Genomic DNA, 144,179 nt, shown 5'->3' with positions numbered 1-144,179 from the left:
CACTGTTCGGACATGTGCCTTATGGACTGCTGGTGAGGAGGTCGTTTATCGCTGATAGGGGGGGATCGGAACACTGCTGAATCGTTGGGGGGGCTGGTAGGGATGTGGGGGGGCTGTTATACTTGCTACTCGAAGGGCACTGACCCACAAGTGGGGCAGGATTGAGGTGCTGATCTGAACTTTTCATTGAGACAGTTTGCGGTGTTGTACTATTTTGGCGCGCTTCGCCCCGGTGCCTTTGGTTGTGCGACTCTCCAGGGGGTTGGTATCGAACTGACGAATACTCTGCTACTTGAGGGTTTATGGGGGGATCTTTGGGGCCTGTCTGACCTGGTTGGGGGTGGTTGGCTGTGGGTGGGCGGGGGTATTGGGGGTGGGGTCGAGGGACTGGACAGTTGGGGGGGTTGTTGCCGTGGGTTGTTTGGGGGTTTTGTGCGTATTGAGTGTGGACTGCTATGTGGAACTGTACCTGTTTGGAAATGCCGGCTGGCAAATATGGGATCAAATGTACTGCTGTGTCCTGTTTTGCCCATCCCTGCTGCTAATACAACTCATGAGCCCACGCAATGTCTAGTGCTGCACTGAATGTACCCACAAGTATCCCGAATAAGCTGAAATTGATTACCTGGAATGTTCGGGGCCTGAATGACTTTCGTAAACTGAGGAAGGTCCTCGGCTATCTCCATAGACATCATGTCGATCTGGCCTTGTTGCAGGAAACGCACTTGTCATGCGCGAGCAGGATGTTGCAATCTAGGGGGTTGGCGGGGAACATAGTGGCTGCAGGCTTCACAACACACGCCCGGGGGGTGTTAATCTGGGCCAATCCTACATCACAACTGAAATTGATCCCGGTACGCGCCGACACGGAAGGCAGGTACGTCCTGGCTAGGTGTGTGGGTAAGGGTCTTGATCTGCTGGTAGTAAACGTTTATGGCCCCAATTATGATCACCCTGAATTCTATGCGACTTTGTCTGCCCTTTGCAGGTCACATGCTCAGCCTGGGATGTTGTGGGGGGGGGGATTTTAATTTTGTGTTCGACCCATCCAGGGACCGCTTCGCGGGCCCTACTCGGCGCCCGGTGGCTTCGGCCACACATATGAAAGCCGAGATGACTAAATTAGACCTAGTGGATGTCTGGAGAGACAAACACCCCACGAAGGGCGGCTTCACGCACTATTCGGCCTTTCACAATGTGCACACTAGGATAGATTACTGGTTAGCATCTCCCTCGGTCCTGGGTGGTATCAGCGCATGCGAGGTTCTCCCACGCACACTCTCGGACCACTCCCCCATTCTCTTACACCTTTCCACTGCCAGAAAGGGGATACCAGCCTTCACTTGGAGGTTCCTTCCTTTCGCGTTGCTAGATGACACCTTCCGGGGGAAGCTTGCGGAAGATATAGAACAATATTTCGCTACTAACCAAGGCTCGGTCGAAGACTTTTTTACAGTTTGGGAGGCTTTTAAGGTGTACATCAGGGGTCTAGCTATGTCTAAGCACTCCAGTGTGCTACGTTCCATCAGGCGGGAACTCACTGCTCTGGAGACTAGGATAGCGGAGCTGGAGGCTAGACAATTGTCGACACTTAGTGCTGCAGAAGGCCCGGCGCTCACCCAACTCCTGTCCGAGTTTCAGGCTCTGGCGGATAGAGAGATTCTTTATATGGGCAAGTATGCCACTGCCCGAGTGTATGGTGAGGGGGATAGGCCAGGTGCCTTGCTGGCCCACATGGTTCGGGGCTCTCGACGGCCTCTGGTTGTTGAGGAGCTGAGGACCCCGGAGGGTGACACGGTCTCTGACGAGGAGCAGATACTAGGGACCTTTAGACGATATTATGCTGAACTATATCAGTCCAGGTCGCAGGAAGGGGAGGGTGAAATGGACGATTATTTGGACCACATTGCCATGCTGTTCCTCAAGAACTCGGATAGGGAATTTTTGATGGCCCCCTTTCACCAGGACGAAATACTAGAGGCTCTTTCATGGTTAGAGTACTGCGAAAGCTGGGCCTAGGCGAACCGTTCCTGCAGAGGATTGGGGCGCTGTACCATCGGCCTTCTGCCAGACTACGGTTGGGAGACAGAGTGTCGGAGCCGGTATACATTGGTAGGGGCACTCGGCAGGGCTGCCCTCTGTCGCCGTTGCTCTATGCACTGGTTGCGGAGCCCCTCGCTTGCGCTATACGGGAGTACCACAGTCTGGAGGGTATAAGTTTTTGACGTACGCTGACGACACTCTACTGTATGTCCGGAACCCGGAATCTAACCTGACCGCAGTTCTTCAGGAGGTGGTCCGCTTTGGCTCGCTCTCTGGCTTGAGGGTGAACTGGGACAAGTCCATCGCTTTTCCTCTCACCCCGGTGACACAACCTTTTGCTATGGAGTACCCGCTACTGTGGTCCTCTGACTCAGTCCGTTATTTGGGTATCCGCCTGCATACAGATCCTGAGGTCCTAGTCAGGTACAACTACGGAGTGGCGTACAACAAATTGGTTGATGATGTCGAAGCCTGGGTCAAACTCCCGCTCTCCCTTCTGGGCAGGATCGCCATAATGAAAATGATAGTGCTTCCCCGATTCCTGTTCCTTTCCTCAACTTACCTGTGGTTCTGTCGAGAGCATTTTTTACACAACTTACCCAAGTCATGATCCGGCTGGCCTGGGGCGACAAGCAACCAAGAGTACGGTGGACGATCCTGACTCTCCCCTGTGAGATGGGGGGCTTGGGAGCTCCGGATCTAGAGCGCTACTACCGAGTTGCGCAGGCTTCGCACCTGCACTCGTGGATCCATGGTGACGCACGCACGCCGCACCTCATACTGGAGCGGTTGTTTGCGGACCCGCTCCCTCTGCCTGCCACTATTTGCCTGCCCACGGATCGGTCGATTGGCCGGATGGACTCCCTTAAAGCGACCAATCATGCCTGGAACTCCCTGACGCGTTCCCGCGGCTGCGCCCTTTTGTACTCCCCATTGATGCCTGTAGAATGGGCCCTCTGGCTGGACCCGTTGGGCGAGAGAGGAGTAGTCAAGGCCCTGCGTGCCCTCGGCATAGCGAGGATGGAGGATTTGTTCTCTGATGGCACTTTGAAAACCTGGGATCAACTCACTACCACGGAGTCGGGCCCTTCCTTGCTACAGAAATTTCAATTTCACAGACTTCGCTCTGCGTTCCGAGAGGTCCTGGGCTCTACCATGGAGGAGCCTGAGGAGATCCCGGAACTGACCTATATTATTAAATCCACATCATCCGCAAAGCTAATTTCACAGGTCAAGAGGTTGGGAGTGGTGCATCAGCGCCTACAACCCTCTAAGGCTAGAGCGGCCTGGCAGGACGATTTGCAAACCCCCATAGACGACGTTATGTGGCGATACTGCTGCTCCAGCACGCGCAAGATTTCCCTGAATGGCAGGCACAGGCTGGTGCATTTCAAATTCCTACAGCGGGTGTACTATACCCCCGAACGACTGCACCGCTATGGCCTTCGCCCCACTGCGGAGTGCGAGCGTTGCCGAACATTGGTGGCAGACTTCTTCCATTTAGCGTGGCTTTGTCCCGGGGTACAAGCATTCTGGGGGGAGGTATTTGCGGAACTTGACCAGATTCTGGGGGAGACCCTGCCGCGCACTCCGGCGCTTGCGCTCCTTGGTTACTCTAGGCCATTGGCCCCTTCTCTGCGCCGGCTGGTCGATATGGCACTGCTGTTGGCCAGGAGGGTGGTTGCGGCCTGTTGGATGCGTGGGCCCCTACCTGCCAAAACGAGATGGTTGCGGGACCTACAGTACTGCTGCACTCAAACAGAACTGTACAGCGACCTGTTACCGCCCAGGAGTAGGCCCAAGAATTTCTGGGATCTTTACAAAGAACACCTGCATAAGGGGGAGGATGGCGACTCTGACACTTCTGAAGTAGCTGAACTCCAAGACCGGGTGGTGGAATAGTGGTTTGAACGCATGCATTTCTTTCCCCGAGGGGAGTGGGTTGGGGTGAGGTACGGGACGGGAGGGGGCTGCACTGAGGTTCCAGACTCTGGGGCACGATTGGGGGTTGCATTGGAGGGGGTATTCATTTACGGTGGGATGACACTGGACGCATGGCAGGTACACCTTGGGGTACACATGACTGGATGGGGTTAGCAGTCCCACTGGCACACTCTGGGGGGAGGGGTGGGAGTTTAGTTGGGGCGGTTCTATTGACCTTATCTCGATACTAGACCTTTTTGCCGCGATCACAGTAGGGGATTGCCAGTTGACCCACTGCTCCAATAAGCTGCCTATGGAGAGACATTGCATTTGGTTATACTAGAATAACGACACATCACCACGCCGCCGGGCCTCCGGGATGCCGGCAAAAAGGCTGTGTACGGTTCTTCTCGTTCATTGCTAGCATGTTTTCTGTAGTGTATGATATAGTGCACTGTGAAAATGTAAAGACTTGGTGGTGTCGATGGCTTTGCTTTCAATAAAGGTCTTTAAAAAAAAAAAAATAATAAATCTTTGTTGTCTTATGGAGACAAGCCCCGGCATCAGATCGTTTAGCAGATTGGCTATAAGCTTTGAATAGATTTTGCTGTCCGCATTCAATAATGAAATGGGCCTATACGACCCCATTTCTTCCGCTTTTTTGCCCTTCTTTTTCAAGACAACAATTATAGCCTCCGCCCATGAGCCCAGGCCTTCCCCAAAAATGCTTGCTGGCAAACTTCCACTAGTTCCTTTTTTAAGTGATTTCTAAAAATTCTATAGAACTCCAACGGGATATTATCTGGCCCCATAGCCTTACCCTGAGCCAGCCCTAAAATTGCAATCTCAATTTCTCCCCAGTCTGGTGGTGCCAGTAGAATCGATTGCTGAGCTTCAGATAGTGTTAACGGCGTCACATCCTTTTGATATTTGCTCGGCTCAGTCAAATCCACCTCCTCGGTGTAGAGTTGTTGATAAAACTCTTGAAAAGCAGTTAATACCCCCTCTTTAGTCTCCTGCATGACCCCCTTCAGATCTTTAATTTTAGGGATATCATTATACACCTGTTTCTCTCTTGCCCTTTTTGCAAGCATTCTACCTGTTTTTTCCCCAAACTCATATGCCACTTCCTTATGTTGAATGTAATTGGCGGCAATTTGATCAGCAATATTAGTGTAGAGCTTTAGCTCTTTTGATAGAAAGATCTTTTTAAGCCAAGTTACATACTTCTACCTCTGCTCCTTGCCTTAAAACCTCTGCCAGCTTCTCCTCCTCCCTTTAAACCTTGTCAAAGTCCAGACGTTGTTTAAGAAGAAGTTGTTTGCGCTTAAAGGCGGAGAAACTTAAGGTCTCTCCACGGACCACGGATTTAAACGCATCCCAGATTACCTCCTGAGTTACCGTACCCTTGCTAATAACAAAAAATTCCTCAATTGTTTTGGACATAAACTGACATTACTGCTCATCCAATAACAATTTTCACTCAGAAGACCATCGTGGAGGTTCTATTTTGCCTTCCATATCAAAAGCCAATTCTAACCCTCCCTGTCCGGTCACCTCATACTCTCTCACCTAGTGCGGGGACACGCCAGTGCGCGTAACCAGGCGCTTTACAAATTTCCATAAAAATAATAATAATAATAATACAATAGGATTGTGTTCAGAAACCAGTTTAGGGTGGATTTGGATTTTAGCTTTGGTTAAAAAAGCGGGTGTAGTAAAAAAATAGTCCAGTCGCACAAATTCTGAATGGGGGGCTGAAAAGAATGTATTTCCCGGATCATTCGGACTCTTTACATGCCACACATCACAAAGGCCATGATCCATAAGCAATCTTCGTAGGGCCGTGTATACCAACTTCTTCCTCCCTTTATATACTGGATTGGATCTAATATACATGCCTTCCCCAATATTGATATTGCAGTCCCCACACATTAACAACGGAGTGGTCCATTGTGCCAGTTCTAAATTAAGAAAGTTAAAAACCTCAGCGTTGTCCGAGTTTGGCCCATAAGCATTGCAAAGTGTGAACCGTTGCTGCCCCAACTTGAATTCAACGATTACCTAGCGACCCCACCTATCTGCCGTGGTCTTTACACAATCCAGCAGACCCCTTTTTTTAAGTATCACCACCCCTCTTTTTACTCCAGTTTGCTTAGAGCAAGCTACCATCTCCATTCCTATATTCCTTAAATATTATCTATTGGCCCAGGCAATGTGGGTTTCCTGCAGGCAAAGTATATCTATACCCAAAATCTGAACAATCTTAGCTAAAATTTGACATTTCCTGTGGTCATTTAGGCCACAAATATTTAATGTACAGATCTTGATCTTTCTATCCATTTTTGTAGTTACATACAACCCGTTCCTTACAGAAATAACTAATTTTAATTACCTTGAAGCTTTTATAACTTTCTGTCAGTTTTTATAGTGTTTATCTTGTTTCTTTGCCTCAACATGTATTATACACTTAGAACACAAAACTAAATTGACCGCTGCTGCCATTTTCACCCCCCACCACCAAAGACCCATACCCCACCCTTGCCCCCCTCTTTCCTTCTACCCCACCCTCCCCTCCCCAACCCATCCTTCCCAACATATGAGGCCCAGGGACCATCAGTCCCTGCAGTGATGGAGTGCCGTGTCCCCCTCTCCTCTATCCCCTAAGACCTAGACTTTGTCTTGAAAAAAAGAAGAAAAACCCTGAAAAAGAAGATGAGCAGCCAAATCCAAGAAAACGTATATCACATATACCACTACCCTGGTCTAGGCTTACTGCAACCCCTTTACTTTCGGCATTAATCCAGACAGTTACCCACCCGCTACAAAGCTTTCAAAAATTCTTTGGCCTGGATTTCTGACAAAAAAAACTTAGTTTGGCCTTTCACCATTACTTTAAGTTTCGCCCCTTTCTTTTAAAAATCTGGTATAAGTTGCCGGAGATGCCATCTCTTAGAGACTGTAGCCTGACAGAAATCCGGTCTAACGAAAAAATTACAACCTTTGGCTGTTGCTTTCCTATCTGGTCTAGCCAAAGCATAAATGTCTTCGCGGGCTAAGAAGTTATTGAAGCAGACCAATATCGCCCTAGGAAGACTCTCTTTTCCTTGACAAGGCTTACTTACATTAAACGGAAACCTATGTGCCCTTTGGATTTCCCGAGTCCAGTCCCAGGTTATCAACTCCGGGAAGGCTTCTTTCAGAAGTTCGGCAATAAATGTGCGGACATTTGAGCCTTCCAGACCCTTAGGAACCCCTAGGAAACGCAAATTATTCCTTCGGGAATGATTTTCCAGTTCAGATAGTTTGTAACTCAGGTCATCACGATGGGACTTGATTCCTTCCAGCTCCTCTTTCTGTACAGCAGCATAGTCCTCGAGCGCAGATATTCGGGCCTCTGCTTCCGTAACGCTATCTGCAGTTTCAGCTCCTAATTTTATCGCCTGCCGCAGTGCGTTTTTTACCTTGCTGCAGGTAGCTTGTACACAGACAATTTCTGCTTTGCTCTCGGCTCTATGGGCCATCATAGTTTCGTATATAGTTACCAAGGTTATTTCCTGTGGGGGTATTGTTTCGAATAAACTTGAGATCTCCTTCTCCCCGGCTCGAGCCTTAGAAAGACCTTGCGTGTCCTTAGTAGTCTCATTTATATCTGTATCTGTATGAGACATTTAGGGGCAGTCTAATATGAGCGGCTGCGATCTTTTTTCTTTTTCTTCTTTATAGTGGTGACGCTTCAGTTAGGAGACGTTTTACTGTCTCCTAGCCCCTCGTCCAGGCTACTGCCTTTACTATTGTCGTCCACCCAGTCCTTGCTTAGCTGTGAGTCCTCATCCACTGATTCTTCTGATAGAGAGTAGAAATTCTCACCAGATTCTGGCGCAGACAAAATCTCTAGTGATCCCTCCCCGTGACCCAATAAATTAGATTGCATCGATAAGGTATCGTCTTTTCCCATAGCTCTGTCTCCGTCTCCATCTCCATCTCCCTGCATGCAATTTTCAGGGCTAGTTCGCTCTGCTTGTCCCACGTGAGGTAGCTCTGCGTTTAGATCTATAACAGGCATTACAACATTACGGGCGTTACCGGGACATCTAAAGTTTCAATTACTACTTCGTCCAAATGAGCCAAGGAGTCTTAAGTTAAAACAGCAGTTGCTGCCCCTTTTTCTAATGGTTCAGCCAAGGATTCAACATTGCAGGCATTCTGCCTCTCAAACAAGGCTGGCAGAGTCAAACTCTGGGTGCCTGACTTCAGAGAGCATAAACCTGCGGCGCCTTTCCCCTTGCTTTCGCCGGTCTTTTGCCGAACCCCCTGAGTGCAGGTAGAAGTGTTATTTAGGTCAGTAGCAGTCTCGCCATCATTATTAGCACCCCCATTTACTTTACCGCCCGTCTTTTCAGTGTTTTCCCCCGTACCTGGCTCCTTGTGTTTTTTCACTACGGGTGGTAACTTTCGCGGTGTCATTCGCTTTCCCCGTTCCTTTTACTGGCATCTTTTTTTTCCCGGTGCCTCCTCTGCCACGAAATACTCTGCTTCGATATCCTTTCAGTAGGAGAAGGGGAAATCTCCAAAGAGGCGTTCTGCGCCGGAACCTTATCAATTCACCCAGCATCCGTAGATGAATCCAGATAAGGCTGCCTTCTTCTCCAAAAATCCAGCAACAACTGCAACAACTGCTGCTTTCTTTCTTTTTTCTATTTTTCCACCCAGGAAGAGTGCTCTCAGCTGCCGGATCGCCAAGCCGAGTTCCGAGGTAAGCCCGCCTCTCTGGACCACCCTCAGCCGCCTGTGCCGCAGCCGGAGCTTTTTCCGAGCCCTCGGGTCACCGCTCGGCGTTCTCCTCTCAAATCAAGCGCCAACTGATTAGGCTTTCCAGTCTACCAGCCCGGGTCAGTTTCTTATTTCTATAATATTCCCTTTCTGTACGCCAACTGCATTTTAGCTTCAGCTAGAGCCAAATCCCATAACTCCAATGTAGGTCCGGGGACGGGAGAGAGGAGCTGAGCTGTCTACACAGCCCACGCCACAGATGCCATCTTGCCTCCACTATATCCCTCAGACCCAGTGTCAAACTTCTCTGTGTGACCTTCCACAGTGACTAGCTCATCATCATCCTACTCAACATACTGTTCCATAATTCTCAGACTTTCACAAACTTTCCTTTTCCCTTTCTTCTCCTGGCATCTCCGGGGTCCACTCCATGTCCTTAGCATCATCATCAGAAGTGGTGCTTGGAGAAAATGGTTGAGAAGTACCCTTCCTTTTCCTTGCTGGAGATCCGGGAGCCAATGATTCTAAAAGAATGGTTCTTGCTCTGCAGAAAAGCTCAACCTCCTGTTCTGCTCCACCATCCGGAATATATACTATTGCTGGCTGCAGCATTTCTCTGTTTCCTGAAACAATTGGATTCTACTGTGCAAAAGGGACAACTCCAATTCAGCGCCACTGCTTGTCAGCGTCACTTTGATTGCAGTGGCTGCCTCACTGACAGTTATGGTCTTGGGTTTAGATGGGGGTTGTACTGTTGATGCTGGAGTGCTACTCCCAGATTCCTCTCTGGAAGTCCATATGGCTGGCATGCAACTCCCGAAAAAGGTTGGTATTAGCACGCCACTGGTGGAAAGCTGCTTCCTCTCAATAACCATTTTCTTGGGAGGAACTTTCTTTGGGACCATCTTAAAGCTATCAGTTGGGAGTGCCAGTAAACTGCACAAGTGGAAGAGATTGGAGGACTGATGTCATTATACAAGCCTTCTGTTTGGCAGTACTACAGGTGGTGTCTCTTCTTCTCTTGTGCACCTAAAAGCAAAGAAGCATAAAAAGCATTTAGTGAAATGTGGCATTGTTGCAGTTTGAATTAGTACAGACAAAGGCAATATTAGTGTGGTTGGTTACTTAGGTAATAATAAACCAGCCACTTGAAAGTCAAACCACACCACCATACCATCAAATTTAATTTCAAAACCGGATAACAGCATACAGATTGAGTTCTTTCCTTTATGTTCGTATATTCTAAAGAAAACACCTATGGCACTCAGGGACATAATGGGTAAAAGGAATAATAATCTTTAAAAAAATGAAGGTTAGTGTGCGCCTATGGCAGGCAATGTGTTTCAGGGTAAAATGTAATGATCATTAAAAAATGAATGATGCTGATGTGTCTGCAGTGCACTGCAGCCAGGGTGTCCAGGAGGAAATGGAACTATACCTAAAAAACTGAATGTGTTTGAGCGGCTGTGCGCCTATGGTGGGTGGGCGGGTGTATGGATGGCTGGATCGATCGATGGATCGATCAGGGTAAAATGCACAAAAAATATATATATAAAATAAACAAATGTAAAAAATGATTAAAAACATTTTTAAAAAATGTAAACAAAGAAAAATAAAAAAAACAATAAATAATTGCCAATGTTTGTATGGAATGATGAGAAGAAACCTATTGTGAGGCAAGGAGGTGCAAATAAAAAAATGCAAAATATGCATGTATTATATAAGCACTGTTCATAAAAATCATATTCTTAATATACATATAGTACAATTATTCTCAATTATTTTCTTAAACTGATATCACATCCATGCAAGCCTATGGCAAAGGCACGATGTTTGGATGTACAAATTGGTTACCAGACACCTGGTAAAACAACAACAGCAAGCAAGGAGGCATGAGGAACAAAAGAACAGATGCAAGCCTGTTGCAAAGGCACACTGACTGGATGCACAAAATAGCTTTCAGCCAGTGCCACATGGAAAATAACAACAGTGAGTAAGGAGGGATAGGAAACAAAAAACAGAAGCAAGTCTGTGGCAAAGACACACTGACTGGATGCACAAAATGGCTGCCAGCCAGTGCCACATGATCAAACAGCAACAGCAAGCAAGGAGGCATGGTGAACATTAGTCTATGGCTAAAATACACTGGTTTGTTGCACAAAATGTCTACAAGTCAAATAGAAAAACAATAAGAGCAAACAAGAAGGCATAGAAACAAGGAGAACACATTCAGGCCTATGGACACAGACTCCACAAAATGGCCCCTGGCCACATGGTTTGTAAAATAAAGACACATGGCCACCTATGGGAAGCACACTCACTGTCCAGACAAAGGAGGTTTGGTAACACTGAAGAAAACACTACGAATAATTTACTAAAGCAAAAAAGGAAAATCAACTGAGCTTTTACAAGAACACACATCCTCCCAAAGCATCGAATATTACCCCACATGTACACTTTTTGTACCAAAAAACATTGTCAAATACAAAATAACCAAGCCCTAAATGAAGTTTTAAAACAACATTTACTGTAGAAACAGTTGTTTCATGCATCCATGACTAGTACTGGCCTGTACCTACTGACATGATGGACCCTTCGCAGACTAGGCCACATAGTAAAATAAATAAATACTGCTAAAATATAACACACATGGAGAAAATGTACTGAAGTGGGCAACATTTTTCTTTTAGAAAAGAAGAAGAATTAAATTCAAATATATAACTAATCCCCTAACAGAACTGCACGCCACCCACCGCAATACATTTGAAAATACTGGAGCATGCCCTCTATCCAACAAACTACTCTATGTATGACAGGGGAAACCCATTAAACCAAACGGTACCTGGGTAATATAGACTCAAATAAGGAATTGGTACCTTGGTTATACGGTATGTATTGTAATTTGAAATAATAAGGAATAAAAATAAAGTACTCCCTATAATAGTGTTTATATCACTATGACCACACTAAGTATATTTATCTCTTTTATATAGTCTCCTATCTCGTCATGACCCACAGACACGTTAGAGGTTATTACTAAATGATTTTTCTTTTTTCTTTTTATCAAATAAGAAAGTTTATATATCTCTCATTTCTGATTTCCAAACACGTTTGTATATACAAATAATTTTTACATATATACCACAGAATAGAAGCCCTTCGTTTCGAGTTAGGATGTCTCACCAAAACCTAAAACAGACATTCCTATTGAGATCACGCAGACTCATATGAGGAAAACAATTAGGTGGAACTAATTTAAACCTAATGTCTTAAAGATCCCTCAACACACTATTCAAATTAATCAAAATTATTTATATGTATCTGCTGTCTCTTTATAGTCGACGCGTTTCAGCCAATCAATTCTGGCCTCTTCAGGACTAGGGCTATTCACAATCCATCGGGTATTAGAGTCAGAAGCACTTTACAACTTTTTCATGGGCTCTTTTTACAAGTGTAAACACTCTCTGCGCGCTTGGCAATCCAATTAATGGTACTATTGCTAGGTCGATAAACCTCACGACTTCAGCATTCAGCTCGCGCTCCAAGCGCTTCTTAAATATTTCTTATTACTCAATCACGGGTGAAAACCTCAGCCATGCGCGTTCCTCTCTCCCCGGGGTGTTTTGTAGTGTCTCTCTTTGTTTTCAAATAGGTCGTCTCTCTGGAGTGTTTGTACGTGTCCGCCTCTATCATTTGGCGACACTAAGGCTAGTGTCGCCAAATGATAGAGGCGGACACGCTTGGAGCGCGAGCTGAATGCTGAAGTCGTGAGGTTTATCGACCTAGCAATAGTACCATTAATTGGATTGCCAAGCGCGCAGAGAGTGTTTACACTTGTAAAAAGAGCCCATGAAAAAGTTGTAAAGTGCTTCTGACTCTAATACCCGATGGATTGTGAATAGCCCTAGTCCTGAAGAGGCCAGAATTGATTGGCTGAAACGCGTCGACTATAAAGAGACAGCAGATACATATAAATAATTTTGATTAATTTGAATAGTGTGTTGAGGGATCTTTAAGACATTAGGTTTAAATTAGTTCCACCTAATTGTTTTCCTCATATGAGTCTGCGTGATCTCAATAGGAATGTCTGTTTTAGGTTTTGGTGAGACATCCTAACTCGAAACGAAGGGCTTCTATTCTGTGGTATATATGTAAAAATTATTTGTATATACAAACGTGTTTGGAAATCAGAAATGAGAGATATATAAACTTTCTTATTTGATAAAAAGAAAAAAGAAAAATCATTTAGTAATAACCTCTAACGTGTCTGTGGGTCATGACGAGATAGGAGACTATATAAAAGAGATAAATATACTTAGTGTGGTCATAGTGATATAAACACTATTATAGGGAGTACTTTATTTTTATTCCTTATTATTTCAAATTACAATACATACCGTATAACCAAGGTACCAATTCCTTATTTGACTCTATCCAACAAACAACACCTCTATCCAAGAGTTTTTTAACTTACTTGTGAAATCTCAAATGTAAAGTCCTCAAATTTATTGGTATATATGCAGCAGACAAATACAGTGATCCTTCAGCTCCAAATTCAAATGAAAAGTGACCAGGTGCTGCTCAAAGCACTGTGAGGAGCCTACTGGACAGGAACAGGAAGTTAGTGTGTCTGGGGCACTTCCTTCCTGTTAGAAAAAAGCATAAAAAAACAAAAGGCTTCTCACACAAAAAACAACTCGAATAGTTCGATAGAGATGAAAATCCACTTGAAAATGTCTTTTTGTAGATTTACCAACTTCTCGAGCACAAAAGCTACTCGAGTGGTGGGTTCGCGAGCGGCACTACATTGGCACCATCACGGTCAGAAGCCATGTGAGTGGGAAAGAAGTCTTGTGCATGCTCACTAGCAGGCCAAACATATTGCAGCACTCACAAGCAGGTGCCAAAACAAATCTTGAGCGCACCAACGAAAATAAAAACTCTGCTTCATGCCTGAAAGGCAGACTCCAAGTACTCCACGCACTCCCGGGAAGCACAGAGTGCCCGAATTCCAAAAACTCTACAAGTGGAGTTCACTGCCCAGGCCTAGATGTGAGTTAGAAAAAGGGAGGCAGGATTTGCTGTGGTGTTCCTGCTGAGGTGGTTGCTGCATTGGTACTAAAGGGCAAGGGACACACAAGGTTAATGGTTATGTAAGAGACAGAAAAGTAGAGGTTGGGAAGGGAGGAGGAGTAGGGTGGTGGTGGGAGAGGCAGTGGTAGAAAGAGTGGGTATGGATAGGATATACAAACTTTAAAATGTATGTAAGAGGACTGTTAGGTAGAGCAGTGGGTGGCATAGAGAGAATAATTGAGTCGAGGCCCATAGGTTTCGCAGAATGAAGCAAGTACAGAGATGGGCAGGGAAGAGTATAGAGGGATCAGATTGGATCACATAAACATTATAAAGGGAGAAGGTAGCTGGCGAGTTGTGGGATTGCTGTTCAAAGGAGTAATAGTGGAAGAGTTAGGCAGAGCAATTACTTGAGGAGTATGTTAAAACATTTGGCCGTGGACAATATGAGGGCATATACTGAGGTGAGGCTTTGCCTTGATAGGTATGAGAGTAGTTAGAAGGAGGAAAAGATATTTGATTTGGTGGAGAGCCTAAGCTGGTCACGCCAATGTTGTGTGGGTTAAGAGCATGAATGAGTGGTCCATGGGGAGGAATATATCCAGTAGGGGAACATGAAGGGGTTGGATTGGTTGGAAATGGGAAGATCAGAGACTGGCATGAGACGGGAATGGGAGTTAGGTTTAAGAGGATAGAAATGGCAATCTAGTGAGCCCGTAGCACCGTTGGATTGGGAAATAATTTTTACTTTATTGAAAATGAAAATGAAAACAGGAAGATAGCCACTGGAGTGTAAAAAGGGAGAAACCTTCAGTTTTCACCCATGAGGGATGAGATTTGTAACAGACATATTAGGGGTTCTTTGTAATAAGTTGTGCCATTGAGTCATGTTATGAAAAAAAGTAGAAGATCAGTTTTGAGGGATCCCTTCTCTTAGAAACATATGTGGAACATTTTTCATGGCATATTTCAATAGATTTGGAGGATGATTGATTTTAAAGGAATTGACTCCAGATTTAGGGCGGTGTTTTGAGATTGAGGTGATGTCGCAGAAGGCCATGATGACATGATATGGAAGTCTGGGATAGAATAGTCAGAAAGGACTACAGCATGGCCCTAAATGACAAAGGTCGGGCTCTTAACAAGTGGTAGCTGTGTTTCTCCTTCATTGCTGGGGATCCTAGATGAGGGTCTCAGCTCCACTTGCCTTCCGCTGTCTGCATAGCTGTGACTTGGCTATCTCTTGGTAGTTGGCAGGACTCAGATGGATGTGCAGAGCACCAAAGTCAGATGGAACATTGACAGAGCTCAGCATATACCTTGATGCATTGTAGTGGCAGGGATATTCACCGGATTGAATGCCCAAGCTACTGGAGCCTCAGCAAAGAGGAGAACAAAACGTTTCCCTTTGCCTGTTCGGCTTGCTGAACTTTGAAAGCTAAAGATTCTAATATTAGTTTAGTCTAACTTCATAACCTCAATGTGAGTGCATTATGAGAGATACTATAAGATGAAGATGGCCATGCTAAATACCTAAGATTCATAATGGTAGGAAACCAGAGTGGCAGGGAAGGCCCAGTGTAAGGATTGCAGTATCAGACGAGGGGACAACCAGACAGGATCAACAGTGGTCCGCTGAGATGTTTGCATGCCCTCAGACAGTGCTCGGGAGCAGTTGGTAGTCACATTTTCAACAGGGTACCGCATTTACATGTTCAGTCATCTCCTCACAAAATGTAAGGAGGTGGGATTGGAGCTTTCCACCAGTATGTTTGTGAATTGCCTTATGTGGTAAATACATTTTAATACTATCTTCTTTTATGAGCAGTGGGCCTTTGTACATTGTCTTTTCTCATGAGACTGTAATGAGCCGTGCTACGTAGGTAGTTAGACTTTTTTTATGAGGAAGTGGGTTTTGTTTTTATGTGCAGAGGACTCTGTGATAGATGGCTTTCCAGTTCTCTTCCACTTTCTATTCACAGCCAATAAATAGGTAATTCTACCCTGTGAACAATTTCTGCGGTAGTATCAAACCAATCACCCTATTTCTTGCAAAAAAACTAAAATAATTATTCTCAAAAGAAGCGATGAGTCAGACAAAACATTAGGCTGGAGTAGCCAGGCCCCTGGATTATGTGCAGGCCACTTTGATCCCAGGAGAGAGAGGCTGTCAGGTGCCAGAATTGCAAATATGAGGGTGTCTCCTCGCGTTGGATGGCATGTAGAACCTGCCACTCAGTGCAGCTGTAGCTCCCTGCTGTGTCGCAAAGGCATGCCAGTCCAAGGAGAGGGTCCTGAGCAATGAAGACTGGGCGACAAGAGCCCAGGCAAGCAAGACTAGGTCTGGCCCAAGTCACCAACAACCTGGATGTTCCCTCAGCTGTATGCCCATCATGACAGTGACCCTACTGGGTGGGAAGATGCTGCTGGTTGTCAGCTAAAGCACCAGTGACTCACAAGACAAGAATCTACTGTCTCTGCAGCTTTGTCATACGCAGAACCGAACCTGGTGGAACAGTGAGTATGCGGGTCAGCTCACAGTCTGAGGGTCCATCTGCTACATCAGAGACAAAAAACAAGCAATCACTCTTACAGGGTTTGGAGCATATGGGCCGAAGTCTGGACCTCCAGCCCGCAGAGTCCTTGTTGTGTCCGCTGGACTGATTAACTCTGGCAGTCCTCTCTCAATCAGGCAGCCCACAAAAGAGTCAATGTAAACTATGGAACATGAACCAAGTGTGTGTTGGGCAGCTTCTGAGAATCCTCCTCTTTCAAGGATTCAGAGTTTATAGGTTTCTTGAGAAAGGGTGGCTGAGATGTATATGGGATATACATGGATTGTGATCCCAAGCCTCGGAGCACAGCAAGGAGTGTTCATATAGACGCAAAACTTGACTCACTTCCTAATCCATCATGTGCAGCATATTTTGCATATTTCTACAAAAAACATTCCTTCTATATCAAAAAGCTTGTAAAACGTTCTGCCTGTGAGGTATAATGGCGCACTATACTTTATAAAAGCGGACCAGTCATCCTGAGCTGTTGATTGCTGTAATTAGCCATTTAAAGGGGTGACACGGTTATCAAGGTAGTTTAAACAGCCCTATTTCATTGCTTGGAGGAAGAGCTTTACCCTTCAAGAGCACATAAAAGCCTGAAATATGTAAATGTAATTTGCAAAGGATCAATACAATTATTCATTCTTTGGCAATATATTTTTTATTTCACTATTAACACAAATGCATGTTCCCATCACGTTGGCTGTTCTCAGAGCTACAGTTATGTCAACAGGGTTCTCAGACATAAAAGAAACACAAATATCTTCCATTTCTTTTTACAGTCTCATATCTTGAATGATAAAGTACCTCCTAGCGTACATAATGATTATGAAATATACTGTACTGTTCAGCTTTTTTTATGGAAATAAGTATTGCATAATTTCTGCATAATTTTCCTTCCGACAATACATAATCTATTTAACTCTGCTTCATAATTTGGTTCTCCTCTGCTACCTAATTTTATCTGCCATTGTTAAAGCTAAATCTGTCTCTCAGATATTTGAACGTGAATCAACCCTGAAATGCTTACTCTTCTTCCAGTGCAGTGCCTAATTAAAATGCCTGGAATAAAGAAATTAAAACCCCTTTTTGATATTTGCTTGAATTTATTCCTAGAACATCAGAGTTTCAGAGGATTTGCTAGAACCTGTCATAATTGTTAACTAGTGTGGAACAACTTTGTGTACACATTACTTTTAGAACAGCCAAGCCTAAATTGAGGCTAATATCTTCCATTCAAGTTCTGGAACTCATGCAGAGAAACAACACCCATAAAAAGGTCAATGAAGTAAATGGCAAAAATTCGATACTGCCTAATAAAATCATAGGTTTTCTAATTGTATACACTGCTTTTAAAGCAGTGGCACAGTCTTTCATTGGCTAGCAAAGAAGCAATTGATACCCAGATGATATATCATTGCATTCTATTGGGTTAGGGGATCATTTTGCCCTGCATTATGTTGACCTATGTACTGTCCTGATGTCATAATGTCAATACTCATGCCATGATGAATATGTGTGTGCATTTTCCACCTGTTACTATTGGAGAGCTCAGACGCACTTGGGCTGAGCTACATCAATATATACCCCAGGTCTGTGCTTTGCTCTATGTTGTAACTGAACCTGTTCTTACAGGATAGTAGCCTAACAGCTAGATTTGTGGACCTCGAAGCTGGGGAACTGGGTTTGAGTCTCAACATCGATGCTCAACCTCCTTTTTTGATTCGGGGCAAATCACGTAATCTCCTTTAACACAAATGATGCTCATGTAAAGTGCTCTTAAACCCCCCCCAAAAAAAATGTGCAAATTACCTATACCGAGTGGCAATTCTTAGTTCATAGCAAGGGCTCAGTGGAAAATAATATCCCAAAGTAGTAGCATTAATTCACAATCTACAGTGTTTGCATCTTGAAGATCCACACAAAATCGAAAGATAGTTTCTGCTTGGAGAAAGCCTTGACCTTGCTACTTCTTGTATAACTTGCCAGTTTACTTAGGTTTCGGCACACACACAGATGTACAAAGCATTTTATGATCACACACATTCTGATAAGGTGTTTGCAACTGCAAAAACTAATTTTTGCAATTTACTAAGCCGACTTTAGGAGTTAGACTCCTAAAATGGCGTTAGAAATTGGTAAGTGTATGGAAAATACCTCATTTTGGATGATCACCCCTATTTTGGTTTTGGACTGATGTGGGGGTTTGGGCTCTGTGCACTGACACCCTACTAACCAGACCCCACTGTGTGTGCTTTGACCCCTAAAACTTGTCAAATTGATTAGAATTCCTCAGTGACCCATGCACTTTACCTATACATCTTAGTATATGGAACCCTGTGTGTCCAGGGCCTGTAAGTTAAATTACACTTGTTGACAGCAGCACTTATTTTGCCACCACTTAAGTGACCATGTAAACCATGACTCCTAGCCTTCAACAGCAGTATAGCAAGGCTGTTTTAAAACTGCATTTCGATGTGTCAAATTCACCCTTTTGCCAGGCCTAACCCCTTCTTTTAAATAGTAAGTAATCCATAAAGTAGGCATTACCAACCCTAAGGCAGGTGCATAGTATTGAAAGTATGACATATGTACTGAATATTTTCACATGTCCTGTTTTTCACTGTAGCAGGGCTGGCTGTGCTATTGAAAACATTGGTTTACTTTGTTACACTTAAGAAAGCTAACTTTGGATTGGCACTAGCTAGAATTGTACTTCAAACACTCATTTCCATTTTGCAAAATGTATAATTAGTGCTAAAGTCAAATATGTGTCTAACCATTTCAGAAAAATTAACTTTAGAAGATCACTATTTACAGTTTCTAGTAGCCTTTTCAGAGTTATTCCCAAATGGCAGCCTGCTGGCTTCCTGCAAGCAGGTGTGAATGGCTCCCAGGGAATGGAACAAAATGGCCTTGGGTGGGAGGAGGTTTAACCTTTTCCTGGCAGGAAGGCCTGGGGGATGTGTCCATTTACTGCTCAAACTTTAAAGGGTCATTTAATATCACAGGCAGATGGACCACACATATAGTTCAGTCCTTTCCATTGTCCAGATAATCAGGATTGCATTCATCTCAGAACGGGTTTGCAAGGAGAGTTTCTAATTTCCCTAGACACACCGTAGGGTTGTGCCAGAGCTCTGCCTAGGGGAAGAAAGGCTGTGCTATGTTGGATGTTGGCAGAACAGCACACTGTGGGATTGTTTTGGGCCAAACCCCCAGATAAGGATGTCAATGTGGGCAGGGCTACCCCGGGGAACGTTTTCCCTATTAGTCAGGGAGTTTCACCCGCCAACAAGCTAGTACCAGGCATATATAAAGTACCCTTTGGTACAATTTTCAGAACACATCTGGAACTGTGGAAGACAGAAGGCTTCCCCTGCTGTTTAATCTGTGGAGAGAGGCCCCAAGGGCCGGACCTGCTTCAATTTGTAACCATGATAAAGAAGTAAACTCCAAGATTCAGTTGACTGACCACTTGGTAAGCTACAGGGCTGCAAAAGCTGCAAGAAGCCTACTTTCTCCAAGAGAATAGTGGACCAGTGTAGGAAAGTGCCCCTTTTTCATGGTTGCCCCAACTTTTTGCATAATGTTGATGCACTTTAACTAAGTGTGCCCTGGGTTTCTGCCAACCAGGTCCCCATGGCATATGTTCTTTCCTCAAACTGTACTGTTGCAAAACCCAATTGGCAACTCTCTGGCCATATGTAAGACCCTTGCAAAAGGTACCATAGGTACCAAGGGCACTTTGACCAGGAAAGATATCTAAAGGCTGCAGCACTTATTGTGCCACCCTTAGAGGCCCTGTACATTTACACACATGCACACTGCATTGCAAGGTGTGTGTTTTAGTGCACAACAAAGCGAAGAGTCGACATGATACACAAGTTTGTGTAAAGCAAACACAAGGAGATGATGGACGCTCACCACCAGTAACAGATCTGGTTTGAATCCATCATCGTTCTTTAGCTCACTTCGCCACCTCAGTTCAGAACCAGCTATATGCAAATCAGTCTTGACCTTATGACTCATGGGAACCAACCAGCCTGAACTGCCAAGCCAGGTCTGCCCTGAACCCGTTTGACCGCTATTTCTGCACTATAAGATCTCCAAAACTCATATTACCATTCAAAAAGTTGTTTAGAACAGAAATATTGTTATCTATGGTGATGACTAAATGTACTAATGTATATTGAATTGTATATAAAGTTTGACTGTTGGGTATGTGTGAGAGTGTGAGAATGTATATTGGATTGTTGATCAACAGAGGATGAAAGTAGAGTATGAATTTGTGCTAGTTTAGTAGTTTTTATCACAAATTTGTTCTTTTTGTGTGTATAGTTGCAGCTTATCAATGTGTAATTGGTGAATTAGAACCAACAAATGAATTAAAAATGGATCAATAAAAAGTGATTTATTCAGACTGAACTGCAAGTCTTGCTCGCACATTGAGTTTAATTCCAATGCCGAAGAAATAGAGGTGATTTACTGAGGATACAGTATTGGCAATTATTCAGTTTTGTCCTGAACCCGAAACAAGCATCCTGTGACAGGTCTCGGGGTAACACCCCTCATCAGCCAGGCTAGCTTAAATCCAGTGGCAAAGTGAGCAAGGGACCCACGTCTGGGCATCACCCTGCCAACTTAGGGCAAACAAAGCAAACACAAGTAGATGATGGACGTAGTGCTGAACCTTTTCAGACTCTCACCCCCAGTCACAGATCTTGGTTAAGTCCTTCATTGTTCTTTAGCTCACAGCGCCATCCCAGTTGGGACCCAGCCATATGAAAATCAGTATTGAGCCTGTGCCTCATGGAAACAGTCCAACCTGAACTGCCAGGCCAGACCATTCCTGGACCGAAACAAGCATCCTGGGACCGATTTCGGGGTAACGCCCCTCATCAGCCAGACTAGCTTGAATCCAGTGGCAAAGTGAGCAAGGACCCATGTCTGGGCATACCCTGCCAACTTAGGGTGAAAAAGCAAACACAAGGAGATGATGGACGGAAACTTTTGAGAAACTCACCGCCAGTCACATATCTGGGTTGAATCCATCATCGTTCTTTAGCTCACTTCGCCACCTCAGTTCAGACCCAGCTATATGCAAATCAGTCTTGACTCTGTGCCCCATGGAAACAGTCCAGCCCGAACTGTCAAGCCAGGTCTTCCCTGAACCTGAAACAAGCATTCTGGGAACGGTTTCGGGGTAACACCCGTCATCAGCCAGGCTAACTTGAATGCAATGGCAAAGTGAGCAAGGGACCCACGTCTTGGCATTCGCTGCCAACTTAGGGCGATCAGAACAAACACAAGGAGATGATGGACATAGTGCTGAAACGTTTCAGACACTCTCCCCCTGTCACAGACCAAACCCTACCCACTGACATGTAAAGCCAGTTCTGTTGTCCCAAGATAAGTGTCTACCATGAGTAATATTGCAAACCTGTATCGAGTTTCCAAAATGCAATATCTCCTTTTTTCTTCCTTTAGGAAAGGCACTAGCCTAGTATCTAGAGATATCTGGCTGCGCAAGAAAAGTAACTGAAAAGTCATTCTGACTATTTGCGAGTACAATGTCATTATTCTGTAACCAAACCATTGCATTCTACTGCAATTCAACTGTATTCAAACCTCATTTTTACTTGCAAAGTATCATTCTACTTACCTGTACTAGGCCTGCCTTGGATCTAGAAAAATAAATATAACTAAATAATATTTTTATACAAACCAATTGATCCAAGTTCAGTCTTTGAGTGTGTGACATCATTTCTTGCCTGAGTGTGTACAATAAATGCTTAGCACTACCCTCTGAAAAGGCTTTACTGCTCGCCCACACTATGACGAAAAGAGAGTATGGTGTTATCTACTTTTACCTCTGCCTACCTTTGGGGATCCACTGGAATCTGTTCCCTCTATACCTTACTTTGGTTTGTATATACAGCGCCAGCTTCCTACAACCAGTTCCAACTGAATTTGCCTGGCACCTTGCTGATGGATTCTGGGAGAGTGAGCTCTAACTCTCAAGTGGTGCCCACAAAGTTCTGAGTCCTTGGCTGTTGTTAGGGAATACTCCTCAGACCCTAAAATCAGCACAACTGGACCCTTAGAAACTTTTTCAGAACTTTTCCACCAGAGAACTAGTGGAGACTGGGACCACCTTGATCGTCACCCTCCCCGTTGATATAAACTTGACGTCAAGAAAAGCTTCTGTGTCTGAAAGAAGAGGGACTTCACTGAGGTCGACGTCAAACAGCATCTGACAGCCAAAGTGAGCTTCCTGGGTATAGATTGCAGAGTTTGCTTGCTTAGAGCTTCCTGACATTGATGACAACCATGACAAGTTTCCTACTGGAACCAAGGCCCACACCAAAGACCTGCACCTCACCAGGCTGCTATTGTTAGCCCTCCTTCAGACTCAGACTGTAACCTGGCCTGCCGACTATCCTTTGGTGAGAACTTTTCTCCCAAAAAACATTCTAAGCCAAAAGTTAAACATTCCACCTGGACAAACCAAGCTCTTGTTCCTAAGCAGCAGTAGCTTGCATTCAGCCTTTACTTTAACTTGAACCCGGTAAAGAGAAACTAGATAACCACAATTGGCACTTTGAACTTTTAGAAGCTGATTTGACTTTAAATTTCTAAAAATCATATCTCTGGTTCCCTAAATTTATTTGTTCAGTTTTGGTGCCTAAATGCTCATTACATTTTAATATATCATTTTATATTAGAGTAAGATCTTTATTGCATTTTTTCTTTTACTTTGCAGCTGTTTAGGTACTTCTAAATGTTTGACTCATTTCTCCTAAGTTAGCTCTGTCTGCTCAAGGGAAGAGCTCAGGTTTAAATATTGAGACCTAACTGGACCTGGTGCAGAATTTTTACATTATTACCTACTGGGCATTTACAGACCCTCCAAATAGTAATTCACTTACTCACAGTAACACATTCCTATTTAAATCCTCCTTGTTGCAAGTAGCCCTTCTTGCAGTGATTCCTATTCAAGAGTATCAATACCAAAATAGTTGTTGTAAACCATTGAAAAGTTACCAACCAACAAGTTGGGACCCGTTCATAACTGTGAATATAGTGTTTTGGGGAGTAGACAGTGATCCTCAGGACCCTTGCCAACTCTCAAACAAACTTTTCTTTTTAAATAAGGTACCCTTTTTCTTTAAACATAGCCCTGTTTTCTATAAGGAAACAGGCTAATTTAAAAAAGAAATGTTTACTTTATTTAAAATGATTTGCCAACATGGTGGCCTGCTGACACTTGTAGGACCCCACCTGTGCCCAATTGGATTGAGTTGCGACCTACCTAATGAATATAACTTAGTTAAGTTTGATTGCTTTTTAATCCTATTCTGTTTTTTATGATCCACCCTAAAAGTGCATAGGTCATGTTGTAAAAATATTTGCTAGTCATAAAAATTCTTGTTGTCATTTGCAACAGTATTTCACGAGCGGTATTTAGAACAGCCCAGAAAGAAGGTCTTATCCAAAACTACAATACATTAGAAGAAAGATCAGGAACAATTTTACCTTTGATGGGTATGTACTATCTCCCAGAATATTCTTCAATCAATCAATCAGGGATTTATAGAGTACACTACTCCCCCGTGAGGGTCTCAAGGTAGGGATTCAGGCAGTTGGCCTAATGGCTAGGGTGGTCAACCTCAAATCTGGGATACCGGGTTCGAGTCTCGGCAATGGCGCAGAACAACCTGCGATTCTGGGCAAATCACTTATTCTCCCCGTGCATAACAAAAATGAATATGTACTCATGTAACGCAACTGGTTCTATGTAAAGTGCTCTGATACCCGATGCCGGGTCAAGTTTGCGGTATATAAAACTCCGCAAAAAAAATGCTTGCAGTGTGGGGCTTTGTCTAATGCTGAGGGGGGACTTTGTTCTAGGTCTTTGCTGCGAAGTGGGAGAAGGATCTGCTTCCCATTCTGGCTCTGTGGATACGGGGAATTTCAGCCAAGGCTAGGTCAGCGGAGCGGAGATTTCTCCTGGGGGCGTAGAATAAGAGGGCTTTGTAGGCATGTGTGTGAAGCTTGAAGGCCACTCTTTTTTTTGACGGGAGCCAGTGGAGGTCTCATAGGTGCTAGGTGATGTGGTCCTGTCATGGGATGCTGAGGACAAGTCTGGCTGTGGTGTTCTGGGTGGTCTGGAGTTTGTGGATTAGAGGTTTGTTGATTCCAGCATAGAGGGCATTCCCGTAGTCCAGCCTGCTGGTGATGAGTGTGTGGGTGACTGTCTTCCTGGATTCAGGGGGATCGATTTGAAGGTCTTGCAGAGTATGCAGAGGGTGTTGAAGCATGTGGCGGATACAGCATTGTCAGTTCATGCTGAGGGAGGAGTTGAGTGTGATGCCAAGGTTGCGTGCATGGTCCGTGGGAGTGGGAGGTTTGCATAGGGCGGGGGCCACCAGGTGTTGTCCCATGTGGAGGGGGTGGATCTGAGGATGAGGACTTCCATTTTCTCCGAGTTGAGTTTCAGGCACCTGCTGCTCATTCAGGTTGCATCATCCTTCATTACTTCGTGGAAGCTGTGTCGGGTGATGTCAGGTTCCTTGGTGAGGGAGAGGATGAGCTGAGTGTCATTGGCGTAGGATGCTTGGGGTTATCTGTTGTTGAATGTTCTCCTTGTGTGCAGTGTACACATTCACAGTGTTTCTTAGGTGTCTTTAAGAGGTATGCTGGAAAAATCTCAGTGAGCTCTATATAGGTATCTCTAATTAGATCAATAATGGGGAGACGACCACAAGATATTACCTTAAGTGAAATGTGTTTTGCAGTTTCGGTTGTCCATATAAAACTGCAGTTGACCCCCTAGCCCTGTTAAAGACCTTCTCCTCCAAGGGGTAAAATCCCTCAGAACCCTGGTTCTCCAACAAACTAAGAACCCAGAAACAAATTTGTAGAAGGAAGGAGAGCAGTGGAGAGCAACCTATGACCCTACAGAAAAAACAAAATATTCACAATCATTAGCCGTTTATAAGAAATTGATAATTGAAGAAAAATGCAAATACTTCACAGCAAAAATTGCATGGAAACAGTTCTAGTAAGGAGCTTTTTTCAACAGTTAAAAGCCTAGCTAAACTACCAGAGGCCCCTAGGATGGAAAGCAGTGGTAAATTTTGCAATTTATTGGCAACGTTTTTTAAGGACAAAGTGGAGGCAGTGTATAAATCCTTTAGGGACTGTGACAAAACCCTATTTGGGAACCCTACAGCAGTGACATCTCCCTCTCCACCTAATCTGTTTGTTTCCTTTTCCCATCCCCCCACAGAACAGATTATTCAGGTGGTTAAGACCTCCAAATTGGGGGTTTCTTCAGATCCTTTCCCTCCCAACCTACTGCACCTTGTTTCAGAAATTATCGGTGAACAACTGGGGGTTGTTTTCAAAGAGATCATCTGCTCATTTATTTTCCCTGCTGCTTGGAAAATGGCCTTGATTCTCCAATCTTGATCCAGCCAGTCCTAGCAGCTATAGACCTATCTCTAGACTACCCTTCCCAGCAAAGGTGCTAGAAAAAATACTAAACTCACAGCTCATGGCATTCATTTCCCCCACTGAACTACTTGATCCATCATAATACGGTTTCCAGGAGGGGCATAGCACTGAGGCAGCTCTGGTCATGGCTGTTGAAGAACTTAGAGAAATTCTGAATGCTGGTGGGAGGGCCACACTGATTATGCTAGATCTGTTGACGCCTTTGACAAATTGAACCATGTAATACTAGCCAACAGGCTATCAGAGTTAGGAATCAGAGGCACCACCCTTAAGTTGCTGACTGCTTTTCTCTCTGATAGGGTTCAATCAGTAGAGTCAGGAGCTTTCTTGTCCGAACAATTCACACTCCCTTGTGGGGTGCCTCAGGGCTTGTCCCTAAGCCCCTAAGCCCTATGCTGTTCAATCTCCACGTTTCCCCTCTGGCTAAAATCATCAGGCAGTTCAGTTTCTCAGTGGTTTCATACGCTGATGACTCCCAGCTAGTAGTGTCAATTTCCAGTAAGATTGAAAAGACAGCAGATTGTTTAAATTGCATGACCCAGGTCAACCAGTGGATGAGTTCCAACTGCCTTCAATTGAATGGTCGAAAGATGGAGGTTCTCCTGTTGGGTACAGACACCTCTTTTTGGTTACCCAGATGGTGCCTTTGATTTTGGAGGACCTTCCAGGTCCAGGCAGAAGGTGAACATTTTAAGGTTAATCTTTGATGACAATCTGACCTTCAAAAACCTGATTAGCACCTTCACTTCAACTATCTTTTCCATCTTAAAGATAATTAGGAAGGTTTGCCCCTTCATTCCGCCTAACAACCTAAAAACACTTCTGACAGCACTAGCCTAGTCCAGATTGGACTATGGTAATGCCTTGTACATGGGTATCCAAATGCAGTATCTGCAAAAGCTATAGCATCTCCAAAATGCGGCGTCTAGACTGCTGCTGGATATCCAGAGGTTCCAGCCAGTCTCCCACTGTTTCAGAACCTTGCACTGACTCCCAGTGGACAAGAGGATGAAATATATATCCCAATGCCTAGCATTTAAGGCATTGCATGGTGCTGGCCCTCATTACCTGAAGAACCATCTGATCTGGTACCTGCCTTCCAGAAACCTGAGATCCGTACATAGCAAACTCCTACAATCCCCCAGGTCTAGGAAAGTGCATAGGGGTGGTAAAAACTTCTTTTTAGGGATGGTTAAAACATGGAACTCACTCCTAGCCGGCATAAAGAACAGCCCCATGCTGTTATCCTTCAGGAAACCACTAAAAAACCTGGCTCTTTGTCAACTCACAATGTCATCTTCAGTTTCATCTGCAACCTTACTGGATTTTCTGGTATTAGCGCATAGATTACCCTGGGCATTTGTTCTCTTTATAAGTGCTCCAATCAAACCAAATCATATGAGTCGGGTTGATGGACTTAACATTTTCCTATTGTGTGGTGCTCTGGGCATGATATTAAACTTGTAATATGCTTGGCTGGGACGCAACTGTCCCACCAACATTTTGCGGCTTCAAGATCGCAGAAACACTGTTAGGGTTCTTTAACCCCTGGCAGTTGCGGCAGTCCCATGGTGACCCAACTCCACTGGTCATAACAGAGAGGTTGTAAGACTGCCACCACCACTCCCCCGTGAGTCTGGAGGCCTGTGGACCACCAGACTCATAATGAGGTCCAAAGTATCTATTAGTTGTGTAATGAAAAATTCCGGGCCCACACTTGAAAATATGACTGTGGCCCCTGCGTCTGTCATATTTTCACTAATATTTATTTGTTAATTGGGGACCTTTGAAGGACTGGGGATCTGTTGAAGAGTTGCTATGCTGACTAAGGGGCCCTTGTTACGCCCCTGGTATATATATTTTGTTGTCCAGATTGATTTGCTGAGACTTGCATTAAAAGGTTCCTCTATTCAGCATGCAATTCTTTATCAGCTAGCATCTCTTTTTTGATAACAGAATAATCGCTCTGATTATGTTAAAGAGAGAACAAAAAAATGAGTAAGTGGTCTTAATTTTTTTTGCCATTGTAACAAAATTACTCCAAATGCGTAATCCAAGGCATCAGACACACCACCAAATAGTAGTGCATGCCCTGGATAGCTCAAGATTGAAGCTGAAAAAAAAGCCTTCTCAATGTGTAAAAGATATTTATTTGCTTTTGAGACCCAAAGAGCGTTGTGAATATTTTCAAAGAAGAGAATGATGGATATTAATAAAGAAAAATAGTTGCTTATGAGCTTCCTCTAAAATGTAGCAAAACCATGGAAACTCAAACATATTTAATACAAAAAGGGGCCAGCGTGTCAGAAGCAGCGGATATGTTTATCAGATCCCATTCAGTGTGACAACATTACCCAAGTATTTTTTCGTGATGAGCAGTCAAAATATCGAAAATTAAAATTGACCTACAGTAATATAGGTACGTAATATCGAAGTTTGTAATATCGATGTTACTAATATCGATATTTATATTTTTATGTATTTTATTATGTATTTAATATGTATGTGTTCTATGTGTTTTGTTAAGTGTTCTACTGGTTTTAAAATATATGTATACAATTTTAACATGTTAATAATGTGTTTTTCAAGGTAATTTTGGGTTTTAGTACCATAGCGGGTTGTGGGTTAATAGGGGAATAGGGTGGGAAGTAATTTAAATATACTAAATTAATTATTAATTTTTATGAATTATAAATTAATTGTAATTAACTTTTGCGTTTAAATTCTGTAGCGGGTTGTGGGTTTATAGGGGAATAGGGTGGGAAGTAATTTATTTGTAATAAAGTAATACTTTATTCTCATTAATTGGTATTGATAATTGATATTATTGTTAATTAATTATTAATTGGTAATTCATTTTTATTAATTGGTAATTCATTTTTATTTATTGATTAATTGATAATTATGTCAAGTGTATTATTTTATTATTGAGTGTGTTGTGCGTTTATAGGGCAATAGTGTTGAAAGTAATTGAAATTTAATGAAGTAATTATTACAATTATTTTGGGTATTGATCATTAATTTATTGGACATTAATTATTAATTGGTAATTAATTTAAATTATAATTTGTTGGTTATGAAAATGTGTTTATTGTTGTCTTATCATTAATTGGTAATTAAATATTATTAACTATTATTTATTGATCTTTTTAATTAATATATTATTAAGTAATTATTAATTGGTAATTACTGTTTCATAATTATTATTTTTTGTACAAAAATCATTTAATTGCTCAATATTTGTTAATTGGTAATTATGTTGAAATAATTGATATGTTTTTTGTTATTCAAAATATGCTATTGTTCAATATTCATTATTTGGTAATTACTATTTATTAATTATTATATATTAATAATTTATTGTTAATTCATGATTTATTCGTAATATGTTTTTATTAATTATTTATTGGTATTTGTAAATAGTTTAGAGTTATTTAATAATTAATTTTAATTAATTGTTTTCACAATTTTTAACTTCTACGCTATCCAACACTTTCCATACGGTTGCACTCCATGGATTTGGAATAATAATTTTGAGCCTTACACTGTCCAACACATTCCCTACTGTTCAACTCTCTGGAGTTCGAATAGTAATTTTTACCCCTACGCTATCCAACACTTTCCCTACTGTTGCACTCTCAGGAGTGGGAATAGTAATGTTTACCCCTATGCTATCGAACACTTTTTCTACTGTTGCACTGTCTGGAGTTGGAATAGTAATTTATACCCCTACGCTAACCAACACTTTTCCTAGTGTTGCACTGTTTGGAGTTGGAATAGTAATTTTTAGCCCTACGCTATCCAACAGTTTCCCTACTCTTGCACTCTTTGGAGTGGGAATAGTAATTCATACCCCTACGCTATCCAACACTTTCCTTACTGTTGCACTCCCTGTAGTGGGAATAGTAAATTATAACCCTACGCTATACAACATTTTCCTTACTGATTTTTTTTGGGAGTTGGAATAGTAGTTTTATTCCCTCAGCTATTTGATATTTTATTTATTATTTTAGTTAATGTAGTATATATTTAATTTCAAAGATATTAAAAGTAAATACTGTTTTTTAATTTGTTATACATAATTATTTCATTTGTATTTATGTTATTGTTTTATGTGTATACATGTATTTGTAATTTATAATATGTTTTAATAATTTATAAGTAATAAAAATAATTATCAAAACCGATTATTAAGTAAGTATACATATATTATATAATATATGTATATGTTTAATTAATCTATTAAAGTATATACATTATAATACATTTTTAACTGTTTATTTTATTTATAAGATTTATTTAGGTTATTTTAGATATTTTTTTAACTAAAAACAAAACGATATTTTAATAACGATATTTTTTACATCAATATTTTTGTACTTACCATGTTGTAGATAGGATGTTGATATTCTTGACATTGATATTCTTGCTCCGATATGTTTGTAGGTCGATTTTTTGACCTTCGATATTTTGTCAGTGATCCATTTCTTGTAGCTAGTTTCAGAACTGCATTTCTCATACCTGCTTGCCAAATGAAAGGAGTGTAATCCTTCAAGAACCTGTCATATGTTTACTTAAAGCATTTCATATGATAGAAAAAAACAGATGTTATACACATACAATATAATTTGCACAGTATCAATATATTGCTTAAAAAACTGACTAGGAAATACATTACAAATGTCATTATGCAAATATTCAAAATTCCCTAAAGGGGATCTACACACCATGTTCAATGATAAACCTCACATGAGTTGAATATGAAAGATGGTATCAATTTTAAAGGATGCAGAGGTATTCCCAATAAGAGACATTTATGCATATCTTCTACTGTATACTTGTTCACACCATGGCAATATAAGCATAGACACACTCTAGTCATGCTTTTCCTAGCATAAAGAACAGGGGTGCCAGATAAGGAGATCTAGATTAAGTGATAACACCATGTTCTAGGTTATGTTGTTCATTTCCTTTTCATGTCCAGATAAAGATTAGATTCAACCAAGAAGGACAGTCATATGGGGAACCAAGGGCCTGATGTACAAACATTAGGAATATGGATTTCCTAATGTAGGAAAATAATTGAGATTAATTTAGGGATTCTTTGTGGGTCGCAAATTGACCTACCTCATGAATATTTCTGAGGTAGGCTGCAGTTTGCAACACATTAGGAATCACAGCCATCAGAGACATGGTGGCCTGCTGGTGCCAGCATACCACCATTTCTGTGGTTGCTTTTTGATAAAGCACATGAAATTTAAACCCTGTGTTTTTATATGGGAAAGAATTCCAGAATAACTAATGGGAAAAAGTGTGCAGGGATAACAGACCACCTAGGTACATGGGGTTATGTGTGCAGGATCTAACTCAGAAATAATCATCAATTAATATGCAGAACAGGGAAACTCATGGATAAAAAATAGAAAATGGAAATTGAATTAAAAATATATATAGCAAAATGTATTAGGTACCTCCCTTTAGGGTTACAATCTAAAATATATTAAAAAGTATCATCATACTCAGGTGTATATGAACATTAAAAAAAACAATCAAATTATTATACAAAAAAGTCAAAAACAGTCGAAGCGGCGTTTCGGTGATGTGTAATGGTGTCACCTTCTTCAGGACAAATTGACTTTACGCAATAGGTTCAAATCTTAATAGAGGCCTTAGGCACCTTAAGTTTCAATCCTCAAGTGTGTCAAGCAGGTCTCAATTCTTGCTGCTGATAATAGTCTGTTTTTCTTGATTTGACTCTAGGTCAATCTCATTGGACACGGGGAGCCACCTTAATGTTGTGTGTATGGCTGCTTATTTCTTAGATAGGAGGGAGCGAGTTGATGCCCTTTCTCGTTTGTGAATTTGCGACTTTTCAGTAGTCTTGGTTAGATTCTGATGCTGCTACTCGTTGTCTGGTGACCATGGAGGGCTGACCTCTCCGTCTCTATGAGCCTTTTTCCAAGAATCAGGCCTCCCTGCTACCGCCGTGTCCGGGTTCCAAGTCGTTTTGGTCTTTTTGATAAAGCAATATGTTTTTTTATGCATCCTGTTTTCCTTAATGACCCCTTTCACTTTGCGAATTGGTTACCACCAGTTCTAAACTGGTAGTAAAGTATTACTGATTTCCAACTGAAATACACACCATACCGATTCAGTATTTGGAAGGGAGGCCAAAATAATGCCCCTTCTTTTTCCAGTTGCAAATGGCCTGATTCTATGAATGCTTTGTACTTCTGGCACAAAGTTACTGTCACTGTTGTAGTCAATTGACCAAGAAACACAGGATTGGATTTGAAAATAGCATCTATATTATTGTAATAAGTGAAGCATATCATATTAACGCATGCCACAATCTGTCTAAAGGGATAAGCCAATGTTCATTTCTTGGATTAAATACTTCACTGCTAGTCCTTTTTGTCCACAACGCCCCCATGCAAAGCTTTTTTTTTGCTATTTGGGGTAGTTTTTGCTTAGGCCCCCATAACTTTTTGCCTACATAAGATATCCATTCCAAATTTGCAATCTTTTTCCCCAACATTTTGTGGATTCCAAAGGTACCTGGGGTTTGTAAATTCCTCTGGAAAAGACTGAGAAATGATCCATAAAACTGCAAAGGTTTGGGTTTTTAGACAAAAATGGGAAAAAAGAGCTGGACGTCTGGCTTGTTTCCTGCAGATTGCATCAATGAAGTGTTTGTGGTCCTAAAATCGCCCTCTCTTTGCTTTTAGGAACAGCCAGGCTTGAATCAGAAAACACACTTTTCATCACGGTTTTGGCATTTTACTGGTTGATATAACATTTTTCCTATTTTATGTGTTTTCAACCTCTTTCCAGTTAGTGGTAGAAACAGGTGTAAACTCATGGTGGATCCCGATACTCCATATATTTCTAAAATGTAGACACCATTCTGAATTCAGCAAGGGGTCATTTGTGAAGGTCTACGAAGGTTTTCCTATAGAAAAGTAACAGTTGAAATAAAACAAAAATATTGAAATTGAATACATTGAAATGAAAACAGCCATTTGTTTCTATATTTTCATCTGTAACTTTTTCTAACTATGGCAGATTATCAAAAGCAATATGCTGTGACATCCAATGGATCTGGGGGAGTGCACTGAGGTGTTTCTTGAGTGGATCTCTAAACATTTTCTCACCGGAATTACCTGCAAACCTCAAATTTAGCTTCAAAAATAAACATTCCTCACATTTCTGTGTGGGAAAGTTGTGGGCTCATTGGGCTGGCACACATTTCTAACTACCTAGCGCTCCTCCAGGTATCTTGATTAAAATGCTACCTCACTTGTGTGGGTGGGCCAAGTGCCCGTGACAAGGACAAACCCAAAAAATGTTGAGAAGCCATCAAAATTATCTACCACAAAACGACCTGGTTTTGTAAGGGGGGCATCTGCATTTTTGGTTCCAGACTCGGTTGCAAACTAGGTAAACCAAACCCAGACATTTCTGAAAACTAGACACCTGGGGAGTTCAGTTAGGTGTGCCTTGCGTGAAGTGCCTGATATTTTCTTACCCAGAATCCCCTACAAACCTCAAATTTAGATGAAAAAGGTTATATTTTCCTTACATGTCTATGTGGGAAAGCTGCGGGAAATCTGCCCCCAAGGGAGCAATCCTTGACCAAGGGGCTGCTCCCCAAAGAAAATCCTTTATGGCCTAGTGGGTGCCTTCGTGCTGTGCGATCGTGGCCCCACCCCCAATCACCCAGCAGGAAAGCACTGCAGAGACACATGGGAAAGGAAACACTCTTTCCTTACCCCTGGTACCTCTCTGCCCTCCCTGAAACTTCAGCTTTGAAGTCAACCACTTACTTTTCAAAAAGTGCTGCAAGCAAAAAGCTTCCAGCTTGTCCCCGGCATGTCTTGATGAAGCTGGCGTGCACCATGTGCGCCAATGTAATCAGAACACTGAGGGGGCCGTGCCAGGGATGGCAGCGGAACCTCTTCTGCTGTCATCACAGGTGGGGGCCTGTAGATGGGTGGCCCACCAAGGCAGCACCAACGCATCCCTCGTGGGTGGGTGCGAGGACGGAATGCTTCTGTCCTCAGCCCACCCCCCCATGTGACCGAGGACGGAACATTTCCTTCCTCAGCACGGAATGGGTTAAATATCAGGACCAATACTCTTTTAAGCCATTTTGTCTGCTAGTGGTTAGATGATGCCAAATTAAAGAGTACCTCTCAAAATGAATCACAGGATGCAGGAAGAAAGAATATATAAATCCTCCAGGAAATATAGGGGTAGAAGAAATTAGGATCCAGATGCATAAAAAGAGATGCCCAAAACTGGATATCCCGTGGGGATTTCGGCCAAAGTCCACTGAAAGCTTTAACAGGAAAGAAAGGAATAGAAATGCAAAAACACTGGAAGCATGACGCAAGGTTGAAATGCAAGCAGCTGCCTTAAGAAAGACAAGTAAGAATAATATGCAGGAATCCATGATACAGGCAGGTGCTGCTGCCATTTAAAAATCCTACACTCATTTACTCGCTTGTTTGTTCAACGGAGGATTTTGGAACCATCAGAGAAGCTTTGCAGCGCACCAGCCCACCACCACCAGCACCAGCCCACTACTCGCCGCACCCGCTTCGCGGGTGCCGCATCGCTTGTGGGTGACGGGGCCACATCAACGAGGAGCATTGTTTGACAGAGGCGGTAAGGCGGCACCGGGCGTGAGGCATCAGCGGGGCTGCGAGCGTGCGGGGACTTCAATACCCAGAAGTCCCTGCAAGACCGACGGCTAGCTTCCGGTCCGCTCTCCCTGCTGGCCCGCCCCCCGCCCTCCGGAGCCTTCTTAACAGTGTTCCTGAGCCCTAACGTGTGGGACACTCACTTACTCGCTTGTTTGTTCAACGGAGGATTTTGGAACCATCAGAGAAGCTTTGCAGCGCACCAGCCCACTACTCGCCGTACCCGCTTCGCGGGTGCCGCATCGCTTGTGGGTGACGGGGCCACATCAACGAGGAGCATTGTTTGACAGAGGCGGTAAGGTGGCACCGGGCGTGAGGCATCAGCGGGGCTGCGAGCGTGCGGGGACTTCAATACCCAGAAGTCCCTGCAAGACCGACGGCTAGCTTCCGGTCCGCTCTCCCTGCTGGCCCGCCCCCCGCCCTCCGGAGCCTTCTTAACAGTGTTCCTGAGCCCTAACGTGTGGGACACTCACTTACTCGCTTGTTTGTTCAACGGAGGATTTTGGAACCATCAGAGAAGCTTTGCAGCGCACCAGCCCACTACTCGCCGCACCCGCTTCGCGGGTGCCGCATCGCTTGTGGGTGACGGGGCCACATCAACGAGGAGCATTGTTTGACAGAGGCGGTAAGGCGGCACCGGGCGTGAGGCATCAGCGGGGCTGCGAGCGTGCGGGGACTTCAATACCCAGAAGTCCCTGCAAGACCGACGGCTAGCTTCCGGTCCGCTCTCCCTGCTGGCCCGCCCCCGCCCCCTATATCATAATCTCAAACTCCCGCAGCGCGGGACGCAGCCCGGGGCGAAGACTGGGCAAAGACTGGGCCGTGTAAGGCCGTTCCAGACCGAACAAGACCGGACCGGGCCATTTCCCTTGGCTGTATTTGCCACGACACCCTAAATTACTAGTGTTTGCCTAATTTTTCACCCTCCATTTTTATCATGTCTGTTCGTGAAACACGAAGTAAGCCCACTAAAACTGGGAAAAAGGCTACAGGGACCCTGGACGATTTTATTACAAGGACTAGCTTATCTATTGATAATGAGATTACTAAACTACAGCATAGAGTCTCCCTGGAGTTAGAGTCCGCAAGAAGGCTGTCAATTGAACTTGCACTAAGAAAGAAATCCTCATTAGGTAGTATTGCAACCTCGAAAACTCCTGAGCGCACCTCTGGTCCCGCACCAACTATCACCCTGGTCGAGGTGCATCCTATTCCCGAGGACTCAGCTTCCTCCATTAACCACGAAGTAGATCCCCCAGGGTCACCCGTCAGTGTTGCATCTGAAAATATTCCATCTTCAGATCCACTGATCGTGATCATTGAGGGGGAAAAGGGGTCAGGGGAAGCAGCTCTGAACAGAACTCAGGAGGCTACTAAGACAATTCCCAAACAAAAGCGGAAATGTAAAAATCCATCTGTGTACGCTAGAAAAAAGGCTAAGGTAGCCTCAAGCCAATGTTTTACAGGGGGGGGCCCCAACAACCTATTATTATTGCTACTAATGGGTCTGATCAGACGCTCCCTAATGCACAAAGTAGTACTGTTAATACAGAGGCACTTAACCCGGACTTAATGGTAGACCACTCTGTAGAGGAGGGCGAGAAAACGTCTATATCTATGGAGGCCCTACAAGGGGACAGGGAAGAGTTTTTGAAATTAGTATGGGAAACACTTAAAACACTTCTCAGGCCATTAGAAGTCAGGCTAACTGGCATTGAAAATCAATTACTAGAGGTGGAAAAGAGTGTCATAACGTTAGCAAGCTTAAGCCTTAATGGTAGTGACATCCCCACACATGCTTCGATTATGGCCTCTGTGGTAGCCTCGAACTCCAACCCATCCAGTGTACAGCATCAAAAAGAGGGAGGAGTAAAAAACATAGGCACAAATCTGACAGTAAACACTCAAATAAAACCTACTGTTACAACCTGAAACCCGCCCTCGGCTAATACTACTACTAAACCCTTGCCGAGGGGTCCCGTCCAAAGTAAAAAATCCCAGCTAGCAAATGTTGCTGTTACCCATTCTTCTGCCCCTAAGACTCCCGTCTTGCAGAAGTTCGCATCATCCACTATACCTCCTAATAACCACACTACCCTGGGCCCTAATAAACCTTTGGCTGATAGATCTTTTGCCAATAGAACCAACTCACATAATAATCAACCAGCCCATGTTTATAACAACTTCAAGGGAGGATATATTGATCTGCCCCCTGACGCCAGTCCCTTTGTAATCGTTCTTACTGGGGTACCTGAATTGGAAAACTAGTATGAAGAGAATTTTTCATCCTTAAAAAATAAGGTGATTTATTGGTTAAATTCAAACAAACCAGTTCCAAACCATATGAAAAGTAAAATTCTTATGGTTCGTAGGGTACCATGGGTCGGTCCAATAGCAAAGTCAATTCCGGGTGACTGCATAGTTGTTTCATTCAAAGAACCCCATAGTGCTGACCAGATTTGCGCATGGAAATCATATGGAGATACATCACCCATTGTAGCCAGACCCCTATCGTTTTTTTATCCCCCACCCAGGCCATTAAACTATGGGCCTAGCTGGAATACTCTTAACCAACATTATGGCTATGCGCCAAATCTGGCCAGACAGACTGACCGAAACATGTGGACTGGAATTCCCACCTTCAATAGGTTCAGCTGCCTATATGCAGTTGACTGACTTGAGACTATGTCAAACTGTATCTCAAAGTTATATGACACCTATTATACATCGGGTGTTGGGCGCATCTATTCTAGTCCAGGAAATAGCACTCAGAACATGGAAAGTTATCCAGTTGCAAACCTAGCATGCCACGACATAGATGAGGGTTGCATTGGTGAAAAAACTAGTACTGCAGTAGGGCCTTTGATTATTGATGAAGGGAACCAAATAGCCGATCCAGAGCAAGACAGAGTAGTTCTTCTGTCGGTACCAGTGTCGCCCATTGTTGATTGTGATTTTTCTGGTAGTGGGCTAACCCCAAAGTTGCTTTTCCTGTCATGGAACATTGCTGGGGTAGGCAAAAATCTGAAAGATCCTGAATGGGCAGATTATGTCGACTCCAGTGATCTCTGCCTACTGCAAGAAACATGGGCAATGGATATTCCACATAGGATGGGATATAAAACCTTTGGCATTGAGGCAGTCCAGTCTGATAGGGGAAGGCCATCCGGGGGATTGATCATATGGCTCAAAATAACTTTAGCAATAAGGGTTGAACCCATAGATACAGGAACCCCTGATATTCTGGCTTTAAAAATTGTAACTGCAAAAGGGGGTGAACACTATATTGTTAACGTCTACAACAGACCCATAGGTCATTCCAGGGTTTCGCCCACTTTGGAAATCTTGGACACTTTTCTGAAAAGGGTGGTTGGCGATGTCCCTGTGATATTGGGAGGTGATTTGAATTGTAACTTTGAACCGATCCTTGGGATTACTGATGTCCTTGAGGATGAAGATCAAGCTTATAATATTCCTCAGCTTGAAACTTTGAATTATGTTCAATGTACTACTTTGGCGGTCCAACTACTGAGGCTAACAGCTGACCACGGTCTCAGAGCATGTAATGGCCGCCTTCCATCTGACCTAACCAAACAGCCAACCTTTGCGAAATCAAAAAGTAGGCTAGATTTTATTTTTGTCTCATTAAATATTTGGCACTATATGATTGATTTTAAAGTAGTAATAAGGAATGAGAGTGATCACTATCCTCTGGAACTTTATATTGACGCACACATGCTTAGAGACATCCCTGCCCTTATATCGAGTGAGATAGCCACTGATGATCTATGCGAACATGTACACATTATTAATAATAATAGACGTGCTCTAAAATGGCCGCATCTTTTAACTGAAGGCAAGACCTTAGCATCAGTCTACTTACTTTTTGGTAAGATTTTTGCACCCTTAGTTGGACAACCCTTCTTAACTGACAGCTATGATCACTTTGTTGAGCTACACAAGGTTTTTTTCAAAGAATTAAGAACCTACATGTCCAAAATGCCAAGGAAGAAACAACAAAATGTACGAGCAGGATGCCACGGGAAACTCTGGTATGATCACTCATGTAGGTTGGCCAAGAGGAAGCTTCTAAATGCTATCAAAAATAAATCAAAAGAAGATGTCAGACTTGCCAGAGATGAATACAAGCATGTCCAAAAAGTCTCGAAAAAAATATGGGAGGAGTTGATCTGGGCCGATATGTTGATTGCTGCAAAACTAAATGATAATGTTGGCTTCTGGAGGTTGGTTGCGAACGGGGGGCATGCAGGAAGAGTTGTGAAGGACACGTTCCTAGATGAATTGACATGGGTGACACATTTTACTTCTCTGTATAAACAATATGATAGTGGTGTTGAAGAGATTCCATGTTTACTTCCTCCTCCTGTATGTCTTGATTTCACCCTGGACGAAACAAAAAGGGCAATCAATGAATTAAAAAATAGTAAAGCTCCCGGCCCTGATAAAATACCGGGTGACCTCTGTAAGCATGAAATTGAAGTCTGGGCTCCCTATATCAATCGTTTGTTTAATGCTTTGTCCAAAAACTGTAAATTCCCTGATAGCTGGCGTGCAGCAGAAGTTGTCTTAATCTTCAAAAAGGGGAATAGATCTGTTCCCTCAAACTACAGACCTATTAGCTTAATGGACACCCTGCAAAAACTCTATGCCAAACACCTATTATTTAGGATAAATGATTGGCTGGAGGAGTCAGCAATACTTTCTAAATTTCAGGCAGGCTTTAGGTCTAAGATCAGCACCATAGATCAGGTCTTCAGATTTTGTTGTATATATTGGAAGTATGTTCACATCAGGAAAGGTCATCTGTATGTAGCTTTCGTTGACTTGAGAGCGGCATTTGATCTTGTCCCTCGCAACTTGCTCTGGAGATCCCTAAACAAAGCCGGCCTGCCAGGGAGTCTTTTGGTACAAATAATTGAATTGCACGCTAGAAATCATGCCAACATTAGATGGGGTCCAAATGGTGAACTGACGCGTGATATTCCAATTGAGCGTGCTGTCCGGCAAGGATGCGTCTTGGCCCCCACCTTATTTTCTATATTTGTCAATGATGTTCCTGATCACCTGAATGCTTGTAGCAATGATTCACCTCAGCTCAACGGAGAGAGGGTGCCTGCGTTGCTCTTCGCGGATGATACCATCTTAATATCCCAAACTAAGAAGGGCCTCCAGGCACTCTTAAGCTCGTTTAGCAGCTACTGTGTGATCAAAGGGCTAGAAATAAACGTTGACAAAACTAAATGTATGGCACTGAATCCTAGTAGGCCGGATAGAGGGAATTTGATCTTGAACGGACAAATTTTAGGAACTGTGGACAATTTTTCTTATCTGGGGGTAGTACTCGACTCAAAGTTAACATGGAAGGCCCAAATTGAGAAAAGTAAGGTGTCATATGCTCATAATGTCAAACCAATAATCAGTAAACTGAATGCTAGCACGAGTAAAAGTGTAACACCTGTACTTGAACTTTTTAAATTCAAAATCCAATCTGCCACTCTATATGGGGCTGAGATATGGGGACCATGGGCCAGGGAGAGCTTTCAAGGCCTGGATAACAAATTCATGAGAACAATTGTAAGGGTTCCAACTAGTACACCATTAATTCCCCTCCAGCTTGATCTGAATTTCAAACGAACTGATCATCTGACCATCATAAGACCGTTAATGTTCTGGATAAGGATTTGGTCCACCCCAGAATTGTTAGATTACAGGAATGGCCTCCGCAAAGTATTGAATCTAGACTCTCTTAATTCCATTCAATGGTTTGGGCATATTAAAAAATGGTTCATAATGCTGGGCTTGTATCCATTTTGGGAAAACCCAGAGAAGTTACCACCTTTTGCTAAATCCATGTTAAAGAGAGCCTACTGGTCTTATATGAATAATAGGTGTGCTCATGAAAGCAGAATTGGTACCTTAACTCAAGGTTTCTTATCCTTCAAAGATGAACCCTGTTTTGAATCCTTTTTGGATGAAATAGAGCCCCCTGTTGCTAAGACTCTCTACCTGAAATTCAGGTACGGGAATCTTATGTTGAACTCTAACATAGAACGTTGGTCAAAGAAAAAACCGGAATGTCTGAATAGCAAAAGTGGGAGATGTCCTATGTGCTCAGCTCTGTGTACGGAGAACGAGGTCCACATGTTGTTTAGCGCCAAGACACCCACGGGTATATGCTGCGCTTTATAAATTTTTAAAATAAATAAATTAAAAAATAAATTTATATGTAAAGCGTATTTGAAAGCTCGGAAAAGATGGCTAAAACCCATGTGTGTACTCCTAGGAACTAGATCTTGCCTCACAGCATATAGGATCTTAAAAACTAATACTGCCCAGTTTATTGTATTCAGTGTCAGTAGGTTCCTCTATTCAGTGTATATTGTCCGAAGGAAATTGGGTCAGATGCTTTAAGTAGGACTATTTTATAAACTTACCTCTGCTGCTAAATGATTGATGTTTTAAAATGACTGGTGAAAATTAATTCTGTACTTCATTTTAAAATTTGTTGTTTCAAATGAACTGATGTATGTATATTGATATGATCCTCTGTTCTATGTATGTATATATGTGTGTCTTTTATGGCCAATTGGCCGAAATAAAGATTTAATAATAATAATAATAATAATAATAATAATAATAATAATAATAATAATAAAAATCCTACCATTGTAGCAAACAGAACCTGAGCGATGGCTAAACCACAGTACCATCCATCCACCTAGGAAAGGTTATGACTAGAACCTAGGCCATGGTCATGGGAGCAACATCCTTTTGCCCGGGATAGATTTATGCAACCATACTGTCTTGTTCGCATGAAAGAGCAAAACACAAAGGATTTAAGCAGCTTTTGGAAATTATGTGTGCCCATATATTATTATAAAGAAATGATCCTCTGCTGTACGTTAATAGGATTCAGCAAATTACATCAGAGTTACATGGCACTCCTCTATATAGTAATAGGAACTCCTCAGTGCCATGATAAATATCATAATAATGCATAGGAGTCTGCAATGCCCGTATAAAAACCCATCTCTATTTTCTTTATAACAGGTAACTTGTGACACATACACTCATCTACAATAATGAAATGATGACAGAACTCAACTGTATTAGCTGATGATAATTGAGTTCTGATGTTGCAATGCCTACTGTCAGAGCCAAATGCCAACGGGAAAGGCATGTCAGGTCAACTAGCATAACTAAAGCAGCTGTTCAAAGAACAAAAACAAAGGATGGCTTTTTTTCTTTTACTCTGTTTTTCTAGCTGTATACTGGCAAGCAGAAGAAAATATTTATGGAAACATGTTTTTTTGCACTCCTTTCTGCATGTTTCTACACATTTCTAGCTACTGAGCCTTTAAAAAATTACTTACATTAAACTGATTGTAATTTATTTATGCAACAAATATCTAACAGCTTTTTGACGTGTTTAATTTTGCACTAGAGATTCTATTTTTATTCTTCATGTTCGCAGGCATGCTCTTTATTTCATAAGAAAGAGCTACACTCCAAGGACTTAAGTGATTTGTGAGAAAGGTGACGTGTGACCATGTATTATATGGAATAAACTACCCCTTGCCATACACAATAAGGATATTCTGCCTAGTTTTTCTATACAGTATTGGAACTCCTCAGTTACTTGTCATATCTTAATAATGTATGACAGGGGTATTTTATCCCATTTACAATGGGAAACATCGTTTACAATGCATTGTTTACAACACATGCCATTACAACGCAAGTCGTTACAACAAGGCATTGCTACATTGCATGCCATTACAAGGCAAGTTGTTACAACAACTTGCTGTAGGGGGCAGAAGGTGTTGGATTTTCACACCTTCGCTACTGTTGCACACACTGGAGTTGGAAAAGTAAATTATACTACTCCAGACTCCAACGCACTTCCCCCCCACCCAACAGCAAGTCATTGTAACGACTGGCGTTGTAATGACATGAGATATAAAAATGCATCGTTTGTAACGACTTGCGTTGTAATGGCATTTGTTGCAAACGCATGCGTTGTATCGAGTGCTATCCATTTACAATATCCTTTTTAATATATGGCAGTGGGTACAATAAACTTTATATTTTAGTTTTTCAATACGTATATAATATCTGTTGTTCAAAAGAATCCTTCAAATGTTGTTCTTTTAGGGACTGACGAAATTGCTTGGAATGTATCTAGCTTGGATTCTTTTTTGATTCGTGCAGAAAAATCTTTGGACAATGTAATTCAAATTACCTTTTATTTCCTCAAGAAGCAAATCTGATTTGTTTTATTGTTTTACTTGTCATTTGTTTTGATAAGAGCACAGACCATTCACATATATTGTATCATAAAAAGGCCAGCAAAGCACTCACGTCTTGAGCTTTATAGCTTTTCACCTCTAAAGTGTCATTTTTTTATTATTTGTCTCACCTTTGTGGAAACAGTCGCAAATAACAGAAGGAACAGATACAACGTGCCCTTCCTTCAGACTTTTATTTAGCACAGTAAAAATGTAAACCATATAACCAGAATTATGGGATGGTCATGTTTGCTTCCCAGAGAACAAGCACATTTGTTTTGCTGTCTCTAATGTTGTAACTAACTATGAGTTAGACAGAAGCGAGAGATGTTTTATATCCTTGAAAATCTACACGAGCCGATATATTTCGCTGCTGTGCTGCTAATAATGTTAATATCCAAGACTGTAAAGGTTCAAGCTTGATGAAATAATGTGTGGAAGTGTGCATAAATACACACTGCCAACAAGATTATATGGACGATATTTATAATGTGTAGTTTACCCATTCGGGTATTTTTAAAACACATCACAGAGCTTGCAATGAAGACGTCTGGTAAAGCGCTTCCAATGCACAATTTATATGCTTGTGTATGGTGTATTTTAAGTGGTATGCATATACTAATGTTTCTCTTAAAAGATAAGCTTATTGATTATCATTGTGGGACTTTGGGAGCATTCCCCAGTCCAAGCATAGCAAAATATGGGTATCCAGGTTGTTTGACACTGGTAATGGTATGAATTATAAATTGCACTGATGTTCATGCTCTCTCTACTTGGACTAGAATCCTTAGAACAGTGTTATTTCAGGGCTAAAGGTTATTGAAGTCATGTGTGCAGGCCTACTAAAACCCAATCTTGATGTTATTTTGAAAATTAATGGGTTCTAACAATGCAAATGCTTATCTACCTTTCCTGAGATGTATTGCATCTTTACTGAGCTATCAGCTCTGGCCTGAAAATAATTATGCTTTTCCTATTTTAGTCTATTTGGGGTTGAACATGACTGTCACTCACCGCTTTTGGAGGCTGCTCTCCTTCCCTGCTTCTGAGGTTCATAAGCACTCCATCTGATTGAACAGCGTGAATGCTAAATCATTTCCCTGGCGAGGGGACTCCTGGGAGATTAGCATTAATGTGTTAATGAACTACAGAGAGCACAATGCAGCAGACAATTTGTTATTCTTTGTGAGGACCTAATTTAAGCCCTTACAGCACTCCCATTCCTCCCAAGACTCTCATGCTTTTCATCTCCTAGATAATTCTCCACCTCCCCTAATTGATTCATACACCTACACTGCTTCCCACATTCTTGTGAATGAGAGCCTGCTATTGCTTATGGTAGACTGAACAATTAGGTAACACATTTGAGCCTAGGCAGGGGAGAGAAGGAAATTCCAGAACCAGATATGGGGAGATGTCTATAAATATTTCCTGCTTCAAAGCTGGTATCAGGTGTAAATATTGGACCCTTCAACCAACTCTATAGTATATTCCTGAGCCTGCGTTCACTAAGAACTGCCCTTCTGCCAGAGGACTGCCCAGCTGCGTGAGCACTGCCTCGCTGCTTCAGGCCTGCACTCTGAGAAGGAAGATGGAACCTGCTTCCTTCATCCCAGGTGAGTGACTCCAAGGGTCAGTTGGCTGACCTCCTGGTCTGAGCTATAAGGACACAACAAGCTCCATAGGCCTCCCTGTTATTGCCCAGCTGAGAAAAGCGACCCAGTGCAATTAAACAATGGCACACGGAAAGCTGTTTACCTTAAATCCACCTCATGCCTCTTTAATCCACTACCAAACACCCTCTGCCCCATTTCCTCACTCCTGTGAATCCCTGCTTTCTTCCTTTATGATGGTTTTTCCCTCTTTATCTTTCTCCATCTTTCAGATCTATGTGTTTTTCCCTCTCTTGTGCTCAGGAAATATTTGGGGTGGAAAAATAAAGGCCAGTGACCAAAAATAAAAGCTGGTGGCCTCCATTGGCAACCACTGGCTTTGGCATTCGTGCTTCTTCAACAATGGCTGTTGATACTACTTTAAAGAGCCAATTTGGCAATTTGGAAGATTTTGTTTAAACCATGTTTATCCCTCACAAACAATCACCATCCAATACTGACATCAAGGTTCATTGTTACATCCAAAAAAATGTACACTTCTCTGTTCTAAGCACCACACTGTAAATGATTGAGAAAACCCTGTCTTAGGTAATAAACGATCATTAATGGTAGTAAAACAATGCCTTCATCTGACTGGAGCAGGAGGTACCTTTCAAATTAAAGAGGCAAGACATGCCTGAAGCACCAACAAGTCATTGGGACATATTGGGATAAGCTAGAGTTGAGCTATATGCGTAGAGTTCCTTCTCAATTATCCTTTCTTAGCATGAGCAGAGAAGCTTGAGTGCGAAGGACGCAATGTTTGTTTGAAGGGAGAGGACATCTGATTTTGTAAGAACAAAAAGATTTGGAGGTCTCCATGAAATATTGGCATCTGGCAAACACCAACTGGATAGCTGCCAGGACATTGGCTGTGACTGGTTCTAATTAGTTCTACAGTAGGACCTCATCAATATTGTGATGAAATGGTATTTACGAAATCTGTTCACTTGGATCTCGTGTTGAAGATCATTTAATTGTAGCTATGCTTATCCTTTCATTGAGAGTAATGTTGTTTGGTGGAAAGGTCCTGGGCATTAAAAACGTTTGCCCTGCTGTTTGTCAGCCTGAGTATTGATACTGTTGTTGGTAGTTTATGGGGAGAATGAGGCCATTGCTATTGAATTAATGGCGTTGGTGTAGGCCCTACCCATCCCTTACAACCTATAGGAAAAAATGAATGTATTACCCAACGATTCCAGTGCTTACTGTTCTATGTCCATTTGTGAGTAAGATGCTATGCCTTTGAATGAGGCCGCCATTATCAGCACTGTCTATGAGGGTTGCCAGCTGCACAGACAGCTTTATGCCTAGGACCTCTGTACTTGTCTAGATAATTTGACATTGGTTATTCAGAATCACATCTTTTACAGAGCTCCAAAGCCTTTGGAATGACCTGCAGCTCCACTCAGAGGAAAGGGTTCATCATGAGCGCTGGAGACATCAACTTTAAAAATGTGTGCCATGTATGCATGAAGGGCCTTCTCATTAAATGTCTTCTGTGTGTATGTGATTGCCAAGGACAGCAAACTATGACTCTGTAACATGCAAATTTGTCACCACCAATACCCTCACCGTCTGTATTCCTGTTGGGATCAAGGTATACAACACCAAACTGATAAACAACAGGCTCACCAGTCTAGCCACTACGTGGGCCTGTAGGATAAAGGGTTGCCTTGTTGCCTATGCCATACAGTTTGGAATTTAAGATCACGAGAAAACATATACTGTGTCAAACATTTATAACAGCAAAATTCCAAAGAAGGCGTTTTACCATCATAGTTTTTGTAGGTGCACCAGTCAGCAACTAGAATCCCTCTTGAGTTTGTCAATGAAACAGTGGTGTATATCTCTGTCAATGAATTTTCATCTAAGTAAATCTAAGTAGATTTGATGAGCAGTTACTGCCAAAGCTGATGTAGAAGCTGGATTTTTTTTCAGAGACAGACCACACATCTAGGTTTACAGTTTTTCCTGAGGTAGAATCAGCCCTGTTCTCAATGTATTATGTTTGTTCTTTCAATACCACTTTCCAGTGGTATGAAACAGGAACAGACTGTGGTTCCACAGACAAGGCAAGCAGTATATATTTAAGCCTGGGCCTTGGGACAGCACACAATGCTTGAAGCAAGACAATTGTTGCATAAGCTGCCCAAAACTGGAAAGGAGAGGAAGGAAAACAAATGCAATTGGAAGAGCTGGAAAAGAGAACAAGAAAACCAGGAAGATGAATTGTCTGGACTCTCTGAGAATGAGTGATCAATTTTCAATTTCACTCAAAATGGGCTAAAACGGTACTTATGGAGCATGTGCAGACATATAAGGCAAGTGGATATGCCTGTTTACTGCTTTCCAAATGCATGTCTAAGGAAAGGCTGCACAGGGGTTTAGTTTTTAACTTTCAGTTGTAGTTTTCAGGCCTCCCAATAGATGGCAGTATTTCTATTTTTATAGGATAAAAAGATAAGAGGCAGGAGCATGAGGACTTTTCTAAGATGCTTTGAACATTTACTTGGAAGACCCCACTCCGACGCAGCTAGAAGGCTAATACACCCCACTTATTAGACTCACAAGTAATTCAAGATGGATTGCTAATCCTCCGTTGTTTATTTTTTCCTTCTAACTTGTGGTGTTGAAAGTTGTTAATGACCATTTTTCTGCAAAGCTCTTCTTTTGATGCCTCTGTTTAATACATCTAAGTAATATGTGCACTCTTCGCAAACCCTTTCGAAAACTTTTTTAAATTAGTTTACAATTGTTCAAAGCATCTCAATTTGGTAGACCGTACTATGACATATAGCAACTTCCTTCTTACAAAATTTCTCTTTTTAATTGATAAAATTTAAATACATAAAGTTAGAAAGATATTTTCCCTAGTGAATCCACATTGTTTTACCACATCCCTCTTGGAAAAAATGGTATTAAACTAAAAATCACCTTATGTTGCCTGCAATGTTAACTAGTTGTATATAAAGCAGTAGTTTATGCTACTATCTTCTAGATCTTTCGGCGTTAGAAACCTGAGGATCTGACTGACTTACACTCTGAGTACTCCTGACTTATTCCTGCATTCGGGGAGTAAGTCAAGAGTACCCACAATATACTCGTAGACATCAGGAGTTAAGCAATAAGTACCGAAAGAGTAAGTCACACCAACTCAAAGCACAATCTTTGTGAATTGGGCCGCAATTGGTTTCACACAAATTCCCTGTTATGTCAGCTAAAATGAAACAAGGTTTAAACTGATAGGAACTATAATATGCATTGTTTCAATTTAGTTTCTGTTTAAATTCATTGGCCAAGTTGCTTACTTTCAGTCAGAATTTTTTTTTAAAAGATGCTCTACAATAATATTACTCTCTTTCAGGTGTCCTGTAACATGTTTGCATTTTTCTGTTAGCAAAACTCTTTTAAATTTCCAATGACTGTTCGTAAATTTGCTTTTGTAACCTGGAAACATCTGAAATTACTCTAGCCTATGCAAGGCTGGCCCTAGCACTATGCTAGAAATTCCATAATGAAGTAATAAATGACACCAAATATAACATGGATAAGAAAAAAGTCTTGTTGTATCGTCAATTAAAACAATCACAATCTAAAAATCACTATATCTACATGTCTAACAGTTAATTAGTAGTTTTTCTGTATACCCAGTGTATGATAACCAACATAAATATAGAATCAAATTAAGCAACTACAAATGAATTATGCAAGATCAGTATACTAGTATAAAATGTCTAGAAAATCTGATTAAAACAGACTTCATCACATGGACTTACCTTTGTGCCTGGTCCAAGTTAAGATACACACATTTTCTACTATACTAAAATTCATACTAAATCAGTGATAAAAATGCTGTAATAAGTTCATCCTCCAAAATGTAGTCAAACGTTTTCTCAAAGCTCAATTCAGCCTTCACCTTTCATTCGATAACCTGTACTATCGGAAGCAGACCCCCAGCGTAGTAGCATGAGGCTACCACACTTAGTTAGGCCTTATCGCCGAATGAGTACACAACTGTGGCTCCTACACCGTCCCCCATTTCTACAATTTATGTACCCAACGGTATACCACATCCTCCCAAACCTAGACGTTCCAGTGGGCTCATATGGCGCCCCCAACTAATTCCTCATTACCCGGGCGCGATCAGACCCTCTTTAAGATACACGTGGCCCGTCCTTCCAATTTCACGGTTCACCCGCATCATCTTACGTGGAACTCATGATAATTTAAGGCTATATATCACACAGGCATGCAATTAATGTCCTGATGATGATCCATGCATTGTCCACATGGATCGAAACGCCATTGACACTTTAATACACCTTATACGTCACTAGAAATGTTATCAATTCAATATGTAAAGGTGTTACTTGTGATTTGTTTCCCGCACTGTGAAACTTTTGTCTGTAACAAACCGTGAGCTTTGCCTGAGCATCCTTGTGTGTTTCCTAAATATTTGTTTCTGTTGACTCAGTAGGATACAGGCTTGTGTCCCACTTTTTGTATCTTCATTTGTAAATATTTCCTAAAATTGCTAACGATTAAATACTAGACCTCTGTCCAGCTGGACAAGTCGAACTAATATAGCACTGATCGGGTCTATATTTATTCATGTGTTCCTCATCCTTAATTTCCCTAGGGACCACTGTTAAAATAATTGATTCCATAACCATCGTCTATTTGGAATCTGCTAACGTCATTTATTTAATAAAAGCAGGCAATAATCCTTCTCCACTGCAAATAAAAAATGTTCCAATTGCATCCTTGAAAGTCCTCACACCTGTCAGAGTTTTAAGGACTTGTCTCCTTTCATTGATCAAAACTGAGCAGAGAAGGAGAGAATGAGTCAAACTGCTGATTCTAAAATTGCATAAGCCACAATTAACAAAATGTATCGTATTATTCCACCTCTGGCCAGCATCTCTGTAGCCAAACAGTCCAAACCGACTATGCAGGATATGCATTTTCATGGACTTTCTGAAGAAATATGTAGGGGGGAACATCGTTTACGACGCGGTTTTTACACCGCAGTGCCTTTACCCCGCAGCTATTACAACGCAAGTCGTTACTACGACTTGCGCTGGATGGCGCTGTGGGATAAGGAATCTTGCAATTTTATATTCCAACACCTTCCCTACTGTTACGGGGACTGGTGTTGGAATATAAAATTATAAGATTCCTAAATCCACGCAATCCAACGCAAGTCGTTGTAACGACTTGCGTTGTAAGAAAAGCGTGGTAAAGGCATGCGTTGTTACAACATGCGTTGTAACAACGTACATCCTATGTAGGGTGAAGTTGGGTATCAGGGTCACAAAAGTAGATCCCACCTAAACATCCCACTTAAACTAAACTACTTTTTGCCACCTAAGGATCTATACACAGACTCATAAGATTACAAACTTAGCGTATTTTTCAGAATAGTTTTCAAAGTGCCCAAGTGTAAATTCTTGATATAGTGTACTCCATTTCTAGCTCCTACAAGCCTGTACTCCGGGCTTTATTCTCATACAATAGATTTGGGGCCTCATTTATGAGGCTGTGCGTCACTTTTACGCTGCTGGTGCGTCACTTTTTGTGACGCACCAGTGGCGTAACAAATGCGCCTTGTTGCGCCATATTTACAAAGTGACGCATCTAGGTAGATGCGTCACTTTGTAAACCCCTGCGCCACATTATACCTGCGCCAGGTATAATGTATGCAAAGGGGGCGTATTGACGCAAGGAAGGGTCGTAGAAGTGACGCAGTGAAATCTATGAGATTTCACTGAGTCACTTTTAGGACGCCATTGCGTCAAAATCTTCCGCCTGCCTCACAGCAGGCGTAAGACTGACGCAGGCCCTTTCACATGGGGCTTGCCCCATGTGAAAGGACGCATTGCTGGAGTTGCGTCACTTTTGTGACACACTCCAGCAATGTGTCACTTTTGCGCTTACAGATACGTCAGAAATACTGACGTATATGTAACTCCTTGCGACCTGATGCGTCATACATTAAATATGACGCATCAGGAATATCGCAAGGAGTGCGCACTGAGAAGTGACGCATCACTGCTTCCACGCAGCGGTGCGTCATTTCTCATAAATGAGGCCCATGATGTTTCCAGGCAGGCTTTTAATTCTTATGCAAGCCTCTGATCAGAGCATCTTTGCCTTTTCAGTACTGGTTTAGCCGGCCAGATTCCACCCTAACCTGAGCCTGAGAGGTGGATCTTGGCAAACTAAAGACACGCCTAAATAGATTACCCTGTGCAGTTCTAGCCACCAGAACGCTCGCCCCGAAGATCTTCGTTGCCACAACAGATTACTGGTCAAGATTTAGCACAAAAACGTCAAAGACTGGAGTCAAAGAAGATCGAAGCAGATCACTAGCCAGGTATCTGATGGCAGTGAAAAGAGAAACTGATTTCAGCTTTGGACTAGCTGGATGATCTCGATGTTCACCTCTCTCTAATCCATCAATTTAATATTGAAAATATGTTATGTTGTTTGATGTGTGCAATATGGAAATATTTCCTTTCCCAAATTTACACTTTAAATTTGCAGCATCTTTTTATTGCGACATAGCAATAAGGCAGACGGAGCAGTGTTTGTGTAATACCTATTTTGTATTTTGTTACCTTATTTGTGTTCGTTTTTCATTCGCATCATTTATTTTGTTTGAGTACTGCACACTGCTCATGTATTGATGCAGTTTTATTATTATGGTGCGAGTTTTCAAGACCTTTTTTAATTAAATATTTGAGAGCTGCTAACTTTCTCTGTGGAATAAATGAAATATGTTCCAAAACTTTTTTTCACGATATTAAACAGTGGATGATTGGCAAGAAAGTGTATTTTCAATTTCTCAGTGTAACCACAACCTTTATTTCTTAAATTCACCAATATCAGTTTCCTCAGTATTTATACTGCTGTCACCTTCATTGCTTCTTTTCATACTTTTACAAGAATAATTTAGTCTGCACGCTTATTTTTTTTGTTTTGTTCATTGATCTAAAGGTGGCCTATTTAGCGACCCAAAAATTTAATTTCGTTGATAGAGTTATCCGTGCAGTAACGGGTTGTCCATGGATGTAAAAGTTATATTAGCATCACAGAACAGCTGCTTGCGAATAACCTTGATAAAACTCAATATAAGCAAAGTGAGCACGAGCCCTACAGAAGATTCTTCCAAGGGTACCAATGAAATATAACGAAGTGCTGACAAAAGTAGTGCGTCATCTTCGAGCTGCATAAAAATAGTCTGCCTCCAAGTGCTTTTTACCTGCTAAGGTTAATCAAGGGTAAATCCTCATTTTTACAGACATTTAAAGAACTCACCTTTTCCTTTTTCATGATTTACATTTGCACTTTGCCGGTTTTATGGAAGTTGGCTTCGGTGTGATTCACTTTGAGTTAGCAGGTACATGCTTAAGGCTATTTCCTCCTTCCCTAGAGGCTGTACTATTAATAGCTGTGACCAGGATGTCACAGGCACTGCTGACATGCAGGTGATAGTTCGAATTGTTTTTAATGATGTGTAGCCCTGATGCTGGGCTTTGCTAACTGCCCAGTCCTAAATCTTGCTTCATGTAAGCTTATAGGGAAGCAGTTTTTGGTGCCTGTGTGCACATTTCACCCTGTCACATATAAAGAGCCCCTAAAAATACATCAGACGAAATATTACTTTTAAAGTTTACCATGACTTGCACACATTGAAGGAGAGAGAAATAGGGATGCCTGGCTCATATTGTTTTACATTTGAAACTATAAATCATTTCTTCATCATTTGTGTTAGACCTAACAGCCATAGGGTGGTATTCCCCCAAATGTTTTGCTTTCGCTCCTCTATATTTGCATGAATTCGTTGTTGTTGACCTCACTCAGAACTCTGTGCACTTTACCACTTTTAACCAGTGCTACATTGCTTGTGCTTACTCCTTAATACATGGTACAATTGGTTTACACCCAATTAGCACATGTAATTTACTTATAAGTCTCTAGTAAAGTGATACTAGTAAAGAGGAGCAAGGCCTCTGACCTCTGGTCTGAGACCTGCTCTCTCCCCAGCAGCTCCACCGTACTTGCCTCGCCGCTGACTTCCTTCGCCTCCATATGGTAGGTGTTCCAGGCCGCCTTTTGTCCGCTCCTGTGATGTGCCATTCCAGCCTGGTCAGTGCCCCATTGTGCCTCGTACTTAATTTGTCGCATAGTTTGCCCCTCGTGGCTTTCATTGTGCTCAATTTGTTGCTTAGTCTGCAAATCGTTTTTCATTGTACCTAATTGGCTGCTCAGTTGCCCCTCGCTTTTCATTGTACCTAATTAGTTGTCTGTCTCCCTCTCGTTTTTCATTGTACTTAATTTGCTGCTAGTTTGCCTTGTACTCTATTTGTTATGCTCTGCACCTTTCTGTGCCCAGTGCCCGGCTCTTCCCCGCCGCTGCGGCCCCTCCCCTGCTGATTCCTGTTCCCGCCACCCAGATGCACGCCCCCCCCCTACTTAATGGTGGCCGCTGCCAGGTCTCACGCAGCAGGCGTGCCGCCAGCGCGCCAAAGGCAATCCCATCTGCGCCCATCAGAGACCCCACTGCGGCCAGCACCAGAGCCCATAGATCTCTGAAAATCCACCGCTACAACTCAGCTGCCCTCCTGGCACTTGAACCCGCAAGGAACAACAACTGCCAGCTGTCCATGCTGAGCCCCACCAACTGCCAGTTCTCGTGCCGCTATTGCCACCACACCTTCACCACCTCCCCAGCCACCAATACGGCTGACACCCTGAGGTGCATCCTACTCAATATGCACTCTCTGCACAGACACGCCTTAGGGATCTAAATCCTTCTGTCACCCTCTCACCAGATGACGCCTTCTTTGCAGAAACCTGGACCAACGTCTCCTCCGGCACCGAGATCGCCATCCCGGACACATACAAGAACCAGAGGAAGGACCGGCCCAACAATCCAGGAGGAGGACTTGCCTCCTCTGCCACCAAACACCTTCACTTTCAGGTCCAGACCAGCCCTAGAACCACGCTCCGTGGCACCCTCACCTACAGACCCCCAGGCCCCTGTGCCCCATTCACCACCGCCATCCCCGACCTCATTGCACCCCACACTATTGCCTCCATCATCTACAACTCATCAGAGACCGGAACTTCCACCTTGACAACCCCAGTGATCCCGACTCCACCACCTTCCTAAACAACCTTGACAACATCGGACTGCAACAGCTCATCACCATGCCTACCCACAAGGCAGGACACACCCTCGACCCCATCTGCACAGAAGGAAACAACATCCACTTCATCCACACCACACAACCCCAATGGATGGACCACCACTGCATACACTTCCTCATCTGCAAACCCAGGCCTCCTAAACCTGCTTCGCCCCCTCCGTGAAGGAACTGGAGCAAAGTCACTGAAGATCAGCTCAACTCCACCCTCAACCATGACAACCCCACAGTCGTGGCCGATGCCAACTTCACAGCCGGAAAACTGCACAAACGGATCTGCAACTGTGCAGACAAGCTCGCACCACTATGCAACTCCAACACACTGCACCCCAGGAAGGCCAGCTGGTTCAACAACGACCTCCAAGAAGCTGGACCCACCTGCAGACATTTCTACAAGAACTGGAGAAACAGCACAACATCTGAAGACCACACCACCTACAAAAATGCCATGACGAAACACCACCAGCACATCAGAACTACCAAAAGGACCTTCATGCACTACCAAATCCACGCCAACACCCGAAACTCCAAGGAACTCTTTAGCATCATCCAGGAACTCACCAAGCCCCCCCAGAGAAACCATGGACCTCACCCCTTCCCAGGACTCTGTGACAAGCTCGGATCTCATTTTCATCCGAAAACCAAGAGCCTCTACAACAACTTCAACGCCCAGACACCTGACTCCGCAACCATTCCCTCCTCCAGCAATGCCAGCTAGCCCACCATCTCATCTTGAACACTGGTCACAACTGAAGACAATACCTCGACCATGAAAGGCATCCACTCGGGGCCTCCATTGACCCCTGCTTGCCGCACATCTACCACAGAGCTGGCACCTTCCCCGATGACTGGAAACAGGCTGAAGACAGACCCCTGCTTAAGAAGCCCTCAGCAGATCCCACAGACCTAAAAAATGACTGTCCCATCTCCCTCCTCCTCTTCGCAGCAAAAGTCACTGAGAACTCCATCCTTGACCCCTCCCAATCCGGATTCCGCAGAAACCAGAGCACAGAGACCACACACTTGCTGCCAAAGATGACATCCACACCTTTCCTCGACCAAGGACACATCGCTGCCCTGATTCTACTGGACCTCTCAGCAAGCCTTTGACACCGTCTCCCACCGCACACTCTCCGCCAGACTCCATGACGCCCTCGCCTGGATCCGCTCTTTCCTCACCAGCAGAACCCAAAGACTGCCACCCTTCCTTTCCAAACCCACAGAAATCAAATGTGGAGTACCCCAGGGATCTTCCCTCAGTCCAAACCTCTTCAACATCTACATGGCCCCCCTCACCACCATTGTTGGACAGCATGGCCTCAACATAGAGTCCTATGCCAAAGACACCAAACTCATCCTCTCCATCACCAAGGACCCCACCACCACCAGATTTAGCTTCCAGGAAGGAATGCAGGATGTCGCATCCTGGAGAAGCAACAGCTGCCTGAAGCTCAACTAAGAGAACATAGAAGTCCTCATTCTTGGAACCTCCCCATCAACATGGGACAATACCTGGTGGCCCAGCGCCCTCGGCAGCCCCCGACCCCCATGGTCCACGCCCAGAACCTCGGCATCATACTCAATGAACAGACAGGTCAACGCCCTTGCCCCCAACTGCTTCCACATCCTTCGAAAGACCATCAAATGGATCCCCGAGTCAAGAAAGACCGTTACCCATGCACTCATAACCAGCAGAATACAACACGGAAACGCCCTCTATGCCGGGATCGACAAGTCTCTACTCCGTAAGCTCCAGACAATACAGAACACTCAAGCAAAACCCGTTCCTGGCCTCCCCTATCACGAACACTTTACCCAACACCTACGGAACCTCCACTGGCTCCTGTTGAGAAGAGTCACTTTCAAGATACTCACTCACACCTACAAATGTATCCACAACACCGGACCCCAATACCTCAATAAGAGAATCTACTTCCACGTACCCATAACAACCTCAGATCCGCAAACCACGCCCTTGCTGAAAACACTGCATGTCCACAGACCAAGAACAGGAGGAAGAGCCTTCTCCTACATCGCAGCCAAGACCTGGAACAAGCTCCCGATCGACATCAGACGCGCCCCCCACCTGAACGTCTTCAGGAAGACGCTCAAGTCCTGGCTGTTTGACAGAACGGAGCTGCTTACCCCCCCCCCGTGCCTTGAGACCCTCAAGGGTGAGTAGTGCGCTTACAATCCCCTGAGGGATTGATTGATTGACTTCATGTATCCGGGCCTGTAAATTAAATGCTACTAGTGGGCCTGCAGCACTGATTGCACCATCTACTTAAGTGGCCATTTTAAACCAATCTCAGGGTTACCATTTAAGTCTGTGTGCAGTTTTAAACTTCCATTTTGACCTGGCAAAAAAAAAATTGCAAGGCCTAAACCTTCATTTTTAATACATTTAAGTAATCACTTGGATAGGCCCTAAACAGCCCGTAGGGAAAGGCTCAGAGCATTCAAATAGCGGAATATGTACTTGCATTCATTTTTCACTGCTGCAAGGCCCACCTGTTCTGTAGGATAACATTGTGTTATCTTATTACATTTAAAAAGTGATAACTTTTGTTTAGGAACAGTCAAAAATGCCATGTTTACACTCAAATGATTTGTAATTTAAAATCTTCTTTCATGGCAAATTCATATTTTAAGTCATAATTCTGAAAAAACACTTTTAGAATGATAGCATTTTATCTCCTAACAATTTGGTGCCCGCAGCTTATATCCTGGGTCACATGACTAGGTGTTGTTGGCAGTTGGTCTTTGTGTATTCCTCCCAGAAAGTGAAACAAAGGGCGGACTAGGTGTTGGCAGGATGGGCCATCCTGCCAGTATGGAAGAGCCATGCTGTACACAGCCCCACTGACATAGGAGCTGTCTCATGACATTCGCAAACTATTTCACACTAGACTTTTGTCACCCCAGACATCCTGGGACTGTGGCAGGGAAGACGGAAATTCCAGAACAATCTGTGGGGGGGAATTCAAGACGTTTCTTCCACTTCCCTGATCCCCAAGAGGCGACTCCCTTGGTCTTGGTCCCTTGGTTTGCATCAGAGTGTACTCACCTGAAGAAAAAGGAGAAATCCATAAGTTTTGGGCTCTTTTTTTACCACAAACGGGTCCATCCATGCAGAGATCTTGCTGCTTGTGACGACCACCAATGTGGCTATCAGATGGACCCAATTATTCATGCTACACTAACCGCCAGTGACGCAAGATCTGCAGTTCGTGCTATAGCATTGACAGCCCACGGTGACCACCAACACGAAGCTCCAGCAACGACTGTCCTTGATGCCCTAAAGGGGTGTTTGGGCAAAAATATTGAAAAAAAGATATTATGTTTCAATAATATGGTGTCACGACTATCATGATGTCAAACATATCATCAACAGGAATATCGAAGGTAAAAATATCGTTTTAAGTGCTGTTTTTAATATCGTAAAAAATATTGAATTAGAAAATGTTGTATGTAACATAGTTTGTAAGTGTTGATTAGTATGTAATTTATTGTAGTTTGTTGGATTCTATATGTTTATTATTTTTTTATTTATGTGTTTAATAAGATTATTTATTAAATATGAAATTGTTCAAATGTTGTTGTATTATTACATGAAAATAATGGATTTGGGTTTGGGATTTTGAGTCTTTGGGGGATAAGGGTGGGGGAGTGGATATTTGAATGTAAAGTTCATGTTAATAATTATAATGATATGCAAATAAATAGCATACACACTTAGGGGCATGGCGGTGGTGATCCTCCTGTGATCCGACCCCGCCCGCCACCCATTTCCCTCGCCATATTACTATGGCTGGGCGACCGCGGCGGACGGAAAGACCGTCCGCCGCTTTCACGTTGACCGGGCTGAAAAGGGTTTAATATGGTGGCGGTGTCTGTTAGACACTGCTAGCCATATATACATGGGTGCGGTAAGATGCCTTTGCCACGGAAAGGCATGCAGGAATAGACTGCAGGGACCTGTTGCAGGCCCCCTGGTACTCCGGGGGGTGGGGGGTGCACAAGGGGGGTACCTATGGTACCCCCCTGCAGTTCCATGCACAACATGGTAGGCACCACACAGTGCCTGCCATGTTGTGCATGGAAGTGCACAACATGCCTTCCTGGCATTGTGGTGGGCGGTGCTGAGTGCACCGCCCGCCACAGTGACAGGAATGCAGGATGCGCCCACCACTGTGGCAGGCGCATCCTAATTGCCCCCACAGGACCCCCCCCCCCTTATGGTGGGCAGTCCCGTTTCCCGATAGGGTGGCGGGCGGACAAAGTCTGCCCACCATCCTAATGACCCCCTTAGTTTATTATTATGTTAATTGTTTTAATAATGATAAATTATAAATAAATAAACATATATTAATTTTACTATACTTAAAAAAATGAATTATTTATTTCAAATATTAAAATAAATATTTCATATTTTTTTTAAAGATTTGAAATTATATGAAAATAAAGTTTAGTAAAGTAAAATTGGACATTTTGCTGAATAAAAATGTTACATTTTACAATTTTTGTGAAAAACAAAGTCATATATATTTTTTTAATTTCTTTATTTAGGTTTTGCAGCTTAGAGGTCATCCATGATAAAAACAAATGCAACGATTTCAATTGCAGTTAAATACAGCTATTTCACAGGTCAGTTGAGTTTCAATTTACATTATGCATATCTCGTTTATTTCTGGTGTGACCCAGATGGGTAAAAGGGGGAAGGGATCAGTCACAGGGCATCAGGCGAAGGGAGGTATTCTACATCCTTGAACCAATATCACACACTAATACTGTGAAGATAGAGATAGAGAGTGGGAGAGTTTTAAAAACAAAAAGATCAGTTCACATTCACCATCATTGACTCACTGAAACACTCCTACCAAAGTCCTCATTTTTTATCTATTTAGTCTAACATCCTTCAACTAGCTGGTGGGAGAGATGCCCAGCAACCTCCCACCTAAGTTGGGTCCATCGGCTATCCTCTGGGGGTTAAAACCACAGAAACAACTTCATAATTAAAATATTTTAAATGTTTTGTTGAAAATGGTAATGTCACTCTACAAATATATATTAATATATTTTTAATTAGTTTCATATATTATTCAATTTTATGATTGTTAATTTTAGATTCAGATTTTTTCTATTTATAGTTCAGAGTTTAGGAATGCTAATACATATTTAAAAAATATATTTCTTTTTAATAGTGATATCATATAATTTTATAAGTTAAAGCTCAAATATAAATATATAGGCTTGTAGTTTGGGTTAATGTGTTTTTGAATTATTTTTTAGTTCATTTTATAGCTCAACAGTTGTATGTGATTATGGAGTATTAATTGTGTATATAAAAGTTTTAGTCTGTAACACCTTGTATTAAATATTTTGGATTGAAGTGGATGTAGTAAATTGCGCCCATTTAGTGTCCAACACCTTCTCCAAATTGAGTTATATTAGAGGGGGAATAGCAAATGTCACCCCTTTAGAGTCCAACACCTTCCACAAATTGGTTTAGATTCGGGTGGGAATAGTAAATGTCATACTTTTCGTGACCAAAACCTTCCCCAAAAGAGTATGGATTGGGAATACTAAAGTCCAACACATTCTCTAAATTGGTAAAGGTTGGAGTTGCAATAGTAAATGTCACCCATTTTGTGTCCAGCACCTTCCCCAGATTGGTTTAGATTGGAGTGGGAATAGTAAATGTAACTCTTTTAGTGTCCAACTCCTTCCCCAAATTGGTAGAGGTTGGAGTGGGAATAGTAAATGTCACACTTTTAATGTCCAAGGTTTCGATTGGAGTGGGAGTATTAAATGTATGCTGCTCTAGTGTCAAATACCGTCCCTAAATTGGTTTAGATTTGAGTGGGAATTGTAAATGTCTCCCCTTTACTCTCCAAGACCTTCCACAAATTGGTTTAAATTATGGTGGGTATGGTAAATGTCATCCATTTAGTGTCCAACAACTTCCACCTAATTGGTTTAGATTGGAGTGGGAATAGTAACTGTCATCCCTGTAGTGTCCAACATCTTCCACAAATTGGCATAGGTAATAATTGGAATAGTAAATCTCAGCCGTTAAGGTCTGATTTCAATGTAGGTTGGAGTCGCCTCTGAACAACACCATTTTGATGTGTGAACTGCTTGGCCATAGGTTGGCGGTTCTGCACACCTCATTACGATGTGACAGCATATGGTGCGATTGCTCCCATTTCTCTATGGGAGCACAAGCTCCCATGTGGCGGGCGCACACACGGTGGCAAATACGTAGTGCCAGGGCTAAAGGAGGCCCTGTTGAGGTCCCCCAAAGTTGTTTTCTGACATCCTTTCCATGTTGGAAATGACAACATGGAAAGGCTGTCGGAAACTGACATAATGATCTACGCTGTAGAAATGCAGTCCTTAAGGGATTAGGAGGCCATTCTGTCTGAACCAAGTCGGATTCCCCGGGCCGGTTTAAACTCTGACTGCTGTCATTGTAATATGGTGATCAGAGTTTAAACGTATGAAAGCCTCTGCCCAATGGTCAAAGGCTTTCAGACCAACATTGTAATCAGGCCCTCTCTGTCTAACAACTTTCCCAAATGTGTTTAGATTAGGGTGGAAATAACAAATATCGCCCTTTAGTGTACAACACTTTCTTAAAAATGGTTTACATTGGAGCGTGATTATTCAGTATTTTTATTTTTATTTGAATCCCTTGTTGAATGTGTATTTTTAATTAGTAGTAATGGTCTGTGTTATTTGATTAGTATTGCTGCTGTTTAGAAATATAATGAAACATAGTTACTTGTATGTTTATAATATATAATATCATGAATTACATATTTTTACAGAAAAAAGAAAATGAACACAATTTTCTAATTGCATTTGTTTTCAAAAGTTATTTACTGTACAAGTTTAGATATTTAAACATACATATTTCAACTTAAAAATAAACATATAGATAAATAAATACATTTTTAATGAATTTTAATTATTAAATAAAAAAATCAAAATCATATGTAAATTGTATTGAGTGTTGTATACTTTTCACTTTTTTCCCATTCTTCAACAGTTTGTTTTGTATTCATACGTTAGTCTTTTTTAAATTCATTTAGTAGCCATGGTGTTTTTCACATTACATTTTATATGTATTTCATTGGTGCATCAAGACCATTCCGGCCCACAAGACAATACAGTGACAATTATAGCACATGGCTCGATGTCGCCGAACAAAGTACACAGAGAATTATAGTCTCCCACAAAAAAGGCACTGGCATTTCCCACCCACCCCCCGATTCTCACCCCAAGACTCACCCATTGTTAAAGTGTACATTCACATTGAGCATGAGTCAACTTCACTGTTAGGAGCTGTATGTCCGTATTTCACTGTCCAGTTGTGTTTAGATAAGCTATATAGGTGCTAATGCAATGCCTCAATACTCCCCCACCTCTTCCATATCTTTGCACAGTGGCGCCACCAAGCATATTAGGAGTTTCCTCGCCACCACACTTTTCATAGCAGTACCACCACAAGGAAAAGTGTGGTGGTGAAGAAACAAAGGGGGCACTACAGTGCCCCCCTGTGTGCATGCACCCCCAGTTCCTGCAGGGCATTGAATGCTTGCCACTGCCTCAGGATCTGCTGAAAGAGTCATATTGGAAATGGGTCACAACATGGAACTTCATACAGATGACTTTGGCCCTTTGACCGACACTTTTTTGCTCATTATGCCGTATAGTGTCTTAGAGCCTTTTTTATTTTTTATTGTCCTCAAAGGATAGATCTTTGTTTCTGAAGCTACGTTATGGCACATTATCTATGAGTAAAAATGATACCACACTTTTGTAGGTACAGCTGGTGGCTGTGACTGGGAAGGTGCCAAAATGTAAGATGGACACATCACACTTTTCCGGTGAAAACAGAGCAATTTTTATGAATGTGGTTAGCTGTGGATTTTGGGCACCTAGAAAAAGCTAGCAAACCTGCACATTTTTTAAAAGTATACACCCAGAGAAATCCATGATAGGGTGACTTGGGTTGCTCTCACTAAGTTTTCTTACAGAGTAGTCCTTCCAAGCTTCAAACTTTGACAACGATATAGATTTTCCTCACATTTCTGTGGTGGAAAGTCCAAATCTCTTGATAAAAATGGTACCTCACTTGTGTGGCTGGGCCTGGTGCCCACGACAAGACCAGATCCAACCAAGGTCAAAGAGTGTCCATTTGCGAGGGCTCCTATTATCCTTAGTTTGATACATTCCTGTCACATGCACTAGGCCCAGCCATACAAGAGTGTGAGTTGGCCTAACAGCTAGGGCGGTCAACCTCGAATATGGGGAACTGGGTTTGAGTCTCGGCAATGACGCTGACTGCCTAACAAAAATGAATGGGTCCTCATGTAATGCAACTGGCGCTATGTGTAAAGCGCTCTGATACCCGATTCAGGTCAAGTTTGTGCTACATAAAATTCTGTAAAAAAAGAAAAAAAGTGGCAGCATTTGTATCAGGAGAAGTAGGGGAACGCTGAATGGTAGGGAGTTTGTGGATTCCTTCTGATTCCCAAAGAAAACATTGCAGAAATGGTTGTGTGACTTTAGTCAAATTGTGAGGTTTTAAATAGCATTGTTTGAAAGGAAACTATGTGGGATTCACATGAAGCACAGTACCCTGCCTGGGTGTCTAGGTTTCAGAAATGCCTGGGCTTGATAGGTTCCCCTGGGTGGCCGCCAAACCCAGTCCCAAAAACTGTAGCTAACCTTTTTGTTGATGTTACAACATTATGTCTTGGACCCCGCCCTTTTGTGGGCACTAGTCCTCCCAACACAGTGGAAGTGCCTTTTTTTCAGGAGACATGTGGGAAATCAGAGTTGCAGGAAATGTGTGGCTCTCGGCAAATATCTGTATTTTGAGTGCTATGAAGAAAACGTGTGTTTTTAGGCTATGTTTGAGGGATGCAAGGACTTCTTGGTAAAATAAATCCTTGCAGGATCCTTGCAAGACACTCCACCCTAGAGTCCTCCTGGTGTCTAGTTTATGAAAATATATCAGATTGGAAGAATTTCCTTAAAAACAACGCACACCCTTCCAGAGAAAGACAGAAAAAACAAAAATTACTGCACCACCATCTGCTACTCAAGTACACACAGATACTGGTTGAATTTGGCACAAGGGTGAGTGAGAAGTTCACAATGTGAATTTTTTATTAAACGATTTCACAAAATTTTAAATGTAGAAATCATTGTTTATAGGGTAATTTAAAGTAAGTAAGACTGAACTAGTGACTCAGCTCATGAGCTGTAAAGCCACAACAAGGCATCGACTGCTTTACAGGCCATTCACAGCTTTCATGCATCACACACGCAAACCAATCACACCGCAAGCCACAGGCCCAGTACATTACAACACTCACATCAACAAGCAGTGCCATTCAAGGACCCATCACTTTCATGTACCCAAAGAACTGACACAGCAATCACACCAACTGGCAGCTGATGGAGTGTGAGGACTTGTGTTTGGCTGCCAGTGTGTGGTAGTGACCAACAGCAAGTCACTACACACACATATGCATCACCTTCCAAACACCAGTTCACACACACAGCCAGTCATGTGAAAGCCAAATACACCACCAGCCATATGCAAGCTTACACAAAGGAAGCACCTGGTAGAATGTGTGGACAAGTATTTCAGTGAAGGTGTGTGCACGGTGGCTTGCTTCTGGGCACTACACACTCACTGGCAGTCAAACGCCAGTCAACACATATTGCCAGCCAGATGCCAGTACACACACCACTAGCCAAACACAACTCAGGCATCACCCTGAAACTCCACACCTCTTTCATTTATAAAACACTTCCACAATGAATAAATGACATGCACAAAGCACAGTCAGGAAAAAATAAAACATCCAAATAAAAGGAGCTAATTTTTTTCAAATAGAAAGAGCAAACCCATTTGCAGAGTATGAAATAACAACTATGACTGCATACGCAATAGGTGTAATTAAGGTGTAATTAAGCATATCAAACTTCTGCGAACCAGGTATTTAAACAGAAAATATATAGCAATGCAGTCCACAGTCAGTTCCATTTTACTCGCATGGTTGCTCCTAATACTTGAGTTGTGCATGGTATAATTTAAAACATGGGGCATACATAGAAGGTCACTCAGCGAAGTACACACAACTCTCTTTTCGACGCTACATTGCAGACAAGGAACTTTTTTGGGGTTGTTAAAGTAATGTATTCAGGAAAGTGACTATCTTTCAATTTTGCCACATTCTATACCACTGCAAATCTGGAAACACTTCTTGCCTGCTAAACTGCAACAAGCTGCCTATTGCAGACTGCTGAAACTGTGTAAAACTCATCTTCGATTCTGAAGAACAATCTTTGAAAACAACATAAGCATTGAAGGATATTAAATGAAATGGATGAACAGCCATCTTCTTGTACCAAATATAAGACTTTTGAGGAGCATTTGTAAGGTTCTGACCTCTTATCTATATCCACACCTGCCATGTGGATGTTGTAGTCTAGAATGCACTCTGCACTGTGCACATCTGAAACCTGAATCCAAACAGTCACAAGCTTAGTACTTTCATCATGAATAGTTGTGAACATGTGGGCATCTCTTCTGTCTGAAAATGTCACAGCAAGAAGTTCATTACTATGAAAAGCACTGATCTCTCCCCTTTCAAATTGTTTTACACAAGCACTTTAGCGTAAACTTTATGATTTGTGTGGATTTTGCCACATGCCACAGTGCCCACTCTAAACAATTATTTAAATAAATGCACACCTGTGTAGAGATTGCCATTTTAAATGGTGCCCTGCTTGAAAAAGTGCTGTGGTAAGATCCCACACAATTTTCTCACTGACTCCAATATTGGAAGGACAACCAGGGGATCATTGAAGAGTCCCTACCAGTTTACACCCTGAAGTTATATGCATATCAAATGGCACGTTCGCACAGCATATACATCTTAATACCATACTGTGCTCTTTTGCTGGGAAGCGGTCGCTCCCCACGCACCCTGGTGAACTCGGTATCGTAGCGCTATACTGCACATTGCTACTAGAATTAATTGTGCCTGATTGTGCTAGCATTGCTTATATAATTAATTGTGCCTACCCATATTTGCTCGCATTGCTTGTATCAGTATTTTGTGCCTGATTGTGCCGGTGCCACTACCCATATTCATACTATTGCCAGATTGCCCCTATCTCGTCCGGTTTCGCTTTTGTTTCTGCTGCCATTTTGTTGTTGTGCCTCCCAGCCCGTCTTTCCACCCCGCTCCCGCCTCCCAGCTGCTCCTCCCTCGCTCCGCCCCCTTCACTATCCACTTATGTCAGAGCAACATTTGGGCAGCATTGACGCGCTGCGAACGCCCAGCGCCAAACCCCCTGGTCCCCACAAAATCCACTCCACCCGCATAAAGTATAAAGTACGACGCTGCAACCCTCTCTGCACTCAACACAGGACGCCTCCCAGACTGCCACCAAGCCACCCCAGGACACACCCATGGACCCTTCACCTGCCACTCCTGCAAGTTCGACTGCATCAGGACCCACACTAAACACACAAACGCCAAACAGAGCTCCGACACTAACCACCTGAAGTGCATCCTGCTCAACATCCGCTCGGTCCACAAACACGCCACCGAACTTTGGAACCTACTAGACACCACATCTCCGGACATCGCCTTTCTTACAGAAACCTGGAGGAACGCCTCATCAGCACCCGACATCGCCATAGCCATCCCGGACGGCTACAAGATCATCCGAAAGGACCGCATCAACCAAGCAGGAGGAGGCATCGCCATCGTACATAAGAACACCATCCACATCACGACCAGCTCCGACCAAAACCTCGCAACCGCCAAACACCTTCACTTCCAAATTCACACCGACCCTAAGACCACACTCAGAGGCACCCTCATCTATAGACCACCAGGACCACACACACAATTCAACGAAGACATCACAGACTTCATCAGCCCACACGCCCTTCCCTCCGAAGAATACATTCTACTAGGAGACCTCAACTTCCACCTGGAGAAGAACAACGACAACAACACCACCACCCTTCTGGACAACCTCGCCAATCTTGGACTCAAACAACTGGTAAACACCCCCACCCACCACGCCGGACACACGCTCGACCCAATCTTCTCCTCCAGCAAGCTCGTCACCTTCAATCACGTCACAGAACTCCATTGGACGGACCACAGCTGCGTCCACTTCAACTACCGAAAGACTACGAGCCACCACCACCCACAACAAATGCCCCGTAGAACCGGAACAAAATTACCACCAACCAGCTCACCACATCGCTATACCAAAACCCTCCCACCAAATCATCGGACCCAAACCAAGCAGTCATCCACCTGACACAATGGATCACCCACAGCACTGAGGAATTAGCACCCTTGAAAAACCATCAAAACAAGCCAGGTAGCAAAAAAGCCCCCTGGTTCAATGACGACCTTAAGAAGTCCAAAAAGAACTGCCGCACCCTCGAGAAGGCCTGGCGAAAAAACCCAACCACTGACAGCATGACCGCCCTCAAGAACGCCACCCGCAAACACCATCAGCTGATCAGATCCACCAAGAAATCAGCATTTAAAGATCGACTCGACAACAACGCCCACAACAGCAAGGAACTTTTCAACTTCGTCAAAGAATTTACCAATCCCAGCGCCGGCACCAACGACATCACTCCCTCTCAAGACCTCTGTGATTCTCTAGCCTCGTTCTTCCACAGCAAAATCGCTGACATACATAACAGCTTTGGCGACCAACCCACCCCCCTTTCCTCCGAACTGAAGCCCCCCACCGCCACCCTTTGCGCCTGGAACCCAATCAGCACTGAAGACACCATTCGCCTGATGAACTCCATCCACTTCGGATCGCCAACCGACCCATGCCCCCACCACATCTTCAACAAAGCCAACTCCATCATCGCACCCCATCTCCGGGATATCATCAACTGCTCCCTCAACACCGCTACCTTCCCAGAAAGCTGGAAACATGCCGAACTCAGCGCCCTCCTGAGGAAACCCACAGCAGACCCCACCGAACTTAAGAACTACCGCCCCATTTTGCTCCTCCCATTCCCTGCCAAAGTCATTGAGAAAACCGTCAACTATCAGCTCGCCACCTTCCTCGAGTCCAACGGCTCCCTCTACCCTTCACAGTCCGGCTTCCGAGCCAAACACAGCACCGAGACCGCCCTCATCGCAGCCACAGACGACATTCGAACACTACTTGACAATGTAGAAACTGCTGCTCTCATCCTACTGGACCTCTCTGCAGCATTCAACACGATCTGTCATAGCACCCTTATACAACGTCGGATACAAGACTGGATTATCTCGTTCCTCGCAGGAAGAACCCAGAGGGTCCGCCTCCCCCCTTTCAGATCAGAGGCCACCGAAGTCATCTGCGGCGTACCACAAGGTTCATCAATCAGCCCCACCCTCTTCAACGTCTACATGAGCCCCCTCATATTCATTGCGTGCCAAAACAACCTCAACATCATTTCCTATGCAGACGACACCCAGCTGATCCTCTTCCTCACCAAAGACCCTAATACCGCCAAAACCAACCTACACGAAGGGATGAAAGACGTAGCCGAGTGGATTAAGAACAGCCGTTAAAAACTGAATTCAGACAAGACGGAAGTCCTCATCCTAGGATCATCCCCCTCTGCTTGGGACGACTCATGGTGGCCACCGGCCCTGGGCAGCGCACCCAAACCAACGGACCACGCACGCAACCTGGGCTTCATCCTGGACTCCTCCCTCTCGATGTCCAGACAAGTCAACGCCATCTCATCATCATGCTTTAACATCCTACGTATGCTCAAAAAAATCTTCCGATGGATCCCCACCGAAACAAGAAAGACGGTCACCCAAGCACTTGTCACCAGCCGACTGGACTACGGAAACACCCTCTACGCCGGAACCACGCCAGACTCATTCTAGACATCCCCGCCACAACCACATATCCGGCCACCTGAAAGACCTCCATTGGCTCCCCGTCAACAAGAGAATAACGTTCCGTCTCCTCACCCACGCACACAAAGCCCTCTACGACCTAGGACCTAAATATACCTAAACACGCGCCTGACCTTCTACACCCCCACACGGCAACTACGATCGTCCAATCAAGCCCTCGCCGCGATTCCACGCATCCAAAGATCCCCCATGGGTGGGAGATCTTTCTCCTACTTAGCGGCCAAAACATGGAATTCTCTCTCCACCCACCTCCGCCTCACACAGAACCACCTCTCCTTCAGAAAACAACTCAAAACCTGATTATTTGATAAGTAACAAACACCCCCTCCTCCAAGTGCCTTGAGACCCTCTGGGTGAGTAGCGCGCTATATAAATTTTAACTTGACTTGACTTAAACAGCTGTTGAATAAGACCAGAGGCACATCCAGATATATATCTTTCCCTGGAACATAGTTCTCTTTCAGAAACGATCTACTAAATGGTCAAGCACAGGCCGAATCTTGAAGAGATGGTATTAATTAGGATGATCCTGTGGCAATACTGTAACCTTATCCACAAAATACAGCATTTGCTGCAGAAGCAAATATAGATCTCAACTCATAGTTGCTGAATATATTGCAGTTGCCATCAAGGGACTTATGGACAAAGACAGTGATGGCTCATTTAGTAAATTCCATCAGAAAAAATAAACCCCTGCACTACTTACTTTCGTGGAGATATGCGGGCGCCAGCTAGTTAGCACTGGAGTGGTTCCTAAGTATGGCAGTGTTGTCCCTCAAAAACTGTTCTACATAAAAAATTAGCCTCTGCCACAATATCATCCAAAAACACATCATTAATAAACAGTTGGAAAAAATTGATAGGCATAAAGTTCTCTTTAATGATTCTACACCCTGAACAACACTTGAGGCAGGTAAAATATGCTTCACCATGTTAGGGTCAACCCAGGTTTCTTCAGTTCCATTGAAAGCCTTCCAGCCCCTGCCTTCAGTCCAGCTTGCTTTTACTGCACTACCGACATATCACTGTCCTCCTCTAAAGGAGGCAATTTATTGGGACTATTAGAGGATTCATCATCAGATAATATCCCTCACACTGAAAAGTCACTCTCAGAATCTTCAGCTTAGTTCTCTGCCTCAGATGCAGAGTTAGCCTCAGAGCAATGTTCAGAGGCAGATTCAAAAAGCAAACCTACAACCTGCTGGGAGGTCAGCTTGTGGGCAGCCATAATGCTTAATTATAAAGATAAATTTATTTTATGTAATGGATTGAGCTTGTTCTTTGAGCTTTTTGATTTTTGATTGGTAAGATTAACATTTATTATGTTAATAATAATATAAACTTGTATTAGCCCAATCTTGTCCAACATTGGAGTTTTATATAATTTTTAGACTGATGTAATTAAATGTTATGTTTATTATTTATAGAAAAATGTTTTGTAATATTGGTTTGAATTTTGTGACTGTTTTTGTGACTTTTATATGTTACCATTTATTTTATCATATGTTTTTAGCTTATATTTCTAAGTAATCTACTCTTTTGCTGTTCATGAAGAGTTTGACTTTTTAAATTGTAGCATGTTGTGCATTCTTTGGTCATTTTAGGTTCAATTTGGCTAATAGATTGCTCCATTTGGACTTCTTTGTAGCTGTCCTCTTTTCATAATGCTTCTATAAATTCATAGGTTGCATTCTGCCTACTCTGGATTGGAAGGAATTGTGCCATGCATCTACTACATTGTTTGTTTTGGCTTCCTGTGCTAAGGTGCTGTTTTAGAGATTCCACCATATCCACAGGTATCCCTCAGGTGGCTTAGTTTATCTTCATTTCGTTGGTAGAAAAAACTTTCGATTAAGAAATTGTAGTGGTTAGATACCTCTTAGAGAAGTACATAGGCTGGTGCTCTAATTTTTTAAATTTTATTTGTGAGTACTAGTTATTTGTTTTATGTTTGATGCGGTTTAACAGTTTGTAGTAAGTGGTGCTCTGTTTATTTGATAATAGGGCATATATAAAAGGAATGTTTGTGTTTTGATATTCACCCTGTGTGGGGTTAATCTAAGTGAATGGTTTGGGACACATTTTGAAGGTCCCATCCATCATGGTTTAACTTTAGTAAGTAATCTGCTGAAGAGAGTATTAGTATTTTTTTAGCATTGTTTGTGTTGTCACATAAAAGGAAAGGTTTCTCATTATGTGTCATTGTTCAATGTTGAGATATTTCTATGTCTTGGTATCTTCAAGGGGCAGGAGGTATATTGCTGTTGACTTTTTTAGTCTGTGCAATGAAATGTTTCAAAGTGGGTATAAGTGATAGTTGGCCTTTGATGTGTTCAGAAACATTAGAGAGTATATCTTTTAGGAGTTTTGTCATAGATTCCTGGGAGGTAGTGCTTGCTTCTCTTCTATGCTGCAATCCCACCCTTAATTCAATTTCTGTCACTTTTGGGGGGTGGTTGTGTTATCTTACATGCATTACAAAATCATCATGTAGAGTGCCCCCCATAGCATGAATTAGAATAATATTTGTTAAATTTGCAATTTACATTTTGTGCTGATGCACTTTCTTGATTGTAGATGTAATCCATGTGAATTTGGAACTTAGGAACTGCTTTCCTTTCTGGAATGCTGTTTATTGTCCTTTCTCTTTCATTGTATCTGAAAGTGGTGTAATAGTATGAATATATAAACTCATTTTAAAGTTTATATGTTTGTTATTTACATTTAAAATTATACAACTACGCCTATTTGTTATACTTAGATGTACGTTCTTTTTAGATGTTTCAACATGTTTTGCAGCTTTTTTACGTTGAGGGTGTTATGATGTGGAGCAGGTGCATTCTTTTCTGTTGCAAGAAAGAAAGTTCCAATTGCATTTTAAATGTTTATTTGTTGGAACTTTGTAGACATTGAGCTCACCTGGTATATGTTTATGCCATTTAGGGTGAGTTAATATTTTTCAATACTTTATGTATACTTACTTTGTTATATCTATTTGCTCGTTTGTAATATTTTTTTATAATCAGGCAGTTTGCCACTTTTCAAAGATGTAGTATTTTCTTTTAGGAATCACAGGGAAAGATATAGAAATCCAAGAGTGTTTTATTAATTATTTGCTATTTTACTTTTTAAAGTTTATTTATAAGTCAGTTTTAATTTGAATATAAGTTTTCCTGGTTTAGGTGGTAACATAAATATAAACATAGCAGGTGCCCCAATTGAAGCTCCACCTCTGTTAAGAACAAATGGTCCTGACCTCCTGGGCTTGACAATTATCTGAAATGCTTCATGGAGATGAATGCATCATTGATCAATTGGAGCTCAATGTGTAGTGACTATGACGAGTGGGTTCTTTCTTAATCTTACCTGGTGAGAGCAGAGTCTATGGTTCTCCCTTTCAATGACTACAAGTTTACAAATGTGCAAAATCACCTGAAGGTCCACCCTTTTGCCTCCATGCTGTCCACCCTTGTATTATACAATCAATGGTCCTCCTGTCTTTTGCTAGCATGAAGGCAGCTTACCAAAAGTCCCCCCAGCATTTTTCCTGGAAAACGTACTCCACTTGGGTAGATATTTTGTGCAAAAATGTAGACTCTTTATTGATAAAGTGGGCAGGTGCAGTTCTGTTGTGTCCAGTCACTGATACAGCTACTAATATACCCACACGGACACTTAGAAACCCACTCACAAAGTCAAGCGCTCACAGACCCACTGACACACCCACTCAGACACTCATCAACCAAATCATAGACCAACTCAGACACTCAAATTCCCACTCACAGACCTACTCAGTCACTCTCACACACACTCATAGACACACTCAAACACATATGCATCCACTCACAGACAAACTCACATACTGTCACACTCACTCACAAACCCACTCAGCGATTCATGTACCCACATGCAGGACCACTCAGACACTCTCACAGCTACTCACAGACCCATTCAGACACTCATGTACCCACTCACAGACCCACTCAGACATGGCCATCCACTTACAGACCCACTGAGACACTCATGCACCTACTTACAGAACTACCTATACTCTCTGACACCCACTCACAGCCCTACTCAGAGACTCACACATTGACTCACATACACACCCACTCACAGACCCACTGAGACACTCACTCAGACACTTATGCACCCACTCAGATACTCAAGTAGCCACTCACATATCCAGAGAGATACTTAGACAACCACTCCCCAACCCACTGAGACACTCACACACCCATTCAGACACTCACACACACACTGAGACACACTTGTACTCACTCACACAATCAGTCTCAAAGGTTACAGGTTACAATAAGGGAATAAAATGTTTTAAAAACTTAGAGATTCACTAACAAAACCAAAGGTTACAGGGATGTTATAGCTGGCTAATAACATTAGAAAACATTAAGAACTCACTAAAAAAACAAAGGTTCCAGAGACATTATAGAATTAACAAACCTTAGAAATTCAATGAAAAAAACAAAGGTTACAGGGTTGTTATAGTTAGGCTCAGATTTCCCTTGTACAACACCAGTGAAATTCAGCAGTTGATTTCATTGTAAGTTACAACCCCTCAATGCACTGTTTATGGCCTCAAATATTAATATCATGCATGACATGGTCAGTGACTTCACTAATGAATTCTCCAATGACATCACTGATTATATCACTGATTACACCCTCTACAGAACCACTCACAAAACCCACTTAGATCCTTATAAAACCTCTCATACACCCATTCACACACCAACACAACCATGCACATACCCATTCAAAAATCCATACAAGTAATCGCACAACCACTCACTCATCCATAGAGCTACTCACACACCCACTTACTCACTCATTTAGACACTCACTCACCCATACAGCCACTCACACATCAACTCACTCACCCATACAGCTTCTGAATACAGCCACTCACTCATCCATACAAGCACTCACACACTGACTCACATACCCCACAACCATTTACAAACCCATTCACACATTCATACAAGCACTCCCATATCTGCTTGCTCACCCATATAGCAATTTACACAGACACTCATTATCCAATTCAACTACTAACACACCAACTCAATCAACCAAACAGTCACTCACTCACCTATACAGGTACTTACACACTCAGTCACTCTCATATATAACCATTGACATACCCACTCACTCATCCATACCGTGACTCACACACTCACTGACCTATACAGCCACTGACACACCTTCTCACTGACACACCCACTCAATAACACATCCACTCACTCATCCACACGACTACCCACACAACCTCCTATATACCCGTACAGCCACTCACATACCCCACACACTCACTCACGTACCTATACAGCCATTAAGACACCCACTCATACACAGACATGCACAGTCACGCCGCCACTTACATGATATATATTAGAAGTAGAATCTCTCATTAGTAGTACACCTAGTATGCTAATTTAACTTTTTTAGTAGCTTAATATATATGTTTACCAATCATAAACGTAATGCTAATACTCACTGGATGATGTCATCAGTGATATCATTTGAGATGTCATCAGTGATGTCATTGACCATGCCATGAGTACTGTAGTATGTGAGATCATAAGCAGTCTATTGCTGGGGCATAATTTATGGTTAGCCTAGGTAACTATATCTGCTGAATTTTACAGATTTTCTACGAGTGAAATCTGAGCCTAACTATGAGATCTCTTAAGCCTTTGTTTTTTTCCGTAAATATATAAATATATTTAGGACCAACTATTTCCATAGATGCAGCATTTTTTGTTTTGCAAATGACTTTAGTGCTGTTTGACGAATCTTCGTGACATTTTCAAAACTCATTCACAAGTTAGTTCAGCTGCGGTTTGCAAAGCTTCAGGTCGTCTTGTCAAGTGGGAGCCAAGAAAAAGGGGGTGGGGCACAAAATGCTTTTCGCCATGCAATGTCTATGGTAATTTTACAGTTTTAAGGCATAGCTACAGCTCTAACTGCTGAACAGAATAACACCAAATTTGGCAGAAAGCTAGAACTAGGCCTAGAAGGGGCCCTTTTTGTAATTTGGTGTAATTATGTTCAGTAGTTTTAGACTGATTAAAGAAAAAATATAGAGATATCTAGGGAAGATGATCCACCATGGGTCCATCTGCAGATTCGGGTGAAAAGCAAGGCCCTGTTTGGCTGGCCTCAATCTGACAGGTAAGTGTAACCACCATGTTGTTTGTTGCTTGGGCTGGGGGAGTGAAACATAAAGTGTAAAAAACTATAACTGTTTAAAATACAGGTATCCTGACAACGTAGGACACACGGAGGGGTTTCTGAGGACACACTCATGGGTAAGAAATTGGCCAAAAGGTTTTTTGGGGGGCCTACAGAAGGATCCGCGGATAACCCACAGGGCTCATCACGTTCACCAGTGTAACTTAATGATGGATCACAGATACGAAGCAGAAGTTAAGAAAAATACAGCACTATAGTAGGTTCACATTTTACCTACACAAAAATATAGAAATCCAGCACCTATAGTTATACCTATCAGAAGAAACTATAACTTGTGCCTTTAGGTAATTTTAGGCCACAAACATAAATATAACTATACGTATAACGATAAGTGCTGAATTTCTATGGTTTTGTGTGTGTAAAATGTAAAATAGCATCCAAGCCAACCTGGAATGAATAAAAGCAACCCCTGACATGTGTTTTGCTATCGTTATAGCTCTTCAGAAAGGTTTAGCTTTGTCCAGACACAAAGAAGTGCTCAGTATAAGTGCCACATAAATAATGCAAAAAAGAAGCAGCCCATGTGAGGGGGATCAGCAGAATTGCTAGGTATGGTTTCAGGGCGGGGAGCTCTGCTTCACTCCAGCAGTGGCGCGTATGGGAACGCTTTTCCCTGAAGACTGTAGAGGCTATCAGCATCAATTAACTACTTTGAGAAGGGCAGGGGTGCCGCTTATGTCTCGAACCAGGCTGTGTGTGACAGAGGGTCGCAGGACAGAATATCTTGGATCTTAGAACAAATGCATTTTTTTAACTATTTGCACAGCAGTTCTCAGACATGTGTGAGTCTATCGGAAACAGGCTTGATGTGGCTAAAATGTTATTTAACAAGGCAGGCTACTTCCTTGAGAGTACTGCCACAGGAGGAGCCCAAAAAAACACGCGAGGAGCAAGATCAGTGAAACAAGTTCTATTCCGCTTTGAGAAACTCTGCAAAACAGAGGTGAACAGAAGCTTGTAGGTGATCTTCCTGGAAACAATTCATTGAGGTTGGTAGGCTACTGAGGGGTTTGCAAATTTTATTAACTCCAACCTACAAGAACCCGAGCCCTAAATTGCTTGAGGAATGGTACTTTTGAAGGCATCAACGTGCAAACAGATGCTTGGATTGTTATCCAAGTACGCTGCATTAGAGCGGGAACAATGAAGGGTGGAGATCAAAGAATTAAAATAAATTCTAGAAAAACACCCCTCACAAGAAGAACTCAGAATTTAATGAAAGATATTGAAGGACGTCTTGCAAAATACGAAGGAATCTAATCAAAAAAGAGATGGAAGTTCATCAGAGACAAGAATGACTATGCACCCGGCTGTATCCTCACATTCGGGAAGAGATATGATGACGCAAGAAGGGATTTTAGACATACAGAATCTCTGCGGCAACAAAAACTTGCATCTTCAGAATCAAGCTCAGACGTTTTATCTGATATTGATGAACGACAAGGCAACCCCTCGTCTGTGGCAGTGCCATTTACCACCTTTGAAGATTACTGTCTTTTATGGCAAAACCAGACAATAAAAAAAGAAACCTCCGAAAGCAAGAGGAAAAGGAGGAAACAGCAAAGGAGAAAGACCAGGAGAGGGGGCACAGGAGGAAGACAGCGACAAGCCGCATGGGAGAGGAATACGGCAAAGCAGATGGAACAAATGATGGGTGAGAACAACTTAACTAGAGTAAGCCTAACCCCCCATGACCTTACCGTAGATGAATGTTCTGTTTTAGAATTGTGTTTATCTTTCTGTCCTATTGCATATTTTGAATACTTCCGCACCCGCATCAATATTTTCTCTTTATCAGGAAATTAAAATTACTGAAGACAAAACTAATTTAGGGTATGGTTTGGGAGCATCCCGTGACCCAGTAGCTGATGTTCTCTCCATTGGGGATATTGACATACTGTCATCACAGAAATGGATATGGGTTTGAGAGATTGGGAAAATTACAGAGAACTGCTCAATAACATGGGTATTATGATAGACAGGAAGAGCAGAAATGATTTTAAGCCCAGATCAAAATTCAATCCTGTTACACTTCATGACAACATTGACACCTAGAAGTCCTATTGCGAGACCTCATGGAGGTATAGAAACTTGGTAAGAATCATTTGACGGAGAACTTAACAGAGGGACAGAGAATGTGGCTCGAGTCACTAAGGAAATCTGACCTTTTTGTGATAAAATCTTCAGATAAAGGTGGCAACGTGGTACTGTAGGACATAGACAAATACAGGACAGAGGCAAAAAAACAATTAGAATACTCTGGTAACTATGTGAGATCAAGCATTGCCCAATACAGTCAAACAATTGCTTGTTACCACAGTCTTCTTACCAATTGGCATCAGTGGGAAATTCTGAGTACGAATGAACTACCATTTTTCTTTGTGAAGAAACAAATGACCCCTTGTTTTTATATGCTGCCCAAGCTTCACGAGCATCCTATGGATCCCCCGGATAGACCAATAATATCTGCTAACAATAGCCTACTACAAATTACGTATATTTACCGTGATCATTTCCTGAGTCCATATGTTGTTAATCTCCCCTCATATTTCAGGGATAGCATGGATTTTATATCCAAGGTACAAGAGATTTTCTGGAGACAGTCATACATCTTTGCTACAGTGGATGTTGTCGCACTGTATACTTGTATTGAACATGAGGTGGGGTTGAAGCCTGCAGGTATTTCTTCAGGGACAAACCATTCGCTTTGTATGACCATTAAATGCTATTGACTGATATGCTGAGATTCTGTTTGGAACACACCTTTTTCTTGTTTGAGGAGCAACGGTACAAACAGCTATCAGGGACCGCAATGGGAATGTGCTTTGCTCCCAGTTATGCCTGTATGTTCATGTGATGGTGGGAGTTGGAGCACACCTGGAATTATGTACATGAGGAATGGACTAAGCATTTGATCCTGTGGACACATTACACAGATGATATTTTTCTAATATGAGACGACCCACAGGAATCTTTTGATGTTTTCCTTACTGGCATAGCTGACAATGACCTGAATTTGAAATTCACCAATAAAACACACACAAGTTCCATTGGGTTCCCAAATGTATGGGTTGAAGTAAAAGATGACACCATACACATCAGTCTATACAGCAAAGAAACAGCAGGGAACAGCATTCTACATGCCCAAAATCATCATCCTGATAAACTCAAAAGAAGTATCCCCTATGGGGAACTTCTAAAGGCAAAGAAGAACTGCAGTACCAGAGATGCCTACATAGTGGAAGAAATGAGGATGGTTAGTAGATTTAGAAGAAGGGGCTACACAGGGAAAACCAACAAGGCAGACACCTAGAATCAGGGAAGACAGCAAGCAGGAGGTAAGACTGATTTCCGCTTTCAATTGTGAGTCAAAGGCTATTCATAGAATTATGAAGTGAAGAAACACTGGCATATAATCAGATCATCAATATAATGAGTTTTTGCAAAGCAAAGACTGCGTGTCGCACAGCTACACAGGCCCTGACTCAGGCCTAATGAATATTTTACTGTTTTATTATATTTATTCAATTGACTTTCTTCACCTCATGAAATATTAGTAGACATACTCAAAATGAAATTGCTTCATATTTATCTTTATGCAAAATGTGGTATATTCTCACTCTTTAAGTTGCAAAGATCATTCTTTCAACAAAATATGCAATCTGGTAAACATTCCAAATCATTTTTTCAAATGACAGCGTATTTAACAAACTGCAAACAATAACTTTTCTTTTTCCCAATGCATTTTGGGTTCAGGAATGAACCCTTCGTCAGGGGATTAACAAATCACAAAATAAAACATAGTTGAATGCAGAAGATTCCGAAGTAATTCACGTCCAAGTCTACAACACAAAATTATGTGCTTAGTATTGCATGATTCTGTACATTTTATTGTTACAAATAAATGCTAAGAGCTTTGATATAAAGATGTGAAAAGCCCAAAGAAAACGTAGTCTTCCTCTAAATGCAAAATAAAGATTTAATGTGACTCGAGAAATCCGAAAAAAATTGTGCATGAGACAGTTTCCAAGTCAAGTATGACACCCGTGATGGTTGGATCCAAAAACATGCAGACGTGTCAATCTTAATCATCCTCTTGTGCAGATAGAGACTGTGGTGATAGAGACCTACAAATACAACCCAATCTCACTACCCGTACTCCAAACACGTATTATCCTACCTTCCGTATTGCGATGATAGACAAGAAATCGTCGTGACCTGCCAAGTGATATAATGCACCTAGTTATGTGCATTCTTAACAAAAAGCGTTACCCAATGCTATTACACCTTTATCAACTGGTCTTACCCGCAATCTCTGTAGAGTCGCCGTGTTAGACGGACGTTGAACTAGTGCATCATGTTGATTGCCAGCTATATCTGAAATCTAAATGGACCGAACTAATGAGTACTAGATCCCACATGGGGACGCAAAGAAGTTACATTCCATTGAATTAAAATAGGAAACTCACCCTAAGTTCGATCACTGCGGCGTTCTGTCCCACTGACCAGAGTTCAAACCTCGTAGTCACGTGTGTGCCATTAACAAATCTACTTTGTTTAACCCCTTTGCTGCTCGAGGCACGGTTGAGCTGTGCTTATGACGAGCTGAGCTCGTCATGAATAAAGAGATTCATGGAATGTTAGCACAGGAGGGGAAAACCATTAGCAGCCAAGGTGTTAAAAAAGGGGAAGCTTCAAGGTAAACAACGGACTATTGCTAGGCAGCCGATCTCCGCGATAACGAGATAGAAAACGAGATAGAAAATGGACTCCTTTCTTCGTGCAAGCTCTCAAAGGAGTTTCAATAGTTACAGGCAAAACTTTATCGTTCCTCACCATATAACAACGGCCATATTAGCCAGATAATGTATGAAATTTGAGTATGCTAAATAATAAAGAAAGAGAAGTGAAGAAGAAAATTTAGAAAGTAGAAAAAGAAAGGTGATGTGCAAAAGAGGCTCTCTTACAATCTAATAATGAAATTACCACTTTACATAAGTATTTCCTAATGAATCAGTCCTATTTACAAGAAACATAATAATTCATAATGGTCATTGAGACCCGCCGGGATAAGAGTCCCCAGATATTTTATCCAAAACGTTTCCCTGCGCAGAAGCATGGTGTTTATGTCTGGGTCTATGCATTTCTCTATATGCTCTGGAATTGTAAAACGCAATTGTGGTATGGTGTGTGGTGTGGTTGTCCAGTGTGCAGCTAATGAAGAACTCATGTTTTTATTCCGGATATGACTCTTGTTTTCTACATTTCTTGTTTTAATCATTCTACTTGCTCTCCCTACATATATTAAACCACATGGACATTTGATTGCATATATCACTCTTTCCGTGGTGCAATCCGACGTATGTCTTAAAGAGATTGCCTTGCCTGTGTGTGGGTGTCTGAATTCATTACCAGTCATAACGTTTCCACATTGCCCACAATTGTAGCATTTTCTCATTCCTTTATGGTGGTCTTCATAGATTTTGTTTGACAGTTTCAACAACTCTCTTAAATTCTCTGAGCACTAGATGTTCTGCTTCTTCCAATGTAGAATTAGGATATCCTCTTTGTCGATATTTAACAGATTGTGTCTTTATTGATTCCTCGCCCATTTCCGCATTGGATGTTATCCTCTTAATCCTCATAAACTGAGAAACAGGTAGATGTTTTTTTAAAGAAATGGGATGAGCACTTGAGTAATGTAACACGTTGTTCACGTCTGTAGGCTTTGTGTATACTTTTGTCATTAAGCCTTCATTGGTTTTGGTTATTTCAATATCCAAAAAATGGATTTGACGCGTGTCAATTTCATGGGTAAACTGTATTTGTTGGTTACATTTATTGAGGTCAATTATGCTGGATTCCAATAGCTCCCTTGTTCCTCTACACACCACTAGGATGTCATCGATATATTGAACAAACATCACTGCATTCTGCTTTTAATCCATGTTGTTTAAAATGAACTGCTCCTCGAAATGGGCCATGAAGGTGTTTACATAGGCAGGCGCCACAGGAAATCCCATGGCCGTGCCCTTCTTTTGAACAGAAAAGTCATCATGCCACTGAAAATAACTGTGGTAAAGTGCATAATGTAACAATTCCAAAAGAAATACACTCTTATCATGAGGTATAGCTGACTTTAAAAAGCCTCCATTCTACTGCTTCAAGCCCCTTTGTTATGAGAAATTGACGTATATAGCACTACAACGTCAATAGCACATAATTGAATGTCTTCCAAAAAGTAATCCTTGATGGCTTCCAATTTCAGCAAACAGTCTGTGGTGTCCTTGACATATGTAACCCAGGATTGTACTAGAGGTTGATCTAGATAGTACCCTATTGCCTCATCTATAGAACCGCATCCCACTACAATTGGACGGAAAGGAGGATGTTTTTTGTCCTTGTGTATTTTTGGTAACATGTATACCTTAGGAATTTTGGTATATGCATTCATTAAACATCCACATGTGTTCTCATCCAATATGGTTTCATCCATGGCTTTTTGTAAAATGTCTTTCAGAATGTTTTGAAATTCTAAAGTTGGATCTTGTTTCAGGCAAATGTACGTGTTTTCATCTTTTACATGTGCATTTACGCTCTGTTGATAATATTCAGAATCACAAGGGCTCCCCCCTTATCTGCCGGTTGTATAGTGATAGATGTATCCTATCTTAGTTTATTCAAAACTCGGCGTTCTTGTCTATTTAAATTCGAATGCTTCGGTGGAATGTATTGAATTTCTTCCAAATCTTTCCGAACTAGAACTTCAAAGGTGTCTAGAGTCTTGTGTGAAATCGGTTAAATGAATTTACTTTTGGGTTTAAACCTGCGTTCTTGGATTGTTGTTTGGTCAGGAGTTGTATTCAGAGAAGAAAACCAACGTAGTTTCAGTTTTCTCATAAATTTAAACAATGACACTTCAGTTTCCAAAGCATGAGATGTGTAAGTCGGTACAAAGGACAATCCTTTATTCAGAATACTATGTTCTTTCTCAGTCAGTATTTTCTTGGAGATATTGATCACCATTGAGTTGGTTTTTTCAAGTTCCTCTGCGGTCTGCCTGCTTCGACAGGAGTTTTTTTTTGGCTTTTCCCCTGCGGGTCCTCCGTCTATGGATGTAGTTTTGTCTGGTGGAGTCTTGTCCTTTGAGCCTGCCCCTAAAAAAGGCGGTTTTGTTGTTGATGTACCAAGTTGATCTTCTCTCATAGCGCTCATACTTTGTGCCACTGATGCCGCACTTGGTCTCTGTAATGTCAAATCCTGGTCTGTCGCTATACTCTCTTCAGAGGATGTAGGTGCAGGTTTTTTGAATGTTCGTTTCTGTGCGTATGCTTCAGCCCACGTATATACCTCATCCAACTTGTAGTCGATAGTATCCCTTCTGAATTTACGTGTTTTTCTTTCATGTACCTCTCGAGCACGCTTGTCCAAGTTCTTGTTTATGTTCTCTAAAACTTTGGTCCAATCTTCATTTTCCATATTGGTGGCAATGTCATATTTAAGTTTGTTGATGTCGCAAGATAATTCATTTAGGATTTTTGAGATCTCCTTCATGATGAGAAGAATCAGATCAAGGGAGCACTTATTTAAAATGGCATACCAACGTGCCATAAAAGCCTTATCAAATTTGAATAACATAGGACGTAGGGCTATTCTTAACCCTTTAGGTGCTGCGCACGTTCACCGGCCGACGGCACCACTACCTCGGGAGTGCTGCTGCCGGCCGTTGAACGTTCGAACTGCACCTGCGCAATGGAACGTCCAGCACTGGAGCTGGACGTTCCATAGCAGCTATGAGGTTAAACCACGGGGTATTCTCTTTACTTTGTGGTACTCTATGAGTGTGGTGGCATGCAAACATTGGTTTACTTCCTTTCTCATCATGTATTCCAACTGTTGCAACTGTTGTGCTGTAGTGCCGGCCGATGTTGTGAATTCTCTGACTTCCTTTATTAAGCCATATATGGTGGATACTTCCTCTGTTGAGTATGCTTTAGTTTCTGCTTGCTTTGTGGTCACATTTGCTATGTCCTGCCAGGACATTTTTAATAATGGGTGCAAATATAATCAGATCAGACATGACCATTGGTAGGCTCGGAAGTCCCATTCCGCGTATCACTTATAGGAAATGCAGCTCTCTAAGAGACATGCTGGTGCATAGTCATTTGAAACCGGGTGCAGCTAACTCAGGATCCTGGTTGAGGGAAATCCCGGGATTTTACAAATGAGGAAAATGTAAAGCATGTGCTAATAGCTCCAATGTGAAAACGTATCTTCTTCTCTCTGATAGAAAGTTAAGATACACAAATTCATCAACTACAATAGTGACTTTGTGGTGTATGTCTTGATATGCGTGTGTGGCTTGCACTATGTAGGCAGTACAACTTTTCCAGTAAAGAAAACGATATTGGAGCAACTCAGTGTGATTAGAAATAATGAAATGAGCTATACCATAGCTATACATTGTGAACAAGCACATGGGCCAAGTGTAGATATAGCTTCTAAAATCTTGATTTTTGATGTTGACAGGATTCCAAACAATGTAAGAGGGGGAGACAGAAAAGCAAGTTGAGGCGAATGTAAACAGAGTATAGCATCCGATTTAGCAGCAAATACCCTGGTGGCCTCAACAGCGATGAGGAGCTCCATGTGCACCTCGGATAGTCTCCTTGAAGATTTTGGTTTTGGATTTTGGATTATGACAAAAGACATATCGCGACTTATGTGCTGTATTTTATGAGAGAAAAATGCACCCAGAGTACTGTTTTTGTTTTATGTTCAATTATTATTAAGTTTCCTTTTCCTTTTGACAACTTTTTTATGGTTATCTCTTATATGTTTATGGAAGGACATTGTGAGCATCACCCGGTAGGTGACGTCGGAAGAGGGGATTAGGGCACTTGGCAATATCAGAGCATTACCATATAATATAACTTTGACATTTTACTAACTTGTGTTTCTTTTCTGTAAAAATGTGATTACATATCCCAGTATCATGAATTGGATTTCTGAGGAAAATGGCTCTGGTCAGAATTGTAATTTTTTGCAAACAACAAAGCATGTTTTCTTTTGCGATAAAATTGAGGCTATAATTCACAAAAAGTATTAATTAACTTACAGAAATCAACGTAAATGACAATATATACTTTTTGGTATTTTGGGTTTTTTATGGTGACTGTGTGAACCAGTCTGTCTTCTCCCCATGAAATGTGCCTTGAGAGAAAAAATGCCCATGAATCTATTTTTCATGTCTATTAGTGTTTTTTCTTTGTACCTAAAGAAAATAGAACACTTCCATGAGGGGATAGTGGCTCTGTCAAAGACAGGACAGGTCGAAACGCATCAGTCTATTACATTTATATCCTGAGACTCCTGGAGTGTGGGCTCTTTCTTGCGCAGCAGGGCAAGGCTTTTTCAAAAATATATACAGGTCCTGCGCCGGACTAAGCCAGCAGCAACTCTGCATGGTAGACAAAGTCGGAAGAACTGCAGGGAGCAGTGTGTGTCATCAATATATATATATATATATATATATATATATATATATATATATATATATATATATATATATATATATACCCTTCTAGATCATCCAGATACAAAGCCCGAAATATTGGAAGGATGATGGAGGAACAGTATGCAATGCTCAAAAAATATGTCACTGATAATCATCAAGTATGCCAAGAAGGATATGGAAGAACTTCATAAAGCAATAGGAAAATTAGAAGCGCAAATTATTACCCTAAAACAGGAGGAAGAATGCAAACAACTAAGGAAGGTACAGAAAAAACCCAGAAAAATATCAAATTGAGGTGGAACAATGTAAACAAAGAAAATTCAAAAGAGATGAACATGACATACTGGTCAAATAGCAGGATCAGAATCCGCAAAAACGACAGCAAGTGAATCTAAATCAGATCTCAGTGAGGAAGAAAGAACCATGCGAGTAGGTGAACACATTACTTTTTGTTGTAGGAGATGAAACTTATGTACATCGACCAAAGAACACTGAAGAAATGAGGGAGATGAGGTGGACAAGGAAAAGGAAGAGGGAAAGATCATTAATCAGGCCCAAGAAACGAAGAAAGATGCGAAGACGAACCAGAAAAAACAAGAGGGTACCCTCTTCGCAATCGTCAAAAGGAATAAAAAAAAATGGAAGCCAAACAATCCGAAAATCTGATAATCAATTTATCTAACTATGTCCTCAACAAACAAGAAGAAAAGGTTTTAAATAAAGGCCTCACTTTTTGTCCCGAACAACATTATGATCATGTAGAAACCAAGATGGACCTTTATAAATTTGTGAGGAAATTAAAATTAGCTAAATTCTTCTCAAAATCAGGAAATACCAAAGAAAGGGGTGACAAAACCTCACACCCCATAATCAACTTAAATATTTTAAAAATAGCAGATCTAAAAATATCTTATACTCTAATGCAATGAGACAGCTCAATGAGAGTAAGAACTACACAAATCTATCATCCAACCCAATAAATGAACTGACAATGGCTCAAAGCTAGAATCAAAGTATGGCACCATGATGGCCTCCTAAGTGATGAAGAGGCGTTATTTCTAAAAAATGACTGTCCGGCAATACCAACTATGTACTTCCTTACTAAGGTACATAAAACTCTAACAGACCCTCCAGGAAGACCTATCATATCGAACTGCAACTCCCTCTATGGGAACATTGTTACATATGTTGACTGCTTCTTGGCACCGATGGTAACAAATCTAAGCTGATACATTAAGGATACAGGCGATTTCTTGAGGATATTAACCAACACAGGGTGGCAGGAAGGATTCCACCTTGCAACTATTGACGTAGTATCACTATACATATCAATCAGTCATGAGGAAGGACTTTAATGCTGTAAGATACTTCCTAAAACAAAGGAACATCCAGGAATTAAACCCCACCAAAATGCTGATGGAAATGATTGAGCTCTGCCTGAGGAACATCTTTCATTTCAATTATCAGATATACTCCAAGACATGCAGGACTGCCATGGGAGTTTCCTTTTCCGGTTTATAAATGATTTGTTCCTAATATGGAGTGGAAGCTCTGAAGAATTTAATGAATACTTTGAGATTCTAAATAAAAACTCAGTGGGACTAAAATTCATCTACATCAGCAGGGAGAAAAAACAATTTCTTGAAGTAACAGTATATATAAAAATAAGCAAATCCAAACAAAGGTATACAGAAAACCAAAATCAACCAATAGCATACTGCATGGTTCAAGTTTTCCCCCCGTTCACGTGAAGAAAAGCATCCAGTATGGGTAATTTGTAAGAATGAGAAGGAATTGCTCAGATAACACTGTGGTGGAGGAACCCTTCCAAGATAGAGAAAAAAGATACCTACAGAAAGGCTACAAGTATAGGGATGTCAAACAAGGACAAGAACGTGCCAGATTCCTGTCACACATAAGCACTTTCATCAAGAAGATGGGGAGTGGAGTTGACCTAACGGCTAGGGCGGTCGACCTCGAGTCTGGGGAACTGGGTTCGAGGCTCAGCAATGACACTGAACATCCTGTGATTCTGGGCAAATCACTTAATCTCCCTGTGCCTAACAAAAATGAATATGTCCTCATGTATTGCAACTGGTGCTATGTAAAGCGTTCTGATACCCGATTCAGGTCAGGTTCGCGCTATATAAAACTCTGTAAAATAAAATAAATAAATAGAAACAAAGATAAGGAAGAAAAGAGAAATAAGGAAGATGGTGTAGTGAGAATGATACTGACATTTAGGAACGGCAACTATAAAATTGTCAACATCCTAAAAAATACTGGAATATCCTCAGGAAAGAGCCAGGCATTGGCAACAAGATAGACACCATACCAAGTGTAACTTACCGAAAAGTCCCCTCACTAAAGGACAAACTAGTGAGAGGTAATTTCACTAGGAACCAAAAACACAAATGTCTAAAGAAACAACATATGGGCTTTGTTCACTGTGACAAATGCAAAGCGTGCAGAATTGGTGTAAACATGAAGGAGATCCAGGATTTTAAAGGAAGAACCTTCAAGATCAGTGAGAGAATACATGTGAACCCACATATGTGATATATATCATTGAATGCACATGTGGTTTAAGATACATAGGGAGCACTACTTGTTCCCTAAAGAAAAGAATCCTGGAACACCTGCAAGCAATCCAAAATGGAGACATGAACTATGCAATTGCCAAACACCTACACACACCCCCCCCAGACAAACTGGCAGGATATTGGGTACTTTGGGATAGCGACGGTCCCCAAAAATAAAAGAAAAGGTAACAGAACTCTGAAACATAGACAACTTGAATCTAGATTGATCCTCAGGTTCAAAACTAACATTCCGTACACAAGAATTATATATTCACCTGTAATCGAACTTGAAAGGTACTAGTATAGTATATAGTAATTGTTTATTTCGGGCACAGCCCATAAAACACATCAAATAGATACAAAGATAAATTTTTAATGCTTAAAAATTGGACAATATAAAAACATAAGACAACAAGGTGTAAAGCATTATTAAAAAAGAGTTAAAAACATTGCATCAAATTAAAATAAAATAAAAAAGAAGCAGGACACTGTCCTAAGACACATTTATAACAAGTGTGCATTTTGTTAGGAGGCCTCCAAATCATTTATAAGATGACTAAATGATCAGACAAAAAAACTGTGTAAAATAACAGTCATGGGGGCTTTACAAGGGCATAAATAGACAGATATATATGTGCAACAATTCGTGAAGAGAAAAGAATAAGGCAATTCTCTATCAAGATTCATATTTACAAATTGCCTTCTTCCTTAATGCCCGAGTGATGTACCAGTACTTAGAGACTGTGAAGGCTAAACATTCTCTAGTTTCACTTTTAAAAATTCTCTCCACTTCCCAAAAGCGTCTAATACCCATGTTTTCACAAACAGGCACAAGCTATTTTTTGCGAACGTTACTGTATGTGGGACAGAATAGCATAAAGAGGGACTTCATTTCCTCTATACTCTAGCAATTTGGACAACAATCCGCCTGAGATGTAACATTGGCCCATTTGATGTGTGTGATCTCAAGGGCAAGACCCCACACCTATATTGTACATACAGGCATTTTAGCTGGTTAGGGAACTTTCTGTTCAAATAAGGTTAATACCAGGGCGTGCTTTTGTGGTTCAGGAATGTACCTGTAACAGAGTTAATCGAGTGGGCGTCCCAAGTTTGGGATAGGACTGCCTTCCAATAGGACTGTTTTATTTTGTGAACATCTCGCTTTACAATTAATTCCGGTGCCGACCATGTCACTCATTCCTATTCTATGCGTTAGTTCTTTAATGTGTTTCAGCCATGGTGTTCTCAACTTTCTATCGAGAGTCATAAGGTCTTTCAAACACTCTCTATAGGCTGCCAGTTCATTAGTGGACCATAATCTAACCCAAAATAAAAGGGATTTTAAAACCACTATTAGGTAAATAGGATTGAGAGCCAGGTCTACGCGTTGAAGAGTACTAACGAGAGAGAACTAACATGGGGCACAGAAATACATGATAATTTGTCTCAAGAGAAATGAAAAATACCCTGCTGTGAATATACTAAACACCGAAATGATACAGCTGAGAGCCAAACTGTAATATGAGGGGCTAACTTTCTGGGCACTAAGCCATGAAATGATCGACATAATTGATATAGGTTGGAGCAACTATTCAAAAACATGGAGATCCAGAACTAATTACCCAATCATACAATATCTGGCATACCAATTAAGAGGAGAGAAAACAAACTGGGAGTAGAGGGTCCAAGGGAGATTTTGACACCAGCGTGGATGGATTTCCCAAAGAAAATTACCGCTAAACACAAAGCATCCACGGGTCTAACATGCTAGAAAAGTACCATAAAAAGACACCAGCAAGGAGAAAAAGTCACTAATGAAGAAGTCCTTTAATTAGGATGAAATCCCATCACCCACCAAGGTGGCATGCTTCTTCATCTGGGATTCTCCTCTTGGCGGAGACACCTAGCACCACCAAGTGCTACAACCCCCTCACTGTAAGGGAGGAGCTCAGAGATGTTTTAATTCCTACTCTACAAAGCATATGCTAAAATCCTCAAGATGTGAAACACTAAGCTGGTTGGGTATTGGGCGAAGTGCAGGAAAATACTCAACCAAGTAATGTGTGTCTACTAAAACTAACTACTAGAAGTAAAAAGAACTTTATTGGCTCACTACTAGTGTCAGGGTTAAAAACAGTGCATGTGCAGTAAAAATATAATGTTTACAGCATATCCAAAAAAACAGGTCTACATGTTTCAGCCAGTGTGACCCACAAGAGTGTTGTGGCATTCTTCAGGGCCTAGATGTAAAAAGCTACTGTGTTTCAACAAGTGATACAGTGAAAGGTATTGAGAACTATTGAAAATTAGGTATTGAGAAATTGAGAACAGATACAACATACAAAACCAGTAGTCTCACTCGTGGTGAGACTACTGGTTTTGTATGCTGTATCTGTTCTCAATAATGACGAATAATTAATGAAGAAGAATTATATGTAAATCTATGATAAAATGGAGATCATAAAAAAGACACTTCAATAGAACTGAGACACCATGCAGCAATAATGGTATATGATTAGGCACATCACAAATGCAAATGAGAAGAATTGTGTCAACAAACAGGAAGCAACCATATAAATAAAAAATGAAGAACACTAAACACAATGGAAAAGGGGTACTATACCCCGTCTAAATAAAATGACCAAAACATCCTTATAAAGTAGGCTGAAGGGGAATTAAATGTAGGGTCACTGAACCAATACTGAAATAACAGTTCACTAACCAACAAAATGATATTAATAAATGCAAATGTTGAAGCCCCATGGCCGGTACTATAACATCTGAAATATGAGACTGATGTATTTTACTGTGGACTTGACTACAATGGAATCTAATATGGTAACATCCAATTACTATACAAGGAAATGTATTACCATGTTGTTAAAATAACTAACCAATAACAAAAAACTTGGGATAAGCAAAAATATATTTTTTTTGCATACTAAAAAGTAATTTAAGTATTTAACATTCATTATGAACTACTATTCCCACAATGCCTCATTGAAGGTTAACGTGAAAGTAGTATAGACAGTAAAAAAGAAAGGAAGACTCACCTTCCGTAGGAAAGGCCCTATGAGGCTGAAATGTGCTGGTGAGTCATTATTTGTTCCTAAGATAATAAATGTGGGACAGTTGTGGATTTGTTGAGAGCAGCGTCCTTTGTTGTTTTTCACATACATATATATAGAGAATACCATCAAAGCAACAATGCTACCCTGAAATATTGGGTGATTGACTCAGTAATGCCAATAGAAGAGGAGGGGACAGAGAGGCTAAATTAAGGAAACTGGAAACAAAATATATCTTGTTGCTCAACACTAAGATCCCTGGGGGCCAAATGTAACCGAGGATTTATACACATGTTTACCGTAAGATTTTTTGAATTATGATGGAATATGTAAGGTCTCCCATCTATAAGCCTCAACAATAGGAACCACCCAGCTGGGAGGGACTATAAGAGGATGAGGAAGTTAGAGACACTATGGGAACCCTAAAATGAAAAACTGATTTTGCTGCTACTTTTTAGTAATATTAATTATTATCACTAAAGGGCACTTCAGGAACTAGATGGACTGTGCAGGTCTTAATTCCCGATCAGTCCTTTTAGTTAACTTTTTAACAGTCACTTATTTCACTTTTATCACAATGTATGTACATAATAGAAATTTCCGCTAGGCTTTTAAAGGGTGGTTGATAACATTGTGGTTAAATAAGTTTTAGGCTGTTTTTAAAAAAAGTATTTGACTTAGATAATTTTTTTCTGGTGTTGTTAAATCGTGCTTCAATATTCTATAGTGTTCTTATTAACTAATTTAATTATGTGAAGCTATGCGATCTTTTACACAGATTGAAGATACTTGCAAAATCAACTGCCATGAATTTTGACCATATAAGTTGTGTATTTTAGCACAATTTGTACAGATAGAAGGGGACCAGTACCCTTGATCTGATATGATTTGCACTAATGCAATGTTTTGCACAAATGACTGTACTAAAAGCGATATTTGTACATTGAGAATCCTGCACTTGCACTTTATATATCTGTTGGTCTAGCAGATAGCAAAATGCAATTGATATCGATTGATATGGTACTATGCAAGATTATAGTGTACCCAGAAATATGGAAATATTGGATTTATACAGTCTATTAACATAAGGTATTTAACTGTGACACCTCATTTTACCCACAATGTTATAAATGTCAACAGTCTAATTCAATGTATTATTAGACTGTCAATTGTTGCAAATTTGGTATTTTATTGTAATTTGTAGATAGCAACAAAGTAATGCTTTCAGACATACAACTGCCGTACAAACCTAGTATGTTGTCTATGTCCATACACAGCCCTCTCATGTGACGACAATGAACCTATCACTGGCACTTTATAAGGGCCAACCACGCACGAGAACATTGTCATGTGAACAAGGCTCTTGGAGCCGAAATGTCATGAGACTACCTGCACTAGAAAATAAATAACGAAATCACCCAATTGGTCCGTGTCCGTGTACTTTGTATCCTGGCTGGGGTAACTCCAGAGCGTGAAACGAGTGACGGAGTGTTGGATATATATATATATATATATATATATATATATATATATATATATATATATTATTACCTACGGTCGCCAGTAGGTATATATAGTTAGGATTTTTTCTCTATGGAACTTTTGAAAATTCTATGTCTAATAACTTTGGCGTTTGTGGACGGAATCGGCTGAAATTTTCAGGAAAATGGCACATTTTGTTTCTGAGCAGGTCCTGAAAATTTGGGGGGTTTCGTCAAGGGGGGAGGCCGAGAAAAAAGGGGGGTCCCAAAACGCGTTTTTCCCATTCATTTTTCCATAGGGCGTTTGGCCTCACTTTTAGCTCGAACGGCTGAATGGATTTACACGAAACTTGGCAAAATTGTAGGGACTGTTAGCCCGATGTGCCTTTGCTGGGTCTCAATATATGTGCTCCAGTGGATTTTGAGAAATTAACGTTTAAAAAAACAGATATATCTGTGATAGCGTCCCGGATAGCGCTCCAGATCGCGTACTTTTCGCGTAACGGAGCTTTGAGAAGCGAAGCTGATTGGCTCTCCGGTGTCTGTCAACATTCTAAACAGTCCGGTGCGGCCGCCATCTTGTCTCTCGGTAGGATCGAGAGACAAGAGGAGAAAAACGAAGGGGGAATTTAATGAAAGGGGGCAAGGTAGACTCCTCTTGACCCCCTAGGAATGATGTTGGGGTTATTAAAGGGTCCCGTGGGGCAAATAAAAAAAATTTGATTTTTTGCGGTAGAAGCGCTTCTCGGTTCGCGAACCGGGTCGCAAACTGGTAGCGAAACGTGAATTCACCATTTTGTGTTTTGATTTAATTAAATTACTAGATGGAGGAAAAGCAATGTGAGTATTGGGTATAAGGGGGTATGGGAGACGTATCCTGACCCCCTATGTTTTCTGAGGGTGGTTGAGGAGGCTCATATATGTTGATACTTGTCTTCCAGCGGTTGCGCGTGAGCATTTTTTTTTTTTTTGCCGCTTGACTTCTGTTAACGTTTGATTCGAAGGAAATCAGGAAATGTTGACCGCCATTTTGACACTGCGAGTAAATATATTGTTAAAAATAATTGGTATAAATTAATCCGTATTGATAAACATTGTCTGCGCCATCTTGCTTTTTTTCCAATGCCACACTTTTGTCGTGCACGGCAGCCATTTTAGATGCCTTGACCAGACCCACTCTCTGCACGCCGCCGATCCTCAGCATGGCTCCCCACCCTCCCAAGCATCTCCCCCACGCACTGGTCACCCCTGCTCTCTCTCTCATGCATGGGCCATAAACCTCCCCCCATCTGCGCTGCTCTTCCCTGAGTATCACACCCTGTGCCCGCCCGACACCTCCCTTTCACCCTATTCACTACCGCACCCTCTGACACTCCTCTTCCTCTGTGTCTGATTGTCCAGGCCGGTCCCAGGCTATCACCTAGCCCTGCGGATGTAGTTTATGGCCCCAACTGTAAAGAATCACCCCTGTTCAAAGGAGTTACAGTAGATCAAGGCCCCCACCTCATGAGATCCGTCACACCACACGCGTTCCTACTATCTGATAACGATCCTGTATTGTGATTGGGGAGGGGATTCTCACTGTAAGGGTGTGTGGGACCGAGCCTGAAGCGGAAGATTCCAGGGATACCTTTTTGTACATCAAAGTCTTCACAATTATGTGTCACATTAAAAATATATAGTACTCCAACAAAGTAGTAGGATTATAACACTTTAATAACTTATAAATATATACAACGCTCCAACAAAGTAAACACGTTAAAAAAAAACTTATTAAACAACTATTTACATGACATTGCTTTAACCAGGATAGACAAAGAAAGGACACAGTGATGTAAAAGTTTCTGAAAGAAATGCCAAGAACGTCCTATGTGAAAGTGAATTTTATCTGGCAATTTTTTTCTTTTCCTTCTCATGAAAAGAAAGTTAATGCCAGGTTCGTTACCTGCCTCATCTGCAAAATAAAACTCTCGAGGGGGACCGAAAAAAAATATAGCTATGGTAATCATACCATGCATCGGCACATGGAGAGGTGGCACCCTCTTAATTATTCTAAAGCACAACTTCGAGATTTGGTGGAGAACCCCCGACCGGCAAAAACATCCACCAATGACTTAGCAATAAGTGAGTCAGAGGCAAGGGAAACGGTCTCAAATCTGCAAAAGAACTTTGGGCAGATGAGATTGACTTGTGTAGCATGTGGAAAATTAATTTCAAGCGGAGAGATGAGTATTACTTTAATAAATAGATCATGTGAAAATCATCAATGTCCAAAACGTCCTAGAAAGTAATTTTTGTCATTTTTGAGGAAGAGAGATAACCTACAGTGGTACGGGGTCGTTTTCGTTCGTACTAGGGGGGCCAGGTGACATTCCTTCGGGGTGGCTTAGGGGCATTTAAAACAACTTCCCTGATACAGGTAGCATATAAAGTAGAGGCTAAATACCAGGATTTTTATCGATTGCTTTATGCTGTACAAAAATGAAAAACACACAACAAACCTGGACCATTCATATTTTCAATGTTTCTGCGTACTATACTTTTTAACCCTTAACTAATTGAGCTGCTTCATTTCACCTGCTTTTTTTTTTTTTTTTTTAAATGGGAAACAGTGGGCATTTATTCGAAACTTACCAATCTACGCGTTACAACTAAGTTTGCTTTTTCAAAAACCTTTAATAAAAATGTTGGTGCCCAAATACGGGCCTCCAACCCCGGGGCCGGCCACGGAGCAGGCTGGAACTGTAAATGGGGGGGGGTATTTATTTGTGGAAAACATAACAGAGAGTCAGTGGTCATTGAATTCATAGTAAAAAGTGCGACAAGTGCAACAAAATCATATCGATAATTCATTGTGAGCAAGTACCAAAAGTGTCGACAATTCGAACCTTCAATAATAAATACAGTAATCAATGATGCATTAGAACTTAATATCAATTCATTGTTCGAACGTGTAATCAGTACCCGTCTCATGTCAATTCATTGTTCGAACGTATAATCAATACCCATCCTGGATCAATTCAATGTCCAAACATATAATCAGTCTTATCCCATATCAATTCATGTGCTAAAAACTGCATACATATCTCATGATATCAAGGCTGAGCAATCGGGGCACAACAAGGAGTTGAGAGTTTCATTTGTACCGGCGCCATTTTGGGTGAGGTCAGGAAGGTCCAAGTATAGTCAAAATGTCTCCACCAACTCGTGGTTGGACCGGGACCTCTTTCGGCAGTCCAAAAGTTTTTGTTGAAGGGTAGCAGAGGAGACTGCCGACATGAACAATCAGTCAAAGTGGGGTGGGAGGCAACAATCTCTCCTACCGGGTCATACTGGTGTCCCACCGGAACTGATCAAGTTGATAGTCTTGCAGGATTTTGGTCATTTCAAGACTGAGGCCGGCGCCGGCATGAGCGCGCCGACGTCCCGCGGCTACGTCGTGGTCGTTCTGTGGGTGATCATGGCAGTCATTCCCCATTGGGGGTGTCTGCGGGGGTCGGGGGCCCCCGTGGCTCTTATAGAATCTTCAAAGTTGAGGAGAACGCAGGACTCATTTTCTAGTTGAACTCAGAAGCGCCGTTGCACCGCAACAGTGGACGAGACCCCCGCTGGGTGAGGGGAGCATCATTGCCTCGCAATAGTGGACAAGACCTTTTGTCGGGTGAGTGCAGCGCCGCTGCATCGCAAGAGTGGAGGAACCCTTTTGTTGGATGAGTGGAGCGTTGGGGGTGCAGCTGAGGGGCCCCCACCTGGGGGGGTGGGAGAGGCTCGTTCGCGCCGCCTCTCCCTCCCAGCGCACCCCATGCCGACACCTGGTGTTGATATCCGTGATGTCCAGACCAGGCGATAAGAGGGGGGGGGGTCGGAGGCAGAGGCAAGACATCCCCCCCGTGGCCTGCAGGGCGCCGCTTCAGGACCGAACGGGGAGCTCATATCAAGCCGGGGCCAGACCAGGAGATACGAGGGGAGGGGGGGGGGGTCGGTGGCATGAGCAAGACATCCCCCCCCAGTGTTGTCGCAGCCATTATTGAAAAAAGAAGAAGATACCGTCGGCCTCGGCTCCTCTCCTGTTCCACCTTATGCGACGACCCTTTTGTTGGGTGAGTGGAGCATTGGGGGTGCAGCTGAGGGGCCCCCACCTGTGGGGGTGGGAGAGGCTCGTTCGCGCCGCCTCTGCCTCCCAGCGCACCCCACGCCGACATTTGGCGTTGATATCCGTGATGTCTGGACCAGGCGATAAGAGGGGGGGGGGCGTCGGTGGCATGTGCAAGACATCCCCCCCGTTGTCGCAGCCATTATTTTAGAAAGAAGAAGAATCCCGTCGGCCTTGGCTCCTCCCCTGGCCCACCTTAGGCGATGACCTCCCTGGCCGACAGCTGCCAGCAGGACCCGCCCTACACGTGCCGAAGGCCTCGTCTTCCGGATGGGCGTAGCCGCGAACCTGTTGCACTTCGGGAGTTTCCGGAATGGGGGTAGGTATCTGCTGATTTGAATCTATTTCATGTTACTGTTATTGGGCGTGGCGGGAGGTGGGACAGACATGCTTGGAGCAGTGGGGGGGTGGCGGAGCCTAGCTACCTCATGGCTGCCGTAACGTCAAGCTTGGCTTCTTTCACTACTTTCATGTTTCTTATTTCTAGCGAAGTCAAAAACTCATCAGTGGCCTACTGATTTTGTTCGATTTCTTTCCCTTCCTTTTCAAGTGTGTTTCTTGCTAAAGTTTCTGTTTAACAGGATACAGTGATTACTTCGTATTTTACATATGTCTTCTTTATCAGGGGTACTCTCCGGTTGAGCCAGATGATGTACCTCTAATAAATGGTCCGGGTGGAACTAGTTTCTCAATCAGTGGGGAGTAGATGGGCATGACAGATTACAACGGGGGACAAAGGTCCGCATTACCCACCCTTCACTACTTGCAAAGACTAGACAGAATATTTCTATTCCACGTTATTTGCAAACAGAGAATACCTCGAGTCAACCACCCATACAGCTGTTTCCACATGCAGTTTTGAACCTATACATCTAGTGAATCAACTGCTCACACATCTATGCACAGAGTCACACACCTCCCAGACACCCACACACACACACTCACACTCCCATACAAATACTTGGGCAACCAATCAATAACCCATATAGTTACTCATATAGCTACTGATCAACACATGCAGCAGTTTACAGAACAACAGATATAATGATGCACAAATTAAGACAGTTTAGTCACTAACCCATGCACTCAGTGAGACACATTTAATCACTCACTCGTACAGTCAGTCATGCACCTACTAAATCCTTCATCCAGACACTTATACATCCACTCATTCTTCAATATGTAAGACATATTTTAACTTTACAGAAACATACAGTCACTGGATGATGTCATCAGTGATGTCATCAGTGATGTCACTGACCATGTCACGAATGATGTAATATTTGACATCATCAGCAGTGGATTGCGGGTGCGCGATATATAGTTATTGCAATTAACTATATATGCAAATTTCTATGGTTTTGTGCGAGTAAATTAAGGTTTTGTAAATGCTAATTCCTAACTATATATGGTCTATAACCTATGGTTTTTTCAGTGAATATATATATATATATATTATATATATATATATATATATATATATATATATATATATATATATATATATATATATATATATATATATTCACTGAAAAAACCATAGGTTATAGACCATATATAGTTAGGAATTCGCATTTACAAAACCTTATTTTACTCACACAAAACCATTGAAATTCCATATATAGTTAGTTGCACTAACTATATATCGCGCACCCGCAATCCACTGCTGATGATGTCACATATTACATCATTCATGACATGGTCAGTGACATCACTGATGACATCTCAAATGACATCACTGATGACATCTCAAATGACATCACTGATGACATCACTGATGACATCTCATTTGACATTACTGATCACATCACTGATGATATCATTCATGTGATAATACGATGAACCTCTTCAGACTCTAATATAACCTTAGATACAATCAGTGTAAACAGACACTCACAGACTGTCACTCATCCATGGAGTTACTCACACACCTAGTCAGTCAATCAAAGAATCAATCACACCTCCATTTCCTCAACTATACAGTTATACAAACTTTACTTATTCAAACATATACTAACACATATTAACTCTCTTATACAATCCCTGATACAAGTTCACAATGATCCATACAGCCACTCACACATTCACTGGCTCTTATGCACAGTTATTTATATATGTCAACTCTCACATGTACTGTGTTTTACATATGTACTTACTTTGACATGTAGCACTGAGATATCCATTCACTCACCAATACACTCATGCACACAGTCAACCGCCCATACAGCTGTTTCCACATGCACTTTTGAAACCATACATCTAGTGAATCAACTGCTCACACATCTATGCACAGAGTCATACACCTCCCAGCCACCCACACACACACTCAGTATCCCATACAAATACTTGGGCAACCAATCAATAACCCATATAGTTACTCATATAGCTACTTATCAACACATGCAACAGTTTACAGAACAACAGACATAATGATGCACAAATTAAGACAGTTTAGTCACTAACCCATGCACTCAGTGAGACACATTTAATCACTCACTCATACAGTCAGTCATGCACCTACTAAATCCTTCATCCAGACACTTATACATCCACTCATTCTTCAATATGTAAGACATATTTTAACTTTACAGAAACATACAGTCACTGGATGTTGTCATCAGTGATGTCATCAGTGATGTCATTTGAGATGTCATCAGTGATGTCATCAGTGATGTCACTGACCATGTCATGAATGATGTAATATGTGACATCATCAGCAGTGGATTGCGGGTGCGCGATATATAGTTAGTGCAACTAACTATATATGGAATTTCAATGGTTTTGTGTGAGTAAAATAAGGTTTTGTAAATGCGAATTCCTAACTATATATGGTCTATAACCTATGGTTTTTTCAGTGAATTTTCAAGGTTTTGTAAATGCTAATTCCTAACTATATATGGTCTATAAACTACGGTTTTTTCAGTGAATTTTCAAGGTTTTGTAAATGCTAATTCCTAACTATATATGGTCTATAGCCTATGGTTTTTTCAGTGAATATATATATATACATACATATATAAACCTATATCATCTGTATATCTACATATAAATACAAACATAAATGCATGCATACATATACTTATATGCATTTTAGGGTTGTTAGGGCGTTTTCGTGTGTATTATGTTGCTTTTTTAGGGCTTTTGGGTCAATTAAGTAGGGTTCCCGGAGCCTAGGGCTGAGGGGCCAGTTCAGTTTCGTGCGTATTGGTGTTGGCAAGGTTTTGAGGGATTTTGGCGGTTTTTGGTCGAGATTTGGCCGTTTTATGGCTTTTTTTGTGTTTGCGGGTGGCGCGTATTCGGGTTGAAATTCGTCCCCGTTCCAGTGGATGGATTGAGCTGATTTTTGGTGAGATGTTAGGGAATCGCTGGAACTAGTGTCCAGCCAAGTTTGAAGCGGATCGGAGCAGTGGAAGTGCTTTAAAGAGCAATTTTTGTGCGGAGTAGCGAATTGTCATGTTATTCAATGGGAGTTTTTGGTGCGCATGGAGAAGGTGAATTTGGGATGTTCCAGTTGCGCTAGAGGGACGGGGCTTGGGTGAGCCGTAGGGAGAGTGGATCGGCAGGTGTGCCGAATTTTGGGGATTTGTTGGCCGAAGGGAAGGGTGTGCTTGGGCAAAGTCGATTTGGTGAAAACGGTGCGTTATTTACATGAAAGTTGAAAAAACACTAATAAAAGCAAAGCTAAAAAGCCACCTCATTACAAACAGAATGGCTTTAACTTAAATGAGGGCGAGATCTATTGCATTTTCAATGCTTGTTTACTTTGGTTCCATCAAGAAGGCATTCAGATGTGTCACACATTTGCCATAAATTCTGAATGTTAGCACTCTAGTTGCACATTAGATCACTGTAGTAAAGCTACTGCTCACCAGGGACGTCTGCTGCTGGTATTCAAAGTGCATGTTTCAGTCTGCATGTCAGAATTTTTTTAATGAAATAGAAGAGGATTTGAGAAGTCACTCAAAATGATCCCTAATTTTTCTTTCTGAAGCACTAATCATACCTTCTATTGCATAATATACCCCCTCATTTTGTTCCTTTTTAAATTAAATGTCTTAAGAGTTACCACTTTATTCCCATCACGATGGCTCCAGGTGTGCTATACCTTTGTAATAAGTAGGACTGTTAGCGCTCTAGTTGTTCTTTAGAACACTCTGGGACATTCTGTCATTGGGCTATACTTGGGCTACATCTGGGTGATATTTGGGCTACATTTGGGCTCTTTTGTCTCTGGTGGCCATTTTGGGAGACTGCATGTCAGAATGTTTTAATGAAATAGAAAAGGATTTGAGAAGTCACTCAAAATGTGCCCTAATTTTTCATTCTGCAGCACTAATCATACTTTCTATGGCAAAATATACCCCCTCATGTTGTTTCTTTTTAAATTAAATGTTTTAAGAGTTACCACTTTATTCCAATCAAGATGGCTTCAGGTGTGCCATACCTTTGTAATAAGTAGGACTGTTAGCGCTCTAGTTGTTCTTTAGAACACTCTGGGACATTCTGTCATTGGGCTATACTTGGGCTACATCTGGGTGATATTTGGGCTACATTTGGGCTCTTTTGTCTCTGGTGGCCATTTTGGGAGACTGCATGTCAGAATGTTTTAATGAAATAGAAAAGGATTTGAGAAGTCACTCAAAATGTGCCCTAATTTTTCATTCTGCAGCACTAATCATACTTTCTATGGCAAAATATACCCCTTCATGTTGTTTCTTTTTAAATTAAATGTTTTAAGAGTTACCACTTTATTCCAATCAAGATGGCTTCAGGTGTGCCATACCTTTGTAATAAGTAGGACTGTTAGCGCTCTAGTTGTTCTTTAGAACACTCTAGGAGGCTGCAGTAGAACACAAAGGAATCAACTGACAGTCTCTGTCCTTGTTGGATGTACATGTTTTACTGAGAATGTCAGACTTCATTTTCACATGACTGAGAAAGATAATGTGAATTTACAGAAAATATGCTTTCAGTTTAGCTTATAGATCCCCTTCCAAACCACTGTGGGAAAATCATGAGATATTAGTTTTCTTTCAAACAATATTCATGATATCACAGCAGAAGGTTTTTTCACATGGTAAAATCACCTTAGAACCCACCACAATTCCTAAAACGAGTATGGTACCATCAACAAATGATTTATAATGTAACTAAAGTCCTAAAACCCTCTATTAACTACAATGCTTTTTAATGAGGTGCTATCATGTATATTGGTCCCAAGATGGCTGCCAACACTTCTTGGATGAAGTGCTGACAGCCAATCAGATCAGATGTGTGGTTAGGCTCCGCCCAGATATATATATTTTTTTGAACCTAAATTACTCAAAATCCACTGGAGCACATATATTGAGACCTAGCAAAGGCACATCAGGCTAACAGTCCCTACAATTTTGCCAAGTTTCGTGCAAATCCATTCAGCCGTTCGAGCTAAAAGTGAGGCCAACCGCCCTATGGAAATTAACATGGGAAAAATGCGTTTTGGGACCCCCCTTTTTTCTCGGCCCCCCCTTGATGAAACCCCCCCAAATTGTCAGGGGCTGCTCAGAAACAAAATGTTCCATTTTCCTGAAAATTTCAGCCAATTCCGTCCACAAACGCCAAAGTTATTAGACATAGAATTTTCAAAAATCCCATAGAGAAAAAATCCTAACTATATATACCTACTGGCGACCGCCAGTAGGTAATATATATATATATATGTATATATATATATATATATATATATATATATATATATATATATATATATATATATATATATATATATATATATATTACCTACTGGCGGTCGCCAGTGGGTAGTCATAGTTAGGACCTAGTTTCCATAGGAAATCCGCAACATTCTATTGGGAATAACTTTGGCGCCGGTTGAGGAATTTGTTTGTAATTTTCCAAAATTTAGGCCAGCTCCGCTCCGCTTCTTCCCTTGAAGTTTTGGGGGGATTCGTCATGCAGGGGCTGATAAAAAAGTGGGGTCCCAAAACGTGTTTTCCCCATGTTAATTTCCATAGGACGTTCAGACACGGCTACAGCCCGAACCGCTGAATGGAATTACACAAAACTTTGCAAAATTGTAGGGACTGGTACGCAAAAGTGCCTTTTCTATATTTGGTGAAAATTGCTCCAGTGCTTTTTTCGAAAATTAACTTTAAAAAAATGTATATATCTATATGCGCGCTTCGAGAGCTCAGGGTACGCGTACCGGTAACCGCACCCGGCGCGCCATGGAAGTGCGCGAGCGGAAAGGCTCTCGGGTGTCTGTCAACATTCCAAACAGTCCGGAGAGTCTGCCATCTTGTGTCTCGGTAGAATCGAGACACAAGAGGTGGAAAAAAAAAGGGGGAAATGATTAAAAGGGGGCAGGGTAGACACCCCCTGACCCCATAGGTTTTCTGAGGGTGGCCTAGAAGGACCCAGCTGACATTAGCCTGGAACAAGCGAGGAGTGAGGGAGGAACTAAAAAATTGGCAGCAGGGCACCCAAGGTATTTACTAAGAAGCACTAGAGCAGATGTTAACGAACCTGCGCTGGGCAAATTAAAAAAGCTACAAAAGAATCATAAGAAATGCTTTATTAAGGAGGCTAAAAATACCAAGATAGGAGAGCACTCTTTAAAAAAAGATATAAAGAAAGGGAATCAAAAGGGGCCTGAATACAAGGTAGTTACTACCCCTTCACTTAATACATATTTTAAGCCAGTCCCTAAAGTTCTTGTTTTGAAACCTCACCACACAATGTCAGTTCAGGATACCGTCTCTGATAGAGTTGCAGAATCAGCACAGTCGTTAACTAACATCCCTGAGGAACAAGATTGGTCCGCGCATGAAACTCAAAATCCCTTCCAGGCTTTGGCAACTGAGACAGAAGAAGAAGAGGGAGTAGTTAAGCAAATGACTGCAGAAATGAATGATGCAGAGACTTTACAACAGTCGAATATCAAATCAGTACTTGATGATGTAGTGGGGGCAGTAGGAGGAGTAAGTGAGGAGGAGCTGGAAAGAGGGAAAGTGCTGACACCCCCAGTTAGCTTGGAAAAGATGCAGATAGCCCTCCAGCAGAATATTTCAGATAATTCAGACCCCTCAGATATGTCTGTCCTGGCATTGTTAAGGAAGTTGGAGAGGGATATCCATCTGGGCTTCGAAGCCTCAAAGAAAAATCAGGAGCGTATAAGTGCCACATGTAGCCTGTTTGAAGATAAACTGGATAAACTGAGTAATCGTACAGTTGTGCTGGAGTCAGAGATGAAAGTGATGCAGGGGAGACTTTTGGATAATCGTAAAGAAATAGAAATTATAAAATTTAAAGAGCGAGAGAATGATGAGAAAGTTGAGAGATTAGAAAACATGCAAAGACGTAATAACTTGAAGATCCTAAAATTACCAGAAGGGAAGGAGGGGTCAGACATAAAAAGCTATGTAGTACAGCTACTAAAAATAGGAGTTACAGCTAGAAGAGACAGAAGAAATGTTACTACGAGACATTCAGAGGATCCATCGTGATCCCTTCCGACTGAACCCAAGTCGCTCTAATCTTAGAAAGATACTAATTAATTTCCTAACGTATGATTTAAAAGAGAAGATTCTGACAGCAGCCCTCAAGAAAAAGAACATAATTGTGGATGGAACTACTGTAGATATCAGATCAGATTTATCACCTGCTACAGCAAGTAGACAATGGGAATTAGGAAAGCGAATGGCTCCACTTAGAGCATTGGGGGCGACTGTCCAACTGAAATTCCCTGCTTTTCTAAAAGTAATGTGGCAAAATAAAATGTATACGTTCCGTGTAGTGGAAGAGGTAGATGCCTTTTTGGACCAATGCCAAGGAGAATAGCACTCAGCTTAGGTAGAGAGCGCAAAAAAAAAAATTGTTAGCCTACCTTTTAACACCTATGAATTATTGAATAGTAAGTATAGCAAAGGAGAGGCACCACTACTGCGGCATCCAATGGCCTAGGTCTTGGCCGTGGGAGTTTTGGTTGGGTTTTCCAGGGAGGGAAAAGGGGGGGTGGAGGTGGGGGAGCATGGGGGTCTTGGGGTAGGGTGGGAGGGGTGAGGGGAGTGGGAATAACAAAAAAAATCCTCAGGAGCATTCTGGCCATCATAAAAAGGGAAATGCGGGCTAGTTTTTATGAGTGGGGCTAAGACTAGGGAACTAAGGTTCCTTACATGGAATGTTAATGGTTTACGGGTAAAGTCTAGGAGGCAATTAATATTGAAATATCTAGAAGATTCTCTCGCCCATGTGATAATCTTACAAGAAACGCATTTGACTGAAAGGGAAAGTAAGGAGATTTTCTCTGCTCAGAAATGGATAGCTAGTGTGGTTCTTACACCCCAAGAGATAGTCACCAAAGGGGTAGCAATTTTGATTAGGAAAGGGGTGGACATTGTCGTGGAAGACAAGATAGCAGATAAGACAGGAAGATGGGCGATTGTTAAAATAAGATTGACAGGGGAAGTATTGGTAGTAGCTGGTTATTATGGCCCGAATGTGGACGACCCTTCAATTTTAGATAACTTAGCGGCAGAACTTCTGAACTTTTCGGGTAAAATAATTATGGCGGGATATTTCAATACAGTCCTAGATTCTAAATTAGATAGGACAGGAAATAGTAGAGCTGTGGTAAATGGCAAGATGTCTTCTAGGCTAAGGTTGATTATGGCACAGCAAGGGTTATGTGATATTTGGAGACTGAAAGCAGGCCAGCAGTTAGGATTTACTTTTCACAATAAAAAATATAATCATAGCTCATGAATAGATTTCTATTTAATTGATATTAGGCTGAAAGATCGGGTAACTAAAGTGATACATTTAGGAGCTCATATGTCGGATCATTCAGCTGTAGGATTAGTTCTGGAACTAGGAACAGAAGGCTTGAACTCAATTTGGAGGCTGGACCGTACAATCCTTCTAGATGAAGACTATCTAGGACTTTTAAGAGATGAGGTACAAGCCTTCCTAGATAATAATGTAGGATCAGCTAAACAAGATATAGTCTGGGACACATATAAGGCATTCCTGAGAGGGAGACTGGGTGCCCAAGGTGCTAAAAAGAGGAGACTTTATTATAATAAGGTCTCAGAGTTGGAGAAGGAAATACGATCTTGGGAGGGTAGAGGAATTAGGCTAGGCGGGAACGTAATGGAGGAGGAAGTTAAAAATAAGCTCCTGGATCTAAGAATAGAACTTTCTGCAGTCTTATCACAAAGAGTCAAACAAAGATGGGAAACTAGTCAGCTGGCTCACTTTTCATATGGAGAAGGATGTGGTAAATTGTTAGCGTGGAAATCCAAAAAAAAAATCAATACGGAATCAAATTAAAGAAATTAAAAAGATGGATTCAGGAGAAGTTATAACAGACAGCAAAGGAATCGCAGATGCTTTTCATGATTACTTTGTAAAAGTCTACACGGAAGATCTTTGTCCAAGACAAACCGAAATGGACACTTGGTTGCAATTTTTGAAACCTCTCTCTGGGGATCTCAAGGGAGCACTAAATAAAGAAATTTCACAAGCTGAAGTGGTCAAGGTGATTAAAGACAGTAAAAGAGGGAAAGCACCTGGCCCGGATGGTCTTCCGGCTGACGTATATAAAACTTTAGTGCATTTGATAGCTCCCAAAATGTGCCAATCATTTAATCAAATCTTCAGAGGGGGGGCATCTATACCTAGCTCTTGGAATGAGGCAACGATCTCTCTAATACCAAAAGTAGGAACACCACTCAGCAGTCTAGACGCATATAGACCTATATCACTTCTGAATTGTGATTATAAGTTCTTTTCAAAAATCTTAGCAGATAGACTCAGTAAGATCATTCATAAACTGATACACGAGGACCAAAAAGGCTTTATTAGAGGGAGATACCTGAAAGATCTAACTTTTACTCTGATTGGTATAATAGACATGGCTTCAGCGCACGAGCTTCCCTTGGCGGTGATTGCTCTAGACGCCGCCAAGGCTTTTGATCGAGTTAATTTTGCTCATATTTAAAAACACTCTTGCAGTACCTTAACCTAGGAAAGAATTTTACTGAATCCCTTTTTTTTCTCTTTATTGTTCTCCAACATCAGGTGTCTTAGTTAATGCGATACTTACTCAGTCTATTAAAGTAATGCGTGGGACTAGACAAGGGTGTCCTTTATCACCCTTGTTGTTTAATTTATATATTGAGCCTTTAGCCTGCAAAATTAGAGCCTCAGAGGAGATACCCCCTTTATAGTCAGTGACTGGTCTAAAAAATTGGGCTTATATGCGGATGATATTATTATTTATTCATCTAATTTACATAATTCTTTAGAACAGTTGGTGAAAATAACGGAAGAATTTGGAATCGTTTCAGGCTATCAGATAAATCAAGACAAAACTGAGATAATGGCTTGGAATCTAGACACTGAAAGGATAATCAGTAAATCAGAAATGAGGTATTTGGGGGTTAGGATAACTCAAAATGTTGGAGATCTGGCTAAAGTGAACTTTTTCAAGATTAAAAAAGAGGTTGTGGCCATTTTAAAAGGGTAGACGAATCTTCCTTTGTCGCTATATGGCCGGACTAATCTTGTGAAGATGGTGATTGTGCCAAAAGTTACATTTTTATTTGAGACTATCCCCCTTGGATTTAGAAAAGAGTGGATAGCTAAATTACAGAGCAAGATAGCATCATTTATCTGGGCCTCAAAAGGATAACGATTATCGTGGAAAAAGTAAAGGAGGAGAATTAACAAAGGTGGTCTGACGGCTCCAGATTTACAAATTTATGCTTGGGATTTCTTTTTAAAGAATTGCAGGATGCTGCTCGGCACCCTAATTAATTCAACGATTGGAGAAATATTTGGTGTGATGTTGAAAAGCTGTGGATATAATGATTTTGGTTTTTTATATAAGTTTGCAGACCCTACATTTTTCAAAAAGGTGAGATTAAAGGTCTTACGAGATTTAGCGGAAATTTGGAATAAGATAAGAAGAAAATTGAAATTGCCTTATTTCAGTTATATGGCCCCAATATAGGACTCTCCTGGAGCGCCACTTTGGACAAAAGATGCTTTGGCTGTCCAGTTAAAAAAAAAGGATGATATGCAGAGATGGAAAGACTTGTTCCAAGAAGGTGAATTAGTCCCATGGGGCCTTTGTCAACAATTGTGGGGCCAGGTAGTTTTGAAATATAAGTATCTACAGATCCAGAGTTGGGCAAATGATCCCAAAAATGTAATTGGGACTCACAATGACTTTGAGATGAAGTTGGGCATAGGGACCTTCAAGAAGGAAGTGGCCGCATGGTACTGGTCGATTTTGGAAATGGAAGACGGACCTTTTCTACTTCCGGAGGTGCTGTGTAAAGAGTGCTTGCCGAAGATCACGACAGAGAACCAATGGCAAGTAACAATGTCTATGCTGTACAGTATTGTTAAACCCACAAATTTAAGGCGAAAACTTCTGTTTACTATTCATAGGGCATATTGGTCCCCTCGCAGACTATCCAAATTCAAAAATGGCGGAGTTGTGGGGTGTCCGAAATGCAAAACTCCAAATGTGGATGATCTTCACATGTTCGTCTCTTGCCCAAATATAAGACAATTCTGGCTGGACGTAAGAAATTGCCTATCTGAAGTCCTGACTCTGCAAATAGAGGTAAGCCCCGAACTAATAATAACAGGAAGATTTGATTTAGAAAGTAAACACAAACATGATAATGTAAGACTTATTTTCTATGGTTGTCTATTAGCTCGTAGAGAAATATGTAAGTTATGGATCTCACCACTCAGTCCCAGTTTAATGGACTGGATATTGGCTATGAGGTATACAGCTAAGCTTGATACTTTAGATCACACCAAGAGAAATCGGAGTTTTTGGGTGCCTTTTTTGTTATGTTTTGGTTAAACAATATTATTTGACACAATTTCCGATGATTAAGCCCGCGCCTATCTCGCTGGTATTTGTTATACGGGACTCCAGGTCAAAATGGAGTAAGGGGTGGACACACCTGGTGAGTCAAACGGCCAAGAAGGGACAATTGATTGGGGCCTTGATTCAAAATAGGTGGAGTTTATGCCCCAATACTCTAACCAGCTTATGAGATATAAAAAGCCCAGTGGTGGACTAAGTTAGAGGACTTGGGTGGCGAGACAGCAAATGAGGAAGACAAAAAACATATAATATATAAAAAGATAGTGAGTGATATCAGAATTATATGAAATGTTGATCATGAGTGAGCCAGAGGTGAAAATATAACTATTGTTACATGATCAAAAAGATGTTAGAGCTTTTCATTCAGAAAGTCGGGTAAATGGAAGTTTAAGAGTACTATTGAGTATTTTCCAATGAAAAGGACTTTCCATATACTATTTGGCCTCGTGGAAAAGTAAGTGAATCAAAAATGAGTTAAGATATGTTTTTCTAAGTTTTACATTATTTATTGAAACGTTGTATGGGTTTTTTAAACACACTCTTTTTGATTGTGTTTTTTTTGCCCGTTGTCATATGATGAGTAGTATTGAACTTACTGTTTTTAGTGAAATTCAATATATTCTGAGAACAGCAAAAATAAACCATATAACATGTTGTACAAGTTATTTTGTATTTTGTATTGTGAAATATATATATTATACTCCCCTTGTCTCACGCTCACTCACCTTTTTCCACCTTTTTCCACCCTCTATCACCCCTCTTTACTCACCCTCACTGCCCTTCTCTCACTCTCCTTCACCCTGTTCCCTTACTCCACTTCCCTTACTACCCCTTATTCCCCATTCCTTCACTTCCCTTCCCCTCTCTCCCCTCCACCACTTTCCAGCTCTCAGTACCTCTGCTTCACTCCCCTTCCCCTTCTTTCCTTCTTTTGCTCCCTCAGTAATTCCCCTTCCCTCACTCACCTTACTCCACTTTACTCACTCCTTCTCTCACTCCCTGTGTCCTCTCACATCCTCACTCCCCTTCCCTCACTCCCTCTCTCTTACCCTCACTCCCTCCATCCCTCACTTTGTCACTCCTCCTTCCCTCACACTCACTCCCTTTAACTCAGCAACACTCCCTCATTTACCTTTCTATGCTCCATAAATTAGTCCCCTTCTCTCACTCCTTCCTTCACTACCTCTATGTCCTCACTCCCTCATTCCCCTTGTCTTACGCTCACTCGCCTTTATCCACCCTCTATCACCCCCTCTTTCCTCAACCTCACTGCCCTTCTCTCACCCTCCCTCACCCCCGTTCCCTTACTCCACTTCACTCACTTATCCTCATTTCCCATCCTTAACTCCCCTTCCCCTCACTCTCCTCCCTCACTCACCTTTTCCCAGTCTCTCTGCTTCACTCCCCTTCCCCTTCATTCCTTCCTTTGCTCCATCAGTAATTCCCCTTCCCTAACTTACCTTACTCCACTTTACTCACTCCTTCTCTCACTCCCTCTGTCCTCTCACTTCCTCACTCCTCTTCCCTCACTCCCTCTCTGTTACCTTCACTCCCTTTGTCCCCTCACTCTCTCACGCTCCTTCACTCACCCTCACTCACCTTCCATCCCTCATTGTCGTGAATGCACCCTCACTCACTCCCCCTTCCCTCTCACTCAATCCCCTTTCCTTACTCCCCTTTCCTCATTTAGTTTTGCTAACTCACATTCCTTTAGTATCTTACTCACCTTCAGTTCATTTCTCTCTCCCTCTCTTCCTCTTTGTCACGGAATCTATCCGCCTCATTATCCTCTTAGTAATTTGCTCTCCCTCTATTTCTTTTTTCCTCTCTCTGTCCTTCACCGTTACTTTATTTCCCTTTCTGTGTCATTCACTCCTGCTTTATCTCTTAGTACCCTTTTATGACTTTTAATATCCTGCCTTGTCTCTTGTATTTTGAAATATATATTATAAAAAGTATAACTTATTTTTTTCCTCTTCCACAGATAATAAATTTAGTAAAAATATGTAATTAAGTTTACATTACTTATAAGGTAAGTTTGACAAACAAAATTTAGTTTCTCATCACTCTTTTCCTTAACCTCACTACTGTTCTCTCAACCTCCCTCACCCCCGTTCCCTAACTCCGCTTCCCTCACTTATTCTCATTCCCCATGTTTACTCCCCTTTCCCTCACTCCCATCCCACACTCAACTTCTTTCAGTCCCCCGTTTTACTTCCCTTCCCCTCTCTTCCCTTCCTTCGCTCCCTCACTCATTCCCCTTCCCTCACTCACCTTACTCCACTTCACTAACTCCTACTCTCACTCCCTCTGTCCTCTCACTTTCTCACTCCTCCTCCCTCACTTCCTCCCTCTCTCTTAGCCTCACTCTCTCCATCCCCTCACTCTCTCACTCCTCTTCCGTCATGCTCACTCCCTATAACTCACCCACACTCCCTCACTTACCTTTCTATGCTCCCTCACTCAGTCCCTTTCTGTCACTCCTGCCTTCACTCCCTCTGTCCCCTCTCTCCCTCACTCCCCTTGTCTTACCCTCACTGACTTTTATCCACCCTCTTTACTCATGCTCACTGCCCTTCTCTCACCCTCCCTCACCCCCATTCTCTTACTCCGGTTCCCTCACTACCCCTCATTCTCCATCCTTCACTCCCCTTCCCTTTACTTTCATCCCCTACTCACCTTCTCTGAGTACCTCTGCTTCAGTCCTCTTCCCCTCTATTCCCTTCCTTCGCTCCCTCACTCATTCCCCTTCCCTCACTCACCTTACTCCACTTCACTCACTCCTTCTCTCACTCCCTCTGTCCTCTCACATCCTCACTCTCCTTCCCTCACTCCCTCTCTCTTAACCTCACTCTCTCCGTCCTCTCACTCTCTCAGTCCCCTTCCCTCATGCTCACTTCATTTAACTCCCCCACACTCCCTCACTTACCTTTCTATGCTCCCTTACTCAGTCTGTTTCTCTTACTCTTTCCTTCAGTCCCTCTGTCTCTTCAACCCCTCACTACCCTTGTCTGACGCTCACTTGCCTTTATCCACCCTCTATCACCACTCTTTCCTCAACCTCACTGCTCTTCTCTTACCATCCCTCACCCCGTTCCCTTACTCCACTTCCCTCACTTATCCTCATTCCCCATGTTCACTCCCTTTCCCCTCACTCCCCTCCCACACTCACCTTCTTTCAGTCCCCCTGCTTTACTCCCCTTCCCCTCTCTTCCCTTCCTTCGCTCCCTCACTCATTTTCCTTTCCTCTCTCACCGTACTCCACTTCCCTCACTCCTTCTCTCAGTCCCTCTGTCCTCTCACTTCCTCACTCCTCTTCACTCTCTCCCTCTATATCACCCTCACTCCCCCATCCCCTCACTCTGTGACTCCCCCTTCACTCACCCTCACTCACATTCCATCTCTCACTGTCATCAACTCACCCTCACTCACTCCCCTTCTGTCATTTGTCCCCTTCATTCAGTCATTTTATCCATTCATGTATGCAGTGCACATTCATTAAAAAAAGAATGACACAATATTTAAGGAATATAGCTCTTTTTGGAGAATTGGAGGTAGTTCTAAAAAGAACTTTTTTTTCTTCTTTTTTCGATTTTATATTTTTTTTTTCAGAACGATTTTAAACTTTTTTTGTTTTTTTGGGGGGAGAAAAACAAAATCGGGGAATCCAAAACTGCTCAACAGGAGCAAAAAAAAAAGGGAAAAATTAGTGCTGGGTGGAGCAGCGGTGTTCCTCCTTCTTGCGAACAATCAGCTCAATGCTCTGCTCCCCATAGCAGAGCAGTTTGTCGCACTGCTTGCAGACGATCTTCAAGTCTCCGAAGACCGGCTGGATATTAGGAATCAAGTGTGCTGCTGCTCTCCCAGAGGGTGTTGCTCCTCCGGTGGAGGTGTTGCAGCCATCTCGTGGGGGATTGCGTGCCAGGTCCCTGACACTCTCCCTCGCAAAGTTATTGGGGTGCCTCCTCTCAACATGCCTGATTAAGGTGGCGTTGCCAAAGCTGTACTTTTTTGTTGGGTCACCACGTGACAAGGTGGTGCCACAGATTTTGCAGCACTCCTTCGTCGCATTCACCTTTTTCTCACCTTCTGGAAAGGTAAAAAAATTCCAAATAAAATGTTCTTTTATTTTTTGCTGAGGAGGGTTCTCAGGCAAAAACCCATCATCAGAGTCACTGGAGGTTGACTGTATCCCAGCCATTCTTCATAAAAAGACAAGATGCTGCAGAAGAACCAGGGAACAGCTCTTGCTCTCTCCAAGTTCAAAGTGGTAGTGAAGGAAATGGGTGGGGGCTTTCAATATTTGGAAAAAAAACTTATGAACCAATGAAAAGTGTTGTTTTAAGGTCACATGGCTTGACACGCTTAGGCTATGCGCTCCGTAGCGCTTCCGGGTGCGCTTGTGCGGCATGTACATAGGCGCATACAGAGGCGCTTCCGGGGGCGCTTACGCTGCGCGTATGAATGACTTTTTACTTGATTTTCGGAAATGTGTTTAGAGTCAAAATATGTTTTTTAAAAATCAAAAATACTACTTTTATGAGTATGCCACTGAATGTCTTGCATTATTATTTACTTTAAATACATATTAATATTTTTTTTCGCTTGCGGGAATAGCGCTCACGCTAGGTGTACAGATGCGTTTACGGGTGCGCTCCAGAGTTAAAAAAAAAAAACCACTAAAAATACGTTGAAAAATTAATGTTACAAAAATATACAATATTTAAATAATTTAAAAAAATATATAATAATTAATAGCTATAAAAAATAGCTATTAAAATAACTTAATATTTCACTTTAAAAACCGTAGGTTTCAAACTCGTTATAGTTAGGAATTAGCTTTAAAAAAACCTTTGAAATTCACTGAAAAAACCATAGGTTTAAAACTTGTTACAGTTAGGAATTAGCATTTAAAAAAAAATTGAAATTCACTGAAAAAACCATAGGTTTCACACCAGTTATAGTTAGCTGAACATTTTACTCATACAAAACCATTGAAATTCCCACGTTATAGTTAGTTGGACTCACTATAACTCGCGCGCCCGCAATCTACTACTGATGATGTCACATATTGCATCATTCATGACATGGTCAGTGACATCACTGATGACATCACTGATGACATCATCAACTGACAGCACTGATCACAACACTAATGACATCATTCATGTGATAATACGATGCACCTCGTTAAACAATATTATAACCTTTGATAAACCCAGTGTTAAATACAGACTACCATTCTTGAAACCATTGACACACCAATACCAGTTACCACATACGCACTCACTGATTCCTAGGTCTACACACACATCCACTCATTCACCCATACAATTACTCATACATACAGTCACTCATCAATACAACACTATCATAGGCACACATACGCCTACACAGACACTCACACACTGCCACTCATCCATGGAGTTACTCACACACCTAGTCAGTCATGAAAAGAATCAATCACACTCCCATTTCCTCATCTATACAGTTATACACACAACACCTTACTTTTTCAAACATATACTAACACATACTTACTCTCTTATACAATCACTGATACAAGTACACATTGAGCCATACAACCACTCGCACAATCACTGGCTCTCATGTATAGTCATTAATATATGCCAACTAACACATGCACTGTGTTTTACATATGTACTTACTTGGACATGTAGCACTGAGATATCCATTCACTCACCAACACACCCATGCACACACTCAACCACCCATACAGCTGTTTCCACATGCACTCTTGAACCCATAGACCTAGTAAATCAACTGCTCACACATCTATGCCAGAGTCACATACCTTCCAGCCACCCATACACACTCAGCCTCACATACAAATACTTGGGCAACCAATCAATAACCCATATAGCCACTCATATAGCTACTGATCAACACATGCAGCAGCTTACACAACAACAGACATACTGATGCACACATTCAGACAGTTTAGTCACTAACCCATGCATTCAGTAAGAGACATTTAATCACTCACTCATACATATATATATGCGTGTGTGTGTGTGTTCGTGTGTGGGTGTGTGTGTGTATATATACATATATATATATATATATATATATATATACACTGAAAAAAACATAGGTTATAGTTAGAAAGCTAATTAATTAGCTAATTTCTAAATATATTATGTACCTGAAACCTATGGTTTTTTCAGTGACTTTCTAAGGTTTTTTTAAATGCTAATTACTAATTATAATGTTCATTAAACCTATGTTTTTTTCTGTAATTTAGAGTTTTTTTGTGATATTTTGTAACTTTAATATCCTAAAAAAAGTTTTTGTAATTTTTTATATATATATTTTTTAAGTTGAGTTGCGCACCCATCGTGTACCTATCTCGGTGGGTGCGCGGATTCAAACTGCCATATTGGTGAAGTCATGAAGGATGCACATTTCAGCCAACCCACTCCGCTTACACCTACAGGGAAGGAACAACAACGCTACCAGTCCCAAGTCTTTCCCGTAGTGATCTGCTGATCACAGGTCTAGTTGTCAGCATGCCACAGCCACTCCCTTATGGCTGGTTTACACCCACATCACACCCATGCAGCACAGGGGTCACAGTACATGTCACCCTGCCAATAAAAAGGGCCAGGCGCATGTTCTGGAGGCCATTTGAATTCTCTCCCATGATTTGAAGTCCACAGAGTTGGTGGCAGCCGAGGTACTTTGCCCGACATGGGCCTACTGCCACGTGGTGATGACTTGAGTTCCACTGAGTTAGTGCCACCAGAGCTGAGTGGGTGTTCAGCCTGCGATGATGCGTAGGCCTCGATACACCATCCTGGCACTCAAGACCCGATGTGAATTGTGAGTTCAGCTAGACCGTGTGCACACCACACAGAGATGACTCCTCGGCGCGGTGCAGCAGACTACGCTGGGCTCCTGCGCCGCGGAATACATCGACGGCTAAAGAGGTTGCTCCGGCAAGTGGGGGGCCCTCTTGGAGAAATGCCGGTGGCGGCAGGTGAGCATTGAGGACTGGGTGCGCAGGGTCGGGCAGTCATTGCTGGGTGGCTGACTGGTATGGTGACTAGGGCTAGGATGTTTGTGAAAGATGTAGGAAGCATGCACACTGCCTGAGAAGTTTGCAACAACATTAACGTACAGGCCCCGGGGGTCCAGTTTTGCCTGGACATAGTTAGAATGCATGTGGTTTCTGTTGCAGTGATTGTGTACAGTGTCAACAGCTGGTACAAGTAGTACATATGGGCAGTCAATTGCCCCCAACATGTGCAGGAAGCCTGCTATGGCGTGGTTACTTTGTTTGGCCTCCAGCTGTTTCTGCGCAGTGTGCTTGAAATGAAGATGCACGTGTATGAAGCTGAAACGAACCATGATACTTACAGGTATGATAAATTCTGCATAATGAGACCGTAACAGAAGTTCTTGTGGTTGTAACGTTCCTTTTCTTTTCGACGAAGGTTATGACCACACAAACTTTCCGGTTGTCCAAGTGCAATACATTGTACCATATTACCTTTGTGACCAGACTAACGCGTGACCATTCCACTGTTTATCCAACAGGTTTCTGAATGTGGAGTATGGGGATTTCCAGGAGGATCTGCAGTTATTTGGATCCACAAGTTGCCTATTTGATATTCCCTGTTGGGAATGTCACTCGTTGTTTGACGTTTTTGTGTTGTTAATTTATGTTTTTCTAATAAAGTACTGTTTTTCCACTACTGTTGACTACTAGACTTCATGACCCATTGCTCCCCCATTTCAGTGACTACAATCTTGGATCTGGAGCACAGAGGCATCAAGCAATGGCTGGGGTTGGTTGTGCAGGAATACTACAAATTGAGACAAGCGGGTGGTGCGGATACAGGGGCCCTACGTTACTTTTGTACACATGTATCCAAGACGTTTGAGGAAGTTTATTAGGGCTGGCTGTGAGACTCCTCTGACTCTTGCAGTTGTTAGTTGGGAGGTACCAGAGGCCTACCGGTGCAGCACAGCCAGCAGCTTTGTCTGTGTAAGGATGTTGATTGTACGCTGTGTTGGTACCATCAGCCTATGGCAATGTGGCAGTGTGCACCAACTTGATAAAGGGGAGATAATTCTATCGCCACTTTTGCTGCGCTAAAGTGCTGATAACTCAGTGATAAGTCCCCAGAGTTGGTTTATAGGGTGACTCTAAAATAAGCCCTTGTGTTTATTAGGACTTTGTTGTAGCTACACGCGAATGGCAAGAAAAAAGATGAAAAAACAAGAAAGTGGACAGGGTACAATCACCCTGACTGCCTAGGCCTGCTCAGGGGATCCCACAAAAAGCCCCAGGGACAAAAATGTATTACTTTTTTTGTAAAGCGACTGGGTGCACGAATCCGGATGAAAAAAACAAAAAAAAACAATGGGGCGTTTTCTCAAATACTTATCGCTGAGTTATTGGCAGTTTAGTGCAGCAAAAGTGGCAAAAGAATTATCATCCCATTCTCAACCTGGTGAAAACTGCTGATATCACCAGTTTTCTAGTGAAAACTTCTGCAAAAAACATTGCCACAAATGGGAAGGACAATTATCGCAAATGATATGCAGAGTAGGTATTCCCGTGCAAAAAAAACACAATGACCAGCCAAATCTGCAATGCGATCCAAAAAACTCTGCCTTTTACTTATGTAAAGCAGGATGTCTACCTACAGTATGAAAGGCAGCCCAGCCCAAAGCCACATCTGATGACCAACACATGTCATAGAGCTACTGATCATGCAGCTCCGACACCCAAGAAGGCCACAACACCCACTGCCACAACCCCCAGGACCTCCCCCCTGGACCAACCCCCCTTCTACCCCTGAGGCACCGCAGAACAGGACAGCGGAACTTCCCAAAACAGCATGGCCCCTCAGCCACACAATAGCTGAATGTTGGGAGAGGTGTGAACAAAGTATGTGTGAAGGAGGCAAGTCACCCATCAATAACAATGCACACAATGCCAAGTGTAGCGATGATGTACTGGACAGACCTCACTATACAGAGTACAGACCTCTCCATGTGTACATATACTGCTGGTGCTTGTAGACAGTGGATGCAACCATGTTACCACAGGCAGTGGGGAAGATCTTGGTCATGTAGCTGTGTCGTCCCCCCTGTAAGAGGAAGCAGAAGCGGAGTGGACTGGTCCAAGGTACGCCACTCCAGAGTAGGAGTGTGAATAAATATACCGGGGTGCTGGGCGTGGTTCACTTCTGGGAAGGCCAACGAATCTGCCAGAGCGGCGCTCCTCACCCTGCCACGAGGCCGCCGCCGTGACCGCTGGCCTCCTTGACACAGGCTCCCTGCGAACCCAGCGGAACAGCACCGCAGAGTTATGTCTGTACAGACTACTGCATTTCATGTACACTGCGGACAGCAGGGCTCACAATTCGGATTGAGTCGTGATTGAGGATGACTCAGTCCAGTAGGCAACAGACATTGCTACCAGTGTGGCCTGCCCGGACCGTGCATCATCGCTGGCTGTGCACAAGCTGAATGCGTCTGGTCCCCATAACTGTGCATTTCAACTCAACGCCACATGGCTCTGGGCCCTTGCTTACCACTGCCTCTGGCCTACACTGCGGTCGGCAGGGCTGACTCCCATCTGACTTTAAACGAGAGCATTTGATTGGTTCATAAGGTTTCCCATTCTAACAGTTGAAGGACCCCACCCATTTTAGTCATTCTCTCTGCAGCTTCACAGGAGAGACACGTGTTGTGTTTCTGCAGCTAGTCTGTACATTTTTGGGGTGTTTGGGAAAGATTTGGAAATGGCTTCTTTCAATCCTCAGCAAGAACATACTTCTGATGAAAAAGAAATAGAAGAACCACCTCTGAAAAAGAGACCAGAATCCATTGTGTGGAAATGTTTCACCATCCCAGATGGTGAAAAGAGAGTCAACGCAAGGAAAGTCAGTTGTAGTCTCTGTCCACTGATTTTGTATAGTGGTAGTGACAAAAAATACTCTTGTGGCATGTCGAGCATGTACAAGCACCTCCAGACAATCCACTCCAGAAATTTTGCATGGGAGCAGATGCGACGTGCACAACAAAATATGCAAAAAGGGGATCAGGCAGCTGGTCCCAGGACTACAGGAGCATCAAGTACATCATCTAGAGGGTGGGAAATATGCTGTTGGCCCTTGCCACCGCTGCCTCCGGCCTACACTGCGGTCAGCAGGGCTGACAATTCAGATGGAGTTGCGATTGCAGATTATGGAGGCCAGTAAGCAATAGACATTGCTCCCAGTGCGGTCCTCCCAGATCTCGCATCATCGCTGGCTGCGCACACAGAGTGCTTCAGGTGCAACTAACTCTGTGCTGCTCAACTCAATGCTATGTGCCAGTGGGCCCTTCCTGACCGCTGCCTCCGGCCTACACTGCTGTCGGCAGGGCTCACAATTCAAATTCAGTCTTGATTCATTAATTTTAGAGTCAATAGGCAACTAACTATAAAGTGCTCGAAACCTACATATTTCGACAATGTATTCCATACATATTTCCTCTTTTATTCCATACGCCTACACTGTGGTCAGCAGGGCTCACAATTCGAATTTAGTCTTGATTTATTAATTGCAGAGTCCAGTAGGCAACAGACATTTCATCCACTGCGGTTTGCCCACACAACGCATCATCGCTGGCTGCGCACACACTGAGGGGCATATTATCAAGACAGGCGATAAAATTATCGCTGTTTTAGCGGCAGAAAACTGCTAAAATGGCGATAATGGACTTGATAATATGCTCTATGAAATTCCAATTGAAGCCCATGTTAGATGTCATTCACATATAACATGGGCTTCAATTGGAATTCCATAGAACATATTATCAAGCCCATTATCGCCATGTAGCTGCAGTTTTCTGCCACTAAAACTGCGCTAATTTTATCGTCTGTCTTGATAATATGCCCCCAGGTGCTTCAGGTGCCACTAACTCTTGTGCTGCTCAACTCAATGCTACGTGCCAGTACGCCCTTGCTGACTGCTGCCTCCGGCCTACACTGCTGTGGGCAGGGCTCACAATTAAAATTGAGTCTTGATTCATTAATTTCAGAGTCCAATAAGCAACTAACTATAAAGTCCCTGAAACTTACATACTTCGACAATGTATTACATACATATTTCATCTTTTATTTCGTACGCCTACACTGTGGACAGCAGGGCTCACAATTCAAATTCAGTCTTGATTTATTAATTTCAGAGTCCAGTAGGCAACAGACATTTCATCCACTGCGGTCTGCCCGCACAATGCATCATCGCTGACTGTGCACCTGCTGAGTGCTTCAGGTGCCACTAACTCTGTGACGCTCAAGTCAATGTCACGTGGCTGTGTGCTCATGCTGACCGCTGCCTCCGGCCTACACTGTGGTCTTCAGGGATCACAATTAAAATTGAGTCTTGATTAATTAATTGCAGATTCCAGTAGGCAACAGACATGGCTACCAGTGCAGCCAACCCGGACCACGCATCATCACAGGGTGAGCACACACTGAATGCTTCTGGTGCCATTAACTGTGCAGCTCAACTCAACGCCACATGACTGTGGGCCCTCGCTGACCGCTGCCTCCAGCCTACACTGCAGACAGCAGGTCTCACAATTCAGATCGAGTCACGATTGCAGATGACGCAGCCCAGTAGGCAACAGACATTGCTACCAGTGCGGCCCTCCTGGACCACGCATTATCGCTGGCTGTGCACATGCCGAGTCCTTCAGCTGCAACTAACTCAGTGCATCACAAGTCACTGCCACTTAGCCTTATTGAGGCAAAATTCATTAGGCAAAAGACATTGCTCCTAGTGCGGCCAACCCGGACCACCCATCATCGCTGTCTGCTCACACGCTGAGTGCCTCAGGTGCCACTAACTCTGTGCAGCTCAAGTGAATGCCGCATGGCTGTTGGCCCTTGCTGATCGGTGCCTCCAGCCTACACTGCAGTCAGGAGGGTTGTCAATTCAAATTGAGTTGCGATTCCAGGTGACACAGTGTAGTAGGCAACATACATTGCTCCCAGTGTGGTCTGCACGGACCACGCATCATTGCTGGCTGCGCACACGCTGAGAGCTTCAGGTGCCACTAACTCTGTGCAGCTCAAGTCAATGCCACATGGCTGTGGACCCTTCCTGACTGCTGCCTCCGGCCTACACTGCGGTCAGCAGTGCTGACTATTCAGATAGAGTTGTGATTACAGATGACGCAGTCCAGTAGGCAACAGACATTGCTACCAGTGTGGCCCGAACAGACCACGCCTCATCACTGGCAGCGCACAGGCGGAGTGCTTCAGGTATCACTAACTCTATGCTGCTCAAGGCAATGCCACGTGGCTGTGGGCCCTTGCTGACCCATGAGTCTGGCATACACTGCGGTCAGCAGGGCTCACAATTCAAGATTAGTACTGATGCAAATTGTGTAAGAGACTATAATCGGTTAAGAAGATCAAGTGCTCCCAATCTGTGCAGCTCAAGTCAACGCCACATGGCAGTGGGTCTTTGCTGACCATTGCCTCCGACCTACACTGCAATCAGTAGGGCTCACAATTCAAATTCAGTCTTGATTTATTAATTTCAGAGTCCATTGGGCAACTAACTTTAATGGCCCTGAAACCTACATATTTCAACAATGTATTCCATAGATATTTCATCTTTTGTTCTATACGCCTGCACTGGAGTCAGCTCACAATTCAAATTCAGTCTTGCTTTATTATTTGCAGAGTGAACTGTACTGTATGTCCTCGGATTTTGTCAAGAGGAAGGGACAAAAAGCATTCCTCGATGTCTGTGCTGACTACTGCCTTCAATCTACACTGCGGACAGCAGGGCTCCAATTCAGATCGAGTCGCAATTGCAGATGACGCAGTCCAGTAGGCAACAGACATTGCTACCAGTGCATCCCGCCCGGACCACGTATCTTCGCTGACTGTGCACACGCTGAATTGCCACTAACTGCGCAGCTCAACTTAATGCCACGCGCTTATCGGCCCTTGCTGACCGCTGCCTCCAGCCAACAAAGCTGACAGCAGGACTCACAATTCAGATTGTGTCGCGATTGCAGATGACGCAGTCCAATAGGCAACATACATTGCTACCAGTGCAGCCCTCCCGGACCATGTATCATTGCTGGCTGTGCACACGCTGAGTGCTTCAGGGACCACTAACTGTGCAGTTCAAATCAACGCCACGTGGCTCTGGGCCCTTCCTGACTGCTGCCTCCGGCCTTCACTGCGGTCAGCAGGGCTCACAATTTAAATTCAATCTTGATTCATTAATTTCACAGTCCAGTAGGCAACTAACTATAACTTAATCCATGTACAAAAGGGTAGGTGCATAAAAATCAAAGTCAATGTCCTCCAAGTGTATCCAAACAATATCCTTTTAGTATCTTTGCTTCAAGAACTGGTTTTATATCAGTTATCGCTTTAGTTCAATGACAAATTCATCTTGCAAGTCCAAAGGAACACTGAATGGCAGTCTACACTGCAGAGCTCAGAAATCAAATTCAGTTTTGATTTATTAACTGCAGAGTGAACTGTACTCTATGTCCTCCGATTTTGTCAAGAGCAAGTGACAAAAAGTATTCCTCGATGTCTGTGCTGACTACTGCCTTTGATCTACACTGCGAACAGCAGGGCTCACAAGTCAGATAGAGTCGCTATTGTAGATGATGCAGTCAAGTAGGAAAGAGACATTGCTTCCAGTGCAGGCCCGCCCGCACCACTCATCATGCTGGCTGTGCACACACTGAATGCTTCCGAGGCCCCTACCTCAGTGCGCCACAACTCATGGACCCTTTATGATAGAATCTTTTGTAAATGATTTGAGATCTGCTGCCCCTACCTCAGTGCACCACAAGTCATGGACGCTTTACGATAGAATCTTGTGTGTGTTATTTCATATCTGGTGCCCCTACCTTAGTGCAGCACAAGTCATGGACCCTTTATGGTTCAATCTCTGTGTGTGATCCAATTATTACTGTTGTACTTGTTGGCAGCACCAACCATTCCCTGAGGGCTGGATTACACTAATCCCACACACATCCAGCACAGACATAACTGTCCATGTGACCCTGGTAATAAAAATGGTCTGACTGTGCCCGTACCCAGTTCCACTATCTCTCCAGCTGTGTCCGTGTGTTCATTATGTATACATGATGCCCCTGGGCCCTACCACTTTACATTGTGCTGTGGACAGCGCATGCTACCATGTTACCTCTGGCAGTGGGGAAGACTTCGATTATGTAACTTTGACTGGTTCATTGTATGAGTACATGGGTAGAGACTGGGTCATAGGAGTACTGCAAAGAGAATGTATAGTGAATTTATAAGTGCTTGGGGATTGGCTGGGTGATTGGATAACTACATATGTTGGTATAGCCTAACCCCAGAGCACGAGCTTGGCTTTAATTGGCTGCCCTCCATGTGCCAAAAACTGAAATTTGGGCTTTACATGGCTCTGTATTACTACAGCTGCAACACTCCACTGAATGTACAATAAACATCATATCCACACAGATGTATAATGTCCATGCTCTTTCATGTGTATAAGTATGGATGAATGTAGGGTCAGTGATTCCCCCTATCTTCCATGTTGGCTATGTTGTGGGACTTGGGCACATTGGCGCTTGCGGCCCGGGTTGCGGCAGCACTACAACAGAGATATTCGCATCAGTTGATTCCTCATACAGCCAAGGACGGAACCACACCCAGAACTCCGGAGTCATTGTTCACAGCCTCAGGCATGACTGGCGTACGCCAGGCCAGCCCACTCCGCTTACGCTTACAGGGAGGGACGACAATGCTACATGACCCAGGTTTTCATTGTAGTGATCTGCTGATCACAGGTCTAGTTGTCGGTATGCCACAGCCACTCCTTCACGGCTAGTTTACACCGCCATCCCACCCATTAAGCACAGGCATCACAGGCATCACAGGCATCACAGGACATGTGACCCTGCCAATAAAAAGGCCTGGGCGCACGTGCAGGATGCCATTACCACTCTCTGTCTGGGTGTGTCCCTCTGCATCATATATATGCATTTGGGCCTAGGGCACTACCACCTCACAGTCCCCAGGGCCGGAGATTACATGATGGCTGCTGCATCGCGATAGACAATCATAGAGGCACCATTATTGTCAGGTGTGAGACTTGGTGGCGTCCGGCACAGGCACACCGTCACGGGTTGGTGACTTTCGGTGCACTGAGGTCGGGGCACATTTAGTGCTGAGCGGGTTTGAAGCCTGCGATGAAGCCCCGCCCTGGCAGTCCGAACTGGTAAGGTTTTTTGTGAGCCCTGCTGGACCACAGTGTGGTGGGCATCATGGGCAAACCGCCACATGGCGTTGGCTCACGGATCACAGGGTTAACACCACCTTAAGGGCTGAGCGGGTGTGCAGCCTGTGATGCCCTGTGCATTGATATGTTCTCTGCCATTGGGATATCAAGACCTAGAATCAAATGTGCAACCTTCTGGCTGCCAAGGACGCGGGCTTCGAACTTGGAGCTCGCTTCAGCACGTGGTGGGCCCTCTTTGACACACGCCGGTGGCGGAAGGTGAGCAGAGAGGCTTGTTTGCGCAGGGCCGGGCAGTCACCTCTGGGCGGTGGGAGTGGATGGTGTCCAGCAGCCTGGGTGCGCAGGGGCAGGCAGTCACCTCTGGGTGGCGGGAGAGGATGGGGTGCAGCAGCCGGGGTGTGCAGGGACAGGACAGCGATGAAGGCGTGTGCAGTTGTATGTACTCTGCCATTACTGATTCTCTACTATGTTTCAAGATGAATGAGCGTGAGGGCTGCAGTATGTCCCGGCACGAGGTTGGAGGCACACCGGTGGTGGAAAGGTGAGCAGTGAGGCGCAGGGGAGGACAGTCACCTATGGGCAGTGGGAATGGAAGGTGTGCAGCAGCCTGGGTGCCCATGGGTGGGCAGACTCCCATAAACTCACTCATACAGCCATCTATACAATCTATCACACTATCGTACAGCCCCCCAAAGAGTTACTCACATACCCAGAGAACAATCCATATACTAACACACACACCGACGGTGTCAACAAGACTTATTTACAGCAATATAAACATGCATGTAACATATAATTAGTCTTCTTTAACCAGAATAGGTTGTTCTAGTAAGAACCCTATTTAAAATGTTTGATTTTTTTAACTAATGTTGTGGTTTTTGGTGTTTTTTAAGATTCAAATAGAAAAATAAAACAAAGTGCTTTTGACCCTAAAGCACAAAACTTTGAGTAAAGTTTGCGAGCCAAAAAAAAAACTAACACTGGTGACTGTTTATAGTGCAGAAATTGAGTTTTCTCCCATTGTAAGGATAGTGCAGCATCTTAAGCAGAACTGTCCAACAGCCACAAATTTGGGACCTGGCTTAGAGTAGGACAAGCAAGAGTCCAACTTGATGATGTACTTGACTGAGCGTCATTTGAATAAGATGGTGGATTATCCCTCTTCTCTTTCTCCATCAGTGCTTTTGATATGTGGGTGGAGTGAATGGTCAGCATACTCATGGTTCTACAAGAGTAATTGCGGTCGGAAGTATGAGACAAGAGTTTGTTGCACAGTGTGCAAGTCACCTTAAGAGCATTGATTTTTTTTTGTCCAAGAGGAATGGTAAAAAAAAATCCCAGTTAATGCTCTGCTTCTTAAGAGGTGTTGGCTCCTCTTCATCTGAACAACTGCTGTCATTGTCCTCAGGTGGTGGTAATGGAGCAAATGCCATTTTGTTCTAAAAAAACACACACAAAAAACAAAATTGAAGAGTGGAAGAGAGCAGTGCAAAACACATCCACAGTCCCATACAGTTAGAAGAAATGGGTGGGGCTGTCTCTAGTATTTATAAAATGGTATTTGACCAATGAAATCCATTTGTTTCTGAGTTACGTGCGGTGCGTGATGCCTTTACGCTCATGTTGCAGGCCTGTGACACATCCACAAGATACATTCAAACAACCATTAAAATGTATTTCCACTACAATTACACTAGTTTCAGTGTTGTTGTACTAAACTGCTTACTTTAACAAAAACTTTAAAAGTGACTATATAAGTGTTTTGCTACTAAAATAATTAAGCCAGAGTCATGCTCCCAACATGAATCTGGAAGTATGTGCCGGCACAGTGCAAGGAGCAGCTGAGAGACCCTAAAATGTAATAAAACACTTTTTAAGGTGGTTTCTCTTTGACATTATAGTACTGTTGCTAGTTTCTGGGAAGTGCACATTTCTTAAACAAAACCTTAAAAGTGTCCACATATCTCCTTAAATTCTATGAAACACATGCTGAAATAATGATGTTATGGAGATGGGCTATGATAGGTGTGTGACTCTCAAAGTAAAAAAGTATATATTAAAAAAATAATATATTACTACACACACCTCACAAGCACGCCAAACACCTCACAGACAATACTTTTTCAACTTTATCCCAAGATAATGGGAGTAAACACTGAGCATTAACTCAAAAACCTGTGACTTAATAAAACTACTAGAAAGTAGACAGAATGGGTATGGATTATGAAGAAATGTGTAAACAAGCAAGTGAGATTCTGTAATAACCTCCATGCACGTTACAAAAAAGAAACACAACAAGCACCACTTTGACATGTAGCCAAAACAGGTATCCCAGAAGAGCTACCTCTGTTAACGACAAATTATTGTAAGTCCTCACCTTCACAAATCAAAAGTAAGTGAGTTTTCTTCAAAATTCCAGATTGAAAAGTAATCCCAAATCTTTGTAGAAAACAATGCATTATATATCTATTTTAGTGGAAGCTATTATGATTGTAACAAATGAGTTCTTTGTTGCCTTCTTCTGGTCAAAGCATTGTCCATGATTTTCATTTTATATTGCTAATGTGTAAATCTGGATATCAGTTGCAAACTTCTCTCATTTGGTAATGGCCTATTCATATTAGTAGTATGTAAAGGTAAACTGCACTGTGCGAAGAATATCAGTTTGTTACAAAAAGCAACCCAAATACTTTTTCTATCGATTTTAGAGCTGCATTGAACTGCTAAAAAAAACAAAGATACAGTTACTTTTCACACTTACAGTTATTAAAAATGTACTAGACATTCATGCACCTACTCAGAGAACAACACAGACACTCATGCACACACTTTCAGAACCAGTCATAGTCTCTCACACAGCTCAAAGAACTACTCAGCAACTTACACACCCACTCAGAGGCTCGCACACCCACTCTCAGACCCACTCAGAGTCTTATTCACCTATTCCCAAACCCACTCAGATACTCACTCATGTACTCAGTATGATACCCACTCAGACACTCATGTACCCACTAAGACCATCACTCAGATACTCTCACAGCAATTTACAGTCCCACTCTGACACTCATGCACTTACTCATACAACCAGGGAGACATTTATGCAACCATTACTGCATCCATATAAACCCTCACATACTGACTCACACACCCATTGAAACACTCATGCACTCACACAAGCACTGAGAAACTCATGCACTCACTCACACACTCACTTTCAAGGGTTACAGGTGACTTTTACAGTAAAGAAATAATACTTGATAAAAACCTTAGAAATTGACTTAAAAAAACAAAGTTTAGAGGGATGTTATAATTAGGAAATAGAATTTAAAAAACCTTAGAAAGTCACTGAAAAAACAAAGGTTACAGCGGTGTTATAGTTAGGCTCAGATTTTGCTTGTATGAAACAATAGAAATTCAACAGTTATAGCCACCTGAGATAACTATAACTTACACCCCCGTAATGCATTGCTTATGACCTCACATATTACATCACTCATGACATGGTCAGTGACATCACTGATAACATCACTTCTGACATCTCAAATGACATCAATGATGACATCTCTGATGATATCATCCACAGATTACTTATACCCCCATAAACCTCTTGTACACCTACTCGCATTCCCATGAAACTAAGCACATACTCATTCACAGACCCCCACAAGTATGAATACATCCACGTACTCATCCATAGAGCTACATGTATACCCACTCACTCATACAGCTACACACACAACTACTCACTCACCCATACAGCTACTCATATAACTAGTCCCTCCTCCATCCATCCACTCCCACCGCCACACAACTACCCATACAGTGCATACACACCCACTTATTTACAAATAAAGCCTCTCACATACCCACTCAGTTGCCCATACAGCCTCTCAACACAGCCACTCAATCACCTATACAGCCAAACACACACTCATTCACACACACACAAAACCACTTACAAATCCATTCACAAATCCATACAAGTATTCTCACACCCATTCACTTACCCTTACAGCCTTTGACACAGACACATCTTCCCCAATGCAGCCACTCACACACCAACTCACTTAAACAAACTCCCACTCAAAGAGCTACTTGCACACCTAATTAGTCACTCATACAGACAGACACAACTTACTCACCCATACAGTCACTCACACAGCTAATCACTCACTAATACAGTCACTCACACTTCCACTCACTCACCCACACAGCTACTCACACACCCATGCACACATCCATATAGCCACTCAGGCAACCAATCACTCATGGATACACACAGCCACTCACATATTAAATGTTAAAAGTAGTACCACTCATTAGTAGTATAGCAACTATACTAATTAATATTTTGTAGTAGCTTAGTATATTATGTTTAACACTCAAAGATCTTAGAAAATACTTACTACTGGATGATGTAATCAGTGATGTCATTTGAGATGTCCTCAGTGATGTCATCAGTGATGTCCCTAATCATGTCATGAGTGATTTAATATGTGTAGTCATAATCAGTGTATTGAGGGGGCTTACATTATAGTTAGCTCAGGTGACTATAACTGCTGAATTTCTATGGTTTTGTATGAGTGAAATCTGAGCCTAACTATAAAGTTCCTGTAACATTTGTTTTTTTCATTGCAAAAAAATGTGTATATATATATATATATTTTTAGCACAAGGTTGCCGGTAATCCTGGGCTCGAACTGCACAGCGGTCCCTCCCTCAAAACCGGCGTTTTTGAGAAAATAGTTTTCACATTTCCTGTCTGCCCTCCAGGGCATAGAAAAAGGTCGGGACACTCCGAGATATTTCAAGGTGTTTATTTACCACAAAGGTTCAACAAAGCCGACGCGTTTCGCCGTTAGGCTTGCTCACGGTAATGTCAGCACATTTCCCACCTGTTTACATACACCCAGTGATAGAAACAGAAACAGGACTATGCACAATTCAAAACTTAAATGTGACCGCCATCTTGTAATGGTTATATGTTTAACACTCTCGCCCCAGTGGGCTAGTTTAGCAGTATGCATCAATTGTAGATACTTGCTCTTGCCACACACGTTATTGGTACACTTGGAGTTATAATCTCACTACATGTATACAAATCCATACGTATCAAATAGTCCCGCCCAAGTGGGCAAACAGTGCGAGAGTCTTGTCAGATGGTCAAAATCCCTTCCCAAAGTATCTCCTCGTCATCAGACTGCATAGTCCTAAAAAATATAAACAAATATAGTGCTCACATAACATAGCAAAAGACAAAAAAACACTACTATATTAAAAGAACAACATTCGTTCATCATTAAAAACCCTGGAGGGCAGACAGGAAATGTGAAAACTATATCTATATATATATATATATATATATATATATATATATATATATATATATATATATATATATATATATATATATATATATATATATATATATATATATATATATATATATATATATATATATATATATATATATATATATATATATATATATATATATATTTCAATATTGCTCGCTTCAGCCACCAACTCCAAACGGGTTAGAAAAGAAAACGAGGCAGACCCTTCTCGGTGCAGCTTAGTTTATTTCACCAGTCCTCACGACGCGTTTCGGCAGATCCCTGCCTTGATCACATGACAACACGTCAGTGAAGCACATCCCCTTTTAAAGTGCAAGTGCCCATTAATAAACATAGAAGAGATATTTACATATATAGATATAGACAGTCTTTCTTTCAATAGCATTTTAAAACTCCTTTTCAGTTTTGTGATTATTCGTTAAATACATTGTGCAATCCTAATGATACATAATTATTCACAGCAGTAAAAGATTATTTGATACTTTAGTAGCAAAAACTGATACTTGTAAAATACATTTTTCAATCTGTGCAATGTCTGCAATGATATGTATAAATACATATATTCAAACACAGTACCTTCAGTATCTGGGTGAAAATACCCTTAATGCCTCATTATATATTTTCATTTATCGATTGCATCTGTAATTTTATGATCTTGTTAAGTTCTCTTCTAAGCTTTATAACATTGTGCTTCCCCAGGAACAACCCATGATTCGCCTAATTAGTGTTATACACCAAAAAGTGCTTGAGAGTGCTATAAATAATAAAGTGCAAATGTGACTAAATTTATATAATATCATTTCCTATGTGCGGTTTGTATGTATTTTCTTATGTCTTAATAGTTGTCGGCAATTTTCACTTCAATCGGGATACAGGTTAAATGGACAGTTATTTTACTGGGCTTATAATGCAAAACATGATTCCCACAATTAATTTCTAAAAAACATCTTGATAAAATCCTTTAAAAATCAATTTCATGTTTAGATAGTAAAAAATTCCAATCCATTTAAAATTGTAAAACCTAACACTTGATTACAAAAGTAAAAAAAATATGATTTCAACAATTAATATTCCCAATGAGTCAAAATTATTGTTAAACAATTGCATAAAATTTCCTTATTTACAGATCCACTTCATACAACGAGTACTGGTTTTTCTATATAATATTTCAATTGTTCATTATCATTCTCTTATTCAGACAATTTTCTTCTCTATGTAGATTCCTTTGTTAGTGACATGGTGTATTTATCTTTTTCTAATCCAGATATGTGTACAAATCTTCCCCCATATTCAATCCATTGGGTTGTTTACTGTCTAATAGCAGTATATAATGGGTTTCAAGGTGACGTAGTACCCCTTCCCTATTACCTCCCCTTCTTTGTACTGGTACACTGTCTATCAGGTAATACTTTAAATCTTTGGGTTTTCCACCATGGTGTTCTTTGAAGTGGCGGGCTACTGGATAGCTAGGGTTACTATTGGTTATCGCCCTGATGTGTTGCAGTATTCTTTGATACCCAGGCAATTTTGTACTTCCCACGTATCTGAGACTACAGCTACACTCTAAAATATACACCACATATTCATTTCTACATGTTAGATGCTGTTTGATCATATTTGGTTTTGGGCTGAAGGCTGTCATGTATGACGTTGTGTTTTTCCCATATGTACAGGCTTTACAGCTGATACATTTGAAAAACCCTTTTCTTGTATTGAGCCAGTCTGTGGTATTTTCACATTCTGGACTACTAGTAACCAAAATGTCCGCCATTGATGTAGATTTTCTAAATGTTAAGGTGGGCTGTTCTGATAATGATTTACCAATGATGGGGTCATCCTTAATAATGTGCCAATTATTCTTAAATATCTGGCGCAGTGATTTGTGCTGACGATTATATGTTAAAATGAGCCTTGTATTCCCCTCTATTTCTGATGTTTTAGACTTTTGGGATTCTGGGTCGGTATCGGTGTTTAACAGTAAATCCTCCCTTGGTCTGGCTCTAGATTTTTGGATTGCACTCTTGTTAGTTTTGGCACTATAACCCCTTTCAATAAATCTCAACTTGCTTGCCTGCTGATTCTTAAACAACTCTGCTTCACTACTGCATATCCTGCGCAATCTAAGCATTTCCCCATAGGGGATGCTTTGAATAAGATGAACAGGATGAGCACTTGTTGCGTGCAAAATTGTGTTCCCAGAAGTTTCCTTCCTGTATAGCGTAGTGCTTAATGTTTGGTTGTCTATTTTGATCAGGACATCTAGGAACGGGATTTGTTCCCTACTCATATGCCAAGTAAACTTGAGATTAATGTCATTATCATTCAGCTCTTCAATTAATTTCTCTGCTTCCTCCTCAGTCCCTTTCCATATGATCATCAGATCATCTATATACCGTAACCACGATAAAACTTTATCCTTATAGGTGTTGCCATGCTGTCTCTTTAGGACCAGCTCCTCCCACCAACCCATGAATAAACAGGCATAGGTGGGGGAGAAGCTGGCCCCCATCGCAACACCCTGTATCTGTCGGAATATTTGCTTTCTGAAGAGAAAGAAATTATGCTCTAGGCAGAAAACCAACAGGTCCATAAGCATTTTGTTGTGCATGGTATACTCTATGGGTCTCCTTGCCAAAAAATATTCTACTGCCTTGATGGCATCAATGTTTCTTATGCATGTGTATAATGACGTTACATCCAGAGTAATCAACATATATCCCTCCTCCCATTTGACTTTCCCTATTTTACCCAAGAAATCTCCAGTGTCTTTCACATAAGAATCTAGACCTTGTACATGTTCTTGGAGAAAGAAATCAATATACCTTGATACATTCTCAAGTGGTCCATCACAGGCTGCAATAATGGGGCGACCTGGTGGTTGATCTTTATTCTTATGGATTTTCGGGATGAAATAAATTACCGGTGTTTTTGGGAAATCCTTCTTTAAGAATTTAAATTCTTCCAAACTTAGGAGTCCTTTGCTCTTCCAAGCAAGTAATTTACTCCAGAGTTCATCCTGCATCTGCTTGTATTTCAGGGGCGTACTATGGTGGTAACATTGTGTATCACTTAATTGTCTTTCTGCTTCAGTTAAATAGTCTTTGAGGGGCCACAAGACAATATTCCCCCCCTTGTCTGAATTCCTTATCACAATGTTCTTATGCTTTTTTAATTTTTCCATTAGTGCCCCATAGTTTCTTTCTTGAGCGGTCAGTTTCCTTTTTGCGTTTGTTATTTTAATGTTCAATTTTTTTATTTGGGAAACAACCACATCATTGAACACGTCGATGGCATCTTTTGTCATTATTGGCACAAATTTAGACTTCTTTTTGAATGGAGTGTCTGGTTTTTTATTTCCCATACTGTCTATGTCTTGGGTGTTCAAAATTGGAAATTCCCCCTGACTTCCTTGGGGGGTACTGCCGGTCTGAGTACCTGATGTCGTATTTACAATAGATTGAACATCCCTTAATAGATCAAAATCTCCCGCCAATAGGTTAGGCATAGCTGTTACGTCCGCTGATGTAGTATTAGATTTGGCTTTGATGTTCGCCTGTTTGTGATATTTACACAGTTTTAATTTCCTTATATATTGATACACATCAGCCCTGGTTTTCGTGTAGTGAAAATCTGTTTCCGGACAATATGATAGGCCAAGAGATAGGAGCTGTTTTTCTGCAGTTGTTAGATCAATTCCTGCCAGGTTAATGATGGTATTGGCATTGCTAGGGGTAGTTGTAGCTTCCATTATTTGTTTTTTTTGTTTGTCCACGACCCCCTGCCCCTGCCTCCTCTCTTTGTTGCGTTGTTTGTTTGCGTTCCTCCTCGCCCTCCTCCTCTTTGTGCGCCGTTTTTTGCCGATTGTACGGTGCTTGAGCGTAGAGTTTCCCGCCGACTTTGCCTTACATATTCCAATTCCTCAGCCATGGTTAGTTTAGCAACGTTGTCCATACCCTCAGAGTGTGAATTATTTTCTGCCATCACACTGCCATCTGACATAGATGAGATCTCAGGCTCTGATTCTTCCGCTTGTGCAGGTAACTTGTTGCTATTCTGTATACCTTTCTTAGCTGCTGTCTTTCGCATTACATCAAATTTTCTCGCGAAAGCGAAGATCTTTCCATCCTCATAATCTTGTTTGTCTCGCCTAAATTTGTATTGTTTCCGTGCTTTAATTTTTTCCTCTTCCTTCTCTAGTCTTTGTTCCATTTCCTGATATTTGGTCTTCTGTTCTTGTGGGTCACTCATGGCTTCAATTTCTTTCCTTAAGTTTTCAATCTGAGGCACTAGTTCCTCCCTATCGCTTTCGGCATATTTAACTAGTAACTCCACCAGTTTGCGGGAGGAATCTAGATTACACTGCGCCCATTCAGCCATTAATCGCGGGTTGTGGGTGTCGTAACTTGGGGCAATCATTATTCGTAGCCCCCTCGGTATACGACCTACATCCAAATATCTTCTAAGAGATTTGGACTCCCACCATTTTGCTGTCTCCCTGCGAATAAGTTTTTCCAATTGTTTATACTTGTCCCTTAATCCTGCTCCCACATTGGTGTTACTTATGCCGGCAGTCTTATTGGTATCCGCTGACTGCGGTGTCTAATCCGAGAACACGTCAGCCGCCGCACTCTCCCTGTTCCTTAGTGTTGTCGCGGACATGGTGATGATTTATTTTCTCGTTATTCGCCCACTCCTGCAGTGAAACGCACAGTGCTTTCATTCAACACGCTTAGCGTTACCGCTAGTCTGGGCACAGCACTCCTCCTCACCTGCCGTTTTATCTTGGATTTCGTCCCTTGCTGACGCCATCAGATTTCCCGCCACTGAAGCTCCCTCGTCTCAGCTCTTCCGAACTGCGCTCAGAAACTTGGGTCACCTTCCGTTTTACTCAGCTGGGCGTTTTCCTTCCAATGCGGCAGAGGGCTCCGTGTTTAACTCTGTCTCCGGTTCGTTTTGTAGCCAGCACCCTCCCGAAAAACACTTTCTCCGGAAATCAGGACTTTAAAGATATATATATATATATATATATATATTTATATATATATATATATATATATATATATATATATATATATATATATATATATATATATATATATATATATATATATAAATTACCTACTGGCGGTCGCCAGTAGGTATATATAGTTAGGATTTTTTCTCTATGGGATTTTTGAAAATTCTATGTCTAATAACTTTGGCGTTTGTGGATGGAATTGGCTGAAATTTTCTGGAAAATGGCACATTTTGTTTCTGAGCAGCTCCTGGAAATTTAGGGGGTTTTCGGCAAGGGGGGGCTGAGATAAAAGGGGGGTCCCAAAACGCATTTTTCCCATGTTAATTTCCATAGGGCGGTTGGCCTCACTTTTAGCCCGAACGCCTGAATGGATTTCCACCAAACTTGGCAAAATTGTAGGGACTGTTAGCCTGATGTGCCTTTGCTAGGTCTCAATATATGTGCTTCAGTGGATTTTGAGAAATTAACGTTTAAAACAAGATATATATCTGTAACAGCGCTCCGGGCAGCGATCCGGTTAGCGAACTTTTCGCGTATCGTAACTTTGCGAAGCGAAGCTGATTGGCTCTTCGGTGTCTGTCAACATTCTAAACAGTCCGGAGCGGCCACCATCTTGTCTCTCGGTAGGATCGAGAGACAAGAGGAGGCCAAAAAAAAGGGGGAAATTACCATAAGGGGGCATAGTAGATCCTCGTTGACCCCCTAGGTTTTATGTGGAGGGTTTAAAAGGGCCTAGGAGGGTAAATAACATTTTTTTTTTTTTTTTTTTTGCGTGGTAAGCGCCAAGTTCGCGAACCGGAAAGCGTTCTGGGCAGCGTACTATAAGGATAAAAGAATGATAGACTTTTCTAATACTGTATGTTAATTATTTGTTGTTTTTGTTGTTTTTTTTTGTTTTCTTTATTTTTAAAGTATTTTTTTTATTTTGATTCTGTTTCATAATTCATTAAACTTTCTAACATTTCAGTGTCAGAAATTTCAAAATTGAATATAGGGTGTAACATGTCCTCATTTTGAAGCAGGTTATCCACTGCTTCAACACATTGTAGTAGTTCCTGGTCTCTACTTTGATCCATAAAATCATCAATTTTTTCTTGGCTGCTCTCCTCCAGTACAATTGTAAATTTAACTTGTTGCTCGCCTTCCATTTTGCCTGAAATTTTGATTAAAAAAATATATATTAGTAGAGATAGGGCACTGTTGGGATTAATTTTAGATAGGTAGTTTTTATCAGTGAATTTATCTTTTGGCAGTGTATAGTATCAGAGTGGAAATAGGACTATAAAAAAGTGTATGTGATTTAACCAAGACAAGCCTAACTCCATTCATAACTATAACAGAGAAGTCTATCTAAATCTATAACTACTATATAGGGATAGTATATATCTATCAGAAAAAGTCTACCATATTAAGTTATAGTGCACAATATACTTCAGTTTTAAAAATAACAACTTACCTTCACAAACAAGTTGAAGTGTTTGATAGCTATTCAAATGTGATGTACAAGTACAACAAGAAGTAGCAGTCAAAATGGCTGTGTTTTCTTCTCCTCCTTTATATATATACAGGTATATAACCAATCAAATGTCAGGTAATAAAAGTAGAAAATGAAAGTAACATTTTCATTGGTTGTCAATTCCAACACTTCAGATGTGTTTTGTGAAGTAATTTACCTCACGGTACTTAGAGAGGTCTACAGGCTTAATGGCTAAATGAAATTTCAATCAAATTTGTGAGAATGAAAGGAATTGTTATGTTGTATGAGCTAATCTATATTTGGTGAGAGTGTCTCTAGTCGTTTTTCTGTAAATTACTTTCCCACCTTTTTTTAGGACCGCTTTCCGGAAAGCGGCCCGGTTAGCGAACCTTAAGCGTCACGGGAGTCCACCATTTTGTGTTTCGGTCGCATTAAGATACAAGATGGAGGGCAAATAATGTTTAGAATGGGTAGAAGGGGTCATGGTAGACTTATCTTGACCCCCTAGGTTTTCTGAGGGTGGCTGAGGAGGCTTATATGTGCGGAAAAAAACATTTTTTTAAAAAAATCCGCGAGGTTAGCTTTCGGTTAGCGAACCGGGTAGCGCTCCGGGGAGCGTATTTTGTGGAAAATTAGTGAAAAAAGTTAGAGAAAAATAATAATTGTGAGTGATCAGATGTAGGGTAGCTCTGAGAAGAGCTTTTGGGTTTATGGTACATTTAGGTACTTATAAGTAGGTACCAATGCACAGTCTTAAATTCAGAATGAAAATTCTGTTGCCCTCATCTGAGAAGTGAACTCCATCTCCTCTGTAGATATCTTGCATGTAGTAACGCAAGTTATTGTTGTACAGGGAGCCCATTCCATGGTCTCTCATGAAAGCTGAAACAGATTTGTTTACATGCTTCCTCGCTTTTTCAATTTGTGGAGAAAATTGGTTGGACCACCTCCATTTCTGTCTTTGGCATATATTGGAATATACCAAGGCAGTTTGAGGAAAAAGTGCCATTAATTGCTCAAAGGTGTCCTTTAAAAGCATTTCCAGACCTACCCCTGTCAAAGTGCCCAAATCATTACCTCCACAGTGCACAATTAACAGGTCAGGTTTTGGTAAATGCATAAAGGTTTTCACCAATGGTATCAATTGGTGACATTTTAATCCTCTTTGGCCCAACCACTTAATTTCCACATCTTGTAAATTGAGGTTAGGTAAATTTCTGTTCTCAGCATACCTTTGAGCCCAGTGGATGTAACTATGTCCAACAATCCAGACCTTAAACATGGTTGTAGAAGGTTGTGCTGCAGTCAGATGAAGTGTGGTAATGAAAGGGCAGTTGAAACAGTAGGAGTTTGTAAAGAAAAAAAACTGAGGATTTTCAATGCTAATGATTCATTAGCAGTGATTGGTGCATTTCCATTTCTGAAAACAGAAAGTTAGGGTGCATGGATGTGTTCTTTGAAAGATGTAATTTGAATGGTCAAGGAAGAAACATTTAATGAAAGATTGCACTGGATACGCAGGTGCACTGAGAGTTCAGAGTTCAATTGAAACATTGTTGTGTGAATTTGCAAACATGAGAGGTCTTCCAGGAGGTGGTTGCTATGGAAAAAAGGCAGAGAGGGCAGAGGGGGGAAGGGTTTTGATTTGAAAAAAGTGAGGGAAGAGTTATGATTGGCTAATATGAGAGATATGTGAAATGAATATCTGTATTTCTGTGCTTTCAATAGCTGCAGCCTCTGGAGTGCATCCTTTTTCTTCTGCTGAAGACAATTTGGTGTATTTCTGAGACTGTTTTCAAAACTCAAAAAGTATTTGCTAAGGTGAGAAAAGATTTATTTAATTTAGATAGAGAATAGTATGATTTAAGGAGAAAATGATGAAGAAAGCTGTGTTTTTAAAATGTGGCTTTGTCTCTAGTGATATACAAATAGATTTTGTTTCTTTGAGAATTTGTAATTGCATATTCGGTGTAGCTTTCTGGCATGCAGTAACACAAGTTATTGTTGTACATGGAGCCCATTCCATGGTCTCTTATGTAAGCTGAAACAGTTATGTTGTTTTTAAAAACGATTTTTGAAATCACTTACATTTCTGGATATGTACTGCTAGAGTTTCATAGGTTGTTTTGGGTCATATTTATAAGGCATTTGAGTGTCTTTGATGTTATTTTTTCCTTTTCAAATGGAAAGCGTACCTCATGGGGCAAGTGTCTTATAAATACGCTCCCACCTGTGCTTGGCAAATTTAGATTTTGATTATGGGAGTTACATAGCCATGTTAATAATGTCCAAAAAATGGTGCAAGGGCATTCCAGAAAACGCTTTCATGTCTCTCAAGGAGATTTTCAGTCATTTCCTCTTGAATGCAGGTATACAATTGATTTATATGCTGTGGTTAAAAACGATTTTTTGAAATCAATTACATTTCTGGATATGTACTGCTAGAGCTTCATAGGTTGTTTTGGGTCATATTTATAAGGCATATGAGTGTCTATGATGTTATTTTTCCTTTTTAAATGGAAAGCGTTCTTCATGGTGCAAGTTTTTTGTAAATACGCTCCCTCTTGCGGTTGGCAAATTTAGATTTTGATTATGGGAGTTACATAGCCATGTTAATAATGTCAAAAAAATGGTGTTAGGGCATTCTAAAAAAACGCTTTCATGTGTCTCAATGACATTTTCAGTCATTTCCTCTTGAATGCAGGTATACAATTGATTTATATGCTGTGTTTAAAAACGATTTTTTTGAAATCAATTACATTTCTGGATATGTTCTGCTAGAGCTTCATAGGTTGTTTTGGGTCATATTTATAAGGCATTTGAGTGTCTATTATGTTATTTTACCCTTTTCAAATGGAAAGCGTACCTCATGGGGCAAGTGTCTTGTAAATACGCTCCCATCTGTGCTTGGCAAATTTAGATTTTGATTATGGGAGTTACATAGCCATGTTAATAATGTCCAAAAAATGGTGGAAGGGCATTCCAGAAAACGCTTTCATGTGTCTCAAGGACATTTTCAGTCATTTCCTCTTGATTGCAGGTATACAATTGATTTATATGCTGTGTTTTTAAACGATTTTTTGAAATCAATTACATTTCTGGATATGTACTGCTAGAGCTTCATAGGTTGTTTTGGGTCATATTTATAAGGCATATGAGTGTCTATTTATGTTATTTTTCCTTTTTAAATGGAAAGCGTACCTCATGGGGCAAGTTTCTTGTAAATACGCTCCCACCTGCGGTTGGCAAATTTAGATTTTGATTATGGGAGTTACATAGGCATTTTAATAATGTCCCAAAAATGGTGTAAGGGCATAATCAAAATCTAAATTTGCCAACCGCAGGTGGGAGCGTATTTACAAGAAACTTGCCCCATAAGGTACGCTTTCCATTTAAAAAGGAAAAAATAACATCAAAGACACTCAAATGCCTTATAAATATGACCCAAAACAACCTATGAAGCTCTAGCAGTACATATCCAGAAATGTAATTGATTTCAAATAATGACTTACTTCATTGGTAGGCCTTCACATGTATTATCTCCTTTGTTTTCTTCAGTCAAAATCTTATCTGCAACCATGTGTTGGCCTCACCTCAAACAAACACAACAGGTGATGGACCGAATGTGGATCAATGACACACATTCACCCCAGTCCAAAGATCTGGGCCTAAACAAACCTCTGGATAGGCCACACCTTATCGACATCCTGAATTAATCATTTAAAATATTAGGGAGAGATTTATGATTTTTGTATGCCTGTTTTGTACCACTGTGTGTCATTTTTGTGATGCAGTGCTGATGCAAAAGATTTGCTATGTTAAATAATAAGTAGGGCATTAAGTTTTTGATGACTGTTATTCATTTACTGTTTGGTAATAGTGGTTAATAACATTTTTTATTACATTTTTCCACAGATTCAACTGCAGATCTTTTCTTAATTTGAAAAATGCCAACGAAAAATCGAATTAGAAAGGCTAGAAAACGTCAAAGACAGCAGGATGATCTTTTATTGCAGCAGTCCTCTTCCCCAAATACTTTTCAAAACAGCAAGAAAGCTCCGGGTAAGAGCACAAAATCATTCTTAAGAAATATTTTTAGTAAAAAAAGTATTTATCCCAAAAATGTTTCAGTTCAGAAAAAGAAAAGCAATTTAAATGGAAAGGAAAGACCCATCAAAAATGTTACTGGTAGAGGAAGAGATAACTCTGTGCATGATAGTAGAAGGAAACAACAGTTTAGGGACATTCGAAAACGAATGTTCCGTAACAGGATAATAGTTAATTTATTAAAAAATATTAAGAAAGGCCAACAGAAAGTGGCATTTTATAGGAAGAAGAAAAATGTAGAGAAAATTATTGATCATGCTTTTGAAATTAAGCGAAAGTTGTTTATTTTGGTAATCAATAGAATTAGGAAACTAAGCAAGGTAATTTCTGATTTCAAAACAAAAAGTAGATGGAAGAGAGTAGTAAATCGTAGCAACTTTTGTGAAGTTTTTTCCGGAGAATGGATGCATAGTTCAAGTTGTGAGGCATTTTTTAATGAGGAGAGTTATTTTCAGGATAATGATTTGGTGTTTGCAGTTGACACCAGTGGTCGAGCTTATGAAGTGAAGGATGGTTGTCCAGTTGAAAAAGAAAAACTTGTGACAACAGAGACAGAAGAGGTGTTAGGTAATGAGGTTTTAGGAAGACGTCCTAAGGGTCCTGTGTACATTTGGAAGTGTAGTTCTATTTGCAGTGTGCGACAGGATTCCATCAATTTGCTTTGTGATTTTATACGGACATTTAATAAGAAAAGTTTGAAGCAGAAAATGAAGTTGTTGCAAGATTTAGATCCTTGCAGAGTGAGACAAATAACAGGTTTGCGTGGTCATTCACTGGCTTGTCTTTCCAGGAGAGTATGCTAGAGTGTTTTTCATCATTTTAGGATGCTAGCAGTGCATCATGATAAAGTGAGAAAATTAGTGAGAATGTTGTATTATGCTAAGAGTCCAGCAATTATGCTTAAACAATTATGTGCTGCTCTTTTGCATGGTTCTGAAATGGATGTGAAGAATATTTGTGAAGAAATTGAGTTTTGTTACTTTGGTAGTAAAGATGAGAATGTTCAAATTGACCCAGAAGTAGAGGGTAATGATGAAGATAATGTACAGGTTTCCAGTACAGATAATTTTCAGAAGGAAATTGCTACGTTTCAGATGAAATCAAGTGAGAGGCCTAATTTCACTTGTGTATGTTGTCGACGCACTTATTATAAGAATCAGACTAAGTTAGTGGATTTATATGCAAAAAGTGAAAGGGAAAATAATAGTGAATGGAAGGATTTTGCCACATACTTGATGGTAGAAAATTATTTTGATTTGGGATCGGATCAACGTGTGTGTACTTATTGTTGTAATAAATTAAACCAAAACCAGATGCCTGCTAGGGCAGTTCATAATAATCTGGAATTGGTTGAGATTCCTTCTGAATTGAAGGATTTAAATACTTATGAATCTATTTTGATTCAAAGTATCCATCCCTTTCAGGCTATTGTTAGAATGGAGCCAAAGACAGGGAAGTTGCCTCCAGCAGATTTACAGAGAGGATTAAAGGGAAGAGTTGTTTATTTGCCTCTAGATTTGAACAAAAACATTAACACAATTGGAGTAGAAAAAGTGGAAGAGGAACCTTTGGTTATCTTGGTTAATGGGGTTCCGACAAAGAATAAGAAAATATGGCAAGATTTAGTAGATGTTAGGAAAGTCAAAAAGGCAACATTGTATTTGAAGAAAAATAATAAGTACTATAAGAATGTATATGTTGCAGAAGAGGAAGTAAGTGATGAAGAGGATAGCGATTTGTGTGCTGGCCAAATTGAGAAAGTAGAAGCCTGTAAAAGTGAAGAAATATATGAACATTATAGTGTTCATCCTTTGCATTCCAAGGAAGTCATGGGGAATGCTATTGAGTTGTTTCAAATGAAACAAGCCAAAGGGAGTCCCATTAGTGTTTGGGAGGAAAGTTTGGAACTCGGTGTTTCCCACAGCTATTTCCCACAGGTCGAGGAGGAAGATATGATGAGCGACCTCATCAAATTCCTGCATCTGAATACCGGACTTTACGATTGTATGCAGAAGATCCTAGGTTTCGTCAATGCATTCCCTATTTGTTTCATCTTCTGTTTGAAAGCGATCTGTCTGGACTGTCATATGCAGTGAACCACATCTTAAAAAGTGGTATACAGATGCGAAATATCTCGGCATGGGACTTTATGCATAAAGTCAATATCCAAGACAGTATTTTGGATTCTCACTTAATTAATCTCATGGCGTGTCAGCGTGGTACTAGTGAGTACTGGTACCGTCGTCATGGTTATTTAAAATGTATGCTGAGGAACTTAGGAACTCCGACATGGTTCCTCACTCTGAGCTGTGCCGAGTATGGCTGGGAAGACTTACTTGAATTTCTACGAGAGGCAAATGGAAATATTGAAAACATTGAATTCAAGACACCTGGAGAACTGTGTTCTTTGGATCCAGTGAATGTATGCAGGTACTTCAATCATAGATTTGAAGGTATGATGTCTTTCATCACAAATAAGAAGAATCCACCTCTTGGAGAGGTGTTGGATTTCTTCTGGAGAAAGGAGTACCAAGCAAGAGGTGCTCCTCATATACATATGTTGTTGTGGATCAAGGATGCACCTAAATTTGGAACAGATCCGGATGACTTAGTGATGAATTTCATAGAACAGTATTCTACGTGTGCTGTTCCAAACGCAACGGAGAAGAAAAGCCTAAGAGAACAAGTTCTACGTTTCCAAAGCCATCGTTGTGGAAAGTACTGTCGTCTTAAATTCAGAAACAAGGACAAGTTCTACACCAAATGTCGTTTCAACTTTCCACGACCGGTGATTTCTAAAGGAAGAGTGAACAGTTTGATGTCTTCACTGCGACATAATGTGACGAGGAAATCACCCAAAAATACATACAATTTGAAAAGGAACGAGGAGTCCAAGTACATCAACGACTACAACCCAGTGATTTTGTCCATGTGGAATGCTAACATGGATATACAGTTTGTGGCTGACAACTGTATGGCTGTGGCTCGGTATGTGACATCTTACATCACCAAAAAAGAAAAGACAGAACTGAAGGATATGTGGGAGGACATTTCCCATGAAAAGAGCCTCAGCAAGAAGTTGTACAGTTTCAGTCTGAAGATGTTGTCGCATCGAGAAATCGGAGCTTACGAATGTTCTGATCGATTGTCTTCAGCAAGTCTCTATGCCAAATCCAGGAGTATCGTTTGGGCGAGTCTTGGTCTTGCTGCAACGCGAAATCGAGTTCTAAAACCTGTCCAGGAAATTGAGTATTTGGCAGAAAAGGAACCAAACAGTACCGACATTTTGAAGACCAACATGTTGGATACATATTATCCAAATCGAAGCAGTCACCTTGAGAATGTTTGTCTATATGAGGTTCTACAAAATTATATATTCAAGAGGAACATCAAAGAAGATATTGAGAAAGGAGTGTATGCTGTAATTGGAAGTGAGGGATGCCTGGTCAAGCAAAAAAAATGCCAATTAGTAAACCATCGAAAATTGAGTGGCGAATCTCCAGAAAAAAAGGAGTTCTTCTATTTAGCACTTTTGCAACTTTTCAAGCCTTGGCGTGCAGAAGAGGAACTGCTTGGAGATTTCCTCTGTTACGAAGACTCTTTCACTGCTGCTAAGGAGACCATAGAATGTCCTGCTTTTCACAAATATCAAGAAATGCTAACTTTGGAAATTGAGCAGGAAGCAACGATTGCAGCCGAGATTGCCAGAGACAGTTCTCAGGACAGTCAGAGTTCTGTTTCATTGAGTCAAGATCCACTTGGAGGACCTATTATTGAAAATGAAGCTGCCACTGCTATGAATGAAGTGGAAAGAGCCATGGCACATGCTCAGGAGGATTCAATTAACTTAGAAGACTTGGAAAAACAACTCAACGTTGAGCAGAGGAAAATATATGATGAAGTTACCAAGCAAATTGAGCATGGATTAAGTCATGAGAAGAAAGAGTGCTCATGTACATCGTTGAAGCCTGTCCGACTGTACGTGAGTGGAGAAGCGGGAACTGGAAAAAGTTTCCTCATTAAAGCAATTTCTTGTTATTTGCAGGAAAGGACTGAGTCATCGCTGTCTTGTGTTGTCACCGCTCCTACTGGACTGGCAGCACATAACATTAAAGGTATTACTTTGCATCGTCTACTGATGCTGCCAGTGGAGCATGACAACAAATTACAATACCACAAGTTATCTGGGGATGCTTGCTGTGAAGTTTCAAGAGTCTTGAGGAAAATGAAACTACTTATCATTGACGAAGTAAGCATGGTTTCCAATGTCATGCTTGCCTTTGTGCATTTGAGAATGCAAGAAGTACTTAAAACTGAATATAATGTGTTATTTGGTGGCAAACACATCATTGTTTTCGGAGATCTTCTGCAGCTGACACCAGTAAAAGGTCAACCTGTGTTCAAAATACTCACGCATGAAGATACCAGGAAGTGCCTAGGGAGCGTTGGCAACGTCAATATATGGTTAAACTTCAATTATGCTGAACTGCATGAAAATATGCGTCAGGCGAAGGATGAAGATTACAAGAAAATTCTACAAGATATTAGAATTGGAAAAGTGACCGAGCATGGAAAAGAAGCTTTAAATGCACGATTACTTTCAAATTTATATCCCGAACAAGAGATTGTGCCTGAGAATATTTTTCAGAAAATTACTGAGAAGAAATCCGGAATATGTTTGATGCCAACTCTTGCAGAATGTGCCTTCTTCAACAACAAAATGTTGAATTTAGAAAAGCAAGAGATTGTGAAACTTGAAGCTATTGACAAAATAGAGCATATGGGATCAACAATTATTTTGTCAGAGAATTTGAAAACAAAATTGGATTCATTAGAGAAGACTATATCTAAAACAGCGGGTTTTGAAAAGACTTTGAATGTGTGTTTAAATTGCCGAATCATTTTGAGAAGGAATTTACATGTTGAAAGAGGTCTGGTAAATGGATCAATGGGCAATGTTGTTGATTTTGAGAAATACAGAAATAGAGATGGAATAGAATTTTTAAAAATTAAATTTGATGGCATTGAGGAAGTACAGCTAATTGGTCGTTGTTCTGCTAGGTTTTTGCTTGTTAAAGACTTATATGTTCGCCGTAAACAGTTTCCTGTTTGCTTGGCATATGCGGTGACAATCCATAAATCGCAAGGTTTAAGTGTAGACAGTGCATTGGTGAATATTGGCAGTTCTGTGTTCAAGGAGGGTATGGCATATGTGGCATTGTCACGAGTTAGAACTTTATCGGGATTGTACTTGATTGACTGTGATGTCACAAACATTTGTGCGGATCTAGATTGTGTTAAGGAATACAATAGGTTAAGAAGAGAGTATGCGCCACATTTGCCTCAATATCCTTTGTTTGAGAAACGTGTGGTAGGCCGGAAACGTAGAAATATCAGTAATAGTAGGGAGGTTGTAGCAAAAGGACCAAAAGTCAATGAACCGAAAATTGTTAGCAGAAAGAAAGTGGATTCTGTTGAAGATGTTGTCGGTTTTCAATTTGAAAACAGTTCTGGTGTCAACTGCTATGCAAATGTAGTGGTTAATGTTCTCTTTTCACTAGAGAGTTTAAAAGAACAGATTCTGTTGAATTCAGAACAAATTTTATGCTGTTTGTTGAATTCTGTTTTCGAGAAATGTAGCACTGATCGAACAAAAGTAGAAAGTGTGTCTGAAGTTTGTTATCTGTTAGATGAATGTTCAGGTCAAACAGACTTCTCTGAAAATAATCAGCAAGATTGTCAGGAGTTTTTAATGTATATGCTTGATGTATTGCAAGATGAGGGTGTAGATGTAGATCACCTGTTTGGGCTTTCTTATCAATGGCAGCATGACTGCGAGAACTGTATGGTATCAAGTAGTACTAGTGTAGACTCAGAAAGATTTATATATTTAACTTTGCCAGACAGTAAATCAGTCTCCTTTAATAAGCTAGTAAATGCAGCGGATCACAACATGGAGTGTAGCCAATGTAATTCTGAAATGATGTCAACATTATTTATACGTAGATATGGCCAGTATGTCATTTTAATGATCCAACGATGTAGGCCTGATGGATCAAAATTGTCAACTTTAATAAAAAAATTTGTGGCTTCTCAGCTGTCAATATCAGGAAGGACTTTTGTAACTGTAGCAATTATCTATCACGATGGTCCTTCAACAACATCAGGAC

This window comes from Lissotriton vulgaris, chromosome 12, assembly GCF_964263255.1.
Source record: "Lissotriton vulgaris chromosome 12, aLisVul1.2, whole genome shotgun sequence".
Taxonomy (NCBI): Eukaryota; Metazoa; Chordata; class Amphibia; order Caudata; family Salamandridae; genus Lissotriton; species Lissotriton vulgaris.
Note: the sequence above shows the minus strand (reverse complement) of the source record.